Source organism: Siphateles boraxobius, unplaced genomic scaffold (assembly GCF_051911475.1).
Source record: "Siphateles boraxobius isolate OS27281-9 unplaced genomic scaffold, OSU_SipBor_1 48, whole genome shotgun sequence".
Classification (NCBI taxonomy): domain Eukaryota; kingdom Metazoa; phylum Chordata; class Actinopteri; order Cypriniformes; family Leuciscidae; genus Siphateles; species Siphateles boraxobius.
The window spans coordinates 14,605,871-14,750,049 of NW_027509119.1; the positions used below are offsets into that span (position 1 = coordinate 14,605,871).

The 144,179-nt window shown below is 39.9% G+C and overlaps 3 protein-coding genes across 6 annotated transcripts; 1 reads left to right on the forward strand and 2 right to left on the reverse strand.

The window, feature by feature from the left end:
• Positions 1-51,108: 51,108 nt before the first annotated feature.
• LOC143710835 (E3 ubiquitin-protein ligase TRIM8) lies at positions 51,109-67,370 on the reverse strand. 4 transcript variants are annotated; one of them, XM_077202079.1, is made up of 11 exons: positions 66,847-67,254; positions 65,877-66,024; positions 64,649-64,747; positions 62,603-62,712; positions 61,731-61,786; positions 59,550-60,208; positions 57,806-57,901; positions 57,332-57,565; positions 53,702-53,724; positions 53,432-53,577; positions 51,109-51,831 (listed from the first exon to the last, which is right to left on the reverse strand). In XM_077202079.1, exons 6-11 carry the CDS (start codon positions 60,171-60,173, stop codon positions 51,629-51,631), a joined length of 1,326 nt encoding a protein of 441 aa, XP_077058194.1. In that variant the 5' UTR covers positions 60,174-60,208; positions 61,731-61,786; positions 62,603-62,712; positions 64,649-64,747; positions 65,877-66,024; positions 66,847-67,254; the 3' UTR covers positions 51,109-51,628. The 4 variants fall into 4 exon arrangements, with proteins under 4 accessions (XP_077058194.1, XP_077058193.1, XP_077058192.1 ...); XM_077202078.1 differs by having other exon boundaries at positions 64,649-66,024; positions 66,847-67,370; XM_077202077.1 differs by lacking the exons at positions 62,603-62,712; positions 64,649-64,747; positions 65,877-66,024; positions 66,847-67,254 and adding an exon at positions 62,300-62,566.
• Positions 67,366-73,340, forward strand: LOC143710837 (uncharacterized). Its single transcript, XM_077202081.1, has 3 exons — positions 67,366-67,839; positions 69,007-69,050; positions 72,082-73,340. The coding sequence occupies exons 1-3, from the start codon at positions 67,704-67,706 to the stop codon at positions 73,204-73,206; spliced, it is 1,305 nt and encodes a 434-aa protein (XP_077058196.1). The 5' UTR covers positions 67,366-67,703; the 3' UTR covers positions 73,207-73,340.
• Positions 73,341-75,587: 2,247 nt separating this feature from the next.
• On the reverse strand, positions 75,588-121,447 carry caap1 (caspase activity and apoptosis inhibitor 1). Its single transcript, XM_077202084.1, has 6 exons — positions 120,951-121,447; positions 120,057-120,248; positions 118,976-119,060; positions 99,119-99,173; positions 98,970-99,034; positions 75,588-76,280 (listed from the first exon to the last, which is right to left on the reverse strand). The coding sequence occupies exons 1-6, from the start codon at positions 121,083-121,085 to the stop codon at positions 75,883-75,885; spliced, it is 930 nt and encodes a 309-aa protein (XP_077058199.1). The 5' UTR covers positions 121,086-121,447; the 3' UTR covers positions 75,588-75,882.
• Between the last annotated feature and the right edge of the window lie 22,732 nt (positions 121,448-144,179).

Below are 144,179 nucleotides of genomic sequence, written 5' to 3' on the forward strand. Positions count from 1 at the left end.
TTGTTTTACAATCAAACTTTCTGTGCCAGTTATGGTGTTTGTGTAATAGTAATAAATAAAATATATTTTCTTCTTTTCACAGTCTCTTCAACCCATAGATGAGTTTTTCCTTTTTATGACATATCTGTCATTGGGTCTGGTGCAGAAGGATCTGGCCCACAGATTCAGAATCCACCAATCAACTGCAAGCCGTATAATCAACACATGGGCTAACTTTCTCTACACTGTGCTTGGAGCTGTGGGAATTTGGATGGATGAGGAGACTGTCAAAGCTCACATGCCAGATGTTTTTCAGTCTTACTCTGATACACAAGTGATTTTGGATTGTACTGAACTATGGTGCCAAACACCAAACTCTCTTCTCCTTCAGAGCGAGGTTTTCTCTAACTACAAATCTCACTGCACTTTCAAAGGGTTGATTGGGATGGCCCCTCACGGTGCTGTAACCTTTGTGTCATCTCTCTATGAAGGAGCCATCAGTGATAGGGAGATTCTTAAGCAGTCTGGTTTTGTGTCTCTTCTAAAACCAACAATGGCTGTCGTGGTGGATTAGGGTTTCCTTGTGGAAGACTGTGTGCCCTGCAAAGTCCACATACCTACCTTCCTGTCAAAGAGAGCATAACTGTCTGGGCCAGAGGTCAGGAAAACATAGTCTATTCGCCTTATTCACCTCGAACGTTCCACCCAGCCTGAGGGGTACACTTACCACTTCCGGTAGTTCTCACAACGCGATTTCTCTCAGTGCAATGGCGCCTCACTGCGGTGTTCCCCGCTGCACTTCATCACACAGGAAAAAATCCAACAGAGGACAAACGTTTCACCGTTTCCCCAAAGATCATTGACTACATCGACAATGGATAATAAACATCAGAAGGGATCCTGGTCGTAATTTTAGGGTAAGTTTTATTATATATCTGGTGCTGTGAGGCTGAGCCGTCTAGCTTGCATCGGTAGCTAGGCTAGGCTAGAACTAGCAAGTTTTAGTAGATAGATTAAGGCAGAGAGCCAGGTTGTTGAAATATGCAGCCTAGTCCAAAATTAGTAGTATGTTATAAAATCTACCACCACAGATTCACTAGTATAAGCATATTCTGAGTAGGGTGGAACGGTAACGTTACATGTATTCGCATTGAACCAAAACGGTACGGGCGTCATGGTTCGGTGCACGAATTTACACGGACAATACACGGTATAAAAATAAATAAAAAGGGAGGCGTGGGCGCGATCGAACTGTGTGTGAGGGAGAGAGAGAGAGAGAGAAATAGAGAGAGGCGCGGGCGTGATCGGTGTGTGGTATTTAGCTTCTAGTCACAAGCTAACCTAGGGGATACATCACATCAGTTTTCCTAACTAGGAGGAGGATGTACAGGAGTCAGATTGAGTCTTATCAATACAATTATACATATAAAAATGTTTATATGATTGCATTTTATTTTCTGATGCAGATAAACGCATACACAAAAGTGTGCTCGGAGCATTTCCTCCCGGACTGCATTGTGAAAAGCAAGACTGGCATCACCAAGTTGAAACAGGGAGCTGTACCAACTGTGTTTGCATGGAGTTCTGTCAGACCAGAGAGGAGGAGTGCTGTTAGAACTGTAAGGTAGTATTAAGATGAATTAAGTTACTAGTTTGTACTGCATTTATTAACTGTGTAGTGACAGTATTTCTCTGTTGATGATTTCCAGTAATGTTTCCACGGATCTCGATGATCGACATGGTGTGAATGTGTTGAGGTACGTAAAAGATGTAATTGGTTGCATGAATTGAGCATGAGTATCATTGTAAAACGCCTAATGTGTCCATCAATTTGTTTCTCTTATACTTCCAGTGAAGAGACACCACCTCCGCACCCAGACCAGAAATATGCTGGACTGCTTCCCTCACTTCGAGATCAACTTGAGGAAGCCCGCAAGACCATCGGTGATCAAGGACTTTTAATTTTAGAGCTTCAACAAAAATAGTTTTTGATTTTGAATTTTCAAGGTGACGATAAACAGATTTCATTTTATACAGGGTTCCCAGATTATGATACATTTAAAGCTGTGTTTATGGCCCTGCAAACTACTGCAGAAAATATGGTGAGATGGAGTCAGGCTCAGCGATTTAAACGTACAAGTGGGGAGGTACTTCGTCAAGGCTTTAGCGCCTCTAAATTGTCTACTATGGACCAGTTTTTTCTTTTTCTTTGTAGGTTGAGGCAGGGATTTCCTGAGCAGGATCTTGCAACCCGTTTCCATGTATTACAGTCAACAGTAAGCAGGATCTGTGTGACCTGGGTAAATTTTTTGTATTTTATGTTGGGATGACTTCCAATGTGGCCTTCAAGGAAAACTGTGGATGACCTTATGCCAGATTGTTTTAAATGCACGTTCCCGGCTACTAGAGTTATATTGGATTGCACAGAAATTCATGTACAGAAACCTAGCTCCAAGGTCCTTAACTCAGCGATTTATTCACACTACAAAGGTAACACCACATTTAAGGGCCTAATAGGCATTGCCCCCTCAGGTGAAGTGACTTTTGTCAGTGATTTATATACAGGTTCAATATCTGACAAAGAAATTACCAAAAAATCAGGTATCCTTTCTGTTCTCGAAGAAGGAGATATGGTAATGGCCGATAAAGGCTTTCTCATCAAGGACCTTCTCTCTGAAAGACAGGTCTCCCTTGTAATCCCTCCTTTTTTAGGCCCAAGTGGACACTTCACTGCAGACGAAGTACGAAAGACTCAAGCGATAACAAGACTGCGAATTCATGTAGAGCGCGCTATTAGGCGGATTAAAGAGTACCATATTTCTGATAAAGTCTTACCCATGACACTTCGTGGGCTCCGTTAACCAACTGTGGGCCGTCTGTGCCCTTTTAACTAATTTTCAAGGTCCTCTCTTTTAAAATTGTAATGTTAATGTAAATATCTACCAATGTTATGTAAATCTCTACAACTGAAATCTTAATATCTACAAATGTATTCAAACCTTGAATAGAAAGTGTTCATCTTTACGAATCTGTACAAAGCCTTGACAATCATTATTGTTCTTCTTTATGAATCTGTACAAAGCCTTAACCATCATTGTTGTTCTTTATGAATCTGTACAAAGCCTTAACCATCATTGTTCTTCTTTATGAATCTATACATATGTGAACTTGTATTGTTACCATAGCACCTTATCATGGTCAATGTATCACAGGATCAGTCCCTATAATCACTTCTCATGCTCTTTACTTTTACATACCTGTGAGTGATTTGATTGTTTTACATTTATGTGTGTATGTATAATCTACTGGATGTGTATCTATCTAAAGAATAAAGTACAATTGTATTACACATGGATGATGTCCTTCATAATGTAAGGAACTCAGCTTTTTGGAAATATTAATAATCAATAATATCTTGTTATTATTAATTATAAATATTTGGGTCAGTTAATTGGATTAACTTGATGTTGGCGAATTAATATTACAATCAATTAATCAGTTCTTCCAACGAACTCTTTTGATTATTAATTTATTCTAAGAAAAGGGTATCTTCCCTGGCCACAGAAGAATAATTATTTCTTCGCCTGTACAGTACTTTGAGCATGTAGCAAAAACCGTGATCGTAAAGTGACTTGTATTGCAAACAAAACAGAACCAAATACATATTATGTACAAGTTTTATTAACTAAATATAGATAATTATATGAATATAAATAAACTAAACAACATACACACATGAATACATAAATAGGTTAGTGATAGGATGAAATTGGAAACCGGAAGAGGGTCTATGAGAAGAACCATCAGAATTTCATTTTCACATTTCATTGAATTGAATACTTGATTTGTAATGGGAACAATTCTTGAAGTTGTTGAAAATTGAAGTCGTTGATGGTTCCGGCAGTGTCAAGTGGAAGTTGGTTGAGCGTTCTCTTTCTCCAGGAACGCATTACTGGTTTGGTCAAGGCCTGGGACTCTGTTGAGGCCACGCCGAGCACCCAGGAGAAGTGAGGAAGTCGGAAGGATGGGTGATTGGAGTCGTTGTTGGTTGGAGTCTTTGTTCCAAAACTCTTGAGATTGTCCTTGGTTCTTTGTGAGAGAGTCATCTCTCTCCTGCCTGAGCCCATATCTGGTTGGAATCGAGGCCTGCTGGGCCCTGGGGCCCCCGTGGAGGGGGAGGGGGTTCCCCAGTAACACCAGAACAGTGTTGCGGCTGGATGAAAGAACTAAGAGAGGGAGGTCACATGTGGACTGTCTCTAATAAGGCCTGGAAAAGATCCTCCCCTAAGGGTTGAACTCGACCAATCAGAAAGGTGACATATCTGAGAGGGAAAGTGGCTCTTAGTTGATTTACGGATCTTTGTCCCTAGCATGATTATACGTTCATTAATGCTCAGATAGCTATAACACATCCACACTGCATTCTAGAAGAAGGTGATGTACATCAAAGTGTGAGTCATTAAATGTGGATTAATTAGGTAGGAGGCATGATACAGGTGAGGTTACATTGATCGTTAGTTGGTTGTATACCAGGATACATACCATAATATATACCTAATAGTACACGAGACAGTAAACCATTTACACTGTTTCTTTCACAGTTTTATGCATGTTCATTTATAGATCAGTTAGTCTATGATTAATGCAGCAAAGTCTGTTTTAAAGAGGGTTTCTGTTTCATAGTCTCTCTCTTGAGTATGTGGCCACATTCCTCGGAGGTCGTAAAATCTCCTTATCATGCCCTGTAACATGACACTGTTTCTGCCCTTGTGTTTGTTCATTTGGGCTGTGTGAGGAGTTTCATAAACCTTTGTATATAATGAATAATTAGTATGTGTCTGATTGGTCCATACCCTACAATAACTTTATAATTTAATATACCGGAACCAGAACAAGTAGGAATATCAGAAAACATTAAAACAAACATTGATAGGCACACTTGTCTAGGTTTGTAAAGGTAACTTTGTACATAGAAGGTACGGGGGGAATACAGGCCTGCCTGTATACTGTAAGCATGGAAAAGGAACAAAAACATCAGAAAACAGGCCAATCAAAAAACATTGATAGGCACAATGGTCTAGGTTTGTAAGGTAACCATGTACATAGAAGTCTGGAAAAGGAACCGGAACAGGTCAGAACATTAGAAATTACATTAGGAACAAACCATTTAAAAACATTAACAAAAGAACTACATAATAAACAGATTATCAGTGATGTATTACATGATTTTGTTACATAAAGAAGGCAGAAAGTGAGAGAAAAAGAATGTGTCCAATTTACATTTTATGTTCTCCCACTCCTTTGGTTGGAAGTGCACCCGCTCCAAGTGATGGTCATCACTGCACTTCACAAAAAAGTCACACCATTTCAACCCAGTGATGCCCATCTGCCCCATCACTTGAAAATAGTATTCATGTGTGGTCTTCAGGCTAAGGCAACCATCAGCCTTGCAACGCAAGTACTTGCAATCCCTCACGCTCCCTTTGTTGGGGCACTTGATCCCCAGGAGGCCGTGCTTTGGTGAGGCACTGGGGTCAATCACTTTTCGGTCAGGTGAGGCACCTAGGTGTGGGGCTTAGTGGTTGATGACGAACCCACAGGGGAATATCTCATAGCCAGTGAGGTCTTGATATTCGGCCGCAGCAACAGGCTCCAGTTCCAAACCTCTCTTCATCACCTTAGTCTGCACTATTTTCTTGTTCAAATTGGCAGCTAATACATTGTAGTCTGCCACCCTTGAACAAATCCTCTTGAAGGAAGAGGAGGTAAGACGGTTGGCTCGAACTTTATGCCAGGTCTTGCTATGGCTCTGTTCCCTTGTCTCTATCTCCAGCTGTATTGCAACAGCCTGAGTGACCACCAGGCCACCATAGTAGCACGACTCAGTGTCATCCAGGACAGTGTAAAATGAGCATGGCTGTGATGGTAAGGGAAACAGGGGATCATCATTAGCCCTGGAAGACTGTGTTGCGTGGTAGGTAAGCACAGATCCCTTTGGAAGGTCTCCAAAGTCGGTAGAGACAAGAGCAGCAGGCTGTTTTCTGTTCTCCTCCATTAGCTTGAACATCTGACCCTTTCTTTCTATTTGACTCAGGTTTCGGTGTAGGCTCTCTGCAAAGGCATTTGATGGAAGCGGGAGTGGCACAGGACAGTACAGGTTTGACATCACACCTTCAGATGAGCGTTGCCTCTTTGGTGGAGGTGCGTTGGTCACCGGTGGTTTTAGCTTTGAGACACTCACAGAGCTCACCGTTCTTGAACTGACACCCAGGGCCCTTGATGGAACGTGCCAGGCTTGAGGCAGTGACGTCTTGCTCGTTGTTGGGGAGACAGATGTGTAGCCCATCTTGGCAAAGTGAGCGAGAGTGTAGAGAAGCCCGATGAGATGGTTGCACTGTCCCAAGCCAGCTTTGCAGTTGCACTGTGTCTCCCTTATAAATGGCTGCTCAAGTGACAGCTCCACCTGAAAAGATAATCAAACTTTAGACACTTGACACAGAGTTGCTATTAACAAATAATTAACAAATATGGTGCATACATACATATATATATACACACACACACACGCATTTATATATATACACACACACACACATACACATACACACACATATATATATATATATATGCGTGTGTGTGTGTATATATATATATATATATATGCGTGTGTGTGTGTATATATATATATATATATGCGTGTGTGTGTGTGTGTGTGTGTGTGTATATATATATACACACACACACACATTTACATGCATACATACACACACACACATACATTCATACACTGAGTGTGCAGTGAATTAGGTACATCTGGCATTTAAATGATCTGCCATGAAAATATTACAGCTACATGCTGGTAGTGGTAGGTTGTTTACAGCTGTGATACTTGCGAACACAACTTGAAAGATACCTAATATCTTGGGCACTCATTGTACAAAAAAGTTAGGGTTGTGGAATAGCTCATATTAAGATTGAACAGTATGAATTCCATGTGTCAATTTTAAACAGACAAGTGATTTGTAAGCTAATTACATTTTGAAGAACCTTCCTCAACCCTGGATAACACTCCTCCAAGAACTGAGCAACTCTTATCTTAACATGAATGAACATATGAATGTTAATACTTACCTTATCGCTTACCTGATTTCATTACACTATCATTGTCAACACGCAATAGCAACATGCACGTAGCCCTGTCTGGCTTTGCTAATTTGAAATAAGATAATATTTGAGTAGATATCAATGAGGCTTATGTGATATTACATCAACTACAGATAACATGTTAATGAGATAAACTCAACATGTTATTTTCAGTCAGACAGGGAAAGGTACATTGTTGATATAAACTCATAATGAACATTTAGCAAGCTGGTTTAACTGTGGCATTGTTCTGCGAACTGAGCAGTTTGTCCACTTAGCACCTGTATGTTGTAAGGTGCCTCATTTTTCCGCACCGAGGGAAAAGACCTAGCCTTCACAAATATGTGTGATGGGCTCTTATTGACTGTCGATTAAAGACATGTTAAGTGTTAAAAAAAAATCTAACATAGTACACAGTCAACAACTCCATATCACTTACAGCTTACTAACGTTAACTTACCCCTAGCTGCTACAAGCTAACGTTAGCAGAAACTGAGGTAAATTAGCGTCTTGGTTAACTACCAAAATGGGCCCTTAGTTAAAGCCTGGGCAAGCAATTTCTAATGCTGAAGAAGCAAAATTAGACAGGCCGAAATGTAACAGAATATCTAAAAAAAAATGTATTACTGTATAATCAAAATTATTATTTCAGGTTGTTTTAACCTTAGAATGAGTCCTTATTCACTGTACATAAATTTGAAATGAAATTGTCAAAAAAATATATAATTGTGAAAGATATTTAAATCAGATGACATTACAAAATAAAATATGTTTGTAAAATCACGCATCAATTCATTTCCTCAGCACTGTGCCTCTTTATTTACTTGCGCATAGAGAGGTATTTTGGCAGATATGTAAAAAAGAAAAACAAATCACACCTCTGTTTCATAGAGCTTAACACAGAAGTGTCTCTGTAAATGCGCTGCACAAACATGTCATCATGGGCACAGACAACAAAGTCGCACCATTCCATACCAGTCATAAGCAACTGGCCCTCCACTTGCCAATAATAAGCATGGCTTTCCTTTAATGTATATGTTCCATGATCAACTCTGAGGTACCTGCAGTCAATGTAGCTTAGTGCATTTGGACATTTTATAACTGCTTCCTTAACCTCACAAGAGAATTAGTTATAAATCTGTTTTTTAATAGGGTGGGTTTCACTAACTATATGTTGTTTGAGGTAAACAGGAAATGTTTATTACCAATCTTAAACAATCTGTGACATGCAGAAAATAATAAATAAATACTTCTCATTCATTGCAATGTTCTTTTATCTTTCTAAACCCTTTCATGGACAGACAAAAGATCTTACAGGGGTTTTTTTTCACTCAATAACCAGTAACATATAAATGAAAGTCTTATCTGTTTTTGAATGATGATAATGACGATGCCAAGGATAATCACGTTGAAAGTTCATTGACAGACTATATAACTCAATGTCCATGAACGCTCAGGCCCAAGAATACAAATCCCACATCTTCCCAGTGTCATCCTTAGTGTTGATTCAAAATCACATACGTGGTATAATTCAGCTTCATGATCCACAGCCGTGCGGGTATAATCCAATTTCAGGATCCGCAGCAGTAAGACATATGGCTTCTACACTCACTTCATAGAGTTTCAAACAAACCCAACCAGGCATGAGCGACATAAGGACAAACCCGACAGAATGTGAAGTCCTTCTACAAAACAAAATCATCACATTAGGAAAATAACTATTCATACATCAACCAGTCAACATAAGAAAATAAACAATGCTTACTTCCGATTGAGCATCAAGCTCTTAGTTTTCCAATCAGGACTATTGATCGTTTGGATTCATAAGGCATGCTTATTCCTCCATTACAAATCTACTAGTACAAATCTAAATCTACCATAGTAGAGACTACCATCAGTACCGGAAAGAGAAATGAGTAGTTCATCTTTCGAGTCTCGAGTTCGGCCGGGTCCAAGTCTTTCGTTCTTCCTGTCAGTCCAATACAGGCTATGCTGTCAGTACCTTGCGAGTCTTCGGGTTTGAGTCCTTCGTTCTTTTGTCACGTGACTTGTCACCGTATTGAATAGCCTACTAATTCACAACCTTTTTACAAACAAGCACAAAGTTAATGTATAATAGTTAATTAATGTATAATATATAATAAAACACACCACAGATGCACAAGAAACATTTAAAAAAGAGACGGATAGGGACAATAGGCTAATAAGATGGAACTTTTATTTTTTAGATAATGTTTATTGCACATATTTTTTATTTTAATTCCTAAATATAAAACAATATACATTCAGACGCAGTCAATAATACGAATCTAATGTTATATTAGATATATTTGATGCGAGATAACAGCGGTCACGTGACAAAAGAACGATGGATTTAAAACCCGAACTCGAGACTCTAAGAAAATGAACTAATAATTTTTCTTTCCGGTACTGACAGCATAGCCTCTATGGACTGACAGGAAGAACGAAAGACTCGGACCCGTCCGAACCCGAACTCGAGACCTCGAAATTTCTCTTTAACATGGCTAACCTCCCTAAAATTTGAAGCAGTCACCCTCTCTTTTCCTCAGTGAATGCCACTCAGGTGCTGCACTTTAACATCTGGTTTCTTCCTCAATGCGGTGTGACTGCAACAAAGTCACAGACAGTGAGTGGAGATGCAGCTGTTCCTGGTTTGTTGGCACATATGTACTGTAAAGTCTGTTGGCTTTAACTGGTAGCCCTCTGGTGGCACTTTTGGGAATGGAGGTGCATCCCGATAACGCCATCAGGTGTAGGTGTTGGATGCTGATACGATAGGATACATACCAAAAATAGAGTCCACGAGTGGCTTGTCAGGTGAGAGACTCATTGTGCAGATAAGGGGAAGAGATCCTGGTTTGAAGTCAGCATAGGCAGCTTTAGGGTCGAGTGTTGATGGATCTGGCAGCTCACCACTGTAGGCCTTGTAAAGTGAATTTACATTCTGGAATAACATTATCAGGGAATCAATAAACATTTTTGCTACAAAGTATAGTATGGCATGCATGGTTACACTGGCTGCATACCTCATTCCACTTGTTGAAGTAGCACCTGGTTTGGGCTTCACTACCACCATGGCATCCACCGGTCCCGGCTTCACTCCCTATTTATTAGATGCCATCAAAACTATAGCAAAAGACTAAAGCAAAACAAACATTGTGCCAGATATTTAAGTGATACAAACCATTGTTCATGGTTTATGCCACTTCTGTTCTGTTTGGGTGCATGATAGGACAGGAGGGACGACAGACATTCCACATTCATAGTAATGGGCTGTCTGGTAGAGCAAAGCAACCAAATGGTTGCACATCCCACTACCATCTACGCAGGAGAAGGAGCTGTTAACCAGGACAACTGGCTCTGAATCACGTATTGTCATCTGAAATACACAAACAAAAAGTGTTTCATCAAGTATATCAGCTACTCATCAACAAAGTTTGAACCATGTATCTATGCTGTGAACAAGTAAAGACAACAACAGTTTCAAGGTAGAACATGAGCAGTTGTAAGGGTAGCTGAGGAAGTCAAATACATTCTGCATCTGCAGCCACCACGTCCGGTAAAACAACATTTCAAATCACTATTCTTCAGATTTTAAAATAAACTCCCATTTACAGTGTTATAGACTAACGAAACCTTAAACACACTGCTACCCGATATCTGCAACAGCAGTAAAGTTAGTATCATATAGTCAGATGTTTGCCGTCAATAACTTTATGGTGTATGCAAAATGATTAATATGAGTAAATTATTATTATAAACAAATATGACTATCAGATACAACTCTTTCCTCTTGTAGTCGTTTTTTAAACAAAACAAAAAAAAAATGTTTTGTTGCTCATTGTCAATGATATTAACTCTTTTGCATCCACTGTTGGAAACCTATTGACAAAAAGTCTGCATGTGCGAATATGAAACAAACTTTGCCGCAGTGTATCTCCATTACCACTGTTTCAGCTAGAATTTGCAATAACGCAGTGCTATTCATCTGTCTTTGATAGAACTGCATTAAATTTTTTATTATTTTTAATTTTGTACAATAAACATTCATACTAGCTAAGATAACATCTGTGGTTATCCAAGATGAACAGTGGTAACGTTAGAAAAGTAAAAATTCAGAACATTTTCAACAGAACTTTGATTGTCACTTTTAAGCTACAGTCCTACTTTCAGTTGGTGTGGAGTCTCTGCTTTCCTCATAAAGCGGTAGCAATGAACTTTCACTGAGATCTCATTTGTGGCCCTGATTTTACCTGACACTTTAAGACAAAATTACAAACACATTACATGCCAAACATTTATACTTATAATGTAATTAGCCTGCTGCTGGCCGGAATGTAAATAGCACAATATTAGCCATACTAGTTCAGGCTAGCTGAATTTGCCTTCATAATTGCAGAGATAAGACGACACATAAAACTTGAAACCTTTCTCAAGCTTGCTCTGTGGCATTGTACTGCACATTCGTACAATTCTTCGCCCATCATTAATACTAAATTTGGGCAACTCTAGCAAACAAATTGCCATAATTCCGTTTTCCTCCGCTTTAAAACTCCCCAGCCGGAACCTGAAGAGCAGCCTTGCGTCAAAGGCGGAAGTTATGCGTGCATATAGCCTATTCGGTCAATGTACATGTCAGGATTCAGGCTCGGAGACAGAGGTAAGTGATAAACATAAATGTATCTTTATTTAACTCAAAGGTAAGTATGCAGGGTTTCGGGAGTTCAACGGTGATCTCGAAGAGGATATATGTGGCAGGAATGCATCCAGGTGAGTGAATCCTCTTCTTAAGGAATAACGTGGCGGGTAACACAGATCAATAACTTGAGTTTTTCTCTCTTTTCAGATCGTTCGTGGATAGGCGTGATTCATGAAGGATTCCAGGTGAGTAGATCCTTTGAAGTGCACTTGACAATGAGCTCACCAGTTCAGTGATCCTTTCCCTTTCTCTTGCAGCTCATCCAGTGGGAAACGGGACTCGTGGCGGATTCCAGGAAACGGAGAACATGAGTCATGGAGCAGATCCTGGGAACATCAGAACAAGGACAACAAGGTTAGTTTCTTTCAGGTAAGTATACTTTACGTCCGTTGCTGAAGGATGGCTCAGAGTGAGACAAGTGGTGACTGGTAAGGGTCGTTCCTGTTGGAGGCTTGACAATGACTGGGAGTGAATCGGGTGCTTTTGTGCTGGCTGGGAAGTGAGTGCTGAGTGGAAACAGGTGCAGGTGATCAGTAATCTGGGGACAGTGATCTTTGCGTGGTGACATGTGAGGGATCTGATTGGCTCCTGACAGTACCCCCCCCTCCAGAGTACGCGCCAGCGGACCTTGGACCTCGACGTCGTGGGGGTCTGCCTCTGGGTCGTGGTGCAGGTTTCTCGGGATGCTGAGCATGGAATTCTAGGAGCAGACTGGGATCAAGAACATCATTACGAGGTACCCAACTTCTCTCTTCTGGCCCATATCCCTCCCAATCAATGAGGTATTCTAACTGACCTCCCCGACGTCGAGAGTCCAAGATCTCCTTGATGAGGTAGATGGGCTCGGGTTCAACGGGTGGTATCGGGGGGTTTTCTTCGGGTTCGACCTTGTTGACTGACTGGGGAATCTGTGGATGATGGGGTTTCAGAAGTGAGATGTGAAACGTGGGATGGATACGGTATTCTGGGGGCAACCGGAGCTGGTAAGTGACTGGGTTGACTTGCTTGACAATTGGAAAGGGTCCGATGTACTTGGGATTTAATTTCTTACATGACTGGCGCAGTTTGATATCTCGAGTGGAAAGCCAGACTAGTTGCTCAGGTTGGTATTCTGGCGTGGATCTTCGGCGGGTGTCAGCGAACTGCTGTTGTCTATTCACAGCTTGTCGGATGTGCTGATGAGCCAATTCTTGAAGCTGTTCGTTTATTTCCCACTGGATAGGATTTACGAATAACCTCTCGGGTAGAATGGTCTCAGGTTGATCAACAGGGCTCTCAGGGGCATGGATACGGGAAAGAGCGTCTGCACGGGTATTCTTGGATCCTGGACGATAGGCAATCTTGAAATGAAAGCGTGTAAAGAATAACGCCCATCGGGCCTGACGTGGATTTAACCGCTTGGTATCTCTCAGGTATTGGAGATTCTTATGATCGGTTAGGACTAGAAATGGGTGTTTAGCTCCCTCTAGCCAATGTCGCCATTCTTCCAAGGCAAGTTTTACTGCGAGAAGTTCTCGATTTCCAATATCGTAGTTTGCCTCTGCTGGAGAAAACTTTTTGGAGAAGAATGCACAAGGGAGTGGCTTTGAGGAGAACTCGGAACATTGGGACAGGATTCCTCCAACCCCGGTGGTGGAGGCATCGACTTCCACCATGAATGGTTTTTCAGGGTCTGGATGGTGAAGCAAAGGGGCACTGGTGAAGGCAGATTTCAGAGCATGAAAAGCTTTCTCAGCCTCGGGGTTCCACTGCAGGATCTTAGGTTTTCCTTTTAGCAAGGACGTCAATGGAGAAGTGAGAAGACTGTACTGGTTGATAAATCTCCTATAGAAGTTGGCGAACCCGAGAAATCTCTGAAGCTCCTTCACGGACTTGGGAGTTGGCCAGGACAGGACGGTCTCGGTCTTTTGTTGGTCCATCTCCACTCCTCGATCGCTGAGTATGCATCCCAGGAAGTCGATGGTGCTTTGATGAAAGGTACATTTCTCAGCTTTCAGGAACAGAGTGAATTCTCTGAGACGTTGTAGGACTAGAGACACATGTCTCTGGTGTTCGATTGGATTCTTGGAATAGATCAAGATGTCATCGATATAGACCAGAACAAACTTCCCTAGAAAGTCTCTGAGGATCTCATCCATGAAACTTTGGAAAACGGAAGGAGCGTTGACCAAACCGTATGGCATGACAAGATATTCGTAGTGGCCAGCAGGGGTTATGAAAGCAGTCTTCCACTCATCTCCTCCTTTGATACGGATTAGATTGTACGCACTCCGTAAGTCAAGCTTGGTGAACATCTTTGCCTCTCTGAGTTGTTCGAGAGCAGCAGGTATGAGAGGCAAAGGGTAGCTAAACTTCACAGTGACTTGATTCAAGGCTCTGTAATCAATGCATGGTCTTAAACCACCGTCTTTCTTGGCCACGAAGAAGAAACTTGCGGCGGCAGGAGATGTGGAAGGTCGGATGTAACCCTGATCTAAAGCTTCGTGGATATATTTCTTCATGGATTCTTGCTCTGGAATGGACAAGGAGTAAATCCGACCCTTGGGGAGACGTGCATCAGGGATCAGGTCTATAGCACAATCCCATGGTCGATGAGGGGGTAACTTGGAAGCAGTGACAGGATTGAAGACGTCAGAGAACTTAGAATAACAGGCTGGGATATTAGTTGACAAGTTTTCCGTGGGACTCTCTATGGACGTGGAGTTAACTTTGAGCACTTGGGTCCTTGGGTTACTGGATGAACGGAATACTGGATCGTTGATCTCTGGACATTGACATCCCCATTGCAGGATTTTCCCAGACGTCCAATCAATGGTGGGTTGGTGATGGACGAGCCATGGCCGACCAAGGATGAGATCTGTTTGGCTGTTTAGCAACACAAATGGTTCAAACCACTCTTGGTGCGTCTCTCCCACACACAATTGAATAGGACCAATCTGGGTAGTAACGTTCGTCTTGTTAATTAACTCACCCGTTACAGCGTAGATGGCGTAAGACTTGGGAGTGTTGATCTCTCGCAGACTGAGCCTCTTACAGAGTTCTCCAGAAATGAAGTTTCCCGCGGACCCTGAGTCGATGATAGCTATTACAGAGATGTGTTTTTCTTGAATCTTTAATATCACAGGAATCGTGAGTGGTGCTGAGACAATGGGTTGATTAAAGACTGAGCTTACCATCATTTTCCCCGGTCGAATTGGGCAGTTAAGTCTGAAGTGACCCTTGGTACCACAGTACATACTTCATCTCTCTTCGACGAACACGTTCAGCCTGAGAAATTTTTGAAGTGTCGACTTGCATCTCTTCAACTTGATTTTCTGGATTGAGATTCTTGGGATTCTGAAAAGACACAGGATGGTGATGAGACTGATCAGCGTAACAACTCAAAGATCGTTGATGGACTCGCTTGGCTTGCTGAATGAATTTCTCAATTCCTAAGCTGTCATCATAGATCGCCAGTTGGAGGCGCAGAGCTGGGTTTAAACCTCGACGGAAAACAGAAATCAGAGCTCTCTCATTCCATCCACTATTTGATGCAAGTGTGCGAAATTCCACAGAATACTCAGTCAATGACTTCTTTCCTTGACGTAATTGTAGGAGCTGTTCTCCAAATGAGGAATCATCCGCGGGTCGTCCGAAAACTTCCTTAAAATGTTTGACAAACTCTTGAACTGACGCAACCACTGTGGATTCCTGCATCCATAACGCCTCTGCCCACCTCAGAGCTGCTCCAGAGAGTTGCTGAATGATAAATGGCACTTTCGATCTCTCATTGGGATAGAGCTGAACTTGCTGTTCCAGAGCTAGCGAACACTGGAGTAAAAATCCGTTGCAGTCCTCCGCCCGGCCAGAGAAGGGCGCTGGGCGCGACGGGGGAGTTGCAAAGCAGGTAATCGAAGAAGCGGCGCTCGCGGAAGTTCTCACTGGAGTAAACATGGGTTCTGTCGGAGGATCGGAGGTAGGTGTGGAGCTGGTAGCAACAGCGGGCTGTCCGGAATCCATCTCTCACCTCTTTCTGTTGTTAGGTCAAGCCTTCTGTCAGGATTCAGGCTCGGAGACAGAGGTAAGTGATAAACAAATGTATCTTTATTTAACTCAAAGGTAAGTATGCAGGGTTTCGGGAGTTCAACGGTGATCTCGAAGAGGATATATGTGGCAGGAATGCATCCAGGTGAGTGAATCCTCTTCTTAAGGAATAACGTGGCGGGTAACACAGATCAATAACTTGAGTTTTTCTCTCTTTTCAGATCGTTCGTGGATAGGCGTGATTCAGGAAGGATTCCAGGTGAGTAGATCCTTTGAAGTGCACTTGACAATGAGCTCACCAGTTCAGTGATACTTTCCCTTTCTCTTGCAGCTCATCCAGTGGGAAACGGGACTCGTGGCGGATTCCAGGAAACGGAGAACATGAGTCATGGAGCGGATCCTGGGAACATCAGAACAAGGACAACAAGGTTAGTTTCTTTCAGGTAAGTATACTTTACGTCCGTTGCTGAAGGATGTCTCAGAGTGAGACAAGTGGTGACTGGTAAGGGTCGTTCCTGTTGGAGGCTTGACAATGACTGGGAGTGAATCGGGTGCTTTTGTGCTGGCTGGGAAGTGAGTGCTGAGTGGAAACAGGTGCAGGTGATCAGTAATCTGGGGACAGTGATCTTTGCGTGGTGACATGTGAGGGATCTGATTGGCTCCTGACAGTACATGTACAGTCACTCCCAATCAATTTTTTTCTCTCCTCAGACTTCTGAGGTGGAAACCTTTGGCTTCTGTTGGACAGTGTTGTAGACCAGCACAAACAAAGCTCAAATGCCACTTCGGATGCGATCGTATAAAGTGGATAAATACCTTACAGAGACAAACAAAGAGCTGAAGATCCACTTGAATAATGTAGAAACATGTCTACCCCCATCTTTATACATTGGCATTACAGTTTCTTTGTACCCCGGCCTCCTCTGAACCATGTGAAAGAGTGTTCTCTGAAGGCTGGGGAAGTACTGTCTAAGAGGAGACATAGGCTCAACCCCAACACTGTGAAACAGCTTTTATTTCTTAATAAAAATAATTAAAAACTTTATCACCTTTCTGTCATTACAGTTACATAAGCACTATTACTGCCAAGTGTCATAATCACATTTAATAACAGATGATCCTATAACACAACCTCCTTATTTACTATGTGTGAGTGTGTAGAGAGAGAGAGAGAGAGAGAGAGAGAGAGAGAGAGAGAGAGAGAGAGAGAGAGAGAGAGAGAGAGAAGGCCTACATTAGATCTTATTGAATCATATAAGCTCATTTTATATTTTATTGTCACACTTTAATGGGTAAAGGAATTTATTTAATGGACAAATCATACACAAACTATGGAGTGTGTTGTGGTTGCTTCATCCGACAGATGAAGCAATCACATCTTACAAAGGCTTCTGGCTGCTTTATTTTAAATAAGCACCAGATGGCGCTGTTCTCGACACTCTCGAAGCTTTGAATCTTTTCCCTGAACAGTTAGGGGAAAGCCTCATTGCTAGCCTAGACACTAGCGGCAGCAAAAATTATTTTGCCGCAAAGTGTTGTCTAGCAACTCTCCGTTGGCATTCGAGTAGGAAAAACCAAACTCTGGTCAGGCCAATCGCATCGTGTATAGAGTTGGTGGGCGGGCTTAACAATGACGGCAGAGTTGTGACGGTTCCGCGTGATTTCCATAGGTGATTTCCCTGCTATTTGAAAACAAAGAAGATGCAGCTGGCGAACAGCGGCCTTTCGAATCGGCTAAGGCCGCGACTCTGGATGATGTGGAGTTAAGAGAACGTCACTTAAGTCATTCTTAAAAAAGGAAGATGTGTTCGGAGTTTTGACGACCGGATACTGCAAAAGTTTAATATATCAACTAGCTCCGCTGGTGGGAAAACGCATGGGACTCACTCAGCCACAGCCGTTCGTTGCCGTATCATCCTATTGCGTGCAGAGGGAATTTGAAAGACAACAGTTTATCCTGCCCCTCGGATTGAGGTATGCCAATTGTGAGTTCCCAGACCTAACATCTTGATGTAGGTCTGGCTTGCCAGGCTACCTCATTGCTTCATGAGGCTTCATTTCCCCATCCCTAGCAGCTGGACTTCACCGGACCAACAACAAGACGGGAACAGACAGCGCATCACATGAGAGGGAGTATTTGAAGATGATCAGGCACAGGACTGCAAACACGAATAAATAGAAGAGGAAACAAGACCAGTAATGAGGGAGGACAGGTGGGGCAAATGAACCAATAATCAGATAGGGGTGGGGTTAACAAGAAGGGTGGGGTTACAAAATAAAGCCATATGCTCACACTAAACCAGTGGTCTTCAAATGGTGCCCGCATGTGTAACGGAGGCCAGCTAATAGTTGCTGTGCGAGTAAACCTCAGTCCTCTGATCTCAATAGGCGCTCTAGCGACAGATGCGAGAGGCTGCAGTCTTTAGCCTCCTTGTTAGAGCGCCTGACTCTCATGCCGGAGACCCGGGTTCGAGGCCAACTCGGAGTGGGACGAGTGGGACCCGGGTGAAGGGGGGTTACAAGTGGAGTCTGTGAGTCGCCCGTCAACTGGGTAGCCTGAATTGTAATCTTTCATTTTCTATCATTTTTTTTCATGATAACTACAAAAAAGTGAGAAAAAGAACTGTGGAAACATTTCATATAACATTAAATAAAATAATAATTTAATAATTTTAAATATTTAGAAGTTTGCGTGTATCACTGTACATTGATGTATGTTGGTTTAAGCTATTCTGTGAGTTAAGGAAGGTGGACTGATGGCATAAATAAGGTGAATTGAATTATATGAAAAAGATTAATTATGGATGTTGATGAACCAGGTCATGCTAAAAATAAAAAAAGACATTACTTTAACAAGGAGTGGGATACAGAATTCCTCTTCACAAACGTCAAAAATAAAGCTGTATGCCTTATTTATTGAGCTATAGCATAGCGTTAGCCAAGAGACACAGTATGGAGACACATTTTACCACAACCCATAAGACTTTCAATCGCTGTTATGCACCAGGTACATCACTGAGAAAATAAAAGAGTTGAAAGCAACATTAAGCAGGCAGCAATAATTTTTTACAAGACCCACTAAAACGACACAGGCTGCAACCGAAGCTTCATTTAGATTAGATCACTGATTCTCAAAGTGTGGTACACAAGTTAGTGGTACGCAGACAGTGGCAGCATTAGGGCGGGGCTTGCCGGGGCTATAGTCCTGTCAGAAATTTGCTTAGCACCGAAAAGCCCCCCCAAGGATTTCCTAATGATTTTCCTGTTGTTTTTATTTTTACTCAGTCACTTTCATTAAAATATTTTTTTTTTAAATCATTAAAAACCTAAACAAAAAATGAATACCGTAAAAATGTGTAGCCTCTGAATAAACAATTGTCTTAATGGGTAGGGGTCAATTAGGCTGCACTCACGTATGGTGCGTTAGCTTTATTTTTAAGTTGATCATCAACAGCTATCACAATGGAGTGCTATTTAATATCGAGTAAAAGACCGCAGATTTCAGAGACTTTGCAGAATAGTTCAGGCTCAGAGGAGAACGATAACACACATCGACAGTCTCAGGAGGAAGAACTGCTCTCTTTCCTCACACAGGAGGAACCATTAGAGGTTGCTGGGTGTAGCAAACCGAGTGGTACCGTACGACCACCAACAGCGGCCTTACTGACACTAACTCCAGTATCACCCCTGATCTAAGCATGTCAGCTGTGGAAGGGCCACGGCGCCCTCTTTTAAGGACATATCCTAGCATTAAAAATGGACTGCAGGTATGTTCTTTTAATCGCAGATGGTACGATGACTATATTTGGCTGGAATATTCCATTACCATGGACCGTGCATTTTACTTTGCGTGCAGACATTTTTCACGCACAGGGATTGGCCACACAGAGAGGGCGTTTACACACGATGGGTATCAAAATTGGAGCAAAGCAACATCCACTTTTAAAACACACAATGCCAGTGCGGGGCACAAATACTGTATCGATGCATGGGCTGAATATAACATTATGCAGGAGGACGGCTCAAAAATCAAGAATGCTTTGAGTGAAGGGCATGTAAAAGCAGTACAGGGAAATAGGGAATACATGAAAGCAGTTGTTGAATCATTGCAATTCACTGCTTGTCAGACAATTCCACAAAGAGGTCACAGAGAAGAGGAGAGTTCTGTCAACCGAGGCAACTTTATTGAGCTTTATTGACCATGATATACAAAACGAGTTAATTGAATGGGAAATATGGAGAGGGACCAAATAAGTGGTGAGATTGAAGAGGCTGGACTGTTTGCCGTAATTTTTGATGAAAGCAAAGACGTGAGCAAAAAAGAGCAGGTGTCTGTGGTGGCACGTTATTTGCACGGTGGCTATGCGTTAGAGGAATTCCTGCATTTCACTCCTGCCGATGGATTAAATGTTGAATCGTTCTTGAAAACAATCAAACAGACATTGCATAAATGCAGTATTGACCACAACTCTTGCATTGCACAGTGCTACGATGGTGCAGCAGTTATGTCCAGCTGTCATAATGGTGTAGCAGAAAAATTCAGCAAAGATGGCCCGCAAGCATTGTAGGTTCATTGCCATGTCCATCAGCTAAACTTTGTTGGTTGACTGTGTTAAAAACATGCAGCCCACGGTTGAATTCTTCAAATCTGTGCAGATACTGTATAATTTTTTTTCGAGCTCTGTTCCTCATGCTCTTTTCCAAAAAAAAAAAAAAAACAGCTGGAAAACGAGCCATAGCAAGCTCCTGTCGAACTAAAGAGACTGTCCGAAACCAGGAGCCTGTTCTTCGTATGTCGCTAACTCAGTTAGCTGGATTTGATTGTTGGCGATTTGGCATGATCTTGGATGTTTGGTTCTTCGACGCTCATCCTGGACTTGCTGTCATAGCAACAGGTCTGCAGCTTGAACCTGCTCGCAAGCAGGCTTATTTCATGTTAACAGGATTAGATCGCGGCTTTTTAAGCGGAGCTGATACGGGAAGTCTTTTAGCGCAGCACGATAGTGTACTTTTTGAGAGATGTCATTATTCTAATGACTCGTGAGGATGTCGTTTACATCATTAATTTGTTGGAAACGCATAAATGTTCGACTCGGAGTCGGGCTTTAATAACAGTGCAGGCAAGTTACTATTGCGATTCTTATCCAGATTAGTATTATATCAAATTTTAAAAAGGCAGTTGACTGACTAAAATCTCTTAGATGGTGTGAGACTATGTTCCATATCACAAATATGGCCAGGATCTGTGCATGACTCAAGAATTTTCAGAGATTTATGCACATAATTTGAACGTGGTAAAAATATAAATATCAAGCTCACTGTATTACATACACGTATGCTTATCCTAACAGAACTGAATTTTTCCATTAAACAGGTGATTACAACAGGATCCTGCTTGGAGACAGGTGTTTTATGACCCCATTCCCTGACCCAAACCCCAGACCAGTTACAATGCAGCTCTAGCCAGGACAAGGGCACACAATGAAGAGAACTTTAGCCAACTAATGTATCTGAAAAGTCTGAGGGTTGCACCTGACAGGGCCTTTGACATTGCATGGGCCATATTACACAACATTGCACCATCAGAAAAAATATAAAACATTTAATTAATGTTTAATAAAAGACAAGACAAATATGCTTAGTTCCTTGATTTTAATTTTAATTGTCCTTTGTAAAGAAAAGCCAGTGATCAAGTCATCTTTTGCCTGCAAATAATATATATTGTACTCTGTGTGAAATAATATATTAGCACTTAATCTGCAGTTCCTATGAAGCAACTCTATCTCTATTGCCTTTTTTTTTTCTTTAAGTTGTCAAGTATTTTCAAAATACTCTGTTTTCTAGGGGTAGGGGTAAACCTGTCAAACACATGGCTTATGCATCAAAAATTAAAAGGAAAATCACTGCATCACTGCTTTGTGCAGACTCTTCTGTAGATGTGGACTCCTGCAACTCATATTAGAAATAATAGGTACTCAAGTGTAAATTAAGTAAAGTTATTTATGCACTTAAAGATACCTGAGAGGGTTTCTTCACTGTCCTGTGCATTGGGGGGGAAAATGGGCATTACAAAGTGTTGTAGCTACTTTCTTCCCTTTTGATGTAACATTAGAAAAAGTCCACTTACTGCACATGCTTCAGCCACTTGCTTGGGAACACATAAAAGTGTTGGTGTATTGTTTAATACTGCACAAAAGAGGAAAACACAATTTCATTACAATGAAGTACACCGGGGGGAAATGTGATCAATAACTCATGGCAGCATATTTTTTTTTTACATTAACTATGGCAACATATTTTTTTTACATTAACTATGTAGTTTCACAGTCACACATGTAGACTTTCACAAGTCAAAGCAATTCATTGCTACTCAAGGTTTAACAGCTGATATGACTGGACAGCCATTTGGATTATAGGCCTAGTTAATTTAATGCAGCAACAAATTATTTTACAGTGTACTAGGATCATTTAAAGTTCATTTACCAGCAGTGAAGGTGTTCTGCTCCTGGCCTCTGGCTGTGGGTCTGAGGAAGAGCTGAACCCAGGGATGCCCTCCACAAGGTTCACACTCAACCCAAGGGTCAGCTCTTCTGCCTGGGTATAATGTGGGGGTGCAGGACCACCACATGTTTGTTTTTCTTTTCTTTTTTCTCAGCCTTTTTCTTGGTTGCTTTTATAAACAGGCAAACATTTATTAACAGTGCCTTTTTAAAAGAGATTAATTAGTACAAATTACTATTATGTATAATATTCTAGTACTTTCACTTTTAGTTGTTCCCATGTTCTAGTAGTGGGTGGTGACTCTGACATTACAATGAACAAAGTTATTTATTTAGAAATTAAAATATCAAAATATATACTTTAATAAGTGATAAAAACATCTAACTACAAACTTAATTTGTCTGCTACGTTTTGCCAGCCCTCTCTCTTGGCTTTTGCACACTTTGAGGTGTTCCCTGGCGTTTTAATTAAGTTTTCAAATTCTGCATATCCTTCAAGCAATAACTCTTGCTCTTCTGTGGAGAAAAAAACTGAGCGCACTCTTTGGCCACGGTGAGCAGCCAATAGCAGCGTTGCTGATCAATGTTTCTACTATCGATACATAGCCCCTTTTAACCCAGCGCATGAACGCGCAATTATCTCAGATAACTCAATCCAGCTATACTAATCATAACCGGCAGGAGTGTTCGAAGAACCTAATTAGCCGGATCATGATGAGCACGATGATATTATCTTGGATGTCTCGTTTGATCTCGGATGTTTTAAGCAACGTACGAAGAACGGGCCCCAGGTAGGCCGCGATTTGAGCAACCCTTATTGACATTATCAGTCAGTCAAACACTCTGCGAAAAATTGAAGAACATTTTTTCTCTCATTGTCAGCCTGTTCATGCTTCAGCTCACTTTATTTGAAGAGATGTTTCTTGTCACAATTTTTGTCTGATCACCTACATTCTCCAGAGCTGGACCTCGCATCTGCCACAGACCTTGTGCAGTCTGTCATAGTGACACTGTCAGAAAAGCGAAGTGAGACAGCATGGAACGAAATATGGATCAAAGCATTGGCCCAGTGTACAAAGGATGGCATTCCAACCCAGCAGCGGTCTGACAAGAGAGAAATACAGCACCCGCGTGACCTGCTGGACTTTGTGATTGATGCGCATACAGGCGACTGTCTACCTTCCAAAACCGCTGAATAAATTCATCAGCACTTTTTCTATCCAGTTATTGACCATCTTATCAGTGAAATGAATCGTCGCTTTCCACCAGAGTCATGTGATGTTTTGAAAGGGATATCTGCTTTGAACCCAACACAGAATTCATTCCTTGACATGGAATGTTTGTCACCTATGTTTCTACAATATGGGATTACAAATGAAAACTTGTCTGCTGAATTACACCAAGTGCAACGGCTTCTGGACAGAAAAAAAACAGGGGGTGACAGCAAGCACCACACTGGAATTTATTTCCATACTCAAGCCATACAAGGACTCCTTCATTGATTTATTTTATGCAGACTTCTTTCCATCTCTGTTACAATTCCTGTCACCTCATCAGCATGTGAGCGCAGCTTTTCTTGCTTAAAGCGAGTGAAAAACTACCTGAGAAGTACCAGCGGAGACGATCGAAACAGTAACCTGGCAGTGTTGGCAATCAACTCCTCAAGAACAAAGGCCCTTGATGTACAGGACATCATTGACTCGTTTGCCGTGAATCACAACAATAGACAAATTGTCCTATTGTAATTTGCTTCTGGTGACAGAGAATAGATTTAAAAATTCTACTCTTTGTTTTTAAATCTGAACATAACATAGCTCCTGCCTATCTCTCTGAACTTGTTCATCCTTAGACTCCGTCCAGAAGCCTAAGATCCTACAACCAGGCTCTGCTGTTAGTCGCTCGAGTTAGACTCAAGCGTAGAGGGGAGCTTGAATTGCGGTGGCTGGGCCACGACTCTGGAACACCATGCCTCTAGAGATTAGAACGCCCCTTACCCTGTCTGTCTTCAAGTCTGTTAAAAACCTACCTGTTTTCTTTAGCATATCGATCTCTATTCTTAGGTAGGTTTTACTATTTTTTTATTTGAGTCTGATACTGTTTTGCCACTCCTATTTTTCCATTCTATATTTGAGTCTGATACTGTTTTTCCACTTCTGTTTGACCATTTTATATTTGAGTCCGATACTGCGTTGCCACTTCTGTTTGACTATTTTATATTTGAGTCTGATACTGCTTTGCCACTTCTGTTTGACTATTTTATATTTGAGTCTGATACTGCTTTGCCACTTCTGTTTGACTATTTTATATTTGAGTCTGATGCTGTTTTGCTACTCCAGTTTTAAGGTTGCTCTTAGCTTTGCTGCTTTTATTTGTTTGTGTTTTATGTGTTGTTATGCAGGTATTATTTTCTTATTATTTATCTGGTTGTTCTGTAAAGCACTTTGGTCAGCCTAGTGGCTGTTGTAAATGTGCTAGAAAAATAAAGTGAACTTGAACTTCTGGTGAGTGGCTACTCTTAAAAATAGCTGGAGTGTCTTTGTGCCTTTTAACAGAAACAAAATTCAATTAAAATGTCTGTCTAACATGAACAGGGCCCTTACATGTGAACAAGATGCGTTTAGCAACTTAACCATTGTTTAAAATCACCTAAATAATGTTTTAATCGGCTAGCTGTAGTCTCGCGCTGAAGTCCGTGGGAACTCATTTGTAGCCAAAGGTAAATAGTAGTGATGGGAAGTCCGGTTCTTTTCGGCGAACCGGTTCTTTCGGACAGTTCGTTTCAATGAACGAGTTCAAGAAATGGTTCGCGTTTGTGCCGTTCCGAATTATGGCAACAGAATGTGAAAATACAAAAACTTATTTTCATCGTCTTCCTTTCCATGACCTCGAGATTCTGCAGTTGTGGCTAGTTGTACTTCCACTTGATGCGCAAACTCCCATACAAGTACTACGCGCTAAAGATTACCGCATTCGCAGCGAACACTTTGACAAGGATGATTACACAGACACAACACAACGGGGCCGGTTGAAGAAAAAAGCGATTCCATGGAAGAAGACGTGTGCAACCACTTTGGAGGTAATGTAAACTTTATTTATCCTTCCATTTGGGCGCTCTGTTGTGTCTGTGTAGTCATCCTTGTACGGCACAAACACAAACCATTTCTTCTTCACCTACACACTTCTATTTACCTTTGGCTACAACTGAGTTCCCACGGGACTTCAGCGCAAGACTACAGCTAGTCGTCTAAAACACTATTTAGGTGGATTTAAACAATGGCTAAGTTGCTAAACGCATCTTGTTCACATGTAAGGGCCCTGTTCATGTTGGACAGACATTTTAATTGCATTTTGTGTCTCTTAAGAGGCACAAAGACACTCTTTATGTATATGCCCCCATAACTGCCGTTTTAGCTGAGTGGGAGCTCTGGGCATTTGCGGGAAAAGCTCCGTGTTGCAAGCACTAGACAGTACTCACAAAGGTATAACGATCAAGATCAACTTAAAAATTGCCCGGAGTTCTCCTTTAAGTAGCTATATTTTACCGAATGTTAACAACTTCAATTTTGGACACTGTTAGGTCTAACAAAGCAAGCTTTTCAATGAATACTGCTGTTTGTTAGTCTGGGCCTAGAGTCTAGACCTTAAAATGTCCTCTCTGTAATGTAGGCTACAACATTTCATTTTAAAGGAGTAGGGCAGTTCACGTTTCATCCTTTAAAAACTGCACAGAACACAGTAGCTTCAGTAGAGCAGCAGACTTAGGACAAAAGGGGGCAGTGTTGTTCAGTAAAAGCTTGCAGTCTTTTTTTCAGTGTAAACAAACACTTGACAAAACTAGCACTACATTAAAAAAGACTGCAAGTTTTCAGTGTGTTACAGCTCCTACTTTTGCCCTTACATTTACACATTTAACTTGAACTTGTACTGTGTCAATTGGAAAGCATATCAATGGAGCCAAGTCAAGATGGTGATAGCTAGTTATATGCAATCAGCTGTGTAGCTGTAGGTGTTTCTTTACAGCTGGGCAAACGCTAGCTAACATTAGCACTGCCAAAACTAGAGCTGACGTTAGCTTTCAGGCTAGCCATTATGTTTTGCTAATTACTCAAAGACAACCAAACCAAACATTTTATACATCACCTGTGAGAAAATGTCTTCCACAAACACGATGGATGTTTGATTCCCAGTCTGCCCCATTAGAAATGGCTACTCCGTGACCAAGCAGTCTTGCTATCTTTTCTAGCACTACTTTTGACGACGGCCACTCGCTTTAACCTCAACCACAGGTTCCGCTGGATAAATTTACTTTTTTCTGAAGGAAATTGATAAAACCCTACACTTTTTGCTGTATATCTGGCGGCGCAACCCCAAACACAACACGTTTTCGTCCTTGTTTCAACTTTGATCAACAACAATGTTTTTAAATATGTAACCGTTTACAGTAGCTGACTGGATCTTCTGCTGGATCTTCGGCTCTACAGCTGGTCAGTAGAAGCCGCTGGCGTTCTGCCACCCGGAAGTATTTTGGTGCCTGTTGTTTACAAACATTCTGAAATGCCCTAATAGTTTACTCACTGATGACAGTAAGTTGTTTGCAATGATTTTTGCTAGAAGAATGAAATAATTGATATGGAACAGTCTGGTTTTATGCAAGGCCGTCATATTTGGAATAATATTAGACTAGTCTTAGAAATGATAGATTATAATCAATTTATTGTTGATAGTTTTATTTTATTTATTGATTTGATACGGTGAATCATGATTTTATTTTCAAAGTTATTAAATTGTTAGGTTTTGGAGATGTGTTTTGAAAGCAGTTAAAACATTGTACTATGGATGTAAGAGTAAAGGAGTATTGCAGCTGCCAATCTCTGCTTTAACCAAGAGTTTAAGTGTGCCAAGGTCAGACTGGAAATTACTTTAGCAGAGTCACGCGACAAATGTGTAAGGGAGGCAGCCCCTGTGGTAAAAACTGGTAGTAAGTGGTCAGCAAAGAAATCTGTAGTAGAGGACAAGGCTGACCTTCAAATTGGGGATATCGTGGGACAGGTACAGCATGGAAGAGGGGGTTTGGGGCTCAGTTTAGCTCCTCCTAAAAGGCAGGCCCAGCTCAAAGGCAGAAGCTGGTAGTCAACGAGGTGCGAAAGCAGGAGGAGAGGATGAGATGTATAAAGGCCATTTCCCAGGCCAAGCAGGGAGAGTGGATGAGATGGGAGAGTGTGGAACAACGCAAAATGGGCTGGCAAGACCTTTGGTCAATGGAAGAGAGTAGGATCAGTTTCCTTATTAGGTCAACATATGATGTTCTCCCATCACCGCAGAACCTAAACCTCTGGGTAGGAGAGGATCCCTCTGGTCCTTTGTGTTCATCACCTGCCACATTAAGGCACATTTTGACAGGATGTAAGGTGGCTCTTAGCCAAGGTCGGTTTACTTGGCGCCATGACCAAGTATTGCGATGTTTGGCTTTAGCATTGGAAGTCAAGCATAGTATGACCAATAAGTTGTTGCCTGTTCTAGCAAAACATTACACGCAGAAGACAATATTCCTCCGCCCAGGCGAGCAACCACCAAGAAAAGGTGCTGTCACCAATTCTCGCCCAGGACAACTGGAAGTTGCTAGGAACTGGAAGATGCTGGCTGATCTTGATCAACGGCTTATTTTTCCACCTGAGATTGCCACCACTAACCTACGACCAGATATTGTTTTGTGGTCTGGATCAGCACGCATTGTTCAACTGATAGAGTTAACAGTGCCATGGGAGGATGCGATAGATGAGCCATATGAGAGGAAGAAACTGCGGTATGCTCATCTGGCCACTGAAGCAGAACAGCGAGGCTGGAGACTCCAGGTTTATCCAGTGGAAGTGGGTTGTCGAGGTTTTGTGGCACACTCTACAACCCGGTTCCTCAGAGACGTCGGATTCAGTGGCCAAGAGTTGCGTCGCACAGTAAAGAACTTATCTGAAGCAGCAGAAAGGAGCAGCAACTGGCTGTGGTTGAGACGGAAAGATTCTAGCTGGCTGTGTACAGGCCGCCATGCAACGGTTTCGTAGAATTGTTGAAAACTTGGAGAGTCTGTTGGTTTATTTGTATAGGTTGTATAGTATTTACAGTCATTACATTCCTGTATATTGCGTGAATGACGGGCGGTTGGGCAGATATTGTGTTTTGCGGTAGGTGGTATGCCATACGGAACCGTTGCCACTGAAACTGCATATTAACGCACCAGTGGGGCTCGACAGCCTTAGTCAAATGGGTTGGCGCGTATGGTTGGGTTGCGGAGGGATTGTGAGATTGTGGTTAGGTCTCAGCAGCAGGAGGGATGTAGAGGTCAGTAAGCTGGGCTGAGTTGAGTGGGGGACGGAGGTGGGGGACTGGGACGCCAGAGTCACTGTCGAGCCCTCTTGAGGTGTCGTGGGCTAGTCGACGAAACACTGAGGATGGAAGGTGCCTACTTGAAGACCCTAGAGATGTCCCTACTCAGGTCAATCCAGACGGTTGTCATGGGGTTGCAGCCGTTGTGTGTGCTGACGAGTGTTAACACTAGACAGAAGGAGATTTACATCACCATATGGAAAGAAGCGTAAATGGATGGAGAAGCATAGGTTACTGTAAAGCTATGTCTTAGTTGGTGCTTATCTTGGCGAAAACCAAGTACAAATCAGCATGAAGTTTTAATCTACTCTAGTGTAATGGAAATCGTCAAACTTGCTTATGGTACTTCACAAAGGTTTGATATTCACCGTGGCATTAGGCAAGGCCCTCTCTCCTTTATTCTTGTTAGTCACCCAGGTTTTGGCAATGCATGCAAACAGAAATCAGTATAATGGTATCACAGCTTTAGGTTTAGAATTTAAATTTAGCCAGTTTGCTGATAACACTGCAATTAAAAAAAAAAATAATTAGATGTATTGAGCCATTCACTGCTGTATCAGGCCTTAAAATGAATTGTGATAAATCTGTATTGTTTCTCCTTAAAGATTGCTCCTCTACAGAAAGAGAAAATCCCAGTTGAACACCAATTAACATATCTAGGTGTAGTAATTTGTACAAATTAAAGAGTCAGTTAAATTTTGAACCAATTATTGAGAGAAAAAAAAACTGTGGGTTGCTAACACAGAAACCGAAAATTCTCAGGACAGCAGCATTTATCCAAATTTCAATCTTAACCATTCTATTTCATCAGAAACGATCTTAAAAAATCTTAAAAAAGGAGGTAATATGTAACACCAAAGAGCAAGGGGGACTTGAGGTCTTAGATTATAGTACACTTTTGACACTTTCAAAATTAAATGGTTGATAGAATTTTTGAAGAATAGAAAAAGTCTTTGGAACGTATTTCCTATACATTCCTATCCATACAATTTTTTGTGCTAATATAAATGGTAAGATCCAATTGCAGTATTTTATTAGGGTAATCCGTACTCACAAAAAGCAGTCCAGGCAAGGGTCAAACTACAAATAGTCAATCCAAACACAAGAAACCAGCAAACCAGAACTTCGGAAGTGACATGACATGTAACAAGGACTCTGTGACAAACACTGAACAAACAGGGTATATATATACACACAGATACTAACAAGGTGATGGGAAACAGCTGTGTGCAATGATCAATGAGTAACAGAACAGGATGATGGGAAATATAGTATGAGTGAATGGCACCGTGGTGGAAGAGGACCTCTGGTGGTTACCCAGGGAAACACAAACCAGACACTGTGACAAATTGGTTAATTCCAATGGATATTTAATATCATACTAAATTTCTACAAAAATTTTAATTACCAGTTAAACCAAGAGAGTTTGCTATTGTTCTTGACACGATTCCAAAGAGTGTAATGTTACTCTTAAAAAACGCTGATTCAGTGGAAATCAACATGGACAATCTTTGTGGTAAAATTTTCATTGATAATGCTGATGTTTTAAAACAAAAATGTAGCAATAAGATTATAAGGAATGCTCTTGGTTCTGTGTCTCTTCCTGCAGCAAGATTCCTTTGGTCTTCTTTATTTGGTGATATCTCTTGGGTTAAAGCATGGAAATTGGCAAATAAGTTTTGTCAATAACAAAATTAAGGAAGTGTCTTACAAAATACTTCACAGAATTTATCCTGCTAAACATGTTTTGGAAAGATTTAAGCTTAATATTTAATATACTTGTGAATGTTGTGCACTAGAAAAAGAAACAATTTTGCATCTGTTTTTTCACTGTATTTACTCGAGATTATTTTTAAAAGATTTAGAAACCTTTATTAATAGAACACTGAAGTATATGATGGAAATTTGTGTTTTTTGTGTGCTTTTTTATACTCAGAATGACAATTTGGAATGTAAAGAACAAAATATTATACAGTTATTTGTTTTATTAGGAACATACCAAAAATAAGTGGGCTCAAGGCAAACCAAATATTCCACATTTTATAAATGACTTTACATTATATGTACATTGTTGTAAACCTTGTTCTTCTTAAGTGTAGAAAAACTCAGAAGCGAAGACCAGGAGACTTGGCTTATCTGTTAAGCAGGATTCTTTATTTGCTGTAGTCTGCTTCGTACAAAATCTTACCCAAGTCTAACTCAATATCTAAAAACACAGTGTTTTATCCTTCCAAAGGGGGAGGGATTTACATAAAAGGGGGGAGGGAATCTGAACAAAGCATGTAAATGTGATGTACAGGAATCAGCACTTTACCGGAAGTTCCACAGCCCTGATCTCGTCAGCATAGCAGGGTGATTCAAATGTAAATATCCTAATCCAATCAGCCAGACTCTTCACCGACTGGGACAGTGGCTTTGAGAGCCATTAGAACAAAAGGTGAGAGTTTCATTTATCTGCCTGACTGTATCACCCATCTTAATGGCCAGGAAGTGCATACAGACAAAAGCCAATGTCCGACACCTGAATTGCTTGACTTACAATAGAGAGATCAGGACTGGCAATGAATCTCTTACTGTTAATTCTGATATCATCATTTATACTTCAAATGCTAAATTCAGTCTACTAAACTTTCTCAGTGTATATACTATTGTATTGGAACCTAAAAACATTTAATACATTTGTAACACTACATTTCCCCCTTTGAGAGTTCTAATAACTCTCACATTATATAGAAATTTAAACACTAAAAAGTTCATTCTTGTAACTTGTGATTGTTACAGGCACATAACGCGTGTTCTGTGTTTGCTTTTCTGCAATTGCATGCTGACACAGAAACAAAAATGCAATTTTAGGGTCTGTGACCTTCCTACGGGTAATAGTCTATTCTGGTAGGAACTGTGATTTTCTCGTGAGAGGCCTGATTCATATGTTGAATGAAACACTTGATACTGTGGACGCATAGATAGTACGCTAGTAGAACAAACAACAACATAATTGCTATTTCCTTTATCCACAGCCAGGGTTTCCCAATCAAGTTTCCGAACCATGAAGACTTTTTCGAGTCTGCTAGTCAGTACAGCAGTATTTGTTCAAACACTATGGTAGTAAACTTTTTCTGAGTCTGCTATTGTTGTTCCCTCTTTCCCTATTTCTTAAACCCTTTGACACCTAAGGAACAGTGAAGTAATGATTGACTAGGATAGGGAAGGCATATGAGGGAGTCTTCACCGCAGAGTTTGACCCCAAAAGCCTGTTGCATTCGGTTCTTCTCTGGGCTCCTCACTGGTTCCGTGTCCTAACCTATCCCTGAAGGTGGGGGAACAACTTTACAGTGTGATACGTGAGTCCAGGTTTTCCTTCCCTGACACAATACTGCAGCTGCTGCAATCAACATCACTTGATGTGGTCCATGCCACTTAGGTTCTAATGGCTTGTTTCTGAATCACTTTATCATGACCAATTAACCTGGGATGATTGTGTGTCCACCTTCTGGTGGAGTCTGCCAACATGACTCAACTCTCTCTCTGGCACTCTGTACCGCCTTTGTTAGATTTTCACAGTAAGCAATCAGGGCATCTGAGGCAATGTGTACATCAGCATTTCTAAGATCAATCACACCTGGCATCTGCATGGGGCGTCCAGTAATAATCTCATGAGGGCTCAAGTCCTACTGTTCTGTTAGGTGATGCTCTCATACTACACAGTACTGCTGGCAGTGCTTCGACCCATGGTACCCCTTCCTGATGCATTTTGCTTAGTCTGGTTTTGATTGTTCTGTTCGATCGTTCAACCTGTCCTGATGCTTGTGGCCTGTATGGGCAGTGAAGATTCCACTTAATCTTCAAAATTCTAGAGACTTCCTTGACTACCTGTCCTGTGAAGTGTGTACCTTGATCTGAGTCAATGCAATCTGGTAATCCCCATCTGGGAATGAAATCAGTGACAAGACATTTAGCAGTATGTGCAGCTGTAGCACGCCCTGTTGGATAAGCTTCTACCCATCTTGAGAACTTATCTATTACTACCAAAACATCAGTTTTTCCCTTACAACGAGGCAATGATATGTAATCAACTTGCAGGTGACGAAATGGTCCTGGTGGAGCTGGGGTGTGTGCTGCTGGTGTAGTGGCTGCTGGTACATCATTATTTTTCTGACATGTAACACAACTCTTGGCTGTTTCTGTGGCTACATTTCTGAATTTTGGATTCCACCACTTATTTGAGAACCTGTGATTCATCGTTGCTGGACCACTGTGACCCAAATTGTGTATTTGTTGAGCCAAATATGGCAACAGTGATTCGGGAGCGAAATACTTTCCCCCTTTGGTCCAGCAACCGGATGAATCCACTGTGGCTCCTTTGTCTAACCATGTCCATGCTTCATACAGAGGAACGTCTTTGTACAGATCAATTATTGATTCAGGAGGCATAATTGTCTTCTGTGCTGCACTACCTGAACACACGTGTACAGTTGCATAGAAACAAGCCTGTTTAGCTGCTATATTAGCAAGAGCATTACCTTAAGCTTCCGTAGTATTAGTTGTGAGATGTGCTTTCACTTTGTTCACTGCTAATTTCTTTGGAAGTTTCATGGAAAACATTAGATCTTTCACTAATTCAGCATGCTTAATGGGGGATCCAGCAGAAGTTAGAAACTGTCTGGTTTGCCAAATGACACCAAAATCATGAATTACCCCAAAAGCATATCTAGAATCTGTGTAGATATTAGCAACTGATCCTGAAGCTAGCGTGCATGCTCTTGTTAAGGCTACTAGTTCTGCAGCTTGAGCTGAAAAATTATCTGAAAGACAACCTGAAGCTAACACTTCCGTGGTGGACGTTACTGCATAACCTGCTCATCTGTTACCTTCAATTACTTGAGCTGAACCGTCAACAAACAACTCAAATTCTGAATTCTCTATGGGAGTTTCTTTTACTTCACTCGTAGGTGTATATGTAAGCGTAACACAATCGTGAGTCATTTCTCCTTCATCCTATAACAAATTCTCAGTCATTGCAGACATCATACATGAGGATGGGTTCGTGACTGGTGCACATTGTAAAACAATGTTCGGAGCTGTGAGAGTTGCTAACCAATTTCCCCAACGGGAGGAGGTTACAGAAGTGACTTTTGCTTGATTCATTAATGCGGACACTGCATGAAAACATACATTTTTCATTTACAGTCTGACCTAACACCATTGCTGATGAAGCCTGAAGAGCTAGATGAACTGCCTGCACTGCTCTAAGACATGGGCCCATACCTTGAGTGACTATGTCAAGTTTACCAGAATAGTAATGAATTGGGCGTTAACTTCCCCCATGATCTTGCATTAGATATGCAGTCATCAAGCCTAAGTGTTCATGGACATAAAGCACAAAGGGTCTATCAGATTGGGCAATTCCTAATGCTGGTGCTTGACATAGTGCTCTCTTCAAATCATTGAATGCTTTGAGGTGAAGTTCTTCCATACACACAGTATCTGAATCTTTACCATGGCCTTTCAACAAGTCATAGAGAGGCTGTGCAATCGAGGCATATTCTTCAATCCACGGTCTACAATAACCTGCTGTTCTTAAAAATGAGCGGAGTGTTTTAATGGTAGTAGGCGGAGCTATGGTTTTGACTGAAGCTGCTCGATCCTGTGTAATGGATCTAATTCCTGCACCAATTGTTTGACCCAGAAATGTGACTTGCTTTTTATCAATTTGAGCTTTGTGAAAGCTGCATTTGTGTCCTTGTTTATGTAACCAACAATGATGCCAATTCAGTTTGATGTACCTCGTGATCTGTTGAGGCAATCAAAATATCATCGACATATTGGATCATAGTGGACTGTTTTACCGGACACTCTGGGTCACACAAATCACGTCTGGCAGCCTGATGGTATATGGTTGGGGAGTTTTGAAATCCCTGTGGCAAACGTGTCCACTGGTATTGCTCATAGTCAACTGTGAAAGCTAACCATGGCTGGCTGTAAGAGTGCAATGGTACAGAAAAGAATCCATTAGACGTATCAATTACTGAAAAAAATCTTACACTCTAATGGTAGGCCATTACAAATTGTAGAAGGATCTGCCACTAGGGGGGTGATTTTATTAATATGTTTATTGGCTACTCTGTAGTCTATGGTGAGTCTCAATGTCCCATTGGATTTCTTGATGGGCCAAATGGGTGAGTTACAGGGACTGTTGGTTGTAACTAGCACTCCTTGCGTCAGCAACTTTTCTACAATAGGTTTGATCCCCTGTATAGCTTCCTTATTGATCAGATATTGTTTGGTGACCGGAGGTGGAGTTCCCGTCAATTTTATTGGTTCTACACCTGTCAACAAACCACAATCATCCTTGTCTTTAGCCCAAATTGGATGATTCTGTAAGAAAGCATACTCTGGAGGGATTACATTATTGGTAGAAACTTGTGCTGAGGAAATTTGAATGCTAGCAGATTCTGAGGACATGTCTAAAGTTAGATGTACTTGTCTCAGGAGATCCATGCCTAAAATTGCACCTGTGTTTAATGGAGCACATAGCAGTTTTGTAGTCAGAGTTTTAGGGCCAAATTGTACCTCTATGGGCGGGGTTTCATACAAAACAAAATCTTCACCTACTACGCCAGTTAAAGAAAGTTTGGTTTTCTTGTACGGAATGTCTAAACCTTTAGCCAATTTTGTAGGAATTATTGTAATCTCTGCACCTGTATGAAGCAAAAAATCAATTTCTTTCTCTTGTATGCTACCTTTCACAAAAATTATTTTGTCATTATGATGGATTTCAGGTGAAAGGTAGCTACTCACAGCCCCAACAATTAGTTTTTTTCCTGGTTTTTTGTGCTCTTAGAAGAGCCTGAACTAGCTGAGAACAGGAGCAGAATTATGCATAGCATTTCTTTTTGTATCTTGCAACTTCTTCCTACACTCTTCTCTTCTCCCAATGTCCTAATTTTCCACAGTAGTGGCATTTGCCTTCATTTTTAGACCACCTGTTTTCTGGTGGTGTTGTGCTAAATCTAGCTGCTGCTGCTACTCTCACTTTGGCTTTAACATCAGCATCTCTTTCCCATGCTGCCAAACTGTCTAAGTTACTTCTGAGAGTTCTGTTAGACCAAGCTATATCTAGGAATGGCAAAGCTCTTCTGTATATGAGTCATCCACTATTCCACTGTACGTTACGGCTGACTGAAAAAAACCTCTCAGTATATTCGCACACATTTTCATCTTTCTTTTGTACACAGCTAGTAATTCTAGACCAATCTATTTTGGGCCCACAGATATTCTTTAGGATTTTCAAAACACCTTCTCTCATATCACTTCTACTGGCATGTTGTAGTTCAGAAGTCACGGCAGATTCAAAACGGTTGAATTCAGTTTCAGTTAAAATTTGTGACATTAACTGTGTGACCTCTGTTAACGACATGTCATATAGACGCATTTTGCTGATTAATGTTCTTCTAAATTCAGAAAACTGTTTACGTGCTGAAGACAGTCGCTCTATGTCTTTAGGTCCAAGTGCTTTTGCAACAGTTTGGATTTGGACAACAGAAGAGTTGGGAGGAACACTTTCAGTTCCCTCAATTACCTGCGATCTCTTTCTAGCACCACACACATTTACTGAATTTACAGGCTCATCAGTTACTGGGCGGAGAGCCGCATCTGTTTCAAAGAACGCTCGTAAGTCAGGGTAAATGTTATCCGGCTGACTAACTTCTTCTACATCATTTTTTTCTATAGGTGCCTGGCTGAAACAGAGGATCACCAAAAACAAAACAAAATAACTAGCACGCAATGCTAACCTTCTCTGTGAACAGAGGATCACCAAATATTAACACATAATGCTAAATTCTTCCCTGCCTGACAACCAGGGCCTGAAGTTAACTTTTTTGACCACCAGCCACTGTGGCAGGTGGATTTAAAAATCCACCTGCCACAGTAACTTTTCACCAGCCACATTTTTGTTTTGTTTTGATTTTTTTGCCTCATAAAGGTGAAAAATAGAAATCACACAAACATTGTTCTTTAACTTGTAAGAATACACATTTAAGTGCTGTCAAGTTATTAACGAAATCATTATAAGTAATAATAACTCTTAAGTGGGTCGCACACCGGATGCGCAGCGCGGCGCGATGCGCAGAACCACGTCTTTAAAATTCGAACACATTATTTTCTATCAGTGTACACACACCAGCGGCGCCATTCGACGTCTGTCCACGGCGCCCATCAACGGCTCAGGACCTTGTTCAAAATCCTGCCGCGCCACAGAGCGCCGTTTACATAGTTTTACATTAAATGTACATTTATTTGTCTCAAATCATCATTAATGTATATACTGACTTCACCATGTGCTGCAATATACATTTAGTTTTACATGCATTCACAGAAATTAGCTGCTTGAATGAAAATTGCTGATGTTACCGGACAGACGCAAAAAAAACAACAACAACTAATGAATCACTCAATTCTCATTGGCTACCCGCCAATGTGGCAGGTAGATTGACAGTTTTACCCGCCAATTGCAAAATTCACCCGCATTTGGCGCGTGGTCAGGTGTTAATTTCAGGCCCTGCTGACAACAGAGGATCACTTCCTTCTCTAACAGAAAACTTTAGAGGATAAACTGAGTTAACCAAACTCTACAGCTGTTTGTTAACTCTTCTTCTGACGGCGCAGAGGAATAACAGATTTGTACTGGTCTTCAGTGGTTCTTTGAATAGAGTGAAACTCACCAAATCGTTCGTGGTTCGGAAAATTTCCGTCTGGAAAACTCAGTCAGAGATCTTTGTTGAGATTCAGTTCTGGAACTCAGTCAGCTTTGTTGAGATCTTTGTTGAGTTCAATCTGGATTCTGGTGAAGTTAATTCTATCCGGGTCACGGCACCATCTGTTGTAAACCTTGTTCTTCTTAAGTGTAGAAAAACTCAGAAGCGAAGACCAGGAGACTTGGCTTATCTGTTAAGCAGGATTCTTTATTTGCTGTAGTTTGCTTCTTCCAAAATCTTACCCAAGTCTAACTCAATATCTAAAAACACAGTGTTTTATCCTTCCAAAGGGGGAGGGATTTACATAAAAGGGGGGAAGGCAATCTGAACAAAGCATGTAAATGTGAAGTACAGGAATCAGCACTTTACCAGAAGTTCCACAGCCCTGATCTCGTCAGCATAGCAGGGTGATTCAAATGTAAATATCCTAATCCAATCAACCAGACTCTTCACCGACTGGGACAGTGGCTCCGAGAGCCATTAAAACAAAAGGTGAGAGTTTCAGTAATCTGCCCGACTGTATCACCCATCTTAATGGCCAGGAAGTGCATACAGACAAAAGCTAATGTCCGACCCCTGAATTGCTTGACTTACAATAGAGAGATCAGGACTGGCAATGATTCTCTTACTGATAATTTTGATATCATCATTTATACTTCAAATGCTAAATTCAGTCTACTAAACTTTCTCAGTGTATATACTATCGTATTGGAACTTAAAACATTTAATAAATTTGTAACACTACATCATCCTTTGGAACAAACTCAAAAAAAAATAGAAATGGAAACTGTAATGCTTTGAAAGCACTGGATTTTATGTAAAACAGTTTATTATTATTATTATTATTATTTCCTGGCAGCTAATGTTAATGTGATATTGTGAATATGTAATACCTTTTGTTCTTGTGGCATTAAATAAAAAAATACTACTAATAAAAAAATCTTTATGTGTACAGATGTGACGCAATGACGCAAAGACATGCTCGAATTTCCCGCGGAAATCGTCTCCGGTTACTTTCGTAACCTCGGTTCCCTGAAAGGCAAGAAATGAGACATTACGGATGTCGTATATGGGAACTCCTCCCCTTCTTCAGAAATCTTATAGGCTAACGCCAGCCGGGCTGGCCAATTGACGTAAAATATGCAAATACTGAAACACCTGTTGCAGTAAAACTGCAGATGCAGCATCAATTTCCTAACAAACGCGATTTCCGAATCGAACAAACGAATAAAATCAATAGCGAAAATGGCGGCAAGCGTAATGTCTTGTTCCTTGCCTTTCAGGGAACTGAGGTTACGAAAGTAACCGGAGACGTTCCCTATCAAGAATACTGAACTTCGTCATTACGGATGTCGTATATGGGAACTGTATCAAATCCTGCCGTGGCAGCATAACACACCACTGACGACAGAACCCAATACCAAGACCGTCCCCCCAGCGAGCAAGCATCTGATAGGCTGTGGTTGACCAATAGCTAACCACTAAGCTCTGATAGGTCAAAAGAGACCAATCGCATGCTCCCAAAACACTGCCGAAATTTGCATATCCCGAGCAGTATAACCGGGGGGAAGTTTGCACTGTCAAGCAAACAGGGCAACAACAGTAAGAGAAGGCCAACGCATAGCGGTGACAACAGTAAAAACATACACAATCATCATATAGAACAACTCATGAGCCAAGCGCAGAGTAGCTTACTAAAATGCCATGCAATGACACAAATCAGCTCACCGAAAGCGTCCGAGACGCCACCGAGGGTATGCCCAACTTGTAAAATCTGGCAAACGTGTTCTGAGAAGACCAGCCAGCCGCAAGACATAAATCCTGAATAGACATACCCTTAGTCCAGGCCCACGAAGAAGCGATCGCCCTCGTTGGGCCTTGATGTTAAGGGGGCATTCCTGCCCCAGGCAATCATAAGCCAAAACAATAGCGTCCACAATCCAGTGAGCAAGCCTCTGCTTAGAGACCCCCGTCCCCTGTTGCATCCACGAAAGCACACAAACAGCTGGTCCGATTGTCGAAAAGCGGCCGAGCGAAAAATATATTCCCGGCTCCCTTGAGGAACCCGATCACCGACGCATGTCTGCCGATAGACTGCCCGTCAACAGGGGGATGAAACGCGGCGATAGCCGCCACATACACCTTCAGAGTGGATGGAAGGCTCCCCTCGTCCATCCTGTACTGAAGGAAGCGCAGAATATCCAACACAGAACAACTCCCTGGGTCGATGCCGACGTCCTGACACCATTTTGAAAAAACTCCCCACTTCAGGGCATACAGACGCCTGGTGGACGGGGCTCGCGTTTCCGCGATGGTGCTCAAGGCTCGTGAGTGCAGCACGTCCAGCCCGCTCAACGACCCTGCAGCGGCCACACATGGAGGCTTCACAGCCCGGGATACCAGATTGATCCGCTCGCCTGAGACAGCAGGTCCTTCCTAAACGGATTCTCCCATGGCCGCCCTGCCACTAACTCCACCAAGTCTGCAAACCATGGTTGGTTCGCCCAGTTTGGGGATACTAGAGTCACCCTCTCCTCCCTGATTTTGCCCAACACCATGGGCAGAATTTTCACCGGAGGAAAAGCACAGAGGCAAACTTTCGGCCATCGCGCAGTCAGCGAGTCCTTCTCCCGGGAGGAACGAGACAGCGAGAAGAACATCTGATAATGCGTGTTCTCGCTCGTTGCGAAGAGATCGACCAACGCTCTGCCGAAACGCTTCCATATCAGCTGAACCGTTCCTGGGTGAAGCCTCCATTCCCCCTGAGGAATCCCGTTCTTCGAGAGCATGTCCGCCCTGCGATTCAGAACGCCGGGGATGTGAGCCGCTCTCACCGAGAGGAATAACCGGTCCGCCCACAGCAGAAGAGATTCTGCCTGGTTGAATAGGGCTCTGGAATGTACATCGCCCTGGCGATTTATGTACGAGTCCACGGATGTGTTGTCGGTCCGAATCAACACATGCCGCTGCTCCAGCTGAGACCGGAAGGCTTCGAGAGCTAGAGAGACCGCCTTCATTTATGTGCCACTCTACCTGCTTCTCTGACCACAGACCCGAAGCGGGCTTGCCCAGGCAGACCGCTCCCCATCCGGTGGTCGATGCGACCGTCAGGACCTCCACACGCCGTGGCACGATGCCCAGAGGGACACCCGATCTGAAAAGCTCCGGGTTCTTCCACGGAGCCAGAGCGCGTATGCAGCCGCGAGTGACCATAATGCGCTTGTGGCCGGAATATCACACACTCGAAGGGACGCGCGCTTTCAGCAAGTGTTGAAGCGATCTCATATGCAGCAGCCCAAGGTGACACACCGACGAAGCCGCTGCCATCTGTCCCAATAGCCTCTGAAATTCCTTCAGTGGGACGAGCTTGCCAGGTCTGAAGAGACCGAGAGAAGAGCTCAGAGCCTCCGCTCGCTCGGGCGAGAGGCGCACTCTCACTCTCACTGAATCCAAGTGCACTCCCAAGAATGTGGTGGTCTGTCCCGGTGAGAGCACACTTTTCTGAACGTTCACCCTCAAACCGAGCGTCTCCAAGTGCCGAAGGAGGGCTTCCACATGGCCGATCAGCGTCTCTTTCGATTGGGCGAGAACCAGCCAGTCGTCCAGATAATTCAAGACGCGCATCAGCCCTCGACCTGAGGGGTGACAGCACATTTAGAAAAAGTTCAGGGCGTGAGGGTTAGTCCGAACGGAAGCACTGTGTATTGGTACACCGAATTCTAGAGCGCGAACCTCAGGAATCGCCTGTGACGCATTACTATCTGGATATGAAAGCACGCATCCTTTAAATCCACTGAACCAATCCCGGGATGAATTTGCGCCAGGATTTTCTTTAGAGTGGTCATCCTGAAGGCACGCTTGTGGAGCGCTCTGTTGACGGGTCACAGATCCAGTATGGGACGGAGACCTCCTCCTTTCTTCAACACTACAAAGTAGCGGCTGTAAAACCCGCTCGCTCGGGGGAACCGATTCTATCGCTTTTTTCTCAAGCAAGTTGCACACTTCCTGCCTCAGTACATGAGCGTTTTGGGGCAAAGTTAATGACTGGATTACGCCGTGGAAGCGGGGTGGTCTGCGTTTGAACTGAAGTGTGTACCCGTGCTGAATTACATTTAACATCCACGGCGAAATGCCCGGAATAGCTTCCCACGCTGCCTGAAAGTGACTCAGTGTGCGCTGATCTAAACCTGCGGTCATCGCCGCTGTTTGTGGGCTGGGAATGAACACCTCGCGCCCGCAAGTGCCTTTATAGTTATTAACTGTGACTGCTCTGCTCGAGGGCAGGGCGGGTAACACAGTGTGTGGTGCAAGAGGGGAAAAAAGCTCTCTTTGTGAAATGGTAGTTTGCTTTATTGAACTTACACAAGAAACAGCATTCACAACACAATTGCACGTGTCGCTTGTAGAACGCCGAGGGACTAAGTGCTGTAGAGCACGGCGCTTGGGAGCGGGGCCAGTCTGGCGCTCTCTTCCCCTCTTGCCCGGGTGGTCAGAACGACTTATTCGGTCGCGGCGACTTTCCTGCGCGGGCTCCTCTGGGCCGTCCTCTTCTTACCCGCACCCTGCCACTGGCCGCTCCGTCCTCTGCGAGCATCTGGCTCCGGGCGAGGTGGCGTTCCCTATCGAAGGCGGAAGACGAGCGAGAGCGAGGCTGCGGTGGAGGCGGCGGCGCCCTGCGAGGAATGACGTGGCTCATCGCCTTAGCCTTCTTTTGGGTCTCAGAGTAGCGCTCGGTGACCTTCCCGACGGCATCTCCGAACAAGCCTGCTGGGGAGATCGGTGCATTCAGCAGCGGCCTCCTGCACGTCCGAAAGGGTGAGCCACAGGTGTCTGTGGAGGACCACCATGAAACCCATCGAATCGGCCTATCGCCTGGGCCGAGCACTTCGTGGCTAAGAGCGCGAGGTCCGTGGCCGAACGAAGATCCCGGATGGCGTCAGTGTCGACAGAGGCGGCGCCATCCAGAGACTTCAGCAGCTTCAGGTGAAAAGTGTCGTCGGGGAAACTCACCGGAGGTCGCAACTCGACTCCGCGGTTGGGGGGGCCCACCAGCGGCTCGGTGACGGCAGTGGGCCCTATCCCTGCTGCTGCACGAGCTTCATCCCGCCTGGCCTTGAGAGCTCGTAGGGACATATTCGCACAGTGCTCGCAAGACCCGCCATCCTTGAGGGCCGACTCGGCATCGGCCAGCCCCACGCACACGATGCAGAACAGGTGCATGTCCGGGGGCATGATGGGGCCCGAGCACAAGTTGCAAATAGTCTGGCGAAAAATCCTTGTAACAGAAGTTTGGAGTATCAGCTTTCTAGCACACGATTTGAGCGTGAAGAGAGAGATTCTGAGGAAATTGACGCTGCATCTGGCCAGCCCGGCTGGCATTAGCCTGTAAGATTTCAGCAGAAGTGAAGAAGGGGAGGAGTTCCCATATACGACATCCGTAATGTCGAAGTTCCGTAGCCTTGATAGGGAACCACTAGTACACTGGAATTAAAAACATTATTATAAGCTGACGTTTTGAATCGAGCTAAGGGCAAGCAGATAGTTTTGAACACTGGCTGGTTATGTACTTGCTCAAAAATGTATTTTGGATCATTTTTAACCCAAATAAGTTACGTACTGGAGCTTTAACTACGGATAGGAAAAGTTATTATAGAAGCATCCTCCACAAAAAAATCCTACAAATTACCTTAACTTTAGGACAACCCCAATGGTGTCCTAATTTCAAAATCATTTGTGAAATTAACTATTACTGTAAAAATCACATAATAATAGCCGTGTGTGAGAATGACGTCACATTTATTAATGATACAAGATGAAGAACAGCAATGTTAAAAAAAAGAACGGCGATGTTTGATGATGGAAAGACTTTGTGAACACCTAAATGATGTCCTGCACTTTGACGACAAAACTCTGACAACTAATTATGAAATAAAAGGATTAGCCTAGGCTTTGCCTTTTCTATCAAGCTTATCAAAACTTTACTAAATGAAAAGCACCACTTACGTTAGTTTGCTTCTCCATTCTCCAGTTTTTCCCGTTTTACTTCACCGCAGCTGTTTGTTTGAGTGTCGTTGGTTGCTTGGTAACAGACCTGAGAGTTGATTGCCGAACTCGATAGAGGGGTTTACGATTTCCTAACTACAGATAAGATGAGATTTTATAAGATAAGGATAAGATAGGATAAGAATCCTAAATCAACTCTGTAAAACGAATTTGTGAAAAATCCAAAATTTGCTTGTCAGATCTTAACTTAAAGCAACACCAAGTAACTTTTCCTCTGCGGTCGCCATACAGGTTGGAAGCGGAATTGTCCATTACTGCTGTTGTAAATAATTTAGCCTACCGCAGCCTACTGTTGCACGCGCACGCACACGCTCTTTGTTTATCCAGAACCGGCTTTGGAATCAACAATGGCCACAGACAAGGTAGAGTATGATGCATGATTTTATGAAACTATGATGTATTGAGACATCACAAACGAGCAATTGTAGCAATTGTAACGCTTGCCATAAAGCAAGTCAAATTAGTAGTTTTCTTATGTCTCATTAGAACTACAGAAACGCGACCCGATCTGGCAATCTTACATAGCGTGGATATATCAGATAAGTGCATTTCACCATGTCACGATTTGATGAACCACTGAAACGATTTTAGTAAACTGAACTGTTGAGTTCTATGAAATTATTTATTTTAATTTAGGCGAACTACTCGGCTACTATCATAACCTCAGTTCCCTGAGATAGGGAACGAGTATTGCGTAGCTATACGCAGTGGGGAAACTCTTTTTCCATTTACTGAAGCTTGTATGTAAAACGCATTTGCAGCTGCACAGCTAGCACATTGAGCATCTGGCTCGCTCATAGGCTGTGCTGCAGCAACTGCACATCCAATGGCGCGGGCGCCTCTGACGGCAAACCAATGAGTTAGCCCTACGTGATTACATGTCAGAGCCCGCCGAGGGGGGTGTGGCCATAGCCTATAATATTCCCCCAAATTCACCATTATATCAGGTTTAACGACTGAAGCGACAACTCTCCAGGCTACAATAATGCTGCCGGCTACGCAAAACTTGTTCCCTATCTCAGGGAACTGAGGTTACGATAGTAACCGAGTAGTTCCCTTTCAAACAGTCACTTCGTATTGCGTAGCTATCCGCAGTGGGGACGCCATGCAAAACGCCGCACTATAAGCAGCTGGTTGCCAGTGAAACTCAGGACTCCTGAGCTCACAGAACAAGCTAGAAAACAAAGTATATATATCAGCCCGGACACCGTTGGGACCAGAATAATATACACGTGTTAGTAACAGACCAACATAATATGCTAATAAAACCAGACACCGTCGGGATTATTAGTATAAGACAAAACAACCGGCCAAAGCGGGTTTTATATAAATGTGTATGTGAATGTGCACAGTAACATTTTTAGACAAGACCAGACACTGTCGGGCCTTAATCATATTGAAAGCACCTTCGCCTGCAGGGAAGGCACCTCCATATTATAAAACCTCATGAATGTGGAAGGCGAGGACCAGCCGGCCGCATCACAAATATCTTTTATGGGAAAGCCAGATGACCAAGCACATGACAAGGCCATGCCCCTAGTCGAATGGGCCTTGATACCAATAGGGCAAACCTGACCCACTGAGGTACATGCCTTAGAAATGGCATCCACTATCCATCTATACATTATTTGCTTAGTGACTGGATTATCCTTAGTTGACCACCCAGGTAGACAAAAAAACTGTTCTGATTGTCTAAAAGACGCAGAACGCTCCAGATAGATTCTCAGCACTCTGACAGGGCAGAGAAGATTAACCTCCCCATCCTCGGCAGAATGGGGAAAGACCAATAATGTAATTACCTGTGCTCTGAATGGCGTTGAGAGCTCTTTGGATAAATAACCATGCCTGGGTTTGAAAATGACTCTGGACTCTGCCAATGCCAACAGGAGAGCAGTCTTTAGCAAGAGAGGTTTCAGTACAACCGACTGGAGCGGTTCAAAAGGTGGACCCTTCAGAGCCCCAAGGACCGTGGGGAAATCTCAAGGCGGCACAGAAGGAGGTCTGGAGGGGTTCATCCTCCTAGCACCTTTGAGAAACCGTATCACCAGATCGTTTCTTCCCAGGGATTGGCCCGCCACCAGAGCATGATGCGCTGCAATGGCTGCCACGTACACTTTGAGCGTGGACGGGGAGCGGCCCGCATCCAACAGCTCTTGCAGGAATGAGAGTACCACAGATACCTCACATGACTCTGGGTCACACATGACTCTGGGTCAACACGATTTTTCGAGCACCAGCTGGAAAAACCTGACCATTTCAAAGCATAAAGGCGCAGAGTAGACGGGGCCCTAGCTTCAGAGATAGTGCTTAAGGGCCCTTTCACACCTACCTTGTTTGGTCCGGACTTTCGGACTTTTCAGTTTGGTCCGAATCAAAATTACAGGTGCTAAACCTACCCCGGACCACGGTCCGGACCAAACAGATGAAATTTGGTCCGACGAAAAGAGGTAGTCTCGGTCCGAGTCAACACTGAGCTGAACTGAACAAAGGTTTGGTTCGTTTATAGTGTGAAAGCATTTCTGTATTCTTTCGGACTTTCAAACCTTTTACAGGAAGTTCCGGTGGTTCCCGCATAGCCGAAAAAACAGAAGGTGGCAGGAAAAATGAGCCGTGGTAGCACATGGGGAGAGGAGCAGACAAGGTTTTTAATTGAAGTATGGTCTGATGACATAAGAAGTCAACTGGAAAAAACGCACAAAAATGCAGACACTTTCCAAATATTTTCAGAGAAGATGAGAGAGAGAGGGTATGAGAGGACGGGAGAACAATGCCACCTGAAGATAAAGAAACTGCGGCAGCAATATACAAAGGCGCGATGCCATGAGAAAAAGTGGTGCATCGACAAATGCGAAGGACACATGTCCAACGATATGCGTCTGTTCATTCATGTTGTCAAAGTTACCCGCCGAATTGACAACACGCTGACGTCAGACGCACGTCCATTTGCAAACCAATCAATGCCAAGATGCAGCCCACATAGATGATGACGACAGGACGTAAGTATGTCACGTAAAGTTTTTTAGTGCGCTCGCATAATTGCAGTGTGAAACCAAACCAAAACTTTCAGAAAGTATAAAATCGAAAGTATCAAAACGTAAACTTTGATTCGGACCTTGGTGCGGACTTTCAGTTGTAAAAACGCCCTAAGACCTTCTCAGGAAGGTCCCCAGGTACCCGTTTAGGGCCCATAGATGGAGGGCCCATAAATCGGGACGGGGATGCCATATTGTCCCCTTGGCCTGCGTAAGGAGGTCTTTCCTCATTGAAACAGGCCAGGGAATCGTGTCTGATAACTGAACCAGCTCCGGAAACCACGGTCTGGATTTCCAGAGAGAGGGGCCACCAGAAGAACTGGGCATCCGCTCTCCCTGACCCGTTTGATGACCTGTGGAATCATCGAGACGGGGGGAATGGGGTAAAGGTGGTGGCTGGGCCAGAGATGGGACAGCGCGTCCCTGCTCTTCGAGAAGAACACTTTGCAATGGGTGTTGGTTCTTGAAGCGAAAAGGTCGACTTCAGCCTCGTTGAACACACTCCATATTAGACTGACCGTCTGTGAGTTCAGGGACCACTCGCCTAGGGGAGTGTTGCCCCGTGAGAGCATATTCACACCCAAATTCTGGACACCAGCATATGCGCTGCTCCCAGAGAGCTCAGATTGGTCTGTGCCCATAAGAGGAGATCTCTCGTCATAGCATGCAGGTTGCCTGGCGATTTATGTAGGCCACTACTGACATGTTATCCGTGCGGACTAAGACGTGGTGACCTCTGAGCTTTGAAAGAAACGCTTTCAGGGCCAAACCAACTGCTTTCATCTCCAGACAGTTGATGTGTAAGCTCTGCTCCGTGCTCGACCAGAGGCCCGAGGCAGGCTTGCCTTCGTGCAGCGCTCCCCAACCCAGGTTGGATGCGTCTGCGAAAACCACTTTCCTCCTGGAAACGGTCACACCCTTGTGATACCAGTTCTGAGCAGGTCCTTAAACAGCCGTGATTCACCTTGACACGCAGGCTGCCCGACTGCCATGCATGGGTTGGCACACGGCGTTTCAGCCAGTGCTGCAGTAGTCCCATACGGAGTACTGACACTGCTGCTGACATGAGAACGAGAAGTTTCTGAAATTTCTTCAGGGGCACACTCTCGGGTGAGCCGCGCCGTCATCGTCACTGAGTCTAAAACTGTGCCCAGAAAGAACACACTCTGGCTTGGGGTCAGTTTGCTCTTTGAAACATTGATTGTGAGACCCAGGCATTCTAAATGGCTGAGAATCAAATCTCTGCTAGCTAGGAGCTCGGCTCTCGACTGTGCCAGCACCAGCCAGTCATCGAGATAATTTAGCACGCGCACTCCCTGAAGTTTCAGGGGAGAGAGCGCTGCATCCATACCCTTCATGAATGTACGGGGTGCCAGTGACAGACCGAACGGCAGAACTGTGCATTGATAAGCCTGACCCACGAAGGCGAATCTCAAGAAAGGCCTGTGATGAGGGTTTATCTGAATGTGAAAGTATACAACTTTCAGATCCATTGTAACAAACCAATCCCCCGGGCGAACTTGCGTGAGGATGTGTTTGATAGTTAACATTTTGAAAGGCCGTCTCATGAAGCCTTGTTCAAATGTCTCAAATCTAGTATGGGGGTCTGAGACCGCCGGCTTTTTTCGGGATTAGAAAATAGCGGCTGTAGAAACCCGAATGTTTTAGCGCAGGGGAGACTAGCTCTATCACCCATTTTGCTAATAAATTCTGCACTTCGGCGCGAAGCACGTGACCCATGCTGCCCGTCACCGAAGTATCGATGACCGCCTGAAACTTTGGGGGTCTGCGAGCAAATTGGAGCGAGTAGACCCGCTTTATAGTGTTTATGACCCAACTCGACACACCGGGGGTGGCTTACCAGGCCGGCAGCCGCGTGGCTAGGGATTGACACACTGATTGGGACGTGTCGCCTACTTTGGGGGGACCTGATACCCTTACATTGTGATTTGTGCACATACTTGGTGTTGGACTGACTGAACAAGCCTTGCCTGGGGGAAAGTCAGTGTAACAACTGGGAGAGGGCCACCTAGTGAAGGGGGGCCATGAACCTGTGTGTTGTGATTGTAAAACATACTCTTTTTGTGCTTTACGTGGGTCGCCGTGACAACAGCGTTTGTTTGTAGAGGCGTGCGCAGTGCAGCGGGCCTGTTGACAATAATAAAATCTCCAGCCGCCTGAGGAAGACAGGGAGCTGTGAAAAGTGTCATGGCATTTTGAGCAGTGACTATCTGCGCTTCGTAGCGGGCGCACTGACTGCAGTGATAGTGTGCAGCATGAATGGCGTGTAAAAATAAATAAATAAATTCTGCGAAGCTGAGATCCGAACTCAGGTCTCTGTAGCGAGAATCTCAGAATCCACCACTGAGCCAAAGGGGGGATTGACAGAGAAGAGCTCGTATAGCTTTTGCAGTGAGAGATAACAGTTTCAGCGTGGTTGATTCCAGGCATGAAAACTGCACTGTTGTGTCTGAATCACAGAGAAGGTTCTGCATGATGAACAGAATGTAAGGGAGCGGTAGCTCTCTTGTGTCGTTAAGAGAGATAGCTGCGTGCACATCTGACTGGCGCTTCTTCCGTCGCTGCACAATGAGGGAAGGAAGCGGGCACCCAAAGGAAAATAACATTTCAGTTCGAAAACGCTCTTCCGTGTGATGTGCAAAACAGAGGGCAGGGTAGCTCTCGTGTTGTAAAGAGAGCTAGCCGCGCGAACATCCACCCGCGCGCTTCTTCCGTCGAGCCTCGACGAGGGAAGAAAACGTGGGAGTGCGAGAAGCGGTTTGCCGTCCAAAAGGAGAGCTAGCCGCGAGCGCTGGTGTATTTTTAAGGCGGGGTAGCGCTCTTTAGTTGTAAAGAGAGCTAGCCGCGCGAACATCTAACCCTGAGCTGCTTCCGTCGAGGCTCGACGAGGGAAGAAAACGTGGGAGTGCGAGAGGCGGTTTGCCGTCCAAAAGGAGAGCTAGTCGCAAGCGCATGATGTACTTTTAGGGCGGGGTAGCTCTCTTGTGTTATTTAAGAGAGCTAGCCGCGCGAACATCTACCCGCGTCCTTCTTCCGTCGAGGCTCGATGAGGGAAGAAAACGTGGGAGCGCGAGAGGCGGTTTGCCTTCCCAAAGGAGAGCTAGCCGCGAGCGCATGATGTAATTATGACAGAACAGGCATACTCTCGCAGAGGGAGCAGCCTCCATCATAGAGTGTGGTTCAGCATGGGGGGTTCCCAGGCATGTGACGCACTTTGTGTGCCCGCAGGCCTCGTGCAGATGCATCCGCATGGGGCACAAGATGAGCGAGGCTCATCTAAAAGTGCTTCTAATTTGAAACAACGCCTCGTACACTTAAACACAGAATATTACAATAGAAAGGATATAGCGTCATCGCCGGATAGCAACAGGTGAGATGGCATCAGGAGAAAACGGCTGAGAAGGCGTAGTCTGTTGAGATGATGCTCGCTCAGGCTGAAGGGCTTGTTCAACGGCGAAAGGCTTAGTAAAACAGTCAGAGACATGCAGTTGTTGCTGAAGGAGTAAAATCTGCTATAATGGCGAATTCGGGGGAATATTATAGGCTATGGCCACACCCCCCTCGGCGGGCTCTGACGTGTAATGACGTAGGGCTAGCTCATTGGTCGCACGTCAGAGGCGCCTGCGCCATTGGATGTGCAGTTGCCGCAACAGAGCCTATGAGCGACCCAGACGGTCAATGTGCTATCTGTGCAGCTGCAAATGCATTTTACATACAAGCTTCAGTAAATCGAGGAAAAGAAGTTTCCCCACTGCGTATAGCTACGCAATACGAAGTGACCGTTCGAAAGGGAACTTAAGTTTAACTGGGCTGGATTTCTATTTCCCATCATACTTTGCCCATGGCACTCGAAAGGGAGAGTAAATGCTAAAATAAGGCTAAGTGTAATTTGTTTTGTTTTTTGTAAGCAAGATTAATTTTAAGTGGGATAACCAGTAGTTTTTAACATTGTGTTATGTTAATTTAGAAATATTTATGTTAATGATGGTTTTAGGAGTTACAATCATGGTGACAAGTGCATGCAGCTTGGTTTGAGAGGAAGTATGTTAAAAGCTTTTTCCTGCTTCAGTCATACAGCAAGTACTATACCATGTTATTGTTAACGTGTTTGTAAATTAGCAGGTTAGCATTAAGTGAACTAGCTAGCTATAGCTAGCTAAATATAAACAAAATAATATTCACATTGAGGTTACATGACATTTTTAAGTTAAATGTAAGGATTAATGTACTCAAAGTTAAGAACAAGTAAAATGTATGAGTACAAAATAAAAATCTGCCAGTTGCTTACTTAAAACCTTGAATTTCTTTACTTAATAAATTTGAGGCAACTGATTGCCTTACATTTTTTGAGTTTTGACAACTCATTTGGGTTTACAGTGCGTTTTGCTCATGTTAGTTATGTTGGTCCAGTTCATGCTAGTTAATTTTACAAAACTAAACTAAAATAACCAAATAAATGTTCATGTTTTTCATTTCAGCCACAAAACAGTTGATTTTTAAATTATGAAACTATATTTTATTATACTTTTCCCCCCCAAAATCAATGGAAAATAAGTGCAAAATTAAGCCCATCCCAAATTGATATCAATGTTAACATGCGTTACCCTGAGCTATGAAACATACCTGACTGGAATCTAGATATCCAAGATAATATCAACGTCACAGAAAATAGATTTCATCTATAGACAATGTCAGGTTCAAAACACAACCCATTCTCATAAATATATAAACACCATGTCACTTCCTGTCAATTATATTTTTTGTAATCAAAATATCTCATGAAAAATCTTATATTCAATTTAAATAACAGAAAAATTTCAGCAAAACATTTTGTTACAGGAACGAATACTGACTCTAAATACATGTGTCCACACACTCTTCAAATGCCAGTTCACTGCATCATCAATTTCAAGTGAAACGGTGGCTCATCTGCTACAATGAAAACTGCTATTCTGCTATTCTTGCTTAAATTCTGGGAATTTAAGTGCAGATTATCTTCATCCAGCTCTTCTTCTAGTCATCTTCATCACCTTCTTCCTCCTCTGGGGTATATTCTTCATCTTCAGACTCAGTGAGGATCTGCTCTTCCTCCTCCTCACTCCTCATCTCCTCACCTTCTGCATCACTTTCATTTTCATCATCATCATCATCATCAAAACTTTCTTCATCATCATCATCATCCACCTCCTCCTCACCATCTCCCCCTTCAAATTCACCTTTAAAAAAGAAACAACAAAAATACAAGAACAATATAAAGAACAAGATGTTCATAAGGCTCATGACTGTGCCTTTTTTTGTCTTGTTTTTCAGTGAAAACACAGTCTTGTTGTACAGAATATTTTAAGTCAAGTTTACTTTCTGTACCTCATTAGGCCAACGGTGTTATTTTAGTATAACTATTATAGATATAGATACTAGTACAGATACTATTATGATTTTTCATATTTCAAAATCATATAATTTTACAACTATTTTTTTATATTTTCTGTTTTCATTTTAATTTTAGTAATTTTGTTGTAATTGTATATCATTTTTAGTAGTTTTTATTTGTATTTTAAATATGCCAATATAGTTTATTTTGTTATTTCAGTTTTAGTACAAGTTAAACTAAATAAATGAGAAATGTTGCCTCGGCAATTGGCTGAAATACAATTAAGTTTCTTCTTATTATTTTATTTAAATTTAGTTTATTTAAAATTAATTCATTTAAACTATATAACCCTGCTTTCCACATGAGACCACACAAATATGAATGAGCAGACAAGTCATTTTACGTGACTCACAAGAGAATGTTAAATGCGCTAAATAAAAAGAATACAGATGTCACTGCAATTCCGAACGTTCAGGTAATGCAGTTACCTGAATTTTAGGCTGTAGACTTATTTCCTACAGTAATGCAGAAGTTTGAATTACTTTTGTTTGGTGCACCTCCTCATAATAAGCTCAATAACGTTCACGTGTTCAGTGAGCGAAACGGCTCATTACTGCGGTCAGGGACACATTTGGGATTGATAACGATATGAACCTTCCACATGGTTTCAGTGATCCAATCACAAAATATTAAATATCCTATTGTGGAGTTTAAAGTTGTTATGCAACAGAAGTAGGAAAATATCTTTTTGACATGGACGCCTGCGCACATACGCATTTAAACGTGCATGCTTGTACACTAAACACGTAAAACGCATGTAGGCTACATGCCATCCGTTTTCACAGATTCACGTTTTTAAAGGTTACACAGATATGATAACGGTATAGTTTTCAAAAGCTTGCACTTTGAAATCCGTTTCAAAGTTTGCGTTTTCAGGCCACCAAAGCGCTGTTGTAGTGTAAATGAACAGTCGGAACTCATTCATCTTCAGTTGAAAACTGTGTCTGAAAACGTCCCCTAAATTAATAACTAACGCTTTTTACAACTGAAAGGAATCAACGCTGAACTTTGACTTTCTTCTAGAGCTGCTGTACAGCCAAAACAATCTTTGTTGCATTAATTTCCTATTATTACTGTAAAGCTGCTTTGAAACAATCTGTATTTTAAAAAGCGCTATATAAATAAAGGTGACTTGACCTGACCTACATGATGCGAGAAGTCTGTCATTTTCACCAGAGGGTCTAGTTTTAGAATTTTTATTAAACAAATTTAGAAAATTAGTTTGACCTCATATTTAATTTAGGAAAATTAAACAAATGCATGTAAGAGTAGTTCGCAAAAAGGTCTATAACAGAATTAGAATTTTCATTCATACCATCTATAAGTGATTGGATATAAGTTTCCCTGTTTACCCCTGTATTTAACACAAACCACTTGAGACTCACAAAGTGTGCTGATGAGTGTGCTGCCATGCTGACGCAATTCAGCAATGAACTCCCCCATCTTTCCTTCTATAGTTTCATACAGTGGCTCAGTGTCGACTGTGGGCTCATCGGGGAAAAACAGAGGTTTTTTTAACTGTCTCTGGTACCTGACACAAACACACACACACACACACACACAGTTTAAAAAAATATATACATTACCATGTAGACAAAAATAATTACCCTCACTGCAAATGTTTGAAAGCACCTCAAATCAAAAGTTTGTCTTACCTTTTCATAGATGAATTGTAATCCTGAAAGAAATCCAAAGAGAAACCACAAAATGAAGATCAAATGTAAGTTTTGTTCAAACTGCCAAACAAGGAACACTCGGTTTAATAAAGAACTTGAAACGAGTATTTTATGTTTTATTTTTTACATTCTACAGTGCAGTCCTGCACTTACTTGAGCTGCAGATTTTTAAAAGAAATGGGTGGAAAATGTTTACCTCATCATTTGCAGTGCAGTTGCACTTCGGGAATTAATAGACATTGCCAGTCAAATAGCCAATAAAATTTTTTTGATACTGCTTTCAAACACATTTGTATTTATGCTTTAAGTTGAGCATTGTAGCCAATCACAGACTTTTGAGCTCATTAATGCAATGGCCAATAAGAGGCATTTAATCCAATGGTTCAGTGATTGTTCATTGACTGCACCCTTGCAAAATATCTCATAGCCAACAAAGTTTAAGCACATTGCAAATAAGAGATTCATGGTGAAGTGTAGTCAGGTTAGGCTATAACAGGAGTTTTCACAGGACTGTAGAAGTGATTTGTGTATCAGGTTGTGGTCTTTATGTCAAATGGGTCGGGTACGGAATTAAATTAGTGCTGTTGCCGGACAATGGGTCAGTTGTTCTGTTAAATATTGTGGGTGAAGGTTTACCAAACAGCACCAATGCAGGACTCTGGTGTAGATGATACAAATAATGTACCATATTTGGAAACACATTTCGAAACATATAGAGAGCATACAGATTATGTCTTTAAAGAGAATACTATATCTATCACCAGACCCCCAGCAAGATCTTAATAGACCCCTGGAAATTGATCAATAAGATTAGAGCCAGTGTGTAGGTTGCCACAAGGTGTGTTTTTGAGGAAAAAACAATTACTAGGTTTGCCATAGTTTGTGGCATCAAATCTTTTGGGATTTGAAGAAATTAGCCATTTTGTGTAGTCTTTGTGATCATCAGAGCAAAATTATTTCAGTAATTTCTGTAGATCCATTTGCATATTTTTTATTTCCACATCACATCCAACTATATTTGTTGTATCAATTATTTCAGATAAACCCGCCCCTAAACGTTATGTGCAAAGAAAATTAACTGTAATTGGTTCCTTTCCATGTCATTCAGCTGGTCTCTACCTGTCTTAAGCCTGGTTCACACGGCAGGATAATTAGGCCGATTTTAGCCCCGATTTACCCCTTGCGACAATCTTAAGTATGCTCCGATTATCGTAAAATAATCTGAATAGATATTCCTGCCGTGTGTGGTGTGTTAAGAGTGCTCTCGTCTGCTCGGAAGGACGTCGGGACCGCTCCGATCTCAAATCGGGGATATCCAACATGTTGGATTATTTTGGCCCGATTTCTCCTCGTGTGTGGTTTCCCCCGGGGACAAACGAGCACGCAGCCTGTGGACTGTGGCGTGTAGCCAATCAGAAAGCGAGGTGACGAGGCGCAGAGGAAGCACCGGGAAACAAAATCAAAACAGCAGTCCATGCTCGCGTTGTCTCCACTTCTTTGACCATCGCCTTTTCTTTTGATAACGTTTTTTTTTCCGGTTAAAAACAAACTACAAACTATCGCCACTGCATCCTCTTTGTCCGCCATGATTGTTTACGTTCTGAAGTCACGTTTGATCTCGAGGGATTTTCCGTCTGACCTGGGAATGCTCGGTTCGTGTGTGATGTGTTGATTTTGCCTTGTGGCTGAGCACCACACACTGTAGGACCAAAACTGTTAGACCCGTGATTTTTTTATCGCTGTGTGTGGGGTCTCTCAGGTTTGGAAAATCGGCCGACAATTTTAAAATTGTCCCGTGTGAACCAGGCTTAAGTGGGCAGTTCTTGGCCAAAATAAGCTTCAAAGCGGACCAGACTTTATGCTGCTTATCAACTTGTAAAACTACTGGATTCATTTTCTTTAAAGGGCCGCTTACACAACACCATTTTCAACTAAAACCCGTAAACATTATGCGTTTTGGCCATTTATTTACACAACAAAATGTTTTGGGGGCATAAAAACGCAACCTTTTGAAAATGGGTTCCAAAGTGCATGTTTTTGAAAATGATAACATTATTGTCTACAAAAAATGTGAATTTGTGAAACCAGTGAAGTGTGACGTTGCCAACTACTGGCCTGGCATGCATAACAGTGTTTTTAATTGTTTTTGCAGATCCGTGTGAATTGGGACCCTGTAACGAATGGACTTAATCAAAATGCTCTAGACATCATTAAACCTTCCCCCTCTCCCCTGTTGTCATCGGCCCTCAAACCAGTTCTCTTCAAAGGCCGTTATCATCTCTGCTCCCCTGAACGATCTCAGGAAGAGACTGTAGCTGTGTCCCAATGTAAAGGTTGCATCCTCCGAAGGCCGCGTCCTTCGAAGGTCGCACCATGTAGCCTTCGTAGGATTTCCTAATTGCGCAACGAGGTGTTTTTCGATTACCGCTCCTGGCGCCAAGCAACAGTGCGAGAGTACAGCTGCCATCCTGATAATTCATTTGATATAATTGAGTAAACGGCTATGGAGCCAGAATTGGCTATTGTAATTTTTATGTTTTATATTTTACTGGAGGACATGGTGAGGATGTTTCACTTCCGGGTCATGTATTTTCGACTTAGCCAAGACCATGGCCAGAGCTGATTTGCTATGTCCCAATTCAGAGGCTGCGTCCTGACTCCTGAATTGCCGGATTACACTTTAAATTGTTCAAGTATTGGGTGTTAATTTACGTAAATATTGTAATGAAATACGAAAAGAAAAGAAAACATACATAGGCATACAGTATATATATATATATATATATATATATATATACAAATATAAATATATATATAAATAAAGGTTCAAATGTTCACTTATATCTTACCTTGATTCGATTTTGTAGGCTAGTGTATTCTTTTTATTATGTACATAAATGGATCATGGTGAATATATTTACACAGGTTTTCAACCCTATTTGAATATAAAATCCAGTTGAATATAAAAAAGTGCAGTTCAAATGTTAATCCTGCTCGTCATCGGTAGCTGTCACAGTTGCTAGGCGACAAGAACAATCGTCCATAATTTTTTAAAATAAAAATGCTGTCATCACCGGCGCGCAATGACTTATGGACGATTGTTCTTGTCGCCTAGAAACTGTGACAGCTAACGATGACGAGCAGGATTAACATTTGAACTGCACTTTTTTATATTCAACTGGATTAATATACCTATTACCCTGCTAGTATTTTATTTACTTTAGTTGGAAAAGGTTATTCTTTCTTGGCCAGGAAGACAACTTATTTCCTAGAATTGATAATTGATTATACTTTCTGTTCATTGGATGAACTGATTAAATAATTATACTATTAATTCTGCTACAGTCAATTCTAAAACATTCAATAATTTATAATTAATTATAGTTCGTTATGATTTATTATAAATATATTTTGAGCTAATTTGATACAACCCCTTTGACAGCATTGCCGTCCGTATGAGTAAAACACGAAGGAAAAACTTTACCACTTTTAGTACATTGTTGTTGTTGTCGTACCCTTAGCCAGAAAATGAAACAGCCTAAAATTCTGTCAGAAACAGTCACAGATGATTTTCAAGATTTTGAATTCAGTGTATGTGTTTTTATGTACCTTAATGAATTGGAAAGAGTCATTCTCCTGTAGAAGCCTCTCAAAGCCTGAGTGAACCTCTTGTAGACGAGTCTGATCTTGTGCTATTCGACTCAGGTTCTGCTGGATTCCAGAAAAATGCTCACCATCATAGGTGCTGACACATTCACGCAGCGATGATAGAAAAGCATCCAGATGTGCGATAGAAGTCTCTCGGAAAGCATCAAGGTGCTGGTCTGTGTCATCCCGGTAGACCTAGAAAATAACAAATATTTCAAACAAGATTTTTACATTTTCTTTAGAAAATGTAAGGGGTGCTTGTCCTTGCAAAAATTTAACTTAGCAAAAACAGTAATGTTTAGCAAAAGCCACAAACAAGAGAATCAATATTCATTGATAAATTATTTAAGACTAAAAACAAAATGATATGGGATGTGAAGCAAAGGCCTTGTGATTAAACTATGAATTCCAATTAACTAATAACATGACTAACACCTTGTTAATCCGTTCAATCTCTTTTTGTTCAAGTCGATTTTTCTCAGCCTTTAGGATCTTCCTGTTCGTCTTGTGCAGCTGAATGTCAAGGTAAACCTAGAGAAGACAACAGTGAGCGAAAAAAAGAGAACAAGAGAGTTCTACTAACATGTGAATGATTCTGTTCAGCAAGTGAACATTCATTATTGAAACAAGCAGATACCGGATAGTGTTTGAGTTGAGATAAAATAGTGGTTTTCAACCTTGTTCCTGAAGGTCCGTCAACACTGGACATTTTGTATCGTAGCATCTGAAATCACATACTACCAAATATTGTACAACCTTCCTTCGCTCATTTTTTGTACTGCATTTCAAACACTACATTGGTAGCCAACCCTGCTCCTCGAAGACTACCTTCTTGCTGACCTCCAACCCTGTTCCAACACACTTGGACAACTCTGCCCTGTAAAGTCACATCATGTGACATGATTGAAGATTGATATGCCACAGCGTGACCTTAATTAGTTAATTTACACAAATTATTCTTCAGGATAAAGAAAAGAGTATACAAGCATGGACCTCCGAATCTAAAGGATCTAGAGCGATTCTGTATGGAGTAATGGTCTCAGATCTCTTGCCTTATGTTCATCAACCTTATTTCACATAAGAGCGGTTATCTTGGCAATGGGAGGTTGCACGTATTAAACAAAGGGGTGTCAATTATTGTGGAATACATATACATTTCAGATTTTTTTTTTATTTATGTTTTTTTTTCTTCCTTTCAACTATTTGATTTCAAAGGTTTGATTTTTGTGAATATTTTGGATAAAAGACAAAGACGGGAAATTGCAAAAACATATTTTCAAAGTCAGTTTTGCTCATATTTTCCAAGGGTGCAAATATTTGTGGAGCCCTCTGTATTGAATTATGTTTTTAGAGAGACATAGCAGAGGTTGACCTCATATTACGTTGCAGTGTCTGTAGAAATTGTTTGTTCTAGTCTAGTGTGATCGTGGCTTAACAGTCTTCAGGGAAAATTAAAGGCAGGTGTGTTTGGCCCCTTTTACACCTGGTATTAATGCTGCCTTCAAATGCTATCGAAAAATACGACTTGAGAGGTCGTTCACGTCCAATTTCCAACTAGAAAACTAGTTTTTACAGTAATTCTGATAGCATGGTCAGCCAAGCCACATTATTGGATTATACCTGGTCTTAACTTGCATTTTAAATGTTTCTCCTGTGATCATACGACTGAATGAATGAAGCCATTACACTGCTTACGAGCAAGGGTGAAAGGAGATGAATTCGAAAGGATACCAATAATGGAAAGGATACTAATGGTAACAGCGAATTTGATAACCATGTTTTGGCCCAACATAGTGGAGATGGAACATATTGTTTTGGTGTGCTTTCTAAAAACACGTCCCATATGGCGCACACGTGCTAGGTCATTTGGAGGCAAGTAGGTGGTCTTGTGTGTCTGTTCAAAAGCACTCGACCACACGAGTGCCTACACTACGAAAGAAATCTGACAGAATACGTTTTTGCCTACTGGAAGAGGTTGAAAGTGGAATACCTCAAAACATTTTAGACCCCTTTTAAAACTGTATTTAACATTGTCCACTTGTGACCGGATCGGCCAAAAATGCATCTAAATACCAGGTGTAAACCAATCTTGCCCATCTTTGGAATACTCAAACCAAATATCATCTTCTGTGCTAACTAATGTAAGAAGAGTGAATTGGCCTTGACACGTCAGACCTACCTTGAAATCTTTCATGGTGTTCTTCAGCGTTTTGATGCAGTGTCCATTGTGCGTTCCCTCTATGGTGCAGGCATTACAGAGGAACAAGCGCTCATCCATGCAGTAGTACCGGAACATCTCATCATGTTCCAAACACTTCCTCTTCCTCATGTCATTGAGCGGCTCCACCAGCGGGTGCTCTCGGAAAGCCGGGAGCTCCAAATGAGGCTGAACATGCTTTGGGCACATGGACACTTCACACTTCAGGCAGGTTTTAACTGCCATGGGACCTTTCCCATCTCCACTGCCATCCACTGGACAGTAATCACAGTGTACCGCAGCAGGTCTGTGAAATGGGTCACTCCGGCTCTGGGTGGAGCAAACTGATTGGCTACGACGGCGGAAACTATCAGCAATGTTGGCCAGTTTGAAGTTCTTCTGCCAGTTGGCAGAGCTGCGGTGACTCTGTCGGCACTCCGGACATCGCAAGCGGCCGTGATCTGAGCGGTTCTTGAGCCTCCGCAGGCAAGGCAGACAGAAGTTATGACCGCAGGGCAGCAGGTGGGGATCACGGTATAGGTCCAGACACACTGGACACGTCAACTCTTCCTCTAAAATGCTGCTCTCTCCAGCAGATGTCGCCATAACTAGATCTGTGAGTAGGACTCCGGGGAGCTGGTCTAAAGTTAAAAGTTAAAAGTCTGGCTAAAAGTCTAAAGTTAAATTTTAACATAACACTTTGCTAACTATCTTTGCCAAATTTGGATTGTTGATGCATGGGTTTATAAAGGAGAAAAATGATATCATGTTATTCTAAATCCACATTTGTGTTATGCTTCTAAACTCTTCATATGAAAATGATTGTCTTCTTGCAAATGCAAGAGGCTATGATGGCATAGCAATAAGCAAAGAAATAGCAGTTATGAAAATAGATAATTAACAAATCCACATTGAAAGGGGTCCTATTATGCCCTTATACAAATTCTTGATTTTGTTTTTGGGGTGTACTCAAATATGTTTTCATGCTTGATTGTTCAAAAAACGAGCCTTTTGTTGTAGTTCTTGAAAAATGGATTCTGTTCAATAAAATATCTCCCTTTGGAGTGGACTTTGAGCTTTGTAAACTTGCTGATCTCTTTCATTCTCAAACAGCGACATTACAGACTAACTAAAGTTGAAAAAGTGAAAAAGCATAATAGGACCCCTAAACATGTCAATATAAAGGTGTGATATTTGAATTTAAAAAAATACATAAATAAACCTCAGATGTTGTGTGTGTGTGTGTATATATATATATATATATATATATATATATATATAGATAGATAGATAGATAGATAGATAGATAGATAGATAGATAGATAGATAGATAGATAGATAGATAGATAGATAGTGACTAACTTGCAACTGACCTCAGCAGGCAAAACAATCAAACCTTACAAAAACACGTTACAGAAAAAAAAGATAGAGAGAGACAAAAAGCAAATACTGACAATTACAACAAAATAAAAATATAGCTGAATGGCCATCATCGGTGTCCAAGCACGAATAACTCATGTAGATGATACAATTGCCATTGGGTCTGCTATTGTGATAAAAAAAATAAAAAATTCTGCACTATGAAACAACTACAGGATTTTTCACCAGGTGACTTCAACAGCCTCATCTACACAAATAGATGAGGCTGTGACTAATTGAAATTATGATAATAATTGGGATTTTTGTATCTATATAATATCTATTAGTTTTGATGAGTACTGATGGACTAAAGAACCATCACATCATCATCTTATATATATATATATATATATATATATATATATATAATGTGTGTGTGTGTGTTATAATAAATTATAATAAAAATATAGATGCATTTTCTTTCATACAAACAGTATTCTTTACACTATAGTGGTGAATGTGCAATATATGCACAAAACGACATGGATCAGAGAGTATGGGCTAAATCATTTGACAAGCCAATTTAATCTTTTTTTTTCAAAAAAAAAAAATAATAAAAAACTTATGAGTTAGGAGAAGGTGATGGTGCGCGCGGGCACACACACACACACACACACACACACACACACAATCTGTTTTTGATTTTAGTAATGAAAATTCATTGTTCATTGTTCAATTTCTGCTGTCATATTGGGACAGAATTAACTTAAAATTAAAACAATACCAGCATTAACCACAACTTACCCTATGAGAATATAGTTGCAGCAATGTCTCTCCAGCAGAATATCCCTTATCTCCCGCTGGAGAAAAAAAAAAAGTGAAAGTAAGTCTGACCAGGTTCTGATGACGGGACAAAATGTCATCGTAATAGAACAAGCTGTTTGGACGAGGTGTATTGGCCTGCTCGTCGGTATTCTGGCTCTACATTGTACAATTATACATATTTTAACACTGTTTCTCGCTGTTACTGTCTTGTCCATGTGTAAATTATTGTCCTGACCCAACTGACATAAAGCTCTCACACAAACCTGGAAAACCTGACGTGCACAATGAAGATCACATCACAACATGTACTCATTCATTCATTCAGTCACAATACACACTATTCTGTTGGTTCCCCCGTGTTCTAGTCCCTTACTGAACATGCGTTGGTATAACAAACCTAAACAAAAACGATTAATAAATTATTAAAATAAACAAAAACAAAAAACGGACCCGAGACTAAAGGAAACTAGCACGGACTGAAAACAAAGCTCTATTTATTACTCTTAATTGGTTTAATTATTTTATTGACCCTTACGAACTATACGTACCTAAATTAGTTGTTGTGTAAAGCCACCGGTGTTCTGGAACTGATAATTCGTGATTCTTTCTCTTTTTGTTAGGAAGAGCTGTCGCATTTATTTCCCTGTCCCCCCAGTCTCTTGCATTTCCGCAAACGGGATTTTAAACAACTATCAGTTACGACATTGTTAAAAAAAATACAGGATATTTAAACACAGAATTAAAAAACATATATATAACTGTGTATGTGTTTATACACTGCAATGCCTGTTGCGTTCTGGCAATGCAGCGCTGACTAATTACGTTAACCAATAAGAACACTTGTTTCGTACCACGTGACCGAACGTATTAGTGATGGGAGAAACCACGAAGCTTTCGCAAAGTGATTCACTGTTTCGATGCCATCAAAACGCTCCACGCTGGTGACCCCTCCTGGTCAGAACTGTGAAAATAAAATAAAAAAATACATTAAAAAAACACTCAGGCCAGACTGGATAAAATGTCAAGTGTTTTATTGAAAGTAATATCTATCCAATGCAATTAACTAATCATCTAACAGGATTAAATATCAAGTGTCAAATTTTCAGGGCTTATTTTGTTTGTTCCAAGGATGGCTCAGCTAAACAAGCCAATGGGAGTCTATTAACTACTAATAGACTAGTCACTCTGCTCACTGTCACTGATTCGAAACAAATAATGGAGGAGTTACTGAAATAGAAGGCTATAGGAAGAAAGATTCATATATTAACTATATGATCAGGGAAATAATGCAGACTTGATATACTAAATGAAATATATCAAACAATAAACAGATTACATAATTGAACATATGGTTCGTTTAGGTTTCTGCGTGCACATGTTGGTGTGAAGGAAATTAAGAAGTGGATATAGCGGAACACTCTCTTAAGTTACAAAAAATAGATTTTCTGATTGCATTAAGGAAAGCTGAGGCTAAAGTAATCATAAAAGATCAAACTCAAAAAATATGGCATGAATTGGGATATTAATGGGATATAATTGGGATAGGCCTAATATTTAAAGCTCTGTTGGTGAGAAAAGAGAGATGGGTAAAGTCGAAGTGAATAAATGGTTATTATTCAGAATAGGACACACAGGGCTCGACAAATGGAAAGAACGGAAATAAAAGAAGTACTTGAAAAACTTGAAACTAAACTTCACTTTAAAAAAACATCCCTGGAGCAGCAATGAGAAAAATACATAGGCCTAGGCCTACACAGTTACTTAATTTTTTGCAAGAAACAGGCCTGATGAGCGAGGATAAAAGGTTAATGTTTTTTTTTTTTAAATCAATTTATTATTATTTTCACCTCCCCCTCATTTTGCCAAATCTTCTTATCCACACTCCTGTCCAGTAGGTGGCTGTAAAGCACCTAACTTAGCTGGTTTACCAACCGCCAACATAAACCTAAGAAGAAGACTTGAAACTCGAAAAAATTAATATAGGTTTCGAAGCTAGTTTTTTTTTTAAGGGAAACAGGGCTTTATTATAGGGTATGCTTTGGCCCCCGCCCCCTCTATACCAACTCATTGTATAATTAGATACTTACTAATTGATCTACACTGCGGAACAGATGGTGGTGGTAATGCACAAATAAGATGTTTGCCAACCGCCGTTAAAGAAGAAGACGTGCTTCATTTCCATATTTCATGCATAGATATATACATGTATATACACACATGTATATGCATGTCTATATCTATGCATTTCATGAACATGTTGATTAGACGGTGGGTCGAGGGGAGATTTCGTGTTTTCAGACGATCTGTGGTGATGGATAACCCAGTTTTTTTTTTTATGTAACCACTACGCTTTTCAACAAAGCAAATACAAATTGTTGCCATACTTTGTCCATTACTGTCATATCGGTAACTTTCTCATCCCGGCTAATAGCAGGCAGCTACATGTGGGGTCCGACATGCCTGACGTATTTGTTGCCTTCATCCAATAGCGTAAGTGGAAAAGTGTTGGTGTTGGTAATGACCTGTTTGTCTAGGCTTGTTTGAGATGCGCCTTGCTGTATTACATTCTATTATTGATGAAGCACAATCTGGCTTTATGCAAAATAGACACATATCTAACAATATAAGATTAATATAGGATATTTTAGATTATTCTGATATTATTAATAATGACAGCTTCATTCTTTTCTTAGATTATTACAAAGCTTTTGATATTTTAGAACAGTTTTTTATTTCAAGCACTTAAAAAATTTGGATTTAGTGGGTTTTTTTGTAAGATGGTTAAAATGTTATATGTAAATATGATACAAATTTTAATCCGATTATTGCTAAAACAAAGAAAAAACTTAATTGCTGGCTTCAAAGGGATCTATCTATTAAAGGAAGATTTTGCTCACCAAGGCCGAGGGGCTTTCACGTCTCTTCTATGCGGCCCAATCTCTTTATGTTGATAAGTCCACAAGTAAATTGATCAATAGAGGTCTGACAGATTTTGTCTGGAAAAATAAAAACCACTACATGAAGAAATCAGTTATTCTAAACTATTACAACAAAGGTGGCTTAAATTTGATTGACTTTAGTTCTTTAAACTGTACTTTTAAAATAAATTGGCTTAATCGGTATTTGAAAAATCAAGACTCCATCTGGAATATCTTCCCAAAACAAGCATTTTCATAATTGGAGGTATACGATTTTTATTGATGTGCAATTACAACATATCAAAAATTTCTATCAAACTTCCACCAACAGGTACTTTTGGCATGGGCTTTAATATATAAACACAATTTCACCCCCCATAAATTCTTTATTTGGAAAAATCTAAAAATGTTATACGAAAATAGATCTTTATTTTTTGATGAATGGTTTAATAACGTTTTATTTTTAGTACGTCAACTATTTAACAACCACGTTTTTTTAACGACCTACACAGAATTTCTTTCTGAATACAATTTGCCAGTTACCCCCAAAGAGTTTGCCATAGTTACGGGAGCAATACCATCAGGAATATGTATCCTCTTTAAAAACTGCATTCACTCTCCTACTATAATTACCACTTTTCCTGAGCCAACTTAAACTCCAATAGGTAAAATATGAGAGGCTTTTCAGCACTGCAGGATTGCTTTTCAGCCCCAAAAGAAAAAAAAAGTTAAGTTGTTAAGGCTTGACACTCACAATTTTGAAAATCAGCTAAGCTAAGTTAAATCCGAGGTTTTACAACTTTGAGTAGCATGTTGAATACTGGCATTAGATAGTGGTCTTATAGTTTGATAACTAAATACAAACAGTTCTAAAGCAGGATAAAACCTTGTATGTGGTTCAATGACTTCATGTTTTTAGAGATTAAAAGCTTAAACAAGAATCTCTAGTTTTCATTCTTGCTGTTACTTTTACTTCTTTAATACTCGAGTACAATTTTTATGTGGTATTTTTTCTTTTACTCAATTACAATTCTGGCCAGATACTTTTACTTTTAATGGAGTAAAAATTTCCCTCAGTACTGGTACTTTCACTTGAGTAACATTTTTGAGTACTTTTGAACAACACCTCTGAGTATGAACAACATATACAGATATGTGTAGTAACAGTATAAGAAAAGTACATATATATATATATAGACACACGCACACACAGTGTATTAACAGTAATATATATATAAGTGCATGCATGACATTCCTCCTCCTGTAAATCATGGCTGGAAGATAGTAGGAGATTTCTACGGAGTGGACTGGATGACACTTCCGCCAGCTCCAGAGGCCATACTGGAACTTGTGCACTGCTCGTGTAAAAAAAAAAAAACAATTGTGTTAAGGGTAGATGCACATGTAAACTGCACGAGCTGCCATGTACAAACCTCTGTCAGTGTGTAAACTGTGACAATAAGTCACCTGAAGATGAAAACTAGGGCACGTGTGTGTGTGTGTGTGTGTGTGTGGTTGGTGGGTGTATGTGTGTTTTGGATACTCCTACAGAAGTAAATCTGTATGACATGTCTGTGTACATTATAACTCTGCTCTGTTTGATAGCCTATGTTCTTACGTAGCTACTTACCTATGTTCTATGTTCTTGTTACATGCAGTTCTAACTTGAGCTCTTAGCTCTCCGGTGACAATATTGGCAGCTAACTGGCCCTTTAACGTTATGTCAGATGTAACTGATAATTAAAGATGTCTTAAACATCAACAGGTTCATGTTTGCCTTGATTTTTTGGCGAACGTTTGCAAAACAGTCTGAGGTAGTTATCTGCGAACATACAGGGGAGCTGTAGCCTATGTGAGTTGGATCAAATGTTACCGCTAGAATAAAATGTTTAACGTTACACCAAATCAAATATGTAATCACATGATGCTAGCCATTTATTATACAGATTTAAATTCAGTCAATCTGTTGGATAATATTTGTTCCTTAATGTAAAATGGAAATGCATGGTAATTTTATTTGATAAATATAGGCACATAAATCAATTAGTTAGCCAGCTGAAACTACCCTACTTAAAACGACACTGACGAGACGCTTAAGTTACATACGTTTTAAACAACACAGTGTACAAAACAAACATTTTATATAGATATCATATTCTAATTAAATGAACACTTACAATCACACAAACAATGTCCTTGGCGATGGTCAATGTGCTGCTGCTGCCGCCACAGCTGCTGCTTGTGTCTGCATCTGCATCCTAAATAAGCTACATCTGATTGGTTAATAATAATCCTATCATAGGAGTCTTATGTCAGTATCTTGCCACGCTATTGGCAACTGATATAGTAGGCAACCGCGTTTGCCTGCATTTTTACGGGTCGTGCACTATGATTTCGGGGGAAAATGTGCAATAAATTAGAGCGGCAACATTTTTTATATCGTTGAGAATAAAACAACCGTCCCAACTTTACAAATTCAGGTTTTTCCTCCATGGGGATCATCCATTTCGAAAAGTAAAGCAGATACGGACCCTCGGCCCACCGACATGAACCGTTTCGAAACCAGTAGCACCTCAATGCAGTACATGAGATCCACGGGGAGGAGTCGGATCAAGATCCAAGGGTGGAGATGTCTCTATAGGCTTGTTCGACTTGAACTGGCGCTGCACAGACCGATCGGTTGATGACATCAAAGTACCGCGAGAGCGATTCAAAAGCATAAGGAGCCGTCTGCTCTCTAATCGCTCTCGCGGTACTTTGATGTCATCAACCGATCGGTCTGTGCAACGCTGGTTCAAGTCGAACAAGCCTTATATGATGTCTATGGAGATGGGTAGGATTATTAGGGGTGGGTTTAGGGATAATCGCGGCTCGCCTAATCGCCCATCACTACAGGAAGGTGCGTCACGATTCACACGCTATCATCGTGACGAAGAACTGAGTTTCAAACGCTTGGTCCAAACTCGCGGCTTTTTTCGTTTAGTGTATGCGCATTTGATCAAGGTTTTATAGTTTTTTAAACCTGTTGGTAGACATGACAGATGTCAGAGCGTTGAGTGTTTTTCAAGAGCGGGTGAAATCTTTGTTCGGCTCGTTTCTTGATGTCCTGCTGGTTGAAATTACAGAAGTGTATAGAGAGAGTTTCGCAGACAGCATGTGCATACACCACTGTAAGTGTCATCCTGACAAACAAAAACTTTCCAAAAGTGGTTTATTCATTTTTGACAGTTGTAAATATATGTATTTGTGGTTATTAATTAATGTAGTATTGTATTTTGGTGGGTACTATGGTTAAACTGAAATGTAATGTGAAAACTCAGTAATGTGAGTGTTCCGTGATGCTTTATGTAAATCATAGTTTAGTTTTAGTTTATTTATTTACAACACAATAAAACAACTGCAGCTGACCTTTGTGCTGTACAAAAACTGTAAAAACAACACCAATCAAAACAATACAATAACATACAAAGACATTTTACATATAGAAAAACAAGCTCAGATCATACCAAAATATTTAATAAAACTCTAAACCATCACCAATTGCGAATGACCCGTTTCTTTAAGCAGTAATAAGCATTCACATAATTTGGGTACGCACAAAGTCAAATGAGAGTAAATGAGGTGTAAATATACTCCGCACTCATCAAAAACAGAAGAAAACATGAAGAAGTCGTCACGAATTGTGTATTTAAGAAATGACAGAGGGGAGACTTGATTGAGTGTGGATATGGACAGAGAAATTCACAAAAACTGCTTATGTCACCCATATTTTAAAACTCTAGACTCCTTAAATGCAGTCTATTCACATTTATTTGTATAGAGCTTTTCACAAGTGGTACTCTATGCATATCATTTCAAAGACACTTTACAGAAAATCCATGTGTCTATATTACAATTTAGAGTAATTTGTTATCAGAGGTGACGTTCAAAGTAATGTCCATATGTCAGAAATGTACAGTTCTAAGATAACACAAATAGCATCATTCCGAAAAAGGTGAAAGATAAAAGATAAGCAGTTATTAGCTTTACAGTGTTTTTTTCTGAATTTATGCTTTTGTTTGAAGAAGGTCACCTTACTGTTATCTCACAAACTTTTTTTAAATTTCCTTTTCATTTTAAAAAGGAAGAAGCTCATATTGCTTACCAGGGTGAGTGAATAATGGTTGAACTTTCATTTTGGGGTGAACTATCACTCACCCCAATGATTGATCATTACTGAATTACTGAGTGAATTCAAGGGCTTCAATAAAATAAACATATAAATTAAATTTTATAAAATTTATATAATTATGTAATGTTATATAATTCAAAATATTTCTTAAATTCTTGTTTTGCAGGTGAACAATGTGCCAGTAATCGGCTTGAGAGCAATGACAATAAGGTACATTTCTGTGATCTACTTTACAGTCTATTTTAGCATCTCCAGTCCTGTTCTGATGCTGTTTTCTGTTTTGTGATAGTTGTTCATGAGTTTCTTGTTCGTCCTGAGCAGTTCAACTGCCCACTTTTCTTTTTTTGGACCCTTTACAGTAGGGCTGTCAGTAATGATTATTTTGGTTATCGGTCGGTTATTTTGACGATTGAGTCATCGAATATGTTTTGTGGTAATAAAAATAGACCTAAGTGAACAATAGCTTTTAAAATGATTTAAAGTTCTGACTTAAAGATGAAAATGCTGTCATCATTTGCTCACCCTCTTGTCATTCCAAACATGAAGACACAAATGAAGATATTTTTAATGAAATCTGAGAGATTTCTGTCCTTCCACTGAAAGTAGGGCTGCCTCAAACTAAAGATTTTTCTAGTCAACGTAAACTGCACGCATGCAAATTATTAAAGGGTTGCGCTTCACTCTGAAACCTGCAGCACATATATTTATTTAATGATTCACAGCTTTTGTGTCTTACACAATAGCACTATGCTATATTATGATTTTAAATGGTTTAAATATATCATGCAGCCTTAGAAAATGGTCTAATCATGCAGTTCATGGATTCTCGTCCATAGAATGCATCACTTCCCACATTTTGCAAGTTAATCGACACTGGGATATTGTTATCAAGGATTTTTTTGTAAATTGAGCTCTCGAATTTAATCAAGGGATCGCGACAGCCCTATTTCCAGCAATGACTATGACTTTGACCTTGAGATCCATCTTACAATTGAGGCCCTTATACACAACTATTACAAAAGCTGCAAATATTCACCTTATGCCTCGGAAGGCAACGCAATTCATTTGTGATCAGGGGAGTGTAAGATGTATAAACTTATAAAATTAAAGTTGGCATTGATTGTTCCATGAAGAACCCTTTATATTTCTGGAATCTTTTTCTTTAGATTAATAAACTGTTATTCATACTAAAAAGTGGTGCTTCTTTTAAGACTTGCATTCTTAAAAATAAAGGTTTTAAAAGTGTGTTTTCACAGGGGCTTTCGCACCAGATGAAAGTTTTTGTAGTTCCTACAACTATTGGCGGAAGTACCTGCTTTTAGGCATGTTCGCACCTCAGGAACTGCGAATGATTTTAGTTATAGGACCGCCTTTTGGGGAGACTTAATTAGCTCCTACTTCAGAATAGGGGTCTAACCCAGCACAATAGGAACTACCAGTGATGTGTAAGTGTTCATTGAATAGCTGAATGCATGTCATACAAAACACCAGCACCCACTACTTTTAAAAAGCTGTGTAAACACACAGTTTACATATGCCTACCTCATGAACTAACTTCACGAAGTCCAGGCACTTCTCAACCCATCACTGCATACTCCATCCTCAAGTTGATGACGTTGTTAAATGCCACAGTTAAATGATGTCACTGTCGACTGGCTTACATCACTTCGGAGTTCCTCCTGGTGGTGTGAATGCAACCAGAAAAAATGACCCTAGGGAAAAATGTAGTTCTCAGGGGACCACCCTGTTGGCTAGTTTCTATAACAGAGTTCCTATAACTAAAGTGTGAAAGTCCCTAGTGATGTCATAGATAGAAGAACCATTTTTGGTTACTCACAGAACCTTTCAGTGGTCAGTTCTTTAAAGAAGCAAGTTTTTTTTTAGTGTGAAACATTTTAATAATCTGAATAATCTGAATCTTTATTCACTATCCACAATATTCCTACGCCCCATGATGCTTTGCGCGAATTATGGTTGTAACTTCTGTTAAGCTGTAAACAGTCAGTGAAAGACTTGCTCTATGGATGCAATAATATATATATATATATATATATATATATATATATATATATATTTATTAAACTTTGTACAATGACATTACATTATTCTACCAACCCTTCAACCATTGAACATTATAAGGACCTTTAAAAGTGTAAAAGCATCAACAAGGTACATTCAACAGACCATGAATAACCCCAAAAGCGCGATTCTTTCTACAGCGAAATCGAATGGTTAAATATCACTGTGGTAATCTGTAGTTGCCTTAATAAAAATAAAAATATTTACATCAGCATTGCGTGATACTATTTCAAAGTGATTTCAGTCATTTTGACAGATAATAAATTGTATTTACCTGTGAAAAACAAACCTGGAAACAGACGTGAGGATTTGGGGAGAAAAAAAGAGATTCTTTGTTCATTCCAGTGAATTATTAATGGCATAGAAAATTAAATCGGAAGAACAGACCACGAATGTGCACTATATGTTGACCTTTTTCATACTATTGCAGCGGAATGCAAAAGGAAAAAAGAAAATCATGAGGAAAAGAGTGCAGTGACTGAAAAGAGCTCTTGCCATAGATATTCTTGTTATAACATGTCATGTTAAAATACCAAGTGTTACGTTATTCTTAAATAAAACATGAAAGAAAATGGATAGCTCATTGAGTCAAACTGATGGATAAGCTTTATTTTTTGGGGCAACCATATAATTTGAAATTATTCGTTTCAGTCTTTTTGAATGTAAGTTCCCCAAACCGGAAGTGCCACCCATAATTCAAAACGCAGTAAGATCGTCAGGAATAAGGTGGATAAAGAACCTTTTTTTTTGCATTAGAAAGGTTCAATGAATGCTTAAGGTTCTTTGTGGATCCATCAATGCCAATAAAGAACCTTTATTTATCAGATACTGTTCACTGAAAAGTTCTTTAGGAAACTAAAATTGTTTATTTTATGGCATCAATTATATGGCAAAAAGCTCCTTTTTGAATCTTTTTTTTTCATGCAGACTGGCTTTAATAATTCTTGACTTTGCACAGTCTGCATTGCCTTTTTACCCAATATCTAATTGGAATAATATTGTACCGTCAACAGTCAAAAAGTTGAAATCCATGTAAAGGGCCATAAACTTTGTACTCTGTGCATCTGATTTAACTACTTTATCCATTATGTTTGATTGCACAATAATTGCATCATCATAGTATATAATTTTCTTCCATTTTTAATTGTCTTTTGTCCTGTAGTCTCAGCAGGACAGTGAATTCACAGTGGAATCTGAAGAGTCCCAGGCATTAATGAGCTTTCAATGTAGTGACACAGTCACTCCATTGCAAGTAGAACCAAACCAGTCAAACACCCTGAAAATTCTCAATCCGTATCCAGTGCAGGTGTCATCTCCTATATTAACAGTACAGTTAAAACAGGATGACATACAGATAGCCATTGTAGAAGATATGATGATACAAACTACAGAATCCATAAATGACAATGAAATGCAGACATTTCTAGAGATTCCCAACATATCCGTTGGAAAGCCTGAAGAAGGGCCGCCAACTGTTGATCATCAGCCAGAAACATTTGGCAAGACTGAACCAGAGCCCGAACAAGTCATTAAACGAGAAAAGGAAGATGTCGCTGTGACCACTGAAGAAGAACTAGAAACTGGATGTCGAGAGGAGACGCAAGTGTGCCAGAACTCTGGTGAAAATACTCAATATCAGCTGAAGCCTGAAGATGGTGAGCTTCATGAACCAGTAGAGTTAGACCAGAGCACCTCTTTTCAACGAGATGATTCATGTCTTCACTGGAATCAGTCTTCTTTTGGGGTTGATTTTGGCACTGTACGAAGCCAGATACCTCAGAGCCATCTTGTAAAAATGGAGTCACAGGAAAGGCTTGAACCTTTGCAGAAGCTGGACAACTGTCAACTGTCGAATCGCTCGTTGACGCCTCAACTCAGGGGGGGTTTAAGACCTTGTTTTGTACAACTCCAGAAGGCTGAAATACTGCAAAGATCCATAAGCCAGTCTAGACAACTGCATGTTTGCAATATCTGTAACAAATTCTTTATTTACAAGAGAACCCTAAGAAGGCACAAACGCTTCCACACTGGTGAGAAACCCTACAGCTGCTCGCTCTGTTCCAAGACCTTCATCCTACGCAAAACCCTCCGTCAGCACAAGAAACTACATTTAAGGAGACCGTACAGCTGCACTCAATGTGGCAAGAGGTTCAAACACTGGAGAAAGCTACGCATCCATTGGCGTTCTCATGCTGGAGAGAGTCCGTTCAAGTGTAGCCTTTGTGGGAAATGCTGCAGGACTCTAAAGAGCCTTGACCGGCACCTGGCTTATGTTGACCACACCTAACTTAACTAGAGAGGAATCAATTGTTTTAAAAAAGATGTAAGGACTTCTTTGTATTGTCATTTGTGTGTGAATATTGTTGTACCATTTTGTTTTTGAAGTGTCTCAATCTAAGTGGAATAAATGGGTTGTATGTGTTCTTTATTGATTAACTGTTTATTTTAAATGACAAGTAACACAAACTTACATTCAGAATGTTGGTCTTTAAGGGTTTTCTTTTTTTTTATGTATTGAGTATTTTTCTGGCCAGTCCACAGAATACACTCTAAAAACAAATGAAAAAAAAGAGATTTTTTTTTTTTTATAATGCAATAGTTTGCATCAAACTATTGCATTATAATTTTTTTTTTCATTTTTATCATTTGTTTTTAGAGTGTATTCTGTGGACTGGCCAGAAAAAGCCTCAATACATAAAAAAAAAGAAATCTTTTCGAGTTATAACAACTTCTGATGAAATTGTTCAACCAACAAACTACATTGAGTTAGAAGGAAATTAATGTGTAGCATTGCTCATAAAAATTAAGTTGTTCCAATAGTTTAGTTTCAACAATTTAAATGGTGAAATTCAACATAATTTGCGTGGTGAAGTGGCCCTGGAACCAATTAATCTTACCTATTTTAGATTTAATTAACAGTTAGCATAGCACATACTTTGTAACTTATTTAGCATGCAAATTGAATGAACATGCTTTTGATGTATTTTAACCCTTGTGCACTGTTCGATTTCTGGATACGGCCTTATTGGAGCGGGTCAAATTGACTCTAACTGGAATCAATACAATTTTCCAAAAATCAAACAATACAATTGTCCAAAAAAACTACTAACTTTTAATATCAATGCTTTTCACACATTAAAAAGAATAAGTATCTGAATTTAAATGTTTTTAACCACTATTTTTAAGACTGCCCCTCACCCACATCTGTGGGATGCTTGTGATCAGACATTTATAACTTAAGCTTTCAGACTAGTTTTCATATTTGGTGCCTGTTTTTCAAAAGAAATGACTGCATTTCGATAGATTCTCCGTTTGTGATACAGTGCCAAACACACACTCTGTTCTTTACTTATGTTTTAATACGTGTTTTTGAGGTTGAATTTAATATTTATGTTACACCCCTACTCTTTTTCAAAGGGCATCCTGGACAAATTTGCCCATTGGCCTCTGTCCATCATCATGACCTCCTTATCATCCCCATATATTTATACTGATTGGCTTCATCACTCTGTCTCCTCTCCATCAATAAAGCTGGTGTGTGGTGGGTGTTCTAGCGCAATCGCTACCGTCACATCATCCAGGTGGATGCTGCAGATAGGTGGTGGTTGAGGAGATTCCGCAAATCTGAAGAAAACCAAAATAGCCCATTATTGAAATTAGTGTCATCTTCTTACTTCAGCTGCTTGATCTTCAGCTGTAAAAGCATTAATGGCCGACCGTGCAATGTACAAAATTGGGTCTATGTTTATGCAAGTTTTTTATTTTATTTATTTTTTTACTTTGCATACAATGCTCCACAGGTGATTTTTTGTGAACTTGTCCCAACGTATCCTTAATATGGGATTTTTGGGGATCTCTTTTAATGGCGTTATCTGCCCAGTATTTTTGCCTTATTATATTTGTACCTTAATGTAATACAAACATGGTAGTGTTTGAGGATAAAAAGAGGATAGAACATCTAGAATCAAAAAGCAGGTCATGCAGCAAGACAAGCCAAGTCAAAGTCTTGATCTTAATCCAACTGAAATGTAGTGGAAGCACCTGAAGCAAGCGGTTCATGTTAGGAAACCCACCAGCATCCCAGAGTTAAGGCCTCATTATGCTTCTTCATCAACTCCATGAGTGACAGCTCCTACGGTGTCGTGGTCGTTTTATGGTTCAGGTTGAGTTGCATCGCGGTGCATCAGACCAATCACAGCCCTTGTGGTCTGCGTCGCCTTGACGCGTAGTTACAATTTTTTCAAAAGTCAATCTGCAGGCAGGACTGATCAGTAGTAACCAGAAATGTTTAGTTGCAGTTATTGCTGCACAAGCAATAAAAACTTTATTAATCATTTGTCATATATTATACTTTGTCATAAATAAATGACAAAGTATATAATTTTTGTCTCATTTGTTTGATTGGGTTCTAGGTTTAGTTTTATGACTGGAAATCTGAAGTTTTGGGTCATATTTATGTAGAAATATAGAACATCTAAAGGGTTCAAAAACTTTCAAGCACCACTGTATAGTTTATAAACTATAAAAATTATTATTTTCTGTGAAAGGAATATAAAATGAGCACATACTATTGTTTGTGTTCGTATTTTGGAATTTCAAATGTTGCTTATTCTTTATGTTGAACTGTTTGTAGCATTGCTCGTTTGTAAGTTGGTATATGAACAAATGCAGCATTATAAACATTTATTAGAAAACAAGTATGCTAGGTATGTGTTACAGTACTTCATTCTCATGTTTTTTTGGAACATATGTAGTTTTTTCAACATTTTTTTCTTTACTTTAAAAACAAAACAATAGTTTATTATATCAAAATCAACACATTTGCTCAAGCATATCTGGGTCTAAAGCCATCATGTGCTGACATTTTAGGGACTAAAAGTCTTTAGGAACAAAAAGAGAATCATTTTAAAGCAATTCTGAAGTTGAGTAAAAATGTCCATAAATGTCTATGGCTTTCTACAAATTAGCAGTTATTGTGCTTCTTGATCTCACTGGCTTTCATAAGCGCTTTAATGGCTCTTGCCCTCATTTCCAGCTCCAGTAATTCTAGCTGTTGAGCAGACGGCTGCTCTGTTGGAGCTGCCGGTACATTTTCTATCGTGGCTGATTTATCCAGTGATTCTGTCCTCAAATCTTTGCTGGGTTCAGAGGACGTCAGAGCCAGAATTTCACTGACGCTTCTATCAATGTCCTGCTGAAGCTCCACTTTCGGCTCAGCTGACTGCATGACTGGGGCGGGAGGCAGAGTTTCATCTCTGAGCACTGACTCTTCAGCTTTGATGACTTTATGACCCTCAATGTCACTGTCGTCAATTTCTGCATTGATGCTGAGAACATCACTGTCTTCTCCAGAACCCACACCTGAGATACACACAAATGCACACTTTCATTAAAGCCTGATTTTCACTCATTAAAACGTTCAGAAATAATAGTCCAAAATCTACAATAAGGCTGCACGATATTGGAAAAAATTGACATTGCGATATTTTGTTTTTCTGCTATATATATTGCGATATGAAAATATTTCACCCGATGAATTTCACCACATCAAGTCTGCAGTCTTATTTTAACTTTGATTATTATAATTCTGTACCTGAATACTGTTCGTCTTCAGTGTACACATAACTGCCAACCTTGAAAATATTTTTTGCGTAGCATCAGCGGGGGTAGGTTCAAATTTGAACATTGCATGTTTTAAACAGGACATGCATTAGCTGAATACATATTTATAGAAAATAGTTGACAATGAATAGACAGGAGTCCAATAGCAAAACGAATCACTTATTCTAAAAAGAATATCAAGTATATAAGTTTAGATGAATCCGAAATATGGGGCTGTGTTAACAGTAAAACGTCTGTCTTTTAACGAATTTTAAAAACACGGATGGATAATACAAAATGATTTCTGACATTTTGACAGAAAACCCAAACTAAAACAAAATTTAAACTTAGCCCGTCAATTTACAATTATCTTCTCTCTGTGCGCGCGGTCTGTGTGTGTGAGAGAGCTCGCGCAGCACTGATACAACGGTACTTTTTAATCCATAAGTAACTAATACGCTAGTATTCATACAAAATAATTATGTAACATAATTAGGTAGTTATTATTAACACAATAACATAACACATGCAGACTACGTTTCTCAACACTGAGAATGAATAAATAAACGCCTGTCTCTCCAGACTCGTGCTTATCAGTAATCCACAAATTACAAAACTTTCATAATCACTAAGCCATAGCGATTTAAATTTTATTTAGATTTATTGTTTATTTAGATTTAAAATGCATACTTAAGCATTTTATAATTTGCATGGCTGAATGATGTTTTCCTCTTATCTGAGTGACCATGAATGAAGGAGTATTTTAATCCATGCGATCACTCCCGTATGATCATCGAATCCAGATTAAGTTAACTAAAAACAATATTTCAACTTTCCACATCCACCCCAGCCCGTTCCCCTTCAGGAGTCAGAAGTGCTGTGACTACTGTACTGTCCTCGCTGATGAACTCAGTCAGACGGCGGCCGATGGAGTGGAAGAGGATCGAACGGGATTCTTTATTCCTGCCGATTTTCAGTCTCTTTTTAATGATAGGCCTTACGCATCTGTCAATCATCCCCGCTTGCTATTTGGGGAATGAGCCCAGCGCTATGATTGGTCGAACTCCGCTTCTTTTGCTGTTGCTTGATTTGAGGACTGCCATGCACAGAAGCGTCACCAGGTTTTTGCGTAGTTTAGAGTGATAAATCGTACCACCGTACGATTGATGTCAAAATGCGTACCCGCTACGCAAAATGCGTACAGGTTGGCAGGTCTGGTGTACACATGAAATATAATTCATCTTTGTTAAAGCTAAAAAAAGTGATTTTGTTTGATTAACATTAAGGACAGTATATTAGGCTGCTGTCACTTTAAGAGCTAATGCACTGATTCAATATAATTACACGCTTCCATTTCCTTTTCTCAATTTCTTATGTAGGTTCTAATAGAAACAGTTCTATTTTGCTTCTTTGTGCGCTCAAATAGCTTAAAATCACTTGAATGTTTAAACTGACAGGCCCTAAAACATGTGCTAATGATAAACTTTCACTCTATGATGGTTAAACTTTGCAATTAATCCGAGAATCACATGCGTTTCGAATCATGGTGCTTGGTCCGTACGGATCACGTATCAACTATACTGGACATTGCACATGCTGTGATGTGATCATTATGCACTGTTGGGTAGACAGTGCTGGGTAGTCACTGATTACAAGTAATCTGTATTACATAATCACATTCCAAAAATGAAGTAGTTGTAATTCGATTATATTACATTTTACTCAAAATCAGAGTCAGACTACAGTTACTTTTCTATTGATTGCATGATTACGTTGTTCTCACAATGGCAGTAAATTATTCATAAATCATTGATTCTAATTTGTTATATTTAGAATTTTCCTTTCAATTAAACCTTACTGCTTATATACATTCAGGTCTTCCAGGTATGTGGAATTGCAAACACATACCAGTCACTAGTCATGTGCCTATCACTGAAAGCTGAGATCAAGCACGAAGTGCTGAAAGTTGAAACCCTATTGTAATTGTACTGATTTTAGGGGTTCAAGTACAAAGTGCCAATGTTTTTGTTAGTTTTAGTTTAGTTTTTATTTTGCAAAGACATTTCTATTTAGTTTTTATTTTATTTAGTTTCAGTTTTAGTTTTAGTAATTATAGTTTAGCAGAACAAACAAAACACTTCAAGTGTAGACCAAAGCGAGACGCTTAATTTCAGCAAAGTTTAATGTTTGCCCAGATTACAGTTAACTCTTGTACATCTTGACATCTTAATAATAAAAATAAAATAATGGTTTGAGATTGAACAAAGCACCAAATAAATGGAACTTAAAAGTATACAAGAAAAAACTGTGAAAAAAATCAGACAAACTAATTCATATTAAAGATGAAATCTTGTTAAACATGCCTAGTTTACTTTTTTCAGCTGTAAATGTAGCAGAGTGACCACTGGGGACTTAAACCTGAATGCACACAGACTCATGGGGACTCGTGGCACTGTGAGGACCTAAATTGAGGTACACAAGCTTATAAAATCATACAAAAAAGTTTTTTTGAAAATGTAAAAATGCAGAAAGTTGTGTGATGGTAGGTCTAGGGGTTGGGTTAGTGTACTGTAAGGAGACAGAATACAGTCTGTTTGAGGCTACAGTATACAAACATTACGTCTATGGAGAGTCCCCACAAAGATAGTGGATCAGTGTGTGTGTGTGTGTGTATGCGCGCACTTGTGTGTGCGTGTCATTTCCTGGTATTCCATACATTGCGCGGAAATGTCTCAATTATATTATATTATATTATATTATATTAAATGCACCTTTCACCCTGTCAACCTTCATGAAAACATGACATCTGAAACATTCAGTAGCTTACTTTAGCCTAGTAGTCTAAATTAAAGTTTTTTTTTGTGCTTGACGGACTTGTTTTGCTGTTGCACCCGCGTCTCGCAAATGAAACGGCATTCTAAAAATGCTGCGCTCAAGTTAAAAGTAGTCCAACTTGCGTCTTATTACCTTGTGTTATTTCCCATTCCAATGCAACAGACGCATTCTATATGAACAGCGCTTAGAACTAGCCATGTGTTCTACGTTACGGTCCTTCATTGAGCGCATCACAGAAGGACAGCGGTTAATCGCCTCAGCAACTTCTTCACGTATGAAGCCAAGCGCCATATCAGGTATTTCCTTAAACAGCCACAGGTCAGATTTTCCGTCAAAGTAAAGAGCTTATTAATTACGAAAACGATTATTTATTTTTGCTAATTATTATTTTATTTCAGTTAGTTTTTCAGTAACTGTTGTTAGTTTCGTTTAGTTTTAGTCTTTCATTTATTATGAATTTTTAATTTTATTTCAGTTTACGAAAAAAATTTTTGACCAATAGTTTTAGTCTGAGTTTCAGTTTTCGTTTACGAAAATAACCTTGGTACCTTGATAGTCTATGAAAACATTAATGTATCTCAAAAAACTCCGTATACGTCATCATCACAATGCCCTGAAGGAGCCTGATAATTTTCAAACCAGTGTTTTTTTTCATGGGAGTGACCTCCTTACACTCCTGAATCCTTGCCGAGTCCAACGATACCAAACATGCCAGGTCTTGCCTTATGGTTTGCCTTATGACACTTGTAACAGTGTCATTTAGAGCTTAAAAATTGCTGTTATCTTCGAAGCCGTTAGTCCGATCGAGACAGAAAAAATAAAAACCACAGGCAATTTGAAAACATAGGTAAATAGCTAAACAATAATGCCCAAATGTCAAAATTATGATAGGAATTGAAAAAAAAATTCCAATCAATGTCACCCATGGATCATTTTTATGCTCTCATAATTATAAGTGTCTAAACTTTAAAATGAAATGAGATATTTACAACAAATTTGACACATATACTGGCACACTTTGAGGAAAAAGTGGTTGAGATCAGGCAAGACATGGTGTTATAACTGTCAAGAAAAACTTTTAAAACATATTTTTCCTAAGTAAATTTCCTGTATTGGCTGTAAATGGTCTTTCATATGATCTAAGTTCATTTGTTTATGTGGATCCCCATTAGCCACTACATAGGCAGAGGCTTCTATACCTGGGGTCCCAACAATTAAATACAAATACTACATTTAATCAAAAACAATAAAAAGTTAAGTCAATGACCCTAACATTCATTCCAAATATCAAAATCAACAATTTACTACATATAGTGCTATTAAATGTTCCTTAAAATATTTTTTAAAACTAATTTTTCTTGTTAGAAAATGTGTAATATCAATGGTAAATCCTTCCATATTTTCATTATTCTATACATTACAGTCCGTTGTTTTGCAGTGGTTTTCGAAACAGGAAATAAAAAAACATCCCTTTTTATGCATGCCTGGTGTTAAAATCATGACTAGCATTACTATACAAAAATTGAGAGTACAGGAAATTAGGAATTCTAGACACAGAAATATTTCTTATAAAACAAAGCAGAGACAATCTTTCACCAGGACATTCTTATTCTTACATTTTTGTCTATAAGCACTCGACCAAACCACCGGGCAATCTAAGCTAGAACCATTGATTGCACAATTTTAGAAAGAAATACATTTGTAACCCGGGTAACCCAGTCCAACCGTAAACGACTTGAGAGTTGGAAAAAGTTAAAGGGGTGGTAAAACACGATTTCACTTTTCTAACTTTATTAAGTGTGTAATGTTGCTGTTTGAGCATAAACAACATCTGCAAAGTTTCAGCACTCAAAGTTCAAAGCAAACGGAGATATTTGCTTTTAAAGAAATCAATTTCTAAGGACTACAGCAAACAGCCGCTTTTGGATTACACGACATTCCTCCAGGGTTGCTGACGTCAGCAACCCCAATAAACCCCTCCTCCGAGAATACTAAATAAGGGGGGCGAGGCCATTTTATATTGCGTTGGAGAAGAGTTATTTTGGTATGGGAGTGTTTTTACCGCCGCAATGTCATCGAAACGTTGTTATTTTCATCAGTGCCCGGATTGCAGGTCCACTTTGTTCAACCTTTCTAGGGATGCGAGAGTTAGGGATCAATGGTTAATTATTACCCAAATCTCGCTCTCTGTGCTGCACATTTTACGGAGGAAAGCTTCCACAATCTTGGTGAGTTCAATGCAGGTTTCGCACAACGGCTGAAAGATGGAGCAGTTCCAACTTTAAGAACAGAAGCTGTTGTTTACGGGCCACAATCTGTAAGTATGATTTATTTTTCGTCGATGTGTTTTCCTGTAAAAGTTCGTATTGTTAATTGTACTTTGTAGCAAGGAAGTAAACAAATGACAACGCTGTTTGGCTCTGCAAACCAGCTTGTTAAATGCTCATTCATACTTAATGTTATCCGACAAACACCTAACGTTACAAACTTTTTTTAAATCTCAACAGCGAACTTGGAATTAGAGTAAATTATTCTTTGATAAGAGCTTTTATGTATTGTTTATCGCTTGCTACAGGCATCTACAGGCATGCTAAACATGGTTCTGTGTTTGATTTGGCTACTGCAGTAAAGCCAATGTTTAGTGTTCGTTTTGGCTTAATAGTTCTGTCGACAGATATTTGGCTATAATCGTTCTAAAAATACAAAAGTAACCGTGCCATACTGTCAGTAACGATCACTATAGATCCGCAGTCTTTACTAAAAAAAAAATCCCTTTGAGGACTGTAGTATAATTTGTTAGAACGATTATATTAAATTCTTTCATAAGCTTTATGAAGCTTATTTTTTGTAATAGTATAATAATTAGTACAATTAAATAACAGCGTATCTAAAAGGTAATGAGGCAACAAAAAACAAACCTTTTTGAAACGTCGTTTAACAGCCGTTCTTGAACAGGTTCTGCTCGATCATCTTCACTAACATTCTCTGGGTCTGATTCGGGCTCAAATTGATATGGTTTTATTGATGCCATCTTTTATAATACACCAAGCACAAATAGGCTACCGGTAAAGGTACGTGCGTGACGTTTCCGGAAAAATGTCAAATCACAACACACTGGGCCAGCTAACCAATCTGAGACCATTGCGTAGTTTTGAGGGACTGGCTTCATAGAACCCGGAAACCATCAGACCCTTTTTACAAGGAGGGACAGAACAGTGTAGAAATATAGCTGCAAAAAGTTATGGGGCCAAGCGCAAAAGAAGATGACAAGACATGCCAACATGGCTGGGAGTTTCAGACCAACTGCAGCAAGGAGCAGTTTAAGACATTTTAAGAGGATTTTGGGAAAATGGCTGAAAAATCATATATAAAGTAACTTATAAGATGATTTAATGGTTTATCACTTTCTTTCGACCTACACTGAGGTGACAATGACACATACAAAGTTTGGTTTCAAAATGTCAAGGCACTGCAGAGATAAAGCCTGAATAGTCATTTTGGCAGCATGCCTCAACTTTGATGCTGCGGTATACGAAAACGGTTTCGTCTATCAACAAGAAATCCATAACTTTTAGTGGGCACGGTCTGGATAAGATACGATTCGATTTTGGTGAAAATCGGACAAACGGTCTAGGAGGAGTTCGAAAAAGTAGGTATTTAGTGAAAATCAAGATGGCGGACAGGAAGTTTGGCTGACTTTGGTCTTAATTGATTCCTTGGGTTATGCCGAAAACAAAGATACCAGTTTTACCAGAGTCATTACAATAGGCAAATTCATTCAAAAGTTATTAGCATTTTTGTATATTTAATTATTACTTTTGACAGAAAGGTGGCGCTGTCTCAAAATCTTTTGAGTACATTCAGGGGATGGTGCTGGTGGCAAATTCTGACTTTCATAATGTTACAGCAATGCATTTGTTAAGTATAAATCAATGGGAATTTCACATTTTTTTCTATTATAGCGCCACCAAGAGGCAAAATCCCAAAAAAAATTTCATGTGTCCTAAGAATGAGGTCATACATGTGTGTGCCAAATTTGGTGAAAATATCTCAATTCGCTTTGGAGTTATAGACATTTATATGAAAAAACACGTCAAAAATGACTGACACGTGACTTTGATTGAATTTTATTACCCCTTACTATCAATATTTTGGCATTTGTGCATTGATATTTAGTTAACCAGCTATGGTTCCAAACTTCTGACGGTGGTTTCGTCCCAATCTTACTAATGGTTTCGAAGATATAAGCAAATGTTTTTTAAGCGCTAAATCATAACGCAACGCTACACAAACCTTAAGGCAAAACCTAGCATGTTTGGTATCTGTGGACTCGGCAAGGATTCAGGAACCTAACGAGATGACCCCGTGAAGATAAGTCAACCACAGCCAGAGTTATAAGCATTTGAAAAATAAAATTTACCACTAGGTGGCGCTGTTTCGAAACTTCTCAGGCTCCTTCAGGGCATCGTACTGATGACCCATACCGAGTTTCGTAACAATTCGTTCATGCGTTCAGAAAATACAGCATTTTAGCACATAATTCAAAATGGCCGACAGCCAAAATGGCCAATCTGGGAAAATTGGATATCGCTCATGACGCTCTGAATCTAACCAGACCACTTTTATGATTTTTGGACAAACCGTTCAGGAGTTATAAGCAAAAATAGCCATTTTCTGTATCTCCGGACCAGTAGGTGGTGCTGCGCCGAAACGCAGCATGTAGCCTCAGGTCATGCTTGTGATGACATGTACCAAGTTTGGTCTTAACCCTCTGGGGACGGATTGGGCGGTACCGCCCAAAATGGCATACTTTTACAAATGTGTAATTTTCTTAAAAACTATTAATGATAGAGAGGTGCGGTATTTTTTGCCGTCTTCCTCAGATTCCGCTGAAAACATTGATAACAAACTTACCCGGCTTGTATACACACTTCCTTGTTGCGCAATACCAATACGTCAAAGGCCAATGAAATCGATGTTGTTTGGCAGATTCACGAGCAACAGCCAATGGAAATATTGCCGATGGAGGAATATTTTTCTTACCCAATCAGAGGAAGGTTACCATGATGTATTCTAGCAAATCGGAGGACTCTGTAGCCTTGCAAGGGGTGGTACTATATACTATAACGCAAACAGCAGTGAGTGGCAGAGACGACAGAAAGCAAACGGACGTGTCGAGTATAAACAAGGCTTTACGGAGCGAGAGCGCACAGAGATATGAGAGAGAGACAGAACAATTATAATATATATATATACACACACATTCAATTATAGCATTATTTATTGTTTTAGCACTTTTATGATGGCACGCAGTAAACGATTTACGGTGGAACAAGCTCTGGAAGAATTACTGGAGAGTGACGAGGAGAAAGCTTTGCTTAGATAATTCTAAGCATTCCTAAGAAAAACGCCTGGGACTATTTGTAAATAAAGTAAAATTTTTCATTGTTCTCTACACATTTTATATAACAATTACACATGTCTGTCAAGCAAAGGCTTTGACAAATATATTTATTGTTCAAAAACTGTTCACTATTGTTGTGTGATTTTCAGAAATAAATGGCAAAAATCGAATTTCCGTTTTTGAAAAACTATTGTACATTTTCACTCATACTTCCTTTATAAACATATTACATGCGTGCTTATGTTAGCTTAGGTTCATCTGAATCCATAGATACCAAACACATAGTGTTCCATCTCCATTAAATATAGTTTATAAGCCCAAATGTAAAAATAGAGAAAACGGACCAAAATGAGCTTAGTCCCCAGAGGGTTAATACGATAAAGTGTTGCGGAGATACAGCCTTACGTCTGTTTTCGTAAGCGCTACGTAAAATTTGTTTACGCGTTTATCGAAATCTGTTGAGCGAATCAACTTGAATTCCATAACTTTCTGTCCCCACTGCCTGAAGATGATCTGGTGCGATTTTGGTGAAAATCGGACAAACCGTCTAGGACGAGTTCGAAAAAGTAATTTTTAACAATTCAAAATGGCGGCCATATTTTTATGACGGAAAATGACATCATAGGGTGTAATCGAATCGTCATGAGCTCAGGAATCAGAGGAAAAAATAGTTTTGTTGATAGGCCTTACGGTTCAAAAGTTATTAGCATAATAAAAGTGAAATTTTGGACAGGTGGTGACGCTAGAGGCAATGAGTTAGAGACACAAAAATTGGTGTATTTAATGTTGGGACTGTCCTCTATTGGCGCTTTTCGACTGGATTGTACGGCTCAGTACGGTTTGGCTCGCTTCGCTTTTCCACTGCATGGTACGACTCGGCTCGGCGTGGCACGTCTCGGTTCGCTTTAGCTCGGTTGCTTTTCCACTGCAGTTAGTACTGCTTCAAAGTGGGTGGGATTATGACTGATCGTTATAGTTTATCCGCGGTTATTAGCGGTTGCTGTTACTGGCTATTTAAATCCAGCGGGTTTGATGTCTCGCAAATACAATGACGCTGGTAGTGACAATTCTGTCTATCTGACCAATCAGTGATCTACAGTGCTTCCACGTCATATTTTAGTATCGGTACGGTACGCTTGGAACCTCAACAGAGGTGGTACCATTTAATGCGAGCCGAAGCGAGCCGTACCGTACCATGCAGTGGAAAAGCACCACAAGTGAGCCGTGCCGAGCGAGCCGTACTGTACCATGCATCGGAAAAGCGCCACAAGTGAGCCGTGCCGAGCCGAGCCGTACCGTACCATGCAGTAGAAAAGCGCCAAAGTGTGCTGTACCGAACCGAACCGTACCATACCATGCAGTGGAAAAGCGCCATATCAGAATGTCAAACCAAAACAACTTTCCCGCAAACGGTTCTATGGGCTGCCATAGATGCCCAGTCGGAAGAAGTAGAAACGGAAGAATATTAAGAAGCGGAACAGATACAATAGGTGCCTCCGCACCTTCGGTGCTTGGCCCCTAATAAAGGTAAAATATATGAAAAATATATTTTTTTAAACGAAGCATGAACACATGTTACAGTGCACCCCACAACACAATCAAGCCTTTGAAAAAATGTGTTTTACCACCCCTTTAAACAAGGTTAACGGATGCCGATCAGAATGAAACTCGTTGGGCATGTTCAACTCATGGCCCTAGAGGTCTGTAAGAATTTTGAAAGAAATCGGCCACTAGTTGGCGCTAACGAGTTTTATGGCTCTGTAATCACGTGGTGTTGCACATATCCACACAATATGCATATAAAGGCAGGAACACACCAAGCCGACGGTCGGCCGTCGGGCAGTTTTTGTGCGTCGGCCGACTAAATTTCCTCAGTGTGTTCCGCACCGTCGGCTGAAATTGGACCTTGTCGGCTTTGTTTCGGCCGATTCGACATGTTGAATCGGCGTCGGGGAAAGAGAGAACTCTGATTGGCTGTTCAGCTTAGTGAAAGAGTCAGTGCACGAGAATAAAAGCAAAACAGCGACCAAAGAAGTCAAAACGGTACAGATAGAAGGCTGTTCTTATGTTACATCATGATCGTCATCTTACCTGAGTGTTCCTTGGCGAATATTTTAATATTAACATGAGCGGAGTGAAATGAATAAAGTGTTTAGCAGGATTGATATTCAAAACGGTAAGCATGCACTGCTTTGTTTACGGTATGTGTATCTGCAGCCGGCAGCGTCGGTTTCCTTTTTTGAATGACGAATATAGACTAATATATCTGCAGAAATAGACAGTTGTCTCATTTACACGCAGGCGCAGAATGCGCCTTCTAGCTGACAGTCGGCTGTAGTTCCCTCGGTGTGTTCAAGTGCAGCTTTTTACCCCGACGAGAGGAGACAACACAGTCGGCTTTCATCGGCGCTAGTTCGTCGGCGTTGACTTGGTGTGTTCCTGACTTAATTTGATATATCTCCTCATATACCCCTTTTCCACCAAGCCAGAGCTGGTGCTGGTTCGGAGCCAGAGCCTAGTTTCAATTCGGTTCTTTGGTTTTCCACACGCAAAGCACCAGCTCCGAACCAGGAAAAGTGGTTCTTAAGTAGCACCAAATAATTGCTGGTCTAGAACAGAGCCAAGTAAGAACCACTTGCGTCAGGGGCTGGGGGCGGGGTTACCGTGACCAACAAGACGAATAGAAACTTGTGACCGCCATTTTTAAATAGCAGCTAGTCGAGCTAATAGCAGCTCGATTATAAATATCCGTCTATGTAAGTTACGGCGAGCTGCACAAACGCGTTGGACTCCGATGTATTTTGTAAACCCATGAGCATCCATAGTATTGCAACGTCCGTTATTGTTGATGGCTTGTTCGAGATGCATCGGAGCGGCGCGGACCGATCGGAGCTGCGGGAGTGTTTGGAGAACATACGACTCCTTGTGCTTTTAGATCGCTATCGCAGCGCTTTGATGTCATGCGGAGATCGATCTGCGAGAAGCCGATGCATCTCGAACAAGCCTGGCGTACTGTTTGGCGCTACCGCACTAGCGTTGCTGGGCAACATGAGACGTATACAGTGACGTAAGATTTGGCTCTGTTGTGGCTCTCTAGCCGGTGGAAAGGCAAATCGGTTCTTATTAAGCTCGTCAGTCGAACCCACTCTGAACCAGCTTTGGCTCTGGCTCTGAACCAGCACCCGGTTCTTGTTGGTGGAAAAGGGGTAATACTGAACAACTTTGCCTCTAGAACCACTGGTGTCAATCAAATTGTTCATTAAATATACACGAATATGTTAAAAACCTACTTTTGCGAACTAGTCCTAGGTTTTTCGCCTGATCGGAACCAATCAAAAAGTAGAAATTTGGCATTTGGATGGCTATAACAGGGTCATTTCAAAATGTGACCATCATCAACTTTCTTTGAAAGTCAAAATTTAAAGAAAATCTCCACCAATCCTGACAGCACAGGGGTTATTCTAACCGTCGAGATGAACTCTATAAACGGTATGAATTTCAGGCATTTTTGCTGAGAGTTATTATCGAAAAACCATCGGGCGCAATTCAAAAACCATAGGTTTTTCATATATTCGAATATTCGATTATATAAAAATAAGTTGAAATTTGTTATTTGGTTGGCATATTACCAGGTCATTTATAAAATGGGTGTGGCAAAATATAGTCAAAGGCCTATTAATCCTATACGAATACTCAGAACTTCACTAAAATTGGGTGAGCATATGTGACATAACATCCTTAAAAAGCATGCCAAATTCTATAAAGATCGGACCATAGGTGGCGCTATAACTGTTAAAAAGCTTTAAAAACCATGGGTGCTTCTCAATATCCCTCCTCGTCTCCTCGCTCCTCTGTCCTTCATCCTATGACCCGGGAACCAATCAAGCACAGAAGCAAATTAGAAATGAGAAGCACCCCATGTATTTCCTATGGTAAATTGCCTGTATTGGCTGTAAATGGTATTTTCCATCTATGATGTCACTGGATAAATGCTTGGTAAATACAGTAAATAAAATTGGTGAGCATATATGACATAACATCCTTAAAAAGCATGCCAAATTCTGTAAAGATCGGACCATAGGTGGCGCTATAACTGTTAAAAAGCTTTGAAAACGATACTCGGTTACTAACGTAACCTCGGTTCTCTCTAGAGAGGGAACGAGTATTGCGTAAGTTTAGCTTACGCTACGGGAAAGATTCATCTTCTCGAGATACTGAAGCCAAAAAATTATCCTTAATTTTGTATACCTTGTCAACGCAGTGCAGCAGCTAGCAGACCTAGAGCAGGCCATCTCGCGTGCTCATTGGCTGCCCTGCGGGCAACTGCTGCAGCCTACCAGTGAGCCCGGCGTGACGTCACGCCCAATGAAGGGCGCCCGCGCCTTTATAGCGTCACAGCCCGCCAGATAGGCGTGGCTTAGCGTATAAAATAGGGGCTGTAGGCTGAATTCTCTGGTTTTTCGACGACTGAAACTAAGTCGCTCGTGGCGCGAGCGCGGCCGGTTACGCAATACTCGTTCCCTCTCTAGAGAGAACCGAGGTTACGTTAGTAACCGAGTATCGTTCTCTTACGAGAGGTTCTCTCGTATTGCGTAAGTTTAGCTTACGCTACGGGAACACTTTGTCAACGCCGTGCGTGCCAAGCATCCACATGAGACCCCGAGCTTGAGGGGAACCCCATAAGTGGAAAAATAAGGTGGCCAGCCACGCGGGCCATCACTTGTACATAAGCACACATAGGGAATACAGAGCAGCGCGCAGGTCTGTATAGGCACATGGCACATACCCTACTTAGTGCAGCTCAACCAGGAGAGCTGAGTCATGTGAGAGTGATCTGAGCAGGAGATCTGGGCAGAATACACCTCTTTTTCAGAATGACAACAGTTTAGCCTGCAAGGCAGGAACTTCTAGGTTATAAAACCTGACAAAGGTAGATGGGGAGCTCCAGCCCGCCGCTACACATATGTCATGGATAGAAATTCCACTGGAACATGCCCACGACGAGGCCACGCCTCTCGTGGAATGAGCCCTGATGCCCAGAGGGCATTGCAGACCTTTTGACGCGTAAGCTGCCGCTATAGCGTCCACTATCCATCTGGACAGGCTCTGTTTCGAGGAGGCGAGCCCCTTGGCGCGCCCACCAAACGAAACGAAAAGCTGTTCCGAACGCCTGAAGGAGGCGGAGCGCGTAATGTAAAATCTCAGCGCTCTGACAGGGCAGAGGAGATTCACATCACTTTCGCTGTCAGATGTTGGGAGAGCTGACAGCGAAATAACTTGCGCTCTGAATGGAGTGCCCATCACTTTAGGGACATAAACATGTCTAGGTCTGAGGATGACTTTAGAGTCATTTGGTCCGAACTCAAGACACGACGCGCGGACAGACAGCGCGTGCAGATCCCCTACACGTTTTACTGACGACAGTGCAGTCAGAAAAACGTTTTTTAATGATAGATATTTCAACCCCACGGAGTCTAGTGGTTCAAATGGAAAAGCTTTCAGGGCCTCGAGGACCAATGAAAGATCCCACATGGGAACCGACGGGGGGCGCGGCGGATTCATCCTTCTAGCTCCTCTAAGGAAGCGGATTACCAACTCATGTCTTCCCAGTGACTGGCCTTGCGTCGATTCCGCGAACGCTGCCACGGCCGCCACGTATACTTTGAGCGTGGATGGGGACCTTCCCTTAGCCAACAGCTCTTGTAGGAAGGTGAGCAGCTGCGCCACCCCGCATGTCCGCGGGTCCAGACCTCTGTCGGTGCACCATCCAGAGAACACCGACCATTTAGACGCGTAGAGCCTTCTTGTGGAAGGGGCTCTAGACTGCGTGATCGTGTTCATCACTCCTTCTGGCAGGGCAACGAGTACCCGTTGATCAACCATGCATGCAGAGACCAGCGCTCTGGATGGGGATGCCAGATCGTGCCGCGAGCCTGAGAGAGGAGATCTGCCCTCACCGGAATCGGCCACGGAGCTGTATGTGACAGCCGTGCCAGTTCCGGGAACCAAGTCTGATTCTCCCAACGCGGGGCTATGAGGAGCACCGAGTGGCGCGTTTCCCTGATTCTCTTGATCACCTGTGGCAACAGAGAGACCGGAGGGAAGGCATATAGTGGGAGGCTGGGCCAAACCTGGGCCAGCGCGTCCTCGTCCCTCGAGAAGAACGTCGGGCATTGAGCGTTGTCTTTTGACGCAAACAGGTCGACTTCCGCTCTGCCGAATAGGCGCCACAGTTTCTGGACCATTTGGGGGTGCAGGGACCATTCCCCTGGGGGAACATTGTCCCTGGACAGTTTGTCTGGGCCGTCGTTCAAATGGCCAGGCACATGCGCCGCTCTCAGCGAGCGCAGGTTCATCTGTGACCAAATAAGGAGGCGTTCCGTCAGATTGCAGAGATTTCTGGATCTGACACCGCCCTGACGGTTTACATAGGATACCACAGATGTGTTGTCCGAGCGGACAAGAACATGCTGGTCCTGTATGAACGGGAGGAAGCACTCGACCGCTATCATTTCCAGACAGTTTATGTGAAAACCCTTCTCCTGGTCTGACCACTGGCCAAAGGCCGGTCTGCCCTCGAACAGCGCGCCCCAACCCGAGTTGGACGCGTCTGTCGAGATGACTTTCCGATAAGAGATGGTTCCCATCATTACTCCCTGCTGGTACCAGTCGGCCACTAACCAGGGCTGCAGAGCTGTTATGCAGGTCTGAGTCACTCTGATTTTCTGGCCGCCAGACACCCAGGCTCGGCGAGGCGCGCGAGCGTTCAACCAGCGTTGGAGCGGGCGCATGCGCAGTAGGCCCAGCTGGAGCACCGCTGCAGCTGATGCCATACAGCCCAACATCCTTTGAAATGTTTTCAAAAGGGAGAAAGCTGCCCTTCTGGAAAGATGCGGCTAGGTGGCGAACACGGCGCGCGCGCTGTGTCGATAAACGAGCGGTCATGGTCACCGAGTCCAGTTCTATTCCTAAAAAGGAAATTGACTGGCTGGGCAGTAATGAGCTCTTGGTCCAGTTGACCGTGAGACCCAAGCTTTCCAGATGACTGAGAAGCACTGTTCTGTGAGATTGTAGTTCTGTCTCTGACTGTGCCAATATCAGCCAATCGTCCAGATAGTTCATTATGCGCAACCCTGACTTCTCAGGGGGGCGAGCGCCGCGTCCATGCACTTTGTAAATGTACGGGGTGCCAGGGACAGGCCGAACGGCAGGACGGTGTATTGATATGCCTGACCGTCGAAGGCGAATCTCAAAAATTGCCTGTGACGGGGTACTATCTGAATCTGAAAATAGGCATCCTTCAGATCTAGAGAAATAAACCAGTCCCTCGGGCGAACGTGCGCGAGGATTTTCCTGGTCGTAAGCATTTTGTACGGTCTTTTTGCAAGCACTTTGTTCAAATATCTCAGATCTAGGATAGGTCAGAAGGCTCCGTCCTTCTTGGGTACGAGAAAATATCGGCTGTAAAAGCCTGACTCGCTCAGAGAAGGCGGTACCTTTTCTATAGCCCCTTTGCACAGCAGCTTTGCTATTTCTGCGTGAAGTAGGTGTGCTACTTCCGCATTCACTATTGTCGCGGTCCGGGCTTGAAAGCGCGGGGGACGGCGAATGAATTGTAGTGTATAGCCCTGCTTTATTGTGCTCAACACCCATTCTGAAATCCCTGGGATAGTTTCCCATGCAGCTATGTGAGCCGCTAGGGGGCGAATGGCCTCCGGGTTCAGACTGCCGCCATTTGCGGGCTTGTGAAACTGAACCGGAGCCGAGAGCGCGCTCTCGGTTCTGGGCAATGGCCGCTCGCTGACAGCCGAAACCGGCTGACTTATGTGAGATGTCCCGATCATAAGGGATGGGGAACATACTTTTACCACACTTTGACGCGCGAGCAGCTCTCTGTAAGCGTGAGCGCGCGCACGCGGGCACGAGACTTACAACTGTATCTGACGCCTCGATCATAATAGATGGGGAGCGCTTTATTAACGCCCTGTGTTTTGTGATAACACTTAAACGCGCAGGCGGGGCCCGGGGGGAGGTTTGTGTTAGCAAGCGTGAGCGCTCTCTGGCGGGCACGAGACTTCCATTCATAACCTGCTTCTTCGTCAGCTCCGCATGAAGTTCCGGCAGGAATGGAGCGGGCCTAGTTTCTGAAACTGCGCGGCTGCGACTTTTAAGGAAGCAGCCGTCGAGCCTGTTCGGCGCGGGTTCCTTCGGCAGCGACCACTCGAGCCCGAGACAGTCAACAGCTTGTGTCAGCAGGCGCATAAGTTCCGCGTCAGCTCCAGCGCGGGTACGGGTGGATTCCTGGATTGACGAGGTGGCGGAGTGAAGCGCCCATTCCTCGCTGTCTGATGCCAGGATAGAGCAGCAGTCTCTTGTGACGTGTCCCTCGGACTCATCCTCCGAAGCGACGGCAGTGAGGCTCGCAAGCGGCAGCTGCGTGTTAGTGAGGAGAGGTGGGGAAGGCGAGAGCGAGGCTCGAGGGAGGTTCTCCGGCGAGCGTGTCGCTGTGGCCACAGGTTCCGGCTGTCTCAGGGAACGGCGCTTCTTTCTGCGCGGTCCCACAGGGGGCGGAGTGACTGCTGTGGTGTTGAAAACTTCGAGTCGAGCCCGCAGGGTCGACAGCGGAAGCTCCTCACAGAGCTCGCAGCCCCCGGACGCGAGGGCGAGCTCTGCGTGTTCCAGGCCCAGCCAGAAAGCGCAGATCAGGTGGCGGTCTCCGGCGCTGAGCGGGGCTTCACACGAGCTACAGGAAGTGCGAGGCATCTTTAAAAAGACGCTCGCTGCTCTTTTAGAATAATATGCAAAGCAAAAAGGATACGTCGCCGGATAGCGTAGCTCGCACTGATGGCTGAAGGTGGCGAAGACGGCCGGCTTCCTCAGCGCTGTCCTAGGCTGGCTGTTCGCTGTTCGACGGCGGCGGTGGCTTCTCTCAAATCCAGCGATGCGAAGAGCTCGCTGAAGAGTCGAAAAATCAGAGAATTCAGCCTACAGCCCCTATTTTATACGCTAAGCCACGCCTATCTGGCGGGCTGTGACGCAATAAAGGCGCCCTTCGCGCCCTTCATTGGGCGTGACGTCACGCCGGGCTCACTGGTAGGCTGCAGCAGTTGCCCGCAGGGCAGCCAATGAGCACGCGAGATGGCCTGCTCTAGGTCTGCTAGCTGCTGCACTGCGTTGACAAGGTATACAAAATTAAGGATAATTTTTTGGCTTCAGTATCTCGAGAAGATGAATCTTTCCCGTAGCGCAAGCTAAACTTACGCAATACGAGAGAACCTCTCGTAAGAGAACCATGGGTGCTTCTCAATATCCCTCCTCGTCTCCTCGCTCCTCTGTCCTCCATCCTATGACCCGGGAACCAATCAAGCACAGCCATCTTGAAGGACATCTCAATTCTCTAATTGCAACGCGAGGAGTCGAGGATCGAGGAGTGAGGAGGCTTTCAGAGGAGTCATGAGCGGGGATACACAGGTGTATCCTATACGGAAGTGTTTTATTGACTAAATGTGACGCACGTATACATTCTCCTCCCCCTTCACATCGGTTACAATAATTTGAATTTACACTTTACCCTTGCAGTTTATATAAACCTCATATCTCACATATTTCAACAGGGTATCTTGCTTTATTATTATTCATTTTGAATTTCTTAAATAAAAAAACTTCAACAACATAAGGGCAGATCCTTTGAGCGCTGCTGATGACGCTATGAAGTGACGCTCGAGTGATCAAGTATTCCAATGTATAAAAAAAGCTTTCATTCGATTCCTCAGTCCTCATTTTCTTTCCTTGCGTCCTTCCCTCGCATCCTACAGGGGGAAGAGCTGAGGATGCACAAATAAGAAATGAGAAGCACCCCATCTATTTCCTATGGTAAATTGCCTGTATTGGCTGTAAATGGTATTTTCCATCTATGATGTCACTGGATAAATGCTTGGTAAATACAGTCATATTTTTGGCCATTTTTTATTCATGATTAATAACTAGTCTAAAATTAAGAAACCCCTAGAAAACAGTAAATAACAACAACAAATAGATGTGTACATTTAAGATAGGCTACTTAATTTATTATTCCGATATCCAAATATGATACTAAATCACACAGAAAAAAGTACTTTTATTTGTGACATGCTGTCTTTGCATTTGAACATTGCACATTTTAAACAGGACATGCATTAGCTGAATAAACGCCAATACAAACATATTTATAGAAAATAGTTGACAATGAATAGACAGGAGTCCAATAATAGCAAAACGAATCACTTATTCTAAAAAGAATATCAAGTATATAAGTTTAGATGAATCCGAAATATGGGGCTGTGTTAACGGTAAAACGTCTGTCTTTTAACGAATTTTAAAAACACGGATGGATAATACAAAATGATTTCTGACATTTTGACAGAAGAAAACACAACCTAAAACAAAATTTAAAGTTTTTTTTAAAGCCCGTCAATTTACAATTATCTTCTCTCTCTGTGCGCGCGGTTTGTGTTTGTGATAGAGAGCTTGCGCAGCACTGATACAACGGTACTTTTTAATCCATAAGTAACTAATACGCTAGTATTCATACAAAATAATTATGTAACATAATTAGGTAGTTATTATTAACACAATAACATAACGCATGCAGACTACGTTTCTCAACACTGAGAATAAATAAACGCCTGTTTCTCCAGACTCGTGCTTATCAGTAATCCACAAATTACAAAACTTTCATAATCACTAAGCCATAGCGATTTTAATTTTATTTAGATTTATTGTTCATTTAGATTCAAAAATGCATACTTAAGCATTTCATAATTTGCATGGCTGAATGATGTTTTCCTCTTATCTGAGTGACCATGAATGAAGGAGTATTTTAATCCATGCGATCACTCCCGTGTGATCATCGAATCCAGATTAAGTTAACTAAAAACAATATTTCAACTTTCCACATCCATCCAGTCCGTTCCCCGTCAGGAGTCAGAAGTGCTATGACTACTGTACTGTCCTCGCTGATGAACTCAGTCAGACGGCGGCCGAGGGAGTGGAAGAGGATCGAACGGGATTCTTTATTGCTGCCGATTTTCAGTCTCTTTTTAATGACAGGCCTTCCACATCTGTCAATCATCCTCGCTTGATTTTTGGGGAATGAACCCAGCGCTATGATTGGTCGAACTCCGCTTCTTTTGCTGTTGCTTGATTTGAGGACTGCGCGTGCACAGAAGCGGCACCAGGTTTTTGCGTAGTTTAGAGTGACAAATCATACCAGCGTACTTTGAGGTCAAAATGCGTACCCGCTACGCAAAATGTGTACAGGTTGGCAGGTCTGCTAACTACAATTTTTGTCATGTAATTTGAAATCAGTAACTGACTACAATTTGTAAGTAATCTACCCAACAATTTACCCAGCAACAGTCAGTTACTGATTCCAAATTACATGACAAAAATTGTAGTTAGAAACATTACAAAATTTAATATAATACTTTTGACCTAACTCGTTTATCACATTAATATGAATAGGATAATCTTATACCATATTGATATGAAAATGCAAAGAGAAATAAAATATATTCCATTTAGGGCTGTCATGATATCAGGTTTTACACACCAGTTATCGTGGACAAAATAATTCACGGTAAAGATACATCACAATATCTATAGAAACCTTGAAAAAACCTGTTATCAGTCAAATTCATCTATGTTTATTTTGTGTTTTGCTTTCTTTTTTTGGCCAATAAATTACACCATTGCATACAACAATTACAACAAGTGAGACAATCATTGTCAAAGAAGCCAGAGAAAGCCAAAGAAATAATCAGGAGAGAGAAAATACTGTCAAGTTCAAGAGAATAATTATTTTTTTTTTAAAAACACACACAACACAACTAATACCTTAACCTGTTAACTTGCATCCCCCATTGGAACACATATCCAAGAAATGGCATTACCAAATTAAAATACACAGTTCATGAAGCCTTTGGACTTAAAACATTGTAGACTCGTTTAAAAAATATTGTCATACCCTCAGAATTAATTACATCAATGATAAAATCCTGACATTTATGGAACATTTTAAGACCATGCTATGTGATTTAGAGACTAAAATGCTAACCGTTTTTTTTTTTTTTTTTGCTTAGCAATGTCAAAATACAATTTATGGGAATAACGTTCCCATATTGTACTCCAAAATAGCGTTATAGTGTCAGTCAAATGATTGAAATAACTTCCTTCTGTAAACTAATATGGCTTCTTATCACAGAATTTATCATATTTTATAGTATTCTATACAGTGATGAAGGCTATGTCGATTAGCATTGCATCATAAATATACTTTTTATTTAAATACATTTACTCTTTATTATTTACTAGCTTTAATGTTTTGAAGTTAAATAAATAAAATGTAATAAAATAGCTATTAAATAAATAAAAAACTTTAACAAAAATAATAATAATAATTTTAAAATAAAACAATCAATATAAAACTTACTAAAAAGATTAAATATTTTATTTGTTAACCTGCATGTCATGTGACCATTTGCCATGTAAGACTGGAAGAACTGTAAGAGAGGGCTACTCTCTGAGAGAACAAAGGAAATGAACTCACTCTTGTGCACCATTCAAGACGCAAGTCTCACCTCAGAATCATTCTAATCTACATCTCTTTCCCTATATCCCCACTCTCTCCCTCATGCTTGAGATCATCTGAAACACACCCAAGAATATATATGTAGTTTAATGTGAATAATTATCATACAGTATCACCCATGTTTGCTATCATTTGAAATGTCTCAGTGCGACTGGTATAAAGGTCTCATTCTCAAAGAAGTAAACCAGAAGGTAATAAGGTATTTAAGAGTTTAGAAATAATTTTCATACATAAGTGGTGTGTCTTCCAGGCAAATGGTCCTCTTCTCTCAAAAGGTGTAACCTCTGAATGCAAATTCCCATTGTTAGCTAATGTTTCCATGTGAAAAGAAGTTTCTGTCTATATAAAGAAATGCAGCAAAGGGTTCAGGGCCTTTTCTGTATCTCATTCCCGTGAATGCTGAGAGTCGGCGAGATGTCGGGTTAACATTTCTCCTCTTTATTCCAGAGCATTTGATGTTTTGTATTGATTATCTTTGAACTTATTATGAAATTGTAATGATACATTTACCTGACATAATAGATTGTAACATTTGATTATTCTTACTGACTTTTACATTATTTTCATTAGAGTTAAAAGGAAAAATCAAACATTTGCTCATATTTAATGATGCATGGATATCATTAAAACCTTTTTCATTTATGGAGTCAGATGAAATAACAAGTTAATACATATGAGAAAATGTATTGAATTTAATCAAAAATACTTTGCCGCGAGAAAAGACAGTAACATGCAGAGACCTTCTGTGCTGGTCGGATGCCGGACTTTGGGCCGATCGAGCGCAAGTTTACAGCCAACATTAGAGAACAGTGAACTTAATTTAATTATGTATTATTATTGACTTAATTTTATTATTGATCTAACTTATTAACAAAAAATCTCAAAGGGTACTTCAAGTAAATATATCAGGTCAAACAGGTTCAGCTGACAAAAAAGTTGGGGAATCCCTGCATTGCATGTAAATATGAAATGACGTAAATTTGTACATTTTAATAAGTTTGAGAGACAAAAGCCTTCCAACAATAGTAATGCATGGTTAAATGACTGATAATTTATTCCTAATGAGTCATATTTAAAATAATAGTTAATATGTTCATCAGGAGTTAATTAGATATGCAATGTTGAGAAACCATTTCTTTAAAGTGAAATGATTCTGTAAATCCAGTGATCATATACTGTATTGGTCTCAGTTTTCAGTGATAGGCACATGACTAGTGGCTGGTCTGTGTGTGCAATTAAACAAATCTGGAAAACTGAACATTTATATGTAGTAGGTTTTCTTAAAAAAGAAAATGTAAAATATAAAAAAAGTAGTAGGTAGAATCAATGAATTATTAATAATTTACTGCCATTGTGAGAATAACATGTAATCAATAAAAAACATATCTGGATCTTATTACCATTATCTTAAAATGTAATATAATCCAATTACAATTATTTACCATAATTTTTGGAATCTGACCACGTAATGCTAATTACATGTAATCAGTTACTACCCAGCACTGCCATTGCAGATGCACACATTGCGATATCAATGTTAAAATAATACAAAGTGCCCCTCTAATCTATAATAATTAATTACCTTGTTTTTCTTCTGTTTCAGGATTTTCTCTCAGAGAGGAAGTGGAGTCCACATTACTGTCCTGCCTGTAAATATTAATGAACACATGATCAAACATTCAATAAGTTTAAATTTTAGTTTAATAAATAATTCTAAGAGTTCTGACTTACTGACTGTCTGTTAAGTCATTCCCTTCAGGTGCTGCAGTGACTGATAACTCTTTACCTTTACAAACAAAAAATAATAATAAAGCCTTCATCACAAGAACAGGATAGCATACTTATGGTGCATAAATATCAGTAATCAGTTAGTCTCAGACAGAAATTACAAGCAGCATTGAGAATGACAAGCGAATCAAAAGTGGTGGTACGCTACAACATAAAATTACTGATGTATATTCACTTGTTATATGCATACCAATAATGTTTTCAAAACTATTAAAAACATATATGAACAAATATATAATAACAAATATAATTTATTGGGACCAACTTGATTACATAATTGATGTAAGATGAAAATTCTGTCAGTAATTACTGACCCTCATGTTGTTCCAACCCCGTAAGACTTTCGTTCATCTTCAGAACACAAATTAAGATTTTTTTGATGAAATCTGAGAGCTAAATAAAATCGTTATTTTTGTTTGTTTTTCGCACAAAAAGTATTTCTCGTCGCTTGATAAACTTAAGGTTGAGCCACTGTAGTCACTTAGACTATTTTAACGATGTCTTTACAAAGTTTTCTGGGCTGGCAGATATACATTACCTAGCAGCCTATGAAGGAGTGAGCCAGCTCTCAGATTTCATCACAAATGTCTTATTTTGTGTTCTGAATGTGAACAAAAGGCTTACGGGGTTGGAACAACATGAGGGTGAGTAATTACTGACAGAATTTTTGGGTGAACTATCCCTTTAAGTGAGCCAATGGAGAAAAGACTTCAGTATGCAACAAAAAATAAAAATACCGTTTTGAAAAAAACCCCAGCTGTCAAGATGAAGTGACAGTCTGTCTGTTAATGTTCAGCATGTTTGCCATTAATTATTTGTTTTGGAGACATGTTTTTACTTGAATTCCGCAACTTAAATGCAACATTGAAAGCCGTTTTGATTAAACCTTCAAGCAAATACATACAGAACTTAAGGGTCTTCGTCCCTGTCGAAATGGTTTTAAAATACGTCCTACAAACACACACGTTTGTTTCACTATATTAGTGAGGACATTGCCTAGACTTATATAAACTTTTGTGAAATATAAATCACAAAAATGTTGGCCAAATTGTGCAGCATGATAAACAAGCAAAGCAAACCTGGAGTTTAAAAAAGAAATAGCATATTTTTAATAATATGGCCATTGATCTGACTACAGAGAAAATAACGGGTTATATAGCCTACATTTCTGTGTGGATAATGTACTCACCAAAAATATATTTTCATATCTTATATATCCGAACAATAACAACTAAAGATCTTAAGGACTGTATCAAGAGGGAAAAGGCAGCGTTCGAAGGATTACGCTGGGCTGAAAATCATACAAAAATAACTTAATCATCAGCTAAGGAGACAAAGACATTATTGAGCATCAATTCACCACTTTGAATACAAAAACTGTGGAACTCAATGAAGGTTGTTACTAATATGGAATCAAGTAAACCACATATGTACACGTACAAATGATGATTTACAGAAGGCTGATGAACTGACTGATTTTTATCTCCAGTTTCAAAACCATGATTTTTCTGACAAATGTTAAATCTATCCGAGGCTCTCTGAAAGACGACATGGGCAGTAAATTGGAGGTAGATCATTTTCAAGTGCAATTACTGTTCAGTTGTACAAAGATATCTAAAGTACCTTTTAAAAACCACTATTCCACTCTCTCAACGTTCTCTAGACTTGAAAAGAGTCTGAAAAAAGATCTGTAATTATCCTGAGCCCAAAGAAACCCCACCTGTACTCAAAGTTTTTTAACTAATATAACTCAACATGTTAAGGTTAATTACAAAATTATAATTTAATAATGTAATTTCTGATCCTCAAGTCATCAGTTCAAGAGCCCCAAGGGTGTGTGAGCTCCCAAGTTCTCTTTACATTGTACACAAATGGTTGTGTGAGCAAAGCCACTCACTCATCAAAATATATCATCTTACCACTCTAACAGTTTGTATAGTGGTGTGATGCCCACCACCTTATTGTGAATGAAGAAAACAGTTAATTGGAGATCACAGTCCATTAATCATTCACAATGTTCCTATAAAGTAAGTATCTTTATATTAATATATTATATACACAAAAAAAATGTTGATTGTTCACTGACATGAATGCCATATCAATGTTAAAAACCTGTGATCTTGGTTACAAAAGAGATTGCATTTTTTTTTAGAAGGCTTAGACTTTATGGTGCGAGTAGCAAGATCATGTTGTTCTAACAGGCTGTCCTGGAGAATGTGATTAGATACATCTATAGTATGGTAAGTAACCTGCCAGCACAATTAATGTCTAGGCTTACAAGACTAATTCAAATGCCCATGAAGACCATGGGCAAAAAGGAACACTTATATCTGCAGACCTTGTATGAAAACTCAATGCTAAGGGAGCCATAAAAAATTCTAAAAGAAACAACACACATTCTGAAACCTAGGTAGGTTTAGAATGCCAATCTGTAGATAAAACCGTTTTAAGAATTTGTTTATTCAATCTGCAATTAAGTTATCAAATAGCATTAATTTATCTACTATAAGGGAAAGGTGTGTGTGTGTGTGTGTGTGTTTGTGTGTGTACAGGTTTATATTATATTACAAATGCCCCCACAAGGATAGTAAAACCTGAAATCACCTACATTGCAGGGACCAGCCAGCGGTCACCACGAGGAAAATGCATTAAAGGGTAACTAAACCAACTTTTTTTAGTTATTGATCTGTAAGAATGGGGCTTTATTAGTGCTGTTCATTGATTTGAGTAACTTTTTTGACATGTGTTTTAATTCTACAATATATGGTGTAAAAACGTCTTAGTGCTGCCCTCTTCAGGTTGAACAATGGCTACTGCAGTTGAATTTTCCTATTGGATGTTTGCGGTGGTACGTGACGTAACGGTTGCAGATGACGTAAGCAGGTTCCAGCTCACCACGCCCTTGGTACGAGCTACCACGCCCTTGGCAGTGTAAAAACCATCTTGTTTCGTCAAAACCACTGTAGCGAGTCAGGAGTTGGAATTGCGAGTATTGAAAACGATCAGGATAGAGTATTTTAGCATCTATTTAGCATAGCATTTATATAGTTATTTAGATTATTTCGTGTAGCCTGGGTAGTTATTTCGTGTAGCCTGGGTAGTTAATTAGCATAGTTGTTAGTGTAGTATTGCACGGGCATCAGTTTGGTTTGAAATGTGCTGGGGACAGAGACGCATTCAGAAGTGCATTTTCAGAAGTGCTGGGAACAAACTTGTCAAACTATGCAGCCTCTCTGCTCAACCCGTAAATAAATGCATCGATCCGCAAATTTTGTTTGAGTTCTGTTGTAGAAATTTTAATAGTCATTGATCCCAAACAGGTATCATAAGAGAAAGAACCTATTCAATGTATAAAAGTATGTGTGTATGTGCTTGTGCGTGACGTTTCAGGAACATATGGGACAGGACCTCTGACCTTAGGGACGGTCAGTTTTGGCCAGTTTATTTCAGTACCAGTTTGTGTCTAAGTAGAAACTGAACAGCAGTAAGGACCTTATCTGGGTGGGTGAAAGGTACAGCGGGTGAGGAGGAACCTTGAAAACAGTATAAAGGCTGTCTCATATCTTCCTGTTGGGTGTCACTCTCTTGCACAGCGTAACTTCTGTGTACTAGACTGAACCTATTCATGCAAGAATAAATACTTTTCTTTTTATTAATTTGACTCTGAGTGTCTCTTACGCAGTGATGATGTTTAACAGAATTTTTGCCACAACAATTTTGGTGTCAGAGTGGGGTTCCTTGGAAGTGCCTTCTGGACCTGAGAGCGGACGGTGTTTGGCCAGCTGGACTGAGCAGTTCCAGCTCTACCTCGTAAGCTTGAGAGAGAGGGGCCGACCGCTATCGGGTCCGGGAGGGGCTCCACTGGAATCAAAAGAAAGCGAACCCGTGGCAGCCAACATATCTCTGGTAAGAGACGTCTAAAATATTTTCTTTTGGGGAAAAGTATTTTGTTTCGGGTATGAAATGTGAGTGAACCATATTGGCTGAGGGCTGTTTCTGTGGTACGTAATCTGAGATTAATTGAGATCTATATATAGATCAAGAGGTTTCAAACAGATACGAGAGAAAATTATCTGAGATTAATTGAGGTCTGTAACAGATCAAGAGATTTCAAACAGATAGGTAACCTGAAAATTAGTTGTTCCACGACGGAGCAAATTGTTTTTAGGTACTGAGGCTAATTAGGGGGAACCAGAACAGTTTTTGGTAAACCTTAATTAGGAGGGCACTAATAGTGCAACCCGACCGATTTGGGTTAAAAGGAACAATCGGGTCTGTTGGGGACGCCTAACAGATCAGGAAAACGCGCATTGAAGAGAAATCCACAGAGAACAGAGAAGCAGCCAATATGGGGAAGTCTCAAGGTAAGCATGCAAAATTTGATACACCGGTTTTTCTATCAAATGAGAAAATTATGGGGGAAAATGTATGTTTTAGATATTGAAAAAACTGAGAAAATACCATGATTTCCCCAGGGAGGGAACACTGAGCACAACTAGACTGAAAGTAGTGCGAGAATAAGTTGAACAGGGCAGTGAGAAACAAAAAAGGTTGTTATGGCTGTGTTCAACATGTGTAAGCAATGTGGACAAACAATGGATTGTTGTCTTAAAGGAGCAGATAAAAAAGAACTGTCGAGAGAAATAAAGCTTTTACTTCTTCATTCAGTAAATGGATGCATGACATTAGATGTCTAGAGAACTTAAATTTATATGATACGGATTGAAGTTGCAAGCAGCAATAAGGCTGTCTGTGTGAAATAGGGGATTGTGCAAACAATCATGTACTGGTTAGATAATGAAGGAACTGGCATGTAGGAAAAAAAAAAAAAAAAAAGGAGAGGATACAGAAGGAACTGGACATGTAGGGAAAGATTGAGAAGGAATATAGTAGAAAACTATATGTGATGAAAATTAAATGTCTGACAGAATTTATGGAAGTCAAATTAACTGTTTAAATGGTATGAAAAATGAGTTTCAGAATAAAAATAAGGCATTGAGTATGATTAACGGGGACTAATGTGACATAAAGATAAGGAATGTTTCATTAAGCAAAATGGGGAAAATTCTATATTTTAATGGTAAAATAATGATTGAAATTAGGTTTAGTTTTAGTTTGATAACCATTGTGTTTTGAACCTAGGGTCCAGCTATGCTGAGGGTACAGCAACAGGGTTTGATTATTCAGCCCGGTTCCCGGATGTTAGATATGTACTTGTTCTGTAATTAGGGTTGATGATGATAATACCAAATTGGTAAAATGTAAAGACAACTTTGACCAAAAATTCTGGAAATCAATAATGTATAATGTTGGATATTTGTTGATATTAAGTAATTGAAGCAAAAGATATTGTCTGTTTTATAAATGAAATTATGGGTCGGGGATAATTTCCCTGGACAAGTATGACTAAAGTTAAACGAAAACTTTGTGAAAACAACTTAGAATATTTTGAGCATTTCGATGCAGCTTATGAAAATTGATGCCAATAATAATGATAAAGATTATGATTCGGCTATTGGGATTGAATCTGCCACTGGTGGACTTTAAAAGAATACAGAGAACTGCTTATCAGTGGCTCTGTTTGCATTCCTGAATGGGACACACTGCTTCAATGATGTGCAGTAAGTTGGAGCCGACAGAGAGTGCTTTAATTGTGGTCAGCAGGACCATTTAACACGTAACTGTAAATGCCCACCGAGAAGGTGTAAAAAACAAAGTGTAATTAAGTGATATAAATTTCTGGTGTTAATGTGGGCTTGAAAGTAGATCAGTGTTTAATATGATGATATTAACATTTTCGTCTGAGAAAGAACTAGAGATAAAAACAAGGTCAAGAGATTGAAGTCTTAAAGTGAATCCTTTTAAAGAAAAGATCTATAATAGTAATTTTTATAAGTGAATTGATGAATACAGGTTGATGTAAAATTAATGACTCCAACAGATGTGAGTTGCAAAATATATCAAAGTAACTAACAGGATGATTGTGTTGTAATTAAACATTTAAAAAAAGATTTTAGAGTATATAGAGAGACTAATCTCACAGATGATTTACAATAACTGCAAAAGTATCACAAGCAGAGAGTGCTTGCCTCGTCAAAAAGTAAATCCTAATTGGAGATTGATAAACTCCAAGAGAAAACTTAAGTCAAATATTAAACTATGGTAATTGAGATTGAGAAATGTGAAACGTTATTGAGAACTAGAATAATTATTTTTATGTTAGAACAAATAAGCAGAAGTAGTAGGCTACTGAATTAACAGTTGCTAAATGTAAAATGTGTTGAAAGGCATCTGATTAAACAAACAGCTTGAAAAGTTGACCATGAAAGAGCTAGAAGCTGATGTTTTGCTTTCAAAAGATAAGTCTGCTATTGGCTGTAATGAAACAGTTCGCTTATCTAAATCTGATGTGTGCTGTGGCTGAAACAGCCAGTGCGACAGAGACTCAATCTGAGTGGAAATTTGTAATGTCTAGATTCCCTGACGTGGGCAAAGGACAACTGTAAAACTATGTTTATTTGAAAACACATGTAATTTCTGGCAAAGATGCCTTAAGCTGGGATAGAGTTAAAAGATGGTAGATAAAAGTTTGATGTTAGAAGTATATGAGAGAGCAGTGTACCAGTCCGAATGTCTCAGAGTCTCTCTCATTCAATGTCAGCTAAAAGCTGTTATCTGAGCCTGTGTCATAAGTGATAATAAGCTATTTATAGTAAAGCACAGTTTTTCAGTTGAAAACCATAGACACAGAGATGTTAAAAGAAATCATTACCATTCAGAGGGCAATTTGTATTTAAATGTTAAAAATGTTTTAAATGTAAAACTGAATGACTTTAAAGAAGTCTTTAAAATAATAATACAGACCTTAAACGATAGAGGTGACATTTTGATTAGCGTATTTTAGGACCAGTAACAACTTTGTCTCATTTAGCCTCCACCATTCAGGACCGATGGCTCCGGCTACAGATGAAGTACACTGAATGTACGGTTGTGATCTAAATTCACTGAGTATAGTCTAAGTAGCTAAGTTGCTGCTTTTAAGATAGTTAATGGATTTAAGTGATTAAATACTGTTGTTTTTAACCTGTCTCCCTGTGAACACTATTAGGCAATCGGAATGGCTCTGGTGACTCTTGAACGTGCCTTTCCTAAGCTCCAGAAAACAGCTGAGTTCTGTTGAAGAAAACTGATTGTATTGGGAAAGAGCGGTCACCAGTGTGTACGAGTGGCTACTCAATGACGGGATGATCTTCCTGGCCAGGGGACAGCCCAACGCAGGGGGTCACGAACATTGGGCAACTACGGATGGAGGTGTTATTTGTGAGAAAGGTATGAGAGTTGAGCGCTGATTACTGGAGGCCACCGGGGTCAGCAGAGCATTGAGAGGTGAGATGCGCTGTGAGGTTAAAATTAATGTTATGGCAGTCTGACCCAGAAATGTGAGTTCCTCTATACCACTCACCAGAAACCGCATTGATTGTATGGCTTGTTTTTCATTGTGACAAGTGTCTGCAACTATGCCAGGGGACGACACCCTGAAGAGAAGAAAATTAAAGATAAAGAGATAACGGGAGTGGGCTTTCAGGAGCCAGCTGATTCCATGAGGTGATTGCCATTATTTGCTGCGGAGACAGTAACAAAACTTAATTATATGAGGGACATGATGTTGGTTGCCATATGGGCAAGTAAAATGTATAGAAGAGTTAATGTTGAGCTAATATGTCTATAACATAGTTTTAACTCCTGAAGGTCGTTAGGCATGGTGGTGGCTAAAGATGAAGACAGGCTTTTGTAGATTTGAGAAGAGTCTGGATAACAAAGGCGAATGGTAAAAGGTTAATGTAATGACTTTAATATTACATTTTGTCTAAATGACAGTCTTAGGAGGCTGTTGAAAAGATTATTTGTTTAGAGAGAGAGAGAGACTGTCTGAGTGGAGGCAGGGATGGTAACTGTGTCTGTCTCTTTGTTATCGGCCTACTAAAGAACAAAATAGTGATAATGAACCAAACAACCCAGCTGACTTTTCTAAGATCAAATGAATAATGAACAGACATGCTTTGAAACTGGTTAAGAGAACATGTAAAATTAGGTAAAAGCTACAGTAAAATGTGAAGTTTAAAATCTTACTTAAAATTTAAATCTTTTTAGAGATGATATAATGAAAAGCGAACATTGAAGATGAACAGTTAAAATATGTGTCTAATATGAGTGTGTGTGATGGTGACTGCACTCTATGTCTTGTATGTGTTAGTTTGGGGTACTAATACTCCACCTGAATAGTGTGTATATTGTGTCATTAACCTCTGGAATGAGGGTTTTATCATTACAGATGGGTTAAGGCAAATGACAAGTTTTAAGGAAGCTAATAGTTTTGAGTCAATCTGATGACAAGATGATGCAGAAAATGGGACGAGCTTTAAATGGATTAGTTATTCAGCTCTGTCTGCTACTGGTAATTATGAATCAATCTATGGATTAAAAGAATTTATGTAAATCGGATTTGGAAGTTGTAGAGAGATGTCCATCATGGGTTGAGATAAACTAAAATGTTATAGATTTGCAGGCAATAACAAAGTGACATATTGGCTAAGTCAATATCAAATTATCAAGAGAGTCCTTCACATTTATGAATATTGTGAACAAAAGGGGGAAAATGTTGTTTGACTGACATTGACCAAGTCTGTACAGCATGACCTGACCTGACAGAAACAATTGAAACAGAATTTTCAGAAACAATGTTTGTAGATGACGGGATTAAGAGACCAAACAACAGGCTTGGAAAAGCAGGATACACTGTAAGACTGAGGGCCGTTGCCCTCCAAATACTCTGATAAGAAGATGTGTTTGTGGCTTTAAGTAATATTTTAGTTTCAGAGGCAGAGAAAGATGTCTGGAGGAATTTTGGCTTTGGGACAACGTTTGGGTTAGTGTTGATGGCAAACTTTATCCAAAAACCATTATGTTAGATTGATGCACGAGATGATTCATGCATCAAAAGGGGGGATGGTAACAATTTTGATAACAATTGACAAAATTTGGTTTATTAAGGGACGGTATATGTTGGGAGGACAAGGGGCTTAATAGGGTAAAAGCCTGGCAAGAAGCCATTCTTCTCCCTAACAAAATTGCTGTCTGTAAGTGTGCCGCACACGCTGATAACAAAATTGCAGGACTGTTTCAACAGGAGACGCCAGGGCAGATGCAGCAGCGAAGGCCGTGGCAGCACAGCAGACAAAAGAAACTACGTGTACTTTATTATCTGAAAATAACCTCGACATTTGTTTTTCTTTACAGAGCATGCAGACTTTTGATGCAGGGCAGAATGTGCCCAATAAAATAATGGTTATGGATGAATTTGACTAACTATCCTGGCCTAGATTGTTATTGTGGCAGAAAGAAACAAGGCCACACCTGCGCAGCGCATAACTTAAGATTTTCCTTTTGCAGAATGTCAGGAAGGATTGCAGAAAACAGAACTAATTCTGTTCCAAATGTATAAATATTGTGTTGTGGACATGAGCAAAGTGGGTTGAGTGTTTTTCAGGGTAAAAGGACCCCGAGTGCTATTAAGTGAGCAAGAAATTATCCGGAGATAATGTTTCAGGTTGTTGATTCCACAGGTCACACCAAAGGGGACGAGCGGCAAGACAAGCGGTCACTAACAAAATACTTAAGGTCTCCATTCACAGGTGAAAGCAGGCAAGAAATGGTTCACTCCAGTGGGGGTGCGGTCGTGATTTAAGGGAAAACCTTATAAGGATCAGAAAATGGTTGGAGAGTGTGACACCTGGGTCCAAGCCTCTAACCTTAGACAACACCAACAGGCCTCAACCATCCAATAGAGCATAAGTGAGGGATTCAAGGACGTGCTAGTAACGTACCTCCCGAACCAGCGATGGAAGACCATGGCTACGGCACGCAAAGTGTCACCCTGGTGAAGACGGAATGTCCATGGGGCAAACGAGATGACCAACACACCTGGAGGAAGATGCACCAACTAATGGTTTGAGTTTAGCAAAAGAATCTGTTTTTGTGATGATTTTGATGATTTTATTTGATTGAATCAAAATAGGGCTTAGATCAAATGATTTGATTGGTTAAGGATTCATTAGAAAAGATTTCAGGTAAATTATAGGTATTATTATTGAAGAAACTTGATGATTAGGCTTTCCATTAAGGGTAAGAAAGGCCGATCATGGGAGAATATGTATGGTAATAAGCTAAAAGATGGTCCGTATTTGAAATATTAGAGTTAATTTTGAACATAAAGCTGTGGGTTATAATTGTGGTGATTGGTTAAAAGAATGGATAAAAAAATATAAAACCTTTTCAGGATAGATTTTATTAAATATGGTGTTAAAAGTTAAGAAAATATGGTTAGGAAAATGGAGGCGATGTATGGAAATGGGCGTGGACTGATGGTAAATGGATAAGATTGGTTAATCTTTGGGGGGTTGGGGGTACTGTACTACCAATTTCAGCGATAGGATTATCAATATTGTTATGTTTACCATGCATTATAATGTGTCTCCAGCTCAGTACAGAGACTGGTTAAAGCTGGGAGTCTGTTCAATTGGATGAACAAAATATGATGATACAAGTAGTGGGAGCTACTGTGACATGTGTTAAATTGTATGGTTTCCTTTTCTTTTTCTTTCTTTCTATGAATGTTTTTGATATGAACAGAAGGTTAAAAGCTGTGGTTATCCGCTATGTGATGACGTACAAGGAGAGGGGTCGAAATGAGGGATTTTATTCTACTTTTATTTCTTCGTATTTCTTAGCCTGTTGAAATGCCATGTGGGTTTCAAGATGTGTAATGATAACCAGGGTGTTAAATTGATGTGTTTCCTACTTAAACTATACACTATTTCTTGTTTATACTGAGGTGACTGAGGGTCCGACCTAGGTCGGGAGTGCAATAACAGTGCTTATTCATTCAGCCCGGCCGCAGATAAAGTCTTTACTTGCTTGCTAATACTCTAGGGACTATCCCCACAAAAACAGCCTAAGCTTTTTACTTTTCCAAATGTTATTTCACAAATGTTTAAGAGAGTGGTCAGTTATGTGAAAACCAGAGATGAAGAGTATAAGTGTGATGAAATGACTTAAAATTTGTTCTATTATTTTTATTATTATGATTGGGGAATCTGAATGATAAAAAGGGGGTAATTGTTGTAGAAATTTTAATAGTCATTGATCCCAAACAGGTATCATAAGAGAAAGAACCTATTCAATGTATAAAAGTATATGTGTGTACGTGCTTGTGCGTGACGTTTCAGGAACATATGGGACAGGACCTCTGACCTTAGGGACGGTCAGTTTTGGCCAGTTTATTTCAGTACCAGTTTGTGTCTTTAAGTAGAAACTGAACAGCAGTAAGGACCTTATCTGGGTGGGTGAAAGGTACAGCGGGTGAGGAGGAACCTTGAAAACAGTATAAAGGCTGTCTCATATCTTCCTGTTGGGTGTCACTCTCTTGCACAGCGTAACTTCTGTGTACTAGACTGAACCTATTCTTGCAAGAATAAATACTTTTCTTTTTATTAATTTGACTCTGAGTGTCTCTTACGCAGTGATGATGTTTAACAGAATTTTTGCCACAACAGTTCTTAAATGGTCTAGTGGTAGATCTTTTGCCAAGCGTGTCAGAGGCTACGGGTAGTAATCCGCACTCGTATAGGTTTTTTTTTTCTCTCATCATAACTGAATATGTTCATCAGTGATTACAGTCTATATCAAGCAGGGACACGTTGGTGTACATTTTATTTTGTGATTTCAGTCTCCGCAATGGCGATAGATTGAAGAGCGCATCCGAGTGAAGACTGCGCGAGCCACAAGAGAACACTGTATCCATGACACTGATAGCAGCGGCAACGAGTGCTCAGCTTGAGTTCAAAAACAACACATTTTAGCGCTAGATCTCTTATTTAATAGCGAACTAAATGACTGCTCTGGTAGTTAACTGGAGATGTTTTATTTATTTGTATTAGGTACATCCGTGCCTCAATGTTTCCGCTCAGGCCCGCCCTCGGTTCGTCTCCTCTATTTCCGCTGGGCTCTGCCCACTTTTCCAGCTTTTTTCAAATATTGCCAGTGGGTGGAGTCAGGCTCTGACCAGGGTTTAGTTACCCTTTAATAAATATACAAAATTATGTTTTTTTGAAAATGTAAAAAATGCTGAAAGTTTTCTGTGATGGGTAAGTTTAGGTGTAGGGTTAGTGTAAGGGGAAATAATATACAGTTTGTACAGTATAAAAAACATTACGTCTATGGAGAGACCCCATAAAGATAACAAAACTGCATATAAATCAAAACTGCCTAACGTTACCGAAGGAAAATTCGAACCCATGAAGAGGAAATGACTGTGAAGCTTCGGTGGTGTTGATGGACTCAATCTATGTTTTGATCATCATTCTAAATCTGACCCAGACTTATCATTTGCCATAAATGCAATTTTCTCAGCTTTTTGTTAAAAATGTTTTTTTTTTGTTTTTTTTTATGAAATTTACCCGTATTCAAGTGTTGATTAAAAAAATAATGAATGAAGACACACCGCAATCACTAGAATCATTTTTTTCCCAATGTTCTTTCTTTTGATATATCGGTAACAATTTACAATTAAGCTCATTAGTTAACTACCTTAGTTAACATGAACTAAGAATGAACAATACTTCCACAGCATTTATTAATCTTAGTTAATATTAATTTCAACATTTACTAATACATTATTAAAATCAAAGTTTAACATTAGTTAATGCACTGTGAACCAGAGATGCTCACAAGTCTCTGAGCTAGAGTCCAAGTCAAGTCTCAAGTCTTTGAGCTAGAGTCCAAGTCAAGTCTCAAGTCTTTGAGCTAAAGTCCAAGTCAAGTCTCAAGTCTTTGAGCTAAAGTCCAAGTCAAGTCTCAAGTCTCTTGTGGTTATAATAAGTGTTGCATCACGTACAGCGACCCATCCAGGCTGCTTAGAACACTGCATAGCTATTAAGGAATTCAAAGCATGTAATATGTTATTATGACTCCTTTATCTAATAGCATACAATATCAGCTTTGATTTAGGTATATAATCAGTGTAAACAGGCTATTTCAACATGACAAAAACACCAAGAATACTTTACTTTTAAGTTAATATCTGTATCTGTAAAAATTGAGGTTCTGAAGAAAAAGGACTCTCATGTCTGTTGCTGAATTATAATGAAAGGCCTTGGCTCCTATTGTGCTCGCTCTGTGGAGCCATTAGACCAAATATAGAAAATGTTATAGCCTACCTCACAGCACTAAAATTGACATAGTGCAAAACATCACAGTAGCTAAATGCAAAACACTATTGCAACCAAATGATGTGAAATACATGGTTCATATATTTGTGGCGGCCCGCCACACATTGATTTTCGATTTATTTTTTTATTTTTACTAAGCCTATTTAAAATCGTATTTGATTGCAGAGCGCCGTAGCGCATTCGCGCAGCACTACCTCTCGCACGTCTCTCTCTCTCTCTCTCTCGTACACCCACCTCTCGCGCTCTGGAACACCATTAGGTGCACGCGCGCAGATAGGCCTACCCCATATTTTGCATTGAGCGCTTCTTTTGTTTGGCCCGTCTTGTTTGAAGTTTTTAAACCCAAAGCTGACGATGAATGGCACAGCAACGGCCGGTGCAGTCGACATGTTTGTTTGTTGTCCTCTCATGTGTGGCCGCGCGCGCACGTAGTACGTGTTATGTAGGCAGGTTTTAGGTAACGGGTCAGAGGGAGGGGAATAACAGCGTGCTCATCAGACGTTTCCTAAAAATAAACATTGTTCACGAGTCCCGCAGCTCGAGTCCGAGTCGAGTCTGAAGTCTTTCGAGGACGAGTCTCAAGTCGAGTCTGAAGTCACTGTGTGTGCGACTTAAATGGTAAATGGTAAATGGACTGCATTTATAAGTCCTTAAGTCGCACTCGAGTCCGAGTCTCAAACTCGAGTCCCCATCTCTGCTGTGAACTAACATGAACAAACAACGAACAGCTGTATTTATTAAGATTAATAAATACTGGGACATAGAGCTGCACGATTATGACAAAAATCATAATTGGCGATTATTCCCTTGAAATTGTAATTGCGATTATTAATTACGATTATCACAATTTACATTGAATATATACAGGTCCTTCTCAAAAAATTAGCATATTGTGATAAAGTTCATTATTTTCCATAATGTAATGATAAAAATTAAACTGTCATATATTTTAGATTCATTGCACACCAACTGAAATATTTCAGGTCTTTTATTGTTTAAATACTGATGATTTTGGCATACAGCTCATGAAAACCCAAAATTCCTGTCTCAAAAAATTAGCATATCATGAAAAGGGTCTCTAAACGAGCTATTAACCTAATCATCTGAATCAACAAATTAACTCTAAACACCTGCAAAAGATTCCTGAGGCTTTTAAAAACTCCCAGCCTGTTTCATTACTCAAAACCGCAATCATGGGTAAGACTGCCGACCTGACTGCTGTCCAGAAGGCCATCATTGACACCCTCAAGCAAGAGGGTAAGACACAAAGAAATTTCTGAACAAATAGGCTGTTCCCAGAGTGCTGTATCAAGGCACCTCAGTGGGAAGTCTTCGGGAAGGAAAAAGTGTGGCAAAAAAACGCTGCACAACGAGAAGAGGTGACCGGACCCTGAGGAAGATTGTGGAGAAGGACCGATTCCAGACCTTGGGGGACCTGCGGAAGCAGTGGACTGAGTCTGGAGTAGAAATATCCAGAGCCACCGTGCACAGGCGTGTGCAGGAAATGGGCTACAGGTGCCGCATTCCCCAGGTCAAGCCACTTTTGAACCAGAAACAGCGGCAGAAGCGCCTGATCTGGGCTACAGAGGAGCAGCACTGGACTGTTGCTCAGTTTTGCATGTCATTCGGAAATCAAGGTGCCAGAGTCTGGAGGAAGACTGGGGAGAAGGAAATGCCAAAATGCCTGTAGTCCAGTGTCAAGTACCCACAGTCAGTGATGGTCTGGGGTGCCATGTCAGCTGCTGGTGTTGGTCCACTGTGTTTTATCAAGGGCAGGGTCAATGCAGCTAGCTATCAGATTTTGGAGCACTTCATGCTTCCATCTGCTGAAAAGCTTTATGGAGATGAAGATTTCATTTTTCAGCACGACCTGGCACCTGCTCACAGTGCCAAAACCACTGGTAAATGGTTTACTGACCATGGTATTACTGTGCTCAATTGGCCTGCCAACTCTCCTGACCTGAACCCCATAGAGAATCTGTGGGATATTGAGAAGAGAAAGTTGAGACACGCAAGACCCAACACTCTGGATGAGCTTAAGGCCGCTATCGAAGCATCCTGGGCCTCCATAACACCTCAGCAGTGCCACAGGCTGATTGCCTCCATGCCACGCCGCATTGAAGCAGTCATTTCTGCAAAAGGATTCCCGACCAAGTATTGACTCTTGAGTGCATAACTGAACATAATTATTTGAAGGTTGACTTTTTTTTTGTATTAAAAACACTTATTTTATTGGTCGGATGAAATATGCTAATTTTTTGAGATAGGAATTTTGGGTTTTCATGAGCTGTATGCCAAAATCATCAGTATTAAAACAATAAAAGACCTGAAATATTTCAGTTGGTGTGCAATGAATCTAAAATATATGAAAGTTTAATTTTTATCATTACATTATGGAAAATAATGAACTTTATCACAATATGCTAATTTTTTGAGAAGGACCTGTATAGGCATATTATACATGTTTACACAAAAATTGTTAACACACACAAGTACTGTCCCCCTTTACTTAACATACACATAAATTGTATGACTCATAGTAAAGACTAGAAAAACATTAGGACTATGGTAAAGCAATTAAATAGCAGTCCCAAACTAGTTTTTGTTAATAAAATGTTGATATGAGCCACCACAGTCATTTAATAATATAAAAAAATAACACAAAGTGAAAATAAAGTGGCATTTTTGGGTTATGGAAACGACAGTTACCATGGTAAACACACAATACTAACAAGAACTGTTAATTAAACAGCTCCTGGTGAATAGAATGAAAATCATACCTGCATGCAAATCATTATCAGCTAACATGTGATTTATTGGTATTTTACTTTTATTTCGTGACTTACTAATTTACATTGTAACGACGTTGCATGCTCGTAGTTTCTTTTGCACTTTATACAGTGAATCGATACACAGCGCGCGCCCGCGCATTTGCGCCTGCAATTGAAGAGTGCGCGCTACGAGCACAGTATAACGGCTGACAGGACAGTAAAGTCCGTTTTTCTGAGGTGAAAGACTTTGTATTTCAGCGTACACTTACGTCACTGCCTGGTATGTCATATTGTGCTGGGTTTTCTGAAGTAGTCGTGATTCGCCTCTCATAACATAAATGCTCTAAACACACACACGCAGAGTGGATTTTCTTTTGTAATCGCGGCCTTGAACGATTACGTAATCGTGGCATCCGTAATCGTAATCGCAATTAAAAATTAGATTAATTGTGCAGCCCTACTGGGACAAATGTATTGCTCATTGTTAGTTCATGTTAGTTAATACATTTACTAATGTTAAATAATTAACCTTATTGTAAAGTTTACTGATATATCAAATGCTCAACTAAATATTCAGAGGGCCATGAAAGTTTTGTTGAAACTGATCAAACATGATGGCTGTAACTTTTTTTTTTTTTAAACACTGGCAGGGAAAGAGTTAAAATAATATGGTGTAGGATTACAAATTTTTAAATGTTTTAATTGAGTAACAGAGAAAGTGCACAAAATGTTATCCATTTTGAGGCAATCAAGGTTTCGGACATTAACCTCTTGTCACATCTCAAATGTCAGCTGGGCCTTTTGTTGATCTAATCAGGCTGATTGGATTAGCATCTCAAGGCTCTGAGTTACACTGTTACCTGATGAAATCAGGTAACCAGCTGAATCATGTACTTTCATTTACATGTTTTGTTCAAGAGTCCCCTCCTCTATGAAATTAATCCCACCCCCTTGAAATGTATGTAAACTGCAATGTAAAGTTCCCTTAGTCAGACTTGGGTACGATTTTGGACGAAGCAGACTACAGCAAATAAAGAATCCTGCTTAAAAGATAAGCCAAGTCTCCTGGTCTTCGCTTATAAGTTTTTCTACACTTAAGAAGAACAAGGTTTACAACAATGGTAAGAAATACCAGATTGCAATCTCAAGCAGCATGACTAGCATTTATGAGATGACCCCGGAAGCCAGACACTATCAATTTACAAATGACCACTCTCAATTACGGTAAAATAAGGTGGATACCCCCCTAACCTTGTCCTTTTGTGTGCTGTATAGGGGCGGTGGGCTAGGCCTCCTACTGGCCAGCGCTGGTTTCGGCATGCTGACAGCCCCCATCATGGAGCTGCATAACCAGAAAGGCTATTTTCTGCATCATATCATTTTCACCAGCTGCACTGGGCTTGTGATTCATGCATTTGTTTGACAGTTTGTGAGTTGTGGTATGCGTATACGAGTTTAAGACAAATCTATGTTATGTTTTTATTGTGTTTATGTATTGTATTAAATGTTATCCGTTTTTATGATTCATGTGTAGCAGTGTGTTCTTTTTGAGGCCAAGACTAATTTCTCTTTGGTACAATAAAGTACACCTTTATTTATCAGAAGAATCGCTATTCTAATTTTCTAATTAGACTGTAAAAAAGATATGGACGTAGTGTTCGTGACGTCACCCGTAGGTTTCTGAAGAGCATTTTTGAAGCCAAAAGTGGGCGGAGGCGGCCGTCGCCATCTTGGCAGCGCGTCATTGCGCCTCACTCAGAAACAGAAAATGGGCGTAACAGAAAATGGGCAAAGAGGCGGGGTGTGCATTTATCGCATGGACGGAGAAAGCACTGACCCCTGCAGTGATTTCATCTGACGGTACTTTTTATTTAACACTAAAAAGTTTAAATAAGCATATATCTGTTCCGTGAGATCAATGGTAACGCAGAACGAGTGTAACCTCTGTAGATGTTTTGAAATCTGAAATCTCCAAAAAGCAATAAAATTGTCAGACATTCATTAGTGCATGTTCACAGAGGAAAAAAACTGAAAAACAGTGCTGGTTGTTCCCTCGATACTCGACAACAACGGAATCCAACAGCGAAGGTATAATGCATGTATTAAATTGTATACAAAAAAATCCTGAAAAAAGCACAAACACGGCAGAGATGCCAAGTTCAGCAGCTGGAATTGACCCTTCGCTAAGCCACGCCCGAAAACCGCCACTGGCCAATCGTGTCTTAGCAACCGTAACTAGGCGCGGGAGGTCTGGCAAGCTTTCGAACGAGGGAAACATGCCGAATATACCCGGTATCCTAAAAGTTTGGACAGGGGACTGAGGGGAGTGGAATTTTTTTCCTTCCCGAAAATCTAAAAGCCAAGGGGAGATGATGGGCGTGGATCCAGCAGTTTGGGAGACCCCATTCACTAACAGTACATGTCCACAGGATTAAAAAAAACACCTATTGCTTGGAAGTTGGAGATAATTACGGTTCTTTGTTCATAATGTTAATGTTCATAAGACGTTTAAAGACAAGACGGAGGCTCACTGACATACTTTAAAATATATTTCAGCATTTTGTTAATCGACGGCCTAGTACACCTGACTGAGTAACTTTAACCCAATCCGATCGCGGCTCTCCCGGTGTTAGTGTTATTCCACAAAATTTATGGATAAACTGTTTGATTTATAATTATTCGATTATTTTCACATTTCACTTACCCTGCTGTGTACGAACATAGCTGTTCCTCAATTTGTGCTTTTCCCATTTGAATGGTCAGCGTATGAGGGGCTGCTGCTGCGACTATAGGCTTTAGCTTCAAATTTTATGAAATTATTCGCTAATCGGTTGCATATTATGTCGTGGATATATCCCTCGAATGCACACTGCAGTCCCTTTTGTCTTGCTCTCTCAGATATTTCACATGTTGGCCAAAAATTACTAATTATCTCATTGGGAATGTCTGACACCGGTGCATACACTGTAATAGACGTGCTAGATGCGACAGCTTGACAGGCGTAGCAACAGTAACTAAGGAGGGCGGGGCTTAGCGAAGGGTCAATTACATGAGGTGACAAGACCAGGGCTGCCAACTTTTAAGTTTTGCTTGGAGTGAGATTTGTTGACAGGGGGGATGGGGTCTTGTAGGCTACTGTATCACGTGCCGTTTGAACTGACGCGCTACAGCGATCTGTCACATTTAAAAGCGCCAAAACGTTATTTATTGTGTGAATCTCGTAAAAATCTCGTTTCTCTGCGTGAGAAAATGGATGTGTGGCGTGAGAGCGTGTGAAAAGGGTCGATTGCGTGAGTCTCACGGTGAATGCGTGAGAGTTGGCAGCTCTGCAAGACGGCTAACAGCAGACAAACGGCAAGTAGTGACAGCAGCGGCAATCCACCTGTCACTTATGATGCAGAACTTTAAGGCTTAATATAATTTAAACGGATGAGTTATAAAAAAATTCACCCCCTCAGTTGTCATGAAGGGCAAAATCAGCTATAGACCAAAACCACTTTTTGCACCAGGCTGTAAACATTTTTTTTTTCTGCTGTAAAATTGGTTATTTTAACATCAAGCCTCAAGCGGCCAGTCGATGAATTTCAGTTTAAGTCACTTCCGTGTTGGTTTCAAGAAAGAGACAGGGAGGTTGCCGCTTGGTTAAAACACAACAAACATGACAAGAGAATGATCAATGTTTGGTTTGTGTGTTCAGACATGGTTTAAAATTCACACAGCGTGAAGATGAATTGGATATTTACCCTCCAAAATCTCTAGCAGATGAATCTCAGAGAGTTCCTGCAGCTGATCCCAGCACAGTTTCTTAATCTCATTAAAAGGACAGTCCTGCAGGAAACAACAAAGTGTTTATTATAACAGCCTATACAACTTAATTATTTTAATGTTTTACTTTCACCCACTCGTTTTCTTATTTGTTTACCAGTGCCTAAATAACCTAGCTCCCCCCTACCTTTCTGAGCTATTAGTGCAATTCAATCCCTCCAGAGGTCTTAGGTCAGGGACACAGAAACTTTTATCTAACCCACGGTTCAGACTAAAACAAAGAGGTCATCGTGCATTTGCCATTGCGGGCCCTACATTTTGGAATAGTTTGCCTTTTCATGTTAGATCTGCATCTGACCTGTCAATCTTCAAGTCATGTCTGAAAACCTATTTTTACTCAATTGCTTTTAATAATCTGTAATTTGTATTTTAATTTAAATTGTTACTTTGTCTGTTGTGTACTTTTATGCTGTTATATAAGGCACATTGGTCAGCTTGCCTGTATAAATTGTGCTATATAAATACAATTTGACTTGTCTTGACTAAAGCCAACTTAAATGTTTAATTGTAAATGCAGTCTTAAAAACATAAAACCTGATGTTGTCTACCTGACAATGGTTTTGTTACCATGATTAGTGTTGTCTTTGGTTAATTAACTAAATAAAATTTGACTCTTCCAGACAGTGTGCCAAGCAATTTCAGCTATTTGAGCTGTCAAAAGAATAGTACTAAGTTTAGTGAATGGCCTGCTTTTGTAAAATTATCTGGTTCCAAACTACGCCATTAACCAATTCACATTTGATGTGGCCATATAAAATTGTGATGGATTAAGTGACACGACACCTGTATCATACATATTCCACTTTTAAGACAAATTGGGCTGATATCTGTCTCATATTGTCTATGGTATGACACATACCACATACCATACTATGACACATTCTGACACCCCTGGTTCTGACACTATATTATTTGCCAACTCCACCAAAACGAACACATACAGTCTCATCTGATCAGAGATGTAATGATGCATTATGAATGTCAACAAAATAAAGATACCTTAAGTTCATCCGGCAGCATCTTTTTAAGTTTATTTTCTCCCAGCACATGAAAACACTGTTCCAGCATCTCCTTGCGGTCCTGCATGTAGGCACTGATGGGTTTGAATGCCTTATTCAGGTCCAATCCGCCCTCCTCCAGATCACTAGGCTCACGAGGAACCTCGGGCTCCTCCTTCTCCTTTCTGGGCTCCTTTCATATTAAACAGAAGTTGATTAAACAGAACAAAATCAATACTTTGTAAGAAACAAATTAAAGAAAGCAACAGTGGCCATTAATATAATAATGACTTTCATGTCATGTGAATTTAAATAAAAAAAAAAAAAAGAATTTGTGTTAGATGTTTTACTTAGAGACTATAATGACCTGGGTTTTAAATAAAATACATACATTTGACCTCTAGTCATTTCACGTCCTGGCTTTCATTAGTGAAACCAAAGACACGCAGTGATGAAAAGGCGTGGACATGGTTATTTTGCGGCTGCCCTTAATGCATTATGCATTTTGTATGACTCAGGAGTTTACCTTTCAGACACAACATGTTTGCATGTCACGCAATGTGATTTACTAAGGTTTGAGCAAGTCAATTTACTGGTATTTGCTCCATTATTTAACGCCCCAAAAGAGGTCTTAAATCAGGTAATTTGCGCTGCTCTTGACAAACCTCGTTGATCATTATGGAAATAATCCGGCTGCATCTGTGTCCTTCGATTTGCGTGTCAGTAAGTTATATCACGCACACAACTTTCCACTCCCCTCGGCGCTTATTTATTTTATTTGTAATTGCTCTCACGCTAACTTGCCCTGTTCATTAAATCTGGCCCTATGTGTTAGCTAAAACTTTACCCGTAACGCCAAGTAAGTTAGCCTATTAAACCAGCCTCTCTTTCTCACCACCGTGCTGGATTCAGTATTCCTCCTCTTCAGCTCTCCTTCATTGTGCTCTTGATCAGAATGTCCCCGTTTCTTATCTTTTTCTCTCTTCTTTCCCTCCTGCATCTTCCCATTGCTGATGGAGCGCCGTCGCATACCAATGACGTCTACATAAAAACAGTCCAATCAGATAAACCGAAACAAGCACGCTTCATTACCAAGGGTGTAATCCATAGGGTGTAATCCCATAGACAGTAAAAGTAATCCATATAGAGGTAATCCATCAGCCGGAAACTGAAGCCTCCCTGGCATAAAGTCTAGGGAGAACCCATAGAGAGTCCATAAAAGCAACGGGACAAAATATTTTAAGAACGTTTGAGGAATTATGTGATTCAGATTTGTCTTGGCACAGCTACTAGAAGATTTACAACTGTCTGACTGTCGGAAAACTCAGTTTGAGCCTGCGCAGTACGCTCAGCCATCAGGAAGTGAGTGCTTCAGTTTTCTCCGTTGAAATCAACCCAGTACTGTAGTGATGGGATTTATGACTCTTTGAGGGGATCCGGATCTTGGCGATCCGTTCCTTTCAAAGAGCCGTTCAAAAGAACGGCTCTTTTGGCTCTTTTTAAATATTTAGTCAGTTTTAAGAAGCCAGCTTGGGGGCATCTCAGTTTATCCTGGAAATAATCACTGGGAGGAATGATGAGGTGATATTTTTTAGTCAAATAATTAAAACTCAGATATCACACACCAATATCTGAGTTTGAATTATTCTGAAATATTGATTATTACCTCATTTGTCATGTGTGGACTATCCATAGGGTTGCACAACATCCCTCTGCTTAGAAAGTCACAACACTATTTTGCATTTACCTTTAGCACCTACAAAGTGTGTGTATGTGTAAAGCTATGTTGACTTATGTTATTCATACAATACCTACTCACAAATAAACATCAAAAACAAAGCCGGCTGCAATGAATTTTTGTGCAAAACAGCTTTTACTACAAACACTAACACTTCCACACAAGGACATTAGAATTAAAATAAACATGTAGCCTTTGTAAAAGAAAAAAAAAAACCCCGCACAGGCACAGGTGAGCCTGGTGAGCCGTTACAGTTAAATATGCCATCCTCAAATATTTTCTTAATTGTCGTTGTTAAGCGATCATATAGCCTAGGTAGCCTGGTAAATTAATTCTAGACTTGATGTACCATTTGACAAAAGATTAATGAAAATGATAGTGTAGGCTACAGAGGAGATTACAGAAACCAGGTGTATTTGATATGCAGTGATTTATTACATAGTTATTGTGTTCATTTACATAGCTACATAATTGCATATTACTTTAGGATTAATGTTTTAAATATAGCTTACATTTGTAATACAGCAACATGAAAATTATTGGAAAGATCAGGGATAGGTAACGTCATTTCTGGAGTGCCGCTGTTAATGCTCTTTCATGGCTGGGAAGACTTAATTGAGTTCTCAGTTACTCAAATTTAGCGTCAACTCCGATAAATACCTAGCAGTATTAATAATCCTAAAGATGATTATTAGCTGGTTCAGGTGTGTTTGATTAGGGTTGGAGGAGCTAAACTCTGTACCCAGGAGGACTGACATTGCCCTTCCATGTCATAGATTAAATATGTAAGTAAAACGGCCAGTAGTGGCAAGTTACTGTCTTTATGAGGGAATCATAAACAGATTCAAACTTCTCGTTCAAATCAGGAATTCTTTAATGAAACACTGTTGTGGGGCTCGGAGGAGATCAACTCTCGTGGTGCCAGGTCCAGAAGTAAGGCCAGGGCATTAAAGGTTAATATGATGGATCGTCAGAGAGGCACAACTGTGACAGATCGTCGTCGTTAGGGTGACGAATTTAACGATAACGGATCGCCAGGTAGACGTAACAGGTCGAGTTGCAGGCACACATACAGTTTAACGGTGTCCTGCCACAGAAAGATTTATGCCAGCTGAGCTGATGGTTATCTTCACCTGTAGCTACGAGAGAACATCAGTAGCGTGAGTAACATTGGAGTGACGTCAACACCCCTCTTCGATTGATTGGCTAGAGATGGAGCTGTCAATCTAGAACTAGTGGACCAATGGTGACGCTTAAGCAACGCCCTAATTTACATGAAACTCGAACTGCAACATTTGGAAGAGCAAGCGCAGAACATGGAAAGAAGAGCGAAGAGAAAAACAGCACAAGCGTACAAAAAAATAAATTATGAGCAGAAAATGAAAGAGAGCACAAAGTACAGAGTAATAAAACCAATGAAAACATAATTTTAAAGAAAGCATGAACACAAGTTTAAAGGTGGGGTTTGTGATATGGAAAACGACCGGCAGATTTTGAAAATACACAATTCAAATGGTCCTACCTTCTTTCCTCCAACGCTGGCTCTGACTCCACCCATTCGAAGAACATGGACGCGCAATCATGCACGAGCGAAAACCCAGATGCGCGAGAGATTGTAATGACGATTTACTACTAATCATGGAACTGGCTTTACTGACGAGATGCGCATGCGTCACGAGCTTTGAGTATGCGCACGAAAGGGGTCACGCGCGCTGGGGGGAGGGGGGTGTGGTACGACCGTTTGATTGACGAACTTACTGTCCAATGATTCCAGGTGGTCTTGGAAATGATTGGCTGGAGTTTTTCGAGCCCTGCCTGTTCCACAGATGATTAAATTGCTTAATTTTCATTTCAGTGCTTCTAACTCAGTGGCTGTAAGTGGGTTAGGAATAGGATTTCAAGTTATTTTGAAAAAAATGGAAGAAAAAAAAGAATCACATACCCCACCTTTAAGTTTTGTGAAAAATATTTTTTAATTTGTTTAAAGTTTTTATTCATGCTTGTTATTTTTTTATTCACACTTATTATATTTTGATCCGTGGCCGCAATACATTTGGCGGGATATTGATCCCATAACTCTGTACTTATATTTCTTTGACGAGTTTACAAACCTTGTAACGGAGAGCCGAACAAACGACTGAAGCTTTAATGAGAGGAGCCGTTACTTTCAAATCCGATGATGATCAGCTGAGCTTTGTTGCGCGCGAGCAGCGTGAGGATCACTGAACCGATGACAGCAGAGGAATAGCAGCAGTTTCGTGACAGATTACTACTTTTCTCCTCCTGCTTCTTCTTCTTCATATTCTTTGTATTATTATTATTTATTGTTGTTGTTTAAGGTTTAAATTAATCAATAAAATAGACCTATACTAAACAAATGTAACCCCTAAAATCCACTGGATCCGTCTACGGCGCGGAACGTCAGCGTCGCGGATGCCGGAGCTAATCGCGGCCATTATAGTCAATGCTCTTGACCCCTAAAATCCACTGGATCCGTCTACGGCGCGGAACGTCATGCCGCAGCTAATCGCAGCCATTATAGTCAATGCTCTAAAGTCCACCAGCTGCGGTCGCAGCGCGTCTCAGAAGCGTCCCAGAAGCGGCTCTCCGCGCCGCTTCGCTAAAGATAGGCGCCTATTTTTGACGGACCCGCGTCCAAGCCGCACCGTGAATACAAAATAAAAGTCAAAAACACTATCAATTTCAAAATAAACACCCTGTGGAGACTCCGCATCCCTACAGTTTGGACAACAATGCCTCTGATTGGATACCAAGTAGGAAATAACAACAGAAAAAACTAATAGAAAGAATTCACTTAATCGAGTAACCCACTTACCCATTGTAGAAGCACAAAGAGGAAAATTGAAGAAAAAAAATCAATAAGGTAGCACAATTAACTGTCTGCTCTTGAGCCAAAAGAAGACAAATGAACAACAAATAAACAACGCTCCGATTCTGAGGAAAAATGAAGACGTCACCAACCCTCCGCTGCTGAAACGCGTCTGAGACGCTTCCAGTGGACTTTGACGCCGAGCTAGGGACGCATCAAAAACGTGGCGCTGACGTTCCGCGCCGTAGACGGATCCAGTGGATTTTAGGGGTAAGTCCACAAGCTGCGGACGCAGCGCGTCTCAGAAGCGTCCCAGAAGCGTCTCTCCGCTCCGCTCCGCAGAGAATAGGTAGCAGGTCTATTTTCGCCGCTTGCCGCGTCAAGCAGCACAGAGTACATCGTAATGGGTAGGAAGTCAGACACAGAACGGCATAGAGGATCCGGTCGATTTTCAAAATAAAACACCCTGTGGAGACCAACGCTCCGCTGCTGAAACGCGTCTGAGACACTTCCAGTGGACTTTGACGCCGAGCTAGGGACGCATCAAAAACGTGGCGCTGACGTTCCGCGCCGTAGACGGATCCAGTGGATTTTAGGGGTAAGCCTATGTATCCTGAATCAAACTTAAGTATAATAATTATAGGATAATGATAATGATAATCTTATTCTGGCCTCACAAAACCATTGGGTTGCTCCAGATGCTGGCTTTAACATAAGAGATCTTCCAGGAACCAGAGGTGGGAGTAAGTCACACATGTTCGAGCCACAAGTAAGTCTCAAGTCCCATACTATCAAGTCTCAAGCAAGTCCACGCATGTACACGCAACCAAGTCAAGTCAAGTCAATGGTTCACTTCAAGCAAGTCAAGTCGAGTCCTGCTAAGGGTCAAGTCAAGTCCAAGTCAAGTTACAATACCAATCAGAAAAAAAGTTTATATTGGCCTCAACCTTATTTATTTTCGATTACCTTGATTACCTTTCTTATACATTTATATCGTAATATTAATAATATTCGTATAATTTATTACAACATGTATTTATGATTATCAAAATTTGGAATTATTATGATTATAATAACAATTATATGAAAAATGTTGAAGATAAAACATTTGAAGGCAAATTCACAAGTGTGATGCATTAATTATATTGGTTTTATAGTAAATGTCATATGTTTAACTTTGCTTATTTATTTTTTTCATGCAATATCACCCAGACATTAACTTTCACATTAATAGCCCATATTTGACCCCTTAAATTGATTTCAAGGGGCATTTTTTCCAACTATGTTAGAAAAAACTACTCGGTTACTCACGTAACCTCAGTTCCCCGAGTTAGGGAACGAGTATTGCGTAGCTGTACGCAGTGGGGGAAACTCCTTTTCCTCCATTTATTGAAGCCTTTATGTAAAGCGCATTTGCAGCTGCACAGCTAGAACATCTGGCTCGCTCATAGGCTGCGCTGCAGCAACTGCACATCCAATGACGCGGGCGCCTCTGACGTGCGACCAATGAGATCACTCTGCGTCATACACGTCAGAGCCCGCCAAGGGGGCATGACCTCAGTCTATAATAGTCCCCGAATTCGCCATTATAGCAGGTTTAACGACTGAAGCGACAACTTGCCATGTTACTATAGTGCGGCTGGCTACGCAATACTCGTTCCCTAACTCAGGGAACTGAGGTTACGTGAGTAACCGAGTAATTCCCTTTCGAACGGTCACTTCGTATTGCGCAGCTATACGCAGTGGGGGCGCCATGCAAAACGCCGCACTGAGTAACTGGCTGCCACTGCAACTCAGGCCCCTGAGCATACAGAACAAGCCATAACCGCATAATTATGTATAAATAGACCAGACACCGTCAGGTCTAAAATGGTACACATCAGTTAGAAAAAACCCAACATACATCTTCAGCAAGAGGGTTTTTAGATCAACCGATTGCTGCTATGGCGGCCACATACACTTTGAGCGTGGACGGGGAGCAACCCGCGTCCAGCAGCTCCTGTAAGAATGAGCGAACCACAGATATCACACATGACTCTGGGTCAGCCTGATTTTTCGAGCACCAGCTGGAAAAACCTGACCATTTTGAAGCATACAGGCGCCTAGTCGACGGGGCCCTGGCTTCAGATATAGTGCTTAAAACCTTCTCAGGAAGGTCCTTGGGTACCCGTTGAGGGGCCAAACATGGAGGGCCCATAAATCGGGTCTTGGATGCCACAATGTCCCGTTCGCCTATGTGAGGAGGTCTGTCCTCAGTTGGACAGGCCATGGGATTGTGTCCGATAACTGAACCAGTTCCGGGAACCACGGTCTGGTTTTCCAGAGAGGGGCCACCAGAAGTACTGTGCCCAGAAAGATCATGCTCTGGCTGGGGGTTAGTTTGCTTTTTGAAACATTGATTGTGAAACCCAGGCATTTTAGATGGCCGAGAATCAAATCCCCGTGAGCTAATAGCTCGGTTCTCGACTGTGCCCGCACCAGCCAGTCGTCGAGATAATTTAACACGCGAACTCCCTGAAATCTCAGAGGAGAAAGCGCTGCATCCAAACACTTCGTGAATGTACGGGGTGCCAACGATAGACCGAACGGCAGAACGGTGTATTGATAAGCCTGGCCCTCGAAGGCGAATCTCAAGAATGGCCTGTGACGAGGATTTATTTGAATGTGAAAGTAAGCATCTTTCAGATCCATTGTGACAAACCAATCCCTCGGGCGCACTTGCGCGATGATATGTTTTATAGTTAACAATTTGAACGGCCGTCTCATGAGAGCTTTGTTCAAATGTCTCAAATCTAGAACGGGTCTGAGACCGCCGTCTTTTTTCGGAATCAGAAAATAGCGGCTGTATAAACCCATATTTTTTAGCGCGGGGGGGGACTAATTCTATCGCCCCTTTTGCTAATAGATTTTGTACTTCGGTGCGAAGCACGTGACCCATGTTGCTTCTCACCGAAGTCTCGAGAACCGCCTGAAAATTTCGGGGGTCTGCGAGCGAATTGGAGCGAGTAACCTCGCTTTATAGTGTTTATGACCCAACTCGACACATCGGGGATAGCTTGCCAGGCTAGAACCCGTGTGGCTAGGGCTTGACACACTGATTGGGGCTGGTCGCCTAACGTAGGGGGACCTGATACCCTTATATTGTGATTTGTGCACACATTGAGTATTGGACTGACTGTACAAGCATTTGCGTGTGGGGAAGTCAGTGTTACAACGGGGGAGGGGCCGCCTAGTGAAGGGGGAACGTGAACCCATATATTGTGATTTGTGCACACATTGAATGTTGGACTGACTGCACAAGCATTTGCGTGTGGGGAAGTCAGTGTTACAGCAGGGGAGGGGCCGCCTAGTGAAGGAGGACCGTGAACCCATAAATTGTGATTTGTGCACACTTTGAGTATTGGACTGACTGTACAAGCATTTGCGTGTGGGGAAGTCAGTGTTACAACGGGGGAGGGGCCGCCTGATAAAGGGGGACCGTGAACCCATGTGTTGTAATTGTGAAACTGATAGCTAACATTTTGAACGCCTGTCTCATGAGAGCTTTGTTCAAATGTCTCAGATAGAGTGGGTCTGAGGCCGCCGTCATTTTTCGGAATTAGAAAATAGCGGCTGTAAAAACCCGTATGTTTTAGCACAGGGGGGACTAACTCTATCGCCCCTTTTGCTAATGAATTTTGTACATCGGTGCGAAGCATGTGACCCACGTTGCTTCTCACCGAAGTCTCGAGAACCGCCTGAAACTTTGGGGGTCTGCGAGCGAATTGGAGCAGTAGCCTCGCTTTATAGTGTTCATAACCCAACTCGACACATCGGGGATAGCTTGCCAGGCTATAACCTGTGTGGCTAGGGCTTGACACACTGATTGGGACGGGCCGCCTAACATAGGGGGACCTGATGTCCTTATATTGTGATTTTTGCACACATTAAGTGTTGGACTGACTGTACAAGCATTTGCGTGTGGGGAAGTCAGTGTTAAAACATGGGAGGGGCCGCCTAGTGAAGGGGGACCGTGAACCCATGTGTTGTGCTCGTGTGCTTTATTTGGGTCGCCGTGAAAACGGCCTTGCTGGTCGGCGCCAGCTAGCACGGTTAGTTCCACTCGAGCTCGAGGTCCGCGACGGCCTGTGTTAGGATCCGAAGCCAGAGATGGGAGTAAGTCAAGTCTCAAGTCCCTAACATCAAGCAGAGGTGGAAAGTCCAGGGGTCAGAAAGTAAAAGTCCTACCATATTTTTATTCCACCCATGAACTCACACAGCAAAAACTTCAGTATTAAATTAACTTTTCTAAGAGTTAATTTGGCTCCAAGAGTGTTAAAGTGTTAAAATGAGTGTTAAATTAACACTCAATAGTGTTAAAGTTAATGAGCTAATTAAGTGATTGACTGAGTGATGATTGACCACTATTGAAGACACCTGAAGTTAACAAGCAGAATCACTGAAGGAGAAAATCACAAATTGTAAGCCACCGTTATGGCGATTCATAAACTTATGAACTCATGAAATCATAAACTCATAATATCGTACACTTATAAACTCATGAATTCATACACTTATGAACTCAAACTCATAAATTAATAAACTCTGAACTCTTACTCATTTAAACTTATAAACTCTTACTCATTACTCTTACTCATTTAAACTTATAAACTCTAAACTCATAAACTCTTACACTTATAAACTCATGAATTCATAAACTTATGAACTCATGAACTCATGAAATCATAAACTCATAAACTCGTACACTTATAAACTCATGAATTCATACACTTATGAACTCAAACTGATTAATTAATAAACTCTGAACTCTTACTCATTTAAACTTATAAACCACCCATAACACCCTAGCAGCCACACAAAATACCTTAAAACACCCTAGCAACACCATAGCAACCACCCAAAATACCCTAGAACACCCTAGCAACTGCCTAGCAACCACCCAGAACACCCTAACAACCACCCAAAATACCTTAAATCACCCTAGCAACACCATAGCAACCACCCACAATACCCTAGAACACCATAGCAACACCCTAGCAACCACCAGAACACCCTAGCAACTGCCTAGCAACCACCCAGAACACCATAGCAACCACCCAAAATACCTTAAATCACCCTAGCAACACCCTAGCAACCACCCAAAATACTCTAGAACACCCTAGCAACCACCCAGAACACCATAGCAACCACCCAAAATACCTTAAAACATCCTTGCAACACCTTAGCAACCACCCAAAAAAGCCTAGAACACCATAGCAACCACCCAGAACACCCTAGCAACAACCCAAAACACCCTAGCAACCACCCAAAAAGCATTAGAACACCCTAGCAACCACCCAGAACACCCTAGCAACCACCCAAAATACCTTAAAACACCCTAGCAACACGATAGCAACCACCCAGAATACCCAAGCAACTGCCTAGCAACCACCCATAACACCCTAGCAACCACCCAAAATACCTTAAAACACACTAGCAACACCATAGCAACCACCCAAAATACCCTAGTAACACGATAGCAACCACCCAGAACACCCTAGCAACTGCCTAGCAACCACACAAAATACCTTAAAACACCCTAGCAACACCATAGCAACCACCCAGAACACCCTAGCAACTGATATAAACTTCAAACTACTTTAAAATTCAAACTAATTTAAACTTTAAACTAATTTAAACTATAAACTAATTTAAACTTCAAACTACAAACTTCAAACTACTTTAAACTTTAAACTAATTTAAACTTCTAACTACTTTTAACTTTAAACTAATTTAAGCTTATTTAAACTTTAAACTAATTTAAACTATAAACTAATTTAAACTTCAAACTAATTTACACTTTAAACTAATTTACATATTAAACTAATGTAAACTTCAAACTAATTTAAACTTCTTTAAACTTTCTGGTCCAAACTTTCACAAGCCAACTTAAAGTTTGTCTCGACGAACTTTTTCTAGTTAAGTTGGCTTGTGAGAGCCAACTAACTGAAATCCTATTTAAACTTATTAAGTTGGCTTGTGAGAGCCAACTTACTGAAATCCTATTTAAACTTATTAAGTTGGCTTGTGAGAGCCAACTTACTGATATTGTACTTAAACTTATTATTATTATTATTATTCTGTCAAAAATTTACAACTCTATCTCCTCCTAGAGCTTTAACTCCACATACTCCAAACTCGGCACAGACACTCAGACTGTTCTGACTCGGTATGCTATATCTTTTCTAACTGATCGGACTTACGGTTTTCCTAAAAATGACGATCAAAGTCGGAAAAAACTCCCATTGACTTAACATGGCGGAATGTTCAGATTTTCAAACTCCCCAACTGTCAAAAATTCAAATCTAAACTCCTTGAAGCCCTAGACTGAATCAAACTGCCATTCTATACACTATATGAGCCATTGAGACTCATTTAAACTAATAAACTCATCTATCATGACACTTTTCTATCTACACTTAAACTCTTAAACTCATAATAAATTAATAAACTCTAAACTTGAACTCTTAGACTAATTTAAACTTATAAACTCTAAACTCATAAACTCATACACTTATAAACTCATACACTTATAAACTCATGAATTCAAACTCTTATGAACTCAAACTCATAAATTAATAAACTCTGAACTCTTACTCATTTAAACTTATAAACTCTAAACTCATAAACTCGTACACTTATAAACTCATGAATTCATACACTTATGAACTCATGAATTCATAAACTTATAAACTCATACACTTATGAACTCATGAATTCATACACTTATGAACACAATCTTTCGATCTCTCTTTCTTTCTTTCTCTCTTTCTTTCTAAATAATCTTTCTATATTTCTTTCTTTCTAACTAATCTTTCTATCTTTCTTTCTTTCTTTCTAACTAATTTTACTTTCTATCTTTCTTTCTTTCTAACTAATCTTTCTTTCTTTCTAACTAATCTTTCTATCTTTCTTTCTATCTCTCTTTCTAATCTTTCTTTCTAACTAATCTTTCTTTCTTCCTTTCTTTCTTTTCTAACTAATCTATTTCTTTCTAACTAATCTTTCTTTCTTTCTTTCTAACTAATCTTTCTATCTTTCTTTCTAATCTTTCTTTCAATCTTTCTTTTTTTCTTTCTTTCTAACTAATCTTACTTTCTAACTTTCTTTCATTCTAACTAATCTTTCTTTCTAACTAATCTTTCTTTCTTTCTAACTAATCTTTCTATCTCTCTTTCTTTCTTTCTCTCTTTCTTTCTAACTAATCTTTCTATCTATCTTTATTTCTTTCTAATCTTTCTTTCAATCTTTCTTTCTTTTTAGCAACCACCCAAAATACCTTAAAACACCCTAGCAACACCATAGCAACCACCCAAAATGCTCTAGAACACCCTAGCAACCACCCAGAACACCCTAGCAACCACCCAAAATACCTTAAATCACCCTAGCAACACCATAGCAACCACCCAAAATACCATAGAACACCCTAGCAACACCCTAGCAACCACCAGAACACCCTAGCAACTGCCTAGCAACCACCCAGAACACCCTAGCAACCACCCAAAATACCTTAAATCACCCTAGCAACACCATAGCAACCACCCAAAATACCCTAGAACACCCTAGCAACACCCTAGCAACCACCAGAACACCCTAGCAACTGCATAGCAACCACCCAGAACACCCTAGCAACCACCCAAAATACCTTAAATCACCCTAGCAACACCATAGCAACCACCCAAAATACCCTAGAACACCCTAGCAACACCCTAGCAACCACCAGAACACCCTAGCAACTGCCTAGCAACCACCCAGAACACCCTAGCAACCACCCAAAATACCCTAGAACACCCTAGCAACACCCTAGCAACCACCAGAACACCCTAGCAACTGCCTAGCAACCACCCAGAACACCCTAGCAACCACCCAAAATACCTTAAATCACCCTAGCAACACCATAGCAACCACCCAAAATACCCTAGAACACCCTAGCAACACCCTAGCAACCACCAGAACACCCTAGCAACTGCATAGCAACCACCCAGAACACCCTAGCAACCACCCAAAATACCTTAAATCACCCTAGCAACACCATAGCAACCACCCAAAATACCCTAGAACACCCTAGCAACACCCTAGCAACCACCAGAACACCCTAGCAACTGCCTAGCAACCACCCAGAACACCCTAGCAACCACCCAAAATACCTTAAATCACCCTAGCAACACCATAGCAACCACCCAAAATACCCTAGAACACCCTAGCAACACCCTAGCAACCACCAGAACACCCTAGCAACTGCATAGCAACCACCCAGAACACCCTAGCAACCACCCAAAATACCTTAAATCACCCTAGCAACACCATAGCAACCACCCAAAATACCCTAGAACACCCTAGCAACCACCAGAACACCCTAGCAACTGCCTAGCAACCACCCAGAACACCCTAGCAACCACCCAAAATACCTTAAATCACCCTAGCAACACCATAGCAACCACCCAAAATACCCTAGAACACCCTAGCAACACCCGAGCAACCACCAGAACACCCTAGCAACTGCCTAGCAACCCCAGAACACCCTAGCAACTGCCTAGCAACCACCCAGAACACCATAGCAACCACCCAAAATACCTTACAACACCTTAGCAACACCATAGCAACCACACAGAACACCATGGCAACCATCCAAAATACCTTAAAACACCCTAGCAACACCATAGCAACCACCCAAAATACCGTAGAACACCCAAGCAACACCATAGCAACCATCCAAAACACCCTAGCAACCACCTAAAATACCTTAGCAACCGCCAGGCAACCACCCAGAACACCTTAGCAACCCACTAGAAACACCCTAGCAACTTTAAATTACTTCAAACTATATTTCAAACTTTAAACTACTTTAAACTTTAAACCATTAAAACTTTAAACTTTAAACTTTAAACTACTTTAAACTTTAAACTAATTTCAACTTCAAACTACTTTAAAATTTAAACTAATTTAAACTTTAAACTAATTTAAACTTCTTCAAACTTATTGGTCCAAACTTTCACAAGCCAACTTAAAGTTTGTCTCGACGAACTTTTTCTAGTTACAGTTTTTTTTATTCGCTTTGGTACTATTTTCACAAGTAAGGTGTACATTTTCAAAACTCTTAGTACAAAAATCAAAACTGATCACACTTGTAACGCAGCTAGTCATTCTTTCAAAACCTGATATAATGCTTTTAGTCAGTTGCACATGTTTTCAGTCCACATAATCATTGTTTCAAACACAAGATTATTGTAATATGTAATGAGAACATTTGGTTTAATCACCGAAACACAACAGTATGATCTTCTTTCAGTTTAGTACTTTTAACAATCAGTTCATCCAACAGCAAACAATGCAAGATACATGTTTCAAATCGGCCTTAGAAGTGCTAAAATTAATATGCTACAGTACTATAAAAGACAGATTACACAGTTTTCACATTAGGCAATACACTTACATTACCCAACATTTACATAATCTGTAATTTCCAAAATATCCATCCTATGTGTATATCAAGTGAAGGATCAATGAAGACATCCTCTACAATCATTTGAGCAAATTAGTTTTTATTTTTCAGATATAATTGTAACATAGGTATACTTTCTATAATGAAATGTAACGTAATGAGAACAAAACATAACATTTAGTGCACACATTACATTATTTTGGATCAAGCCTGTCTTGAGCATTTGGCAATAGATTCTCGTCCACATCACAATGAATGTTATCATTGGTCATGCACCTTGGGAAAAACCTTTTGGCGTGACGAATCCATGCTTGACATTGGTCTACACTGATGTCATCACATGCTTCATCCATGGCCTGAAGGAGGGTGGCACGCTCAAGGGGTCGGCGATCATAGACCTTCCACCTCCATGCTGAAAAAAATTCCTCAATAGGGTTGAGGAAAGGAGAGTATGGAGGCAGGTAGAGGGTCATGAATCGGGGATGGGCCTGAAACCATGCTTGAACTACCTCTGCATGGTGGAACCTGACATTGTCCCACACAATTACATAGGTGACCCTTTCACCTTGACAGGCCGGCTCAAATTCATTGAGAAACTCAATAAGATGTGCAGCATTATAGGAGCCAAGTAATGGCCTACGTCCTACGACACCATCTTCAGAGATAGCTGCGCACATGGAGATGTTTCCTCCACGTTGTCCAGGCACTTGGACATCAGCGTCAAGCACCATAACCCTCTAAAAAATATATTTTGGTTAGTTCTTTTTACAGTGTTGTTCCATATACATATGACATAAGTGATGCATCAAATAGTAACAGTAATACAATATATAGTGCTGTACCTGAACATACTCAGCCCTTAGTTGTTTCACCCGGTCATTGTTTCTCTCAAAAGGCACCAGGTAAATTTGTTTCATTGATACCTGGTGCCTCTTCAAAAGGCGGCCTACTGTTGGTAGGCTGATGGATGCCACATTGGCAAAGGTGTCATTGTTCTCCTCAATTGCCTGCTTTATTTCTGACAGCCGTATATCATTCCTGGCCCTCACCATTTCCACCACTGCCAACTCTTGCTGATCGGTCAGCACACGGCCGCGGCCACCACTATGGGGTTTTCTGTCAATTCCAAGCATAGAACAGAGTATACTGTCAATAAATCATACTGTACCAATACTGTAACATGTCTGATGAATTTACATGCATTACAATTTACTGTAAATGTAATACTGTAGTATACGTCCTCCACACTTACCGGTTTTCTTGGCGAAAAGTTCGGATGATAGAATTGACAGTTGATCTTTTTAGATTTGGATCAACTAATCTGGCAGCCTCTGCCATAGTAAGGCCTCGGTTCACCACATGATCAACGATGATGGCCCGGACGTCATTAGAGACAACAGTTCTGCCTCCCTCTCTCTGATGACCAACCCTTTGACGGGCTCCATGCCCACCTCTCTCACCTCTCTGACCTCTCTGCCCACCTCTCTCCCCTCTCTGACCTCTTTGCCCACCTCTCTCACCTCTCTGACCTCTTTGCCCACCTGTCTCACCTCTCTGCCCACCTCTCTGACCTCTCTGACCTCTCTGACCACCTCTCTGACGGATTCCTTGTCCACGAGCTCTTCCAATTCCTTGCGGTCTATCCATGTTGAAAGAAATTGCTAGTGTTTACACCCCCACTTTTATATACTGTAGTGACCAATTGTGGTTACCACGGTGTGAAATCAATTAGCAATAACGAGTATTCATCATGTGTGGTTACACGTAATTTATATGTTTGTACAAACACACATTTTATTTCTGTAGTTCTCAAAATCCATATACTGTATATTGCTGAAATGAAAATCTATAGGTGTACCAAATGATTCATTGATTAACCATTAAGATCAGTTGGATTAAATAATAGACAAATGTATTAAACTGAACAAAAAGAGATGCAAATCAAAAGTTTGATAATAAGAGCTTTATGACAGGCAGTTACTGTGAATGAAACAGTTATGTAGATGAAACACTTATTTTGTGTTGTGAAAAGGATACTTTGTGATTTTGTGAATTGTACTAACACAATTGAAAACATGATAAAATGTTTGAAAAAAGTGCACTTTTGATGATCTGTTGTGATATTAGCACTAAGAGTTTTGAAAATGTACACCTTACTTGTGAAAATAGTACCAAAGCGAATAAAAAAAACTGTAAGTTGGCTTGTGAGAGCCAACTTACTGATATTGTACTTAAACTTATTATTATTATTATTATTCTGTCAAAAATTTACAACTCTATCTCCTCCTAGAGCTTTAACTTCACATACTCCAAACTCGGCACAGACACTCAAACTGTTCTGACTCGGTATGCTATATCTTTTCTAACTGATCGGACTTACGGTTTTCCTAAAAATGACGATCAAAGTCGGAAAAAACTCCCATTGACTTAACATGGCGGAATGTTCAGATTTTCAAACTCCCCAACTGTCAAAAATTCAAATCTAAATACCTTGAAGCCCTAGACTGAATCAAACTGCCATTCTATATACTATATGAGCCATTGAGACTCATTTAAACTAATAAACTCATATATCTATGACACTTATCTATCTACACTTAAACTCTTAAACTCATAATAAATTAATAAACTCTAAACTTGAACTCTTAGACTAATTTAAACTTATAAACTCTAAACTCATAAACTCATACACTTATAAACTCATACACTTATAAACTCATGAATTCAAACTCTTATGAACTCAAACTCATAAATTAATAAACTCTGAACTCTTACTCATTTAAACTTATAAACTCTAAACTCATAAACTCGTACACTTATAAACTCATGAATTCATACACTTATGAACTCATGAATTCATAAACTTATAAACTCATACACTTATGAACTCATGAATTCATACACTTATGAACACAATCTTTCTATCTCTCTTTCTTTCTTTCTCTCTTTCTTTCTAAATAATCTTTCTATATTTCTTTCTAACTAATCTTTCTATCTTTCTTTCTTTCTTTCTTTCTAACTAATTTTACTTTCTATCTTTCTTTCTTTCTAACTAATCTTTCTTTCTTTCTAACTAATCTTTCTATCTTTCTTTCTATCTCTCTTTCTAATCTTTCTTTCTAACTAATCTTTCTTTCTTTCTTTTCTAACTAATCTATTTCTTTCTAACTAATCTTTCTTTCTTTCTTTCTAACTAATCTTTCTATCTTTCTTTCTTTCTTTCTTTCTAATCTTTCTTTCAATCTTTCTTTTTTTCTTTCTTTCTAACTAATCTTACTTTCTAACTTTCTTTCATTCTAACTAATCTTTCTTTCTAACTAATCTTTCTTTCTTTCTAACTAATCTTTCTCTCTTTCTTTCTTTCTCTCTTTCTTTCTAACTAATCTTTCTATCTATCTTTATTTCTTTCTAATCTTTCTTTCAATCTTTCTTTCTTTTTAGCAACCACCCAAAATACCTTAAAACACCCTAGCAACACCATAGCAACCACCCAAAATGCTCTAGAACACCCTAGCAACCACCCAGAACACCCTAGCAACCACCCAAAATACCTTAAATCACCCTAGCAACACCATAGCAACCACCCAAAATACCCTAGAACACCATAGCAACACCCTAGCAACCACCAGAACACCCTAGCAACTGCATAGCAACCACCCAGAACACCCTAGCAACCACCCAAAATACCTTAAATCACCCTAGCAACACCATAGCAACCACCCAAAATACCCTAGAACACCATAGCAACACCCTAGCAACCACCAGAACACCCTAGCAACTGCCTAGCAACCACCCAGAACACCCTAGCAACCACCCAAAATACCTTAAATCACCCTAGCAACACCATAGCAACCACCCAAAATACCCTAGAACACCCTAGCAACACCCGAGCAACCACCAGAACACCCTAGCAACTGCCTAGCAACCCCAGAACACCCTAGCAACTGCCTAGCAACCACCCAGAACACCATAGCAACCACCCAAAATACCTTACAACACCTTAGCAACACCATAGCAACCACCCAGAACACCATGGCAACCATCCAAAATACCTTAAAACACCCTAGCAACACCATAACAACCACCCAAAATACCGTAGAACACCCAAGCAACACCATAGCAACCATCCAAAACACCCTAGCAACCACCAAAAATACCTTAGCAATCGCCAGGCAACCACCCAGAACACCTTAGCAACCCACTAGAAACACCCTAGCAACTTTAAATTACTTCAAACTATACTTCAAACTTTAAACTACTTTAAACTTTAAACCATTAAAACTTTAAACTTTAAACTTTAAACTTTAAACTACTTTAAACTTTAAACTAATTTCAACTTCAAACTACTTTAAAATTTAAACTAATTTAAACTTTAAACTAATTTAAACTTCTTCAAACTTATTGGTCCAAACTTTCACAAGCCAACTTAAAGTTTGTCTCGACGAACTTTTTCTAGTTATTAAGTTGGCTTGTGAAAGCCAACTTACTGAAATCCTATTTAAACTTATTATTAAGTTGGCTTGTGAAAGCCAACTTACTGAAATCCTATTTAAACTTATTATTATTCTTTTTCTTCTTCTTTTTCTTAACCAAAATTTTCTGACTGCTACTCCTCCTAGAGCTTTAACTCTACAAACTCCAAACTCGGGTCAGACCTTCAGACTGTTCTGACTTAGTCTGCTATATCTTTTCAGACTGATTTGACTTTCAGATTTCTTAAAAATTAATATTAAAAATCATAAAAATCCCATTGACTTTCATTGCAACAGTTCAAATTGAGCCAAGGCTACGGTGGCCCAGCAGTGTACAACAGAAAAACTCAAATCTAAACTCCCTGAAGCCCAAGACTCAATTAAACTACCATTCTATATGTACTAATGAACTTATCTATCTATCTATCTATCTATCTATCTATCTATCTATCTATCTATCTATCTATCTATCTATCTATCTATCTCTTTCTATCTATCTATCTATCTATCTATCTATCTATCTATCTATCTATCCATCTATCCATCTATCTATCTATCTATCTATCTATCTATCTCTTTCTATCTATCTATCTATCTATCTATCTATCTATCTATCTATCTATCTTTCTTTCTTTCTTTCTTACTAACTAATCTATCTTTCTTTCTTTCTTTCTAACTAATCTTTCTTCTTTCTTTATTTCTTTCTTTTTCTTTCTAACTAATCTTTCTTCTTTCTTTCTTTCTTTCTAACTAAACTTTCTTCTTTCTTTCTAACTAATCTTTCTTCTTTCTTTCTGTCTTTCTTTCTTTCTAACTAATATTTCTTTTTTCTTTTTTTCTTACTAACTAATCTATCTTTCTTTCTTTCTAACTAATCTTTCTTCTTTCTTTCTTTCTTTGTAACTAATCTTTCTTCTTTCTTTCTTTCTTTCTTTCTTTCTAACTAATATTTCTTCTTTCTAACTAATCTTTCTTCTTTCTTTCTAACTAATCTTTCTTTCTTTCTAACTAATCTTTCTTTCTTTCTAACTAATCTTTCTTCTTTCTTTCTTTCTTTCTTTCTTTCTTTCTTTCTTTCTTTCTTTCTTTCTTTCTAACTAATCTTTCTTCTTTCTTTCTTTCTAACTAATCTTTCTTCTTTCTTTCTTTCTTTCTTTCTTTCTTTCTTTCTTTCTTTCTTTCTTTCTTTCTTTCTTTCTTTCTTTCTTTCTTTCTTTCTTTTTCTTTCTTTCTTTCTTTCTAACTAATCTTTCTTCTTTCTTTCTTTCTTTCTAACTAATCTTTCTTCTTTCTTTCTTTCTTTCTTTCTAACTAATCTTTCTTTCTTTCTTTCTTTCTAACTAATCTTTCTTTCTTTCTTTCTTTCTTTCTTTCTTTCTTTCTTTCTTTCTTTCTTTCTTTCTTTCTTTCTTTCTAACTAATCTTTCTTCTTTCTTTCTAACTAATCTTTCTTCTTTCTTTCTAACTAATCTTTCTTCTTTCTTTCTTTCTTTCTTTCTTTCTTTCTTTCTTTCTTTCTTTCTTTCTAACTAATCTTTCTTCTTTCTTTCTTTCTTTCTTTCTTTCTTTCTTACTAATCTTTCTTCTTTCTTTCTTTCTTTCTAACTAATCTTTCTTCTTTCTTTCTTTCTTTCTAACTAATCTTTCTTTTTTCTTTCTTTCTAACTAATCTTTCTTCTTTCTTTCTAACTAATCTTTCTTCTTTCTTTCTAACTAATCTTTCTTCTTTGCTTCTTTCTTTCTTTCTTTCTTTCTTTCTAACTAATCTTTCTTCTTTCTTTCTTTCTTTCTTTCTTACTAATCTTTCTTCTTTCTTTCTTTCTTTCTAACTAATCTTTCTTCTTTCTTTCTTTCTTTCTAACTAATCTTTCTTCTTTCTTTCTAACTAATCTTTCTTTCTTCTTTCTTTCTTTCTTTCTAACTAATCTTTCTTCTTTCTTTCTTTCTTTCTTTCTTTCTTTCTTTCTTTCTTTCTTTCTTTCTTTCTTTCTTTCTTTTTCTTTCTTTCTTTCTTTCTTTCTTTCTTTCTAACTAATCTTTCTTCTTTCTTTCTTTCTTTCTTTCTTTCTAACTAATCTTTCTTCTTTCTTTCTTTCTTTCTAACTAATCTTTCTTTCTTTCTTTCTAACTAATCTTTCTTCTTTCTTTCTTTCTAACTAATCTTTCTTCTTTCTTTCTTTCTTTCTTTCTTTCTTTCTTTCTTTCTTTCTTTCTTTCTTTCTAACTAATCTTTCTTTCTAACTAATTCTTTCTTTCTTTCTAACTAATCTTTCTTCTTTCTTTCTTTCTTTCTTTCTTTCTTTCTTTCTTTCTTTCTTTCTTTCTTTCTTTCTTTCTTTCTTTCTTTCTTTCTTTCTAACTAATATTTCTTCTTTCTTTCTTTCTTTCTTTCTTTCTTTCTTTCTTTCTTTCTTTCTTTCTTTCTTTCTTTCTAACTAATATTTCTTTCTTTCTTTCTAACTGATATTTCTTCTTTCTTTCTTTCTAACTAATCTTTCTTTCTTTCTTTCTTTCTTTCTTTCTTTCTAACTAATCTTTCTTCTTTCTTTCTAACTAATCTTTCTTCTTTCTTTCTTTCTTTCTTTCTTTTTTACTTTTTCTTTCTTTCTTTCTAACTAATCTTTCTTCTTTCTTTCTTTCTTTCTTTCTTTCTTTCTTTCTTTCTAACTAATCTTTCTTCTTTCTTTCTTTCTAACTAATCTTTCTTCTTTCTTTCTTTCTTTCTTTCTTTCTTTCTTTCTAACTAATCTTTCTTCTTTCTTTCTTTCTTTCTTTCTTTCTTTCTTTCTTTCTAACTAATCTTTCTTTCTAACTAATTCTTTCTTTCTTTCTTTCTAACTAATCTTTCTTCTTTCTTTCTTTCTTTCTAACTAATATTTCTAATATCCATCTATCCGTCTATCTATCTATCTATCTATCTATCTATCTATCTATCTATCTATCTATCTATCTATCTATCTATCATCTATCTATCTATCTATCTATCTATCTATCTATCTATCTATCTATCTATCATCTATCTATCTATCTATCTATCTATCTATCTATCTATCTATCTATCTATCTATCTATCTATCTATCTATCTATCTATCTATCTATCTATCTATCTAAAACTATTTCAAACTGAAAACCTTTAAACTGAAAGCTTTTAAAACTACTTCAAACTTTCTGGCTAGGCTTTTTCAAGCCAACTTAAAGTTTGCCAACAAACTTTTTATCTAGTTATTCTTTTTCTTCTTCTTTTTCTTAACCAAAATTTTCTGACTGCTACTCCTCCTAGAGCTTTAACTCTACAAACTCCAAACTCGGGTCAGACCTTCAGACTGTTCTGACTTAGTGTGCTATATCTTTTCAGACTGATTTGACTTTCAGATTTCTTAAAAATTAATATTAAAAATCATAAAAATCCCATTGACTTTCATTGCAACAGTTCAAATTGAGCCAAGGCTACGGTGGCCCAGCAGTGTACAACACAAAAACTCAAATCTAAACTCCCTGAAGCCCAAGACTCAATTAAACTACCATTCTATATGTACTAATGAACTTATCTATCTATCTATCTATCTATCTATCTATCTATCTATCTATCTATCTATCTATCTATCTATCTATCTATCTATCTATCTATCTATCTATCTATCTATCTATCCATCTATCTATCTCTATCTATCTATCTATCTATCTATCTATCTATCTATCTATCTATCTATCTATCTATCTATCTATCCAACTATCCATCTATCTATCTATCTATCTATCTATCTATCTATCTATCTATCTATCTATCTATCCATCTATCTATCTCTTTCTATCTATCTATCTATCTATCTATCTATCTATCTATCTATCTATCTATCTATCTATCTATCTATCTATCTATCTAATCTATCTTTCTTTCTTACTAACTAATCTATCTTTCTTTCTTTCTTTCTTTCTAACTAATCTTTCTTCTTTCTTTCTTTATTTCTTTCTTTCTTTCTAACTAATCTTTCTTCTTTCTTTCTTTATTTCTAACTAATCTTTCTTCTTTCTTTCTAACTAATCTTTCTTCTTTCTTTCTGTCTTTCTTTCTTTCTAACTGATATTTCTTTTTTCTTTTTTTCTAACTAACTAATCTATCTTTCTTTCTTTCTAACTAATCTTTCTTCTTTCTTTCTTTCTTTCTAACTAATCTTTCTTCTTTCTTTCTTTCTTTCTTTCTTTCTTTCTTTCTTTCTTTCTTTCTTTCTTTCTTTCTTTCTTTTTCTTTCTTTCTTTCTTTCTTTCTTTCTTTCTAACTAATCTTTCTTCTTTCTTTCTTTCTTTCTTTCTAACTAATCTTTCTTCTTTCTTTCTTTCTTTCTAACTAATCTTTCTTTCTTTCTTTCTAACTAATCTTTCTTCTTTCTTTCTTTCTAACTAATCTTTCTTCTTTCTTTCTTTCTTTCTTTCTTTCTTTCTTTCTTTCTTTCTTTCTTTCTAACTAATCTTTCTTTCTAACTAATTCTTTCTTTCTTTCTAACTAATCTTTCTTTCTTCTTTCTTTCTTTCTTTCTAACTAATCTTTCTTCTTTCTTTCTTTCTTTCTTTCTTTCTTTCTTTCTTTCTTTCTTTCTTTCTTTCTTTCTTTCTTTTTCTTTCTTTCTTTCTTTCTTTCTTTCTTTCTAACTAATCTTTCTTCTTTCTTTCTTTCTTTCTTTCTTTCTAACTAATCTTTCTTCTTTCTTTCTTTCTTTCTAACTAATCTTTCTTTCTTTCTTTCTAACTAATCTTTCTTCTTTCTTTCTTTCTAACTAATCTTTCTTCTTTCTTTCTTTCTTTCTTTCTTTCTTTCTTTCTTTCTTTCTTTCTTTCTAACTAATCTTTCTTTCTAACTAATTCTTTCTTTCTTTCTAACTAATCTTTCTTCTTTCTTTCTTTCTTTCTTTCTTTCTTTCTTTCTTTCTTTCTTTCTTTCTTTCTTTCTTTCTTTCTTTCTAACTAATATTTCTTCTTTCTTTCTTTCTTTCTTTCTTTCTTTCTTTCTTTCTTTCTTTCTTTCTAACTAATATTTCTTTCTTTCTTTCTAACTGATATTTCTTCTTTCTTTCTTTCTAACTAATCTTTCTTTCTTTCTTTCTTTCTTTCTTTCTTTCTAACTAATCTTTCTTCTTTCTTTCTAACTAATCTTTCTTCTTTCTTTCTTTCTTTCTTTTTTTTTTACTTTTTCTTTCTTTCTTTCTAACTAATCTTTCTTCTTTCTTTCTTTCTTTCTTTCTTTCTTTCTTTCTTTCTAACTAATCTTTCTTCTTTCTTTCTTTCTAACTAATCTTTCTTCTTTCTTTCTTTCTTTCTTTCTTTCTTTCTTTCTAACTAATCTTTCTTCTTTCTTTCTTTCTTTCTTTCTTTCTTTCTTTCTTTCTAACTAATCTTTCTTTCTAACTAATTCTTTCTTTCTTTCTTTCTAACTAATCTTTCTTCTTTCTTTCTTTCTTTCTAACTAATATTTCTAATATCCATCTATCCGTCTATCTATCTATCTATCTATCTATCTATCTATCTATCTATCTATCTATCTATCTATCTATCTATCATCTATCTATCTATCTATCTATCTATCTATCTATCTATCTATCTATCTATC

Bases quoted from the DNA above. Each gene is read 5' to 3' on its own strand.
- LOC143710835 (XM_077202078.1), bottom strand. From the start codon at position 60,173: ATGGCGACATCTGCTGGAGAGAGCAGCATTTTAGAGGAAGAGTTGACG. The intron at 57,566-57,805 runs GTGTTAGTCATG...GTTATTTTCTAG, and splicing joins AGATTGAACGGATTAACAAG to GTCTACCGGGATGACACAGA. The intron at 51,832-53,431 runs GTGAGTCTCAAG...TCTTTTTTAAAG, and splicing joins CACACTCATCAGCACACTTT to GTGAATTTGAAGGGGGAGAT.
- LOC143710837 (XM_077202081.1), top strand. From the start codon at position 67,704: ATGACAGATGTCAGAGCGTTGAGTGTTTTTCAAGAGCGGGTGAAATCT. The intron at 67,840-69,006 runs GTAAGTGTCATC...CTTGTTTTGCAG, and splicing joins CAGCATGTGCATACACCACT to GTGAACAATGTGCCAGTAAT. The intron at 69,051-72,081 runs GTACATTTCTGT...TTTGTCCTGTAG, and splicing joins TTGAGAGCAATGACAATAAG to TCTCAGCAGGACAGTGAATT.
- caap1 (XM_077202084.1), bottom strand. From the start codon at position 121,085: ATGCGACGGCGCTCCATCAGCAATGGGAAGATGCAGGAGGGAAAGAAG. The intron at 99,174-118,975 runs GTAAATATCCAA...TTGTTTGTAAAG, and splicing joins TCTGCTAGAGATTTTGGAGG to GTAAAGAGTTATCAGTCACT. The intron at 76,281-98,969 runs GTAATTAATTAT...TGTGTATCTCAG, and splicing joins TGAAACAGAAGAAAAACAAG to GTGTGGGTTCTGGAGAAGAC.